This window comes from Spea bombifrons, chromosome 1 (assembly GCF_027358695.1).
Source record: "Spea bombifrons isolate aSpeBom1 chromosome 1, aSpeBom1.2.pri, whole genome shotgun sequence".
Taxonomy (NCBI): Eukaryota; Metazoa; Chordata; class Amphibia; order Anura; family Pelobatidae; genus Spea; species Spea bombifrons.
In genome coordinates this window covers 75,315,136-75,447,918 of record NC_071087.1, presented here as the reverse complement: position 1 = coordinate 75,447,918, position 132,783 = coordinate 75,315,136, and the positions used below count along the sequence as shown (strand labels likewise).

At 43.5% G+C, this 132,783-nt stretch overlaps 2 protein-coding genes, 1 long non-coding RNA gene and 1 pseudogene across 3 annotated transcripts; 3 read left to right on the top strand and 1 right to left on the bottom strand.

Moving 5' to 3' along the window:
- Positions 1 to 45,574: 45,574 nt before the first annotated feature.
- RAB3A (RAB3A, member RAS oncogene family) lies at positions 45,575 to 68,314 on the top strand. Its single transcript, XM_053463959.1, has 5 exons — positions 45,575 to 45,668; positions 53,800 to 54,027; positions 63,367 to 63,485; positions 65,753 to 65,877; positions 67,927 to 68,314. The coding sequence occupies exons 2-5, from the start codon at positions 53,800 to 53,802 to the stop codon at positions 68,115 to 68,117; spliced, it is 663 nt and encodes a 220-aa protein (XP_053319934.1). The 5' UTR covers positions 45,575 to 45,668; the 3' UTR covers positions 68,118 to 68,314.
- Positions 68,315 to 76,737: 8,423 nt separating this feature from the next.
- LOC128468755 (uncharacterized) lies at positions 76,738 to 76,856 on the top strand (annotated as a pseudogene).
- A 5,832-nt stretch (positions 76,857 to 82,688) lies between these two features.
- Positions 82,689 to 84,126, bottom strand: LOC128491678 (uncharacterized). The gene is made up of 3 exons (XR_008354035.1): positions 84,024 to 84,126; positions 82,900 to 82,971; positions 82,689 to 82,774 (listed from the first exon to the last, which is right to left on the bottom strand). It is a non-coding gene; the product is annotated as an uncharacterized LOC128491678 (long non-coding RNA).
- Positions 84,127 to 88,027: 3,901 nt separating this feature from the next.
- On the top strand, positions 88,028 to 118,127 carry C1H19orf44 (chromosome 1 C19orf44 homolog). Its single transcript, XM_053463938.1, has 12 exons — positions 88,028 to 88,109; positions 98,707 to 98,822; positions 101,952 to 102,277; positions 102,386 to 102,593; positions 105,562 to 105,703; positions 107,168 to 107,223; positions 107,952 to 108,159; positions 108,649 to 108,716; positions 109,288 to 109,561; positions 116,688 to 116,777; positions 117,369 to 117,535; positions 117,741 to 118,127. The coding sequence occupies exons 2-12, from the start codon at positions 98,715 to 98,717 to the stop codon at positions 117,831 to 117,833; spliced, it is 1,740 nt and encodes a 579-aa protein (XP_053319913.1). The 5' UTR covers positions 88,028 to 88,109; positions 98,707 to 98,714; the 3' UTR covers positions 117,834 to 118,127.
- Positions 118,128 to 132,783: the final 14,656 nt, after the last annotated feature.

Sequence of the window (132,783 nt, the reverse complement as noted above, 5' to 3'; positions counted from 1 at the left end):
CGAGGAGCTGCAGTGCAGGTAAGGGGGTGGGGGAGGGTGTTTGAATGAGTATGCGTGATTGAGGGAATGAATCTGTGAATGAATGAGTATATGATTGTGTGTGTGATAGCATGGATGTGTAAGTGCTGGAACCTAGGCATGATGGGACTGTGATTGTTGTTAGCAATCACACTCTTATCATGGCAAGTCAGCCAGTACATGCTGAAACCTAGCTAGCTGCCCTCCTTGTGTATTGATGCTGCCAGCAGTATGGGGTCTGCACATCAGTTATAGCCACCCTGTATCAGCATTTACTGGTTGCCTGGGTATGATAGGAGTGTGATTGCTGTTAGCAATCACACTCCTATCATGCCAAGTCATATTGCTAATTTTTTTTGTCCAATTGCAGTGTGTTACCTATTTTTTTTTAAAAAAATGTGAGTTTTTATTATTATTATTTTTAAAGGTGGGGGTCATTTTTGGTTTTGGCTAAGTGAACCGTGAATGTTTTGGTCCAGAATTTTCATTTTGGTGCATCCCTAGAATAAATAGAACTATTTCATTTTTAATTATCCTGAATTTGTAGTCACAACACTTTCTAGGCCCAGAAATCAGTGAGAGGAAAAGTACTTTACTTTACTTTATTTTAATCTGCATATTTTATTAAAGGCCATATATTCTCACAGTGAAAAATCAGTGCGGCCCACGCAGGTATACAATTCTGATGAAGTGGCCCACTGCAGAAAAAACTTGGACACCCCTGATCTAGCCTGTTCAGTGCATCCACGTGACAGCTGACAAACTCATTGACTATTTATAGTCAAGGGTATGTAAGGCCAAACTTTTAAGGGTATGTAAACTTTTGATCAGCGCCATTTGGGTGATATCTGTTTCTCATTATGATTTAAGGAGCCAAATGATAATAAATTGCTTCATATGATCATTAGCCTTAAATAAAAGACAGTTTTTTGCATGATCAATCATATTTTCAAAATTTTCAAAATCAATGCCAACATTTCACAAACTTTTCAGCGCAACTGTATGTTACTTTAAAAAAATATATTTTATGAGTTGCAGAAAGAAAAAAGAAGGTGAAATATTACAGTATAACATGGTGGTTCCAAAACAATACATCTTCAAGCCTATATTATCCAATACTAAACATTGTATAAAGTTATGGTTATTGCAGTGGTCATTTACAATGTGTTTCATAACATTATCATATGAAATTAGATTTATAGTGTTGAGCCACAAGGTTTTGTAATAAACAATAAACTTCAAATTACAAACAAGTAGCATGTGTCTTATTGTGGCAGAATACAATACAATAATTCACCCGGGATAACAAAATAAAGATTTAGGATGGGGTGATTGGAACTTCTCCCCATCAAGATTTTAGAGTTGTTGGCCAGTAACAGAACAGAAAGCAATTGCAAGATGAAAAAGCATGTACCTCTGCCTTGTATGGCGGATCCCAAAAGAAAAAATACAATCCAAAACCAATAAAACATACAAACTGAATAAAACCTAATTCACATCACACTCCCACCATAAAGATGACTCAATTGTTGTTGTGTGTTTAAATGGAATTACTGCAAACTGTACCATAAAGTACACTGGAAGATAGCCCTCATTGGAGCACTTAGGTCAACCTAATCAGGGTATTCATATAATTTTCCCAAATACTAAAAAATTTGTTTTTTTCATGCGGAATAAGTGAAAGTGTTTAGCCTGAAAGATCTATCCAGCACTGTAATTATATGTGTCGACATCCTAACCTGTAGCTGTTTAATACCAAATATTGCCAGTTCTGGGTTGAACCGGGAACTGGCGATCTTATTGTGGATGAGATAACTGCGTGATTTTGACCAGAAGGTTTGTATATGTGGGCATTGCCAGAAACAATGGAAGGACAGTCAAGCAGGGAATGTGCATTTAGAGGAGCTATCAATTTCCTGTAGGCCCAATCTATATATTCTATTAGGAGTCAGATTTGTGCCATGTACAGTTTTGTAAAACATTTATGTATAAGAGGCCATAGGCAATTTGCCACCTGCCCCACAATCCCCCAATGAAGTCTAAGCAGGTATTGGCATCTCTGATGGAACAGGAAGAGGAAAGTCAGTCTCTGCTCTCATGCAATTGGCTGTCAAAATCCTTATGCCAGTCAGACTGTGACGTGTTTCGTCAATGAAATGACGTATGACTGTAAGACCCATGGTGTGCCATCTGTGAAATGGCTGTGCTGCCCATCCCTCTTAGAAGTCAGTATTGTTAAATAACGGTAGGTGTGAGGCATTTCTCCATTGCAGTTTGAGTGTAAGCCTGTTTATTTTCCCATGCCTTAATGGTTGTCAAGAGCAAATGATTAGTTATGATTGTATCAGGGAGCAGGGTTGGGGAGTATGGAGTAGACTTGGGCACCAGGGGGGTCTTAGTGTTCGTCTTCAGCAAATAAAAATCTTCGTATTCCGCAAATATTCGCCCGTGCCTGTCTTCTCTTCGGGTGAATATTCGTGGACATTCTTCGTGTTCGTTTTTCCTTATTTTTTTCCGGTTTTGTATAAGAGGTTAATATGGGGTTAACGTGTACCGCTGCAGCTCTGGTGCCAGGAGTTTAAATGTCCGTATTAGCAACTCTATTGGTCGCCAGCAGGGGGCTCGTCTGCCATCAACCATTGGTTGATGGCAGACGAGCCCCCTGCTGGCGACCAATAGAGTCGCTCGTACAGACTTTTAAACTCCTGGTGCCATAACTTGGCCGGGAGAGACCACTGGTCTCCCTGCTGCAACAGTTAAAAGTCCATATGAACGACCAATAAAGTCGCTTATACGGATATTTAACTGATAGAGCAGGGAGACCAGTGGTCTCTCCCGGCCAAGTTACGGCACCAGGATTTTAAAAGTCTGTACGAGCGACCAATAGAGTCGCTCTTACAGACTTTTAAAATCCTGGAGTTAAGGGGCCGTGCGAGTGAGCCTATTGGTCGCTTGCACGGCTCTTTAACCTACGAATCCGTAGGTTTGCTGTCGGGAGTTAAAAAGGCTGTGCGAGTGAGCCCAATTGGTTGATACCAGAGGAGGTCCCTGCAGGCGACCAATAGGCTCACTCGCACTGTCCTGTAACCCCTGACGGCGAATCTACGGATTTCCGCTTCCGTCAACTCCTGCAGTGCCGCAATGGGGGAAGGGACCAGGTAGATTAGTACACGAAGACCAAGATGATCATGAAGATTCTTCGCGTTGTGTGTCTTCCTCTACGTTTTACCGTACAAGTCTAGTATGGAGGGGTATAGGTAATGAGAACGAGTAGCCAAACTGCCTCTCCAAAGCAGTGCCTGTAAATGTATTCATTTTTCTCACCCAGTCAACAGCATGACGCATTTGGGCTGCCAAGAAATAATCCCTGAGATGTGGTATGTTTAGCCTAAACATAGATTATAGTTGCTGCAATTTAAATAAACTAATTCTGTTTTTTTTTCCTGTTCCATAAAAATATGTGTTTCTAGCGTCTTAACATCTGAGGGTTTAAGTAATAAAGGTAAATCTGAGGGTAAGTAATAAAGTAATCTTGGGAAAGGTTGCCAAAGTTCTTCCAATATTTATTTTATTATGGGAGAAATATTCAGTGAGTATATTTCATGGGGATTCTTAGGGAGAGTCATTCCAATATAATGGATGGAGGATACCGCCCAGGGAGAACCGAACCCAGGAGTGTGACTAGGCATAGTAGTGTGACCTAAATGTAGCGCTTCTGTCTTGTCAATGTTAATGCGGAACCCCCTCGCTGGGCCCCATTTATTTAATAATGCAAGGATAGAGGGGACAGATAGTTTGTCGCCTACGTACACCATTATTTTTTGTTCAACCATGCCGATCTTAATACCTCTGTAGTCCTTAGATGAAATCAGTATTCTTAACAAGGGGTCACGTATTAAATTAAAGAGAAGAGAGGGGACAGCCCTGGCGACCACTGCGCCCCCCGGTCCCGATTAAACCCCTACGAGTTAACACTGTTAACTGTTATGGTACTTTTGGGGTTGGAGTAAATATTGCAGATTAAATTCAAGACATTGAAATCTATTCTTAAGTACAGAACATGAATCCTAAACGATAATGTACTTAAAGGGAAGCACTGCCTTTTTTCACTTTCAGTCAATGTACTGTGCTGCAATTGTAAAGTTATTTCTATCTCAAAATGTCAAACTGAAATGCTGGCATCATGCTGTTATGTATCCGTTCTCACAAAGCGAGCGTACATAAACATGGGAATGGTTGTGCTCCAACTATGGCCTTACTCACAAGTATCCTTAATGTGAATGTCCTTAAAGAGGGGTATGACTGTATTATTTTATTAACAATTCCTTGCATGACTCTCATGACAATCGAGGAGACACATACAGTATAGACTGTGCGACATTATGGCACATAAAAGGTCTGACATAAGTGGTGAAGTCATGAACTATTCATCTTTATTCTTCTTTTATTTTCTTATTTTTGGCTTAACAGTCTGTGGTCATACCAGTTTGAAAATGCTACATGTTTTTCATTCCACTGTTGTTTCATAAAGTGCATGCACCCACATTCTTAAACTTTGGATCAATTAAAAAGGGTGATTGATTGTGGGTGGAATGGTAGCAAACATAGAGATAATGAAGTCTCAGATATAGAGATAAGAACAGGAGTGAAACTACAGTGTAAGAGATGCTGCAAAACCATGTTTTAAAATCTGTGCATTTTTGGTCAGACAACCTTTTTTTTAGGAGATGTGCCATTTAGTACATTGTGGCGCTTGCTAGTTTAAAACAGTATGTAAGAACATCATATCCCACAATGCAATACAAATATAAAAATTAAAAAAAGTTTCTTTTATGGGCAAGTGCTAAAATTAGCAGTGTATCTTTCCAAAAATCATGGCATGGAAAGAGTTTTTACTCTTTTTACGTGTCTTGCAATGGCCACATGCTGAAATGCTACTAATTAAATGCAAATACTAACTTCATGCTTAACATTTATCAACATCCCTATTAGTTGTTTTGGCTTTTTTGGATACATGGATATGTTCATTTTATAAACTGTTGTACTACCCTCATGTACATCCCTCATCCTAAATTAGCTAATATTACTACTTACTGTAAACTCTTGGGTATATATGATGATTCTAGGTAGAAGCTTGCTAGTACTTCCTTTGACTACCTTAGACTGATTTTAAATGTAGCATTTCAAATGCCCAAAAGAGTAACTTACATTGGGGGGGGGGGTTTGAGCTTTAAAAGTTTTTAAGTACCGTATTTGCTCGGTGCCGGTGGGGGGAACTCTGATCTCTGACAGCCGGGGAAGGTCTGCGCGATGGACGCAGACAACCCCCGCTGCTAGCCACACCTCCTTCCGGCTGCAGCGTAAGTTGTCTACGCGGATCGCGTGGATGTCAGCCCGCTGCCCCGGTATACAGCAGGAAATTGGAAGCACCGGTAAGTGTGTGTGTGTTGGGGGGGGATGTTAAATGGGGGCATAGGGCATTTCTGGAGGCAGAGTGCTCTATGAAATGCCTTTTAACCCCCTGAATGCCACTCTGCCTCCTGAAATGCCTTATACCTCCCTATATGCCACTCTGCCCCATAATATGCCTTTTAACCCCCTAAATGCCAGAGTGGGGGTTGAAAGGCATATCATGGGGCACAGTGGCATATAGAGGGTTAAAAGGCATATCATGGGCCACAGTGCCATATTGGAGTGGCAAGCCTGAGGGCAGATGTGCGTAACTGGGGGGCAGGTTGGAAAATACAAGGAAATAAAAACAAAAAAATATTTTTCTCAATCATAGCTTTTATTAAAAAATGCAATAGTTTACATTAATTAACATTTACTGGTAAAACTTTTTTCCTATAGGGTCGTCTTATATTCAGGCTTTTTCTTTTTTCCCTAAATTAATATTCAGATTTTGGGGGGTCGTCTTATAATCAGGGTCGTCTTATAATCGAGCACATACAGTAATTAAATTACCTAAGGTACATCAGGGGAGAAGAAGAGAGAGCTCCAAGACAATTAAAGGGGTGACACAAATGACATAACCAAAGCTTCTGGAGCAAATCCACACCAAGGTACCAAGGTGACTTGTTAATAGCTTTTAAGTAATTATCAAGTCCAAATTCTTTAAACATGGTCAGTCTGACTTGGTTCTGACTGATTGTGGAGAATGGACTTAATGGGGTCACGTAATGCAAATCTATGTTGCAGGGGTCACAAACTGGCCATCTGGCACACTGGGCACTTGCCCATGGGCTGTTGGCTGACGGCGCTAGAGACTCAGATTGGGTGCTGTAGTGTGCGGATGTGTCTGGGCGCATGCTAAGTGAGCATAAAAACATAACCCCCAGCCGTGCATATCCAGACGTCGTCCACACTTATTTCATTAGACGGCCCGCTGGCCTTAATTTTTCCGGGCCACCTAGTCATCGTCAGTTTGGCCCTGTATGTGTGAGCTGCTCTGAAGACAGGCTCAGGCTCTGTGCATGGTAAGTGTGTGTTAGAGTAAGAGTGTTAGATTAAGTGTGCTTATGTGTAAGTGTGTTAAAGCATGCGTTAGTTACGGTAAGGGGCTGGGTTGGGCCACTTGGCGTTACATGCCCCACAAGCCAGAAGGTGCCCTCTTGGCCAAGGGGGAATAGGGAGCTTGAGTTTTTCTAATATTGCCTATACTTAAACCGATTAAACTGAGTCTGTTTTAAACAAGTATGTTTTAAAGGACATCCAGATACAAAGTACAAAAATAAAATTAAAAACTGAAGCACACATGGCACCAGTGGTTAGAATTAGACTGTAGGAAAATTACGTCACCTATTATGTCTTCAAGAGCTGCAGTTTGTGTATGCGGCACTTTAGAAGACCTCTTTTTAGATACAGTTTTGTCCAGGGAGCGATTCTCAAAAACAAGTTCATTCTGATCAGTATCCATGGTAACAATACTCAGTACCAGAAAAATCCAGGTGGGTTTACAAATAAAGGCTTTCATTACTATGCCTTCAACAATGATAACATGTAAAGTATGTTATAGCATCTTTTTATGCTCCTCTAGGAATGATAATTCCAAGAGGGGTAAATCCTGGTATAATTAATTCCATTTCTGCTGAGTCTCTTTAGTAAATGCATGGGGGATTCTACAGACTCTCTTCATATACATTTGCCCCTTTGCCCTCTTCCCTTCTATTTTCCATGCAGAAGATGGGCTTGGCCAAATGCATCTCTTTGCAGGTGATATACTTACTGCAAGTCAGTGTTCAGGCACCCATTCATAGCCAGACTGTCTACTTCAATCATCACACCGTGGATAAGGAGGACAGCCGCAGCTCCTATCTCAGGTAACTGCCCCTTTAAAGTGTATCATTATTTTTGACTCAGGTTTTCGGATCTATCTCAGGTAACTGCCCCTTTAAAGTGTATCATTATTTTTGACTCAGGTTTTCGGATCTAAACATTGGTATAAAATAAAAGGGAACCTGAGCGAGAAATACACAATTTTGATACTTGTTATTTATATATTAAAGATTTAGTTTCAACACCCAATGCCCCTTAGTGAAAAAGTAATTGATCCCTAGACCCAAAACCTAGTTATGCCATCTTTAGCAATAACTACGATAAAGTGCTTACTATAGTTATTAATCAGTCTCTCACAGTAATGTGGAGTAATCTTGGCTCACTCTTCAATGCAAAACTGCTCAGTAACATCTGTGGGAACAAGAACTTCTCATTTCATGTTCTGCTACAATGCCTCAGTTGGATTTAGGTCAGGCCTAGAAGTCTAGAATGTTGTTGAGGAAATCCAAGTACTTTTCAGCACTAATTTTCTTCTCCAAGAGCATTGTTTTTCACCTTTCTACTTTCATGTTTGCCCAATTTGTTTGTTATGTGAAGCCGTGAATGTGCCGGGACCGACCTGTACCCTGACTGGGTACTCCCGCCAAACGTTTCTTCCTCCTGCTGGGACACCAACAATTAACCCCTTCACGACCAGGCAGAACCAGCGTTGTAGATAGAAGGGGGGACGTCGCTGCACCGGAGCTGCGTTGGCACTGTGGCTATCCGACGCTTAGCTACACAGCATGGCTATTGTCCTGAAAAGGACAATAAAGGATCATAGCAGCCCACCCCAAGCATCAGGCAACACTCATGTTTAGGTGAAAAACAGGACTCCTTTATTTAAACCAAATACAGAGCTATATATACACAATTAAGAAAAGGGGCAAGACAAATATCACTTGATCTAATTACCATGTCAGGAAGGAAGTAATTAGATCAAATCCTGCAACACAATATCCGGAGGAAGGACATGAGACATAAATAATTACATTAGTTGAGGATGTAGACATGGAATGATGATAGACATATAATTGGCTTGAGACAGACAATGGCTAGGACACAGAGATAACAGGAGCTCACGGGATTAACTGCTACCGGTTGTGTAATTGATAATTAGGTATGCCGCAGTGACACCTAGTCATACCTACAAGGGGTCTTAAGACACGGGCTAACTCACACAGTAACAGGGGAAACACTTCACACCTATAAAATCAACAATGCAAAGACAATCAGCCTTCTTCCTACAACAGGATGTCCAGTTGACATTACAGTTTTGAGACTGAGTAGTAAAACATGGGGAAAACGGAAATTTTTTACTTACCGTAAATTCCTTTTTCCTTAGTCCAGTGGCAGTACAAGTGGGTAGTATTCTTTCTCGGGACAAGTAGAACCTAAAGGTGATTAAATGGTTAACATATCCTGAAGCCCCTCCTCCTTACCCATAAAAACCGGCACCTCTCCAAAGATGGCAGTTAGTAACAAGAACACACAGAAATAGATGCAAAAAAATAAGTTTATTCTCAACGAAGGGAGGGAAATCTGTACTGCCACTGGACTAAGGAAAAAGGAATTTACGGTAAGTAAAAAATTTCCGTTTTTCCTGTCATCCAGTGGCAGTACAAGTGGGATGTACCAAGATCCCGGAGAAGGGGGGGAAGTGCCTAGGAGACAACAGCTTGAAGCACCTTGCGCCCGAAATCCGCCGCAGAGGAGGAGAAGACGTCTAGCCGGTAATGTTGTATAAATGTATTGAACGAGGACCAGGAAGCCGCCTTGCAGATCTCTTCAGGAGAAGCCGAAGCCTTTTCAGCCCATGAAACAGACATGGCTCTAGTGGAGTGAGCCCTGACGGGACATTGAAGCAACTCGCCCTTGGCCTGGTAGGCCATACGAATGGTATCAACAAGCCATCGAGAAATGGTAGCCTTTGAGGCCGCCTTACCAGCAGAATGACCAAAAAAATTAACAAAAAGGTGGTCGGTGGTACAGAAGGATGAAGTACGCTTGAGATATATGTCCAAAGCCCTTTTAACATCCAAGGAGTGCCATTTACATTCTTCCGGAGAGGAAGGAGATGGAAAAAATGAGGGAAGAACCAATGGTTGATTGATACTCGCCCTGGAGATGACCTTTGGAAGAAACGAGGGTTTGAAATGCAGCACAACCTTGTCCTGATGGAAAACAGTGAAATCTGCCGAAGAAGAGAGGGCTTGAAGTTCCCCCACTCTCTTGGCTGAAGTAATTGAGGGAAAGTATCTTCAAGGAAACTTCCTCCAATGGTTCGAAAGGAGCCGAACAAAGAGCCTGCAGGACGAGAATAAGGTCCCAGGTAGGAAAAGGAGATCTTGACGGGGGACGTCGAATGGTAGCGGCTTTAAAGAAACGTCTTACCAGAAGGTGAGAGGCCAAGTCCGAAAGAAAAAAATGATTAAGCGCCGAGACCTGACCCTTTAAGGTAGAAACGCTGAGACCTGAATCCAACCCGTGTTGCAAAAACCGCAGAATAGAGCTGATATTCTGAGGGAAGACATTCAAATTTCTAGCAGAGCACCACAGAAGAAATTTTTTCCAAATTCGAAAATATATCCTGGATGTAGAGCGTCTTACAGAATTTAACAGAAGGTCAGAAAGGTCTCCGTCAACACCTTGGTTCCGCAGAATCATCCTTGCAAAAGCCAGGCCGTCAACCGAAACATCCGAAGGAGGTCTGGATGAAGCTCCCTGTTGACCAACAAAGGCTCCGAAGTCGGAAGTTCCCAGGATGTCAAGGCAAGCTGCCTGAGAAGGGCAAACCAACTTCGACTTGGCCAGCAAGGTATGATGGCCAAGACCCTGGCCCTGTCCGAGCAAATCTTTTGGAGAATTCTCGGGATCAAGGCTACCGGAGGAAATATGTAGGCCAAACGGAAATCCCATTGAATTGAAAGGCCGTCCAGAACATGAGGAGAGTCCAGCCTGTTGAGGGACGCAAAAACCGGCACTTTTCTGTTTCTCCTGGTAGCCATCAAGTCTATCTCTGGGAGGCCGAATCTTGCCACCAAGATGGAGAAGGTCTGCGTGGTCAGGGACCACTCTGCCTGAGACCACCTTGCCCGGCTGAGATCGTCTGCAATAAGATTGTAGCAGCCTCTGATGTGGGTTGCCGAGATATCCTGCAGATGTTGTTGGGACCACTTCATTAAAACAGAGCACAGAATCTGAAGCTTTCGTGTTCGCGTTCCTCCTTGCTTGTTTATGTAAGCAACTGTCGTAGCGTTGTCTGACTGAATTCTTACAAAACGATCCTCTATCTGGGGCCTGAAAGCCATGAGGGCTAGAAGGACTGCCTTTAATTCCCTGTAATTTGAAGACTAATGAGAATCGTCCGGAGACCAAATTCCCTGTGTGAAGAGGCAACCTAAATGCGCCCCCCAGCCGATTCTGGAGGCATCTGTGGTCAGAGTCATCCAATGTGGGGGTTGGAACAAGAGACCCCTGGAAAGATGGGTTGACTTCTTCCACCAGTTCAGCTGAGATAGGACTTGGCGTGATATTGTGAAGTTTGAGTCTAGGTCTTCTTCCCTTCTTGACCAATTCGAAAGGATCTGCCATTGTAAGGGACGCAGCTGAGACTTTGCCCAACGGACCGCAGGGATGGACGCTGTAAGAACACCCAGGACACTCATAGCCCTTCTGAAAGAGCAGGTAGGATTCCTTTGAAGAAAGGAAATTTCTTGTCTTATCTTCCTGATCTTTGATTGCGGGAGAAAGATGCACTGGGAAACTGAGTCCACTATCAACCCCAGGAACTGGATCCTGGTGGAGGGAAGGAGATTGGATTCCTCCTTGATGATCCAGCCATGTTTTTCTAGAAAACGAATCGTGGTGTCCAAGTCTGCCAGAAGTTTTTGTGTAGAGTCGGCCTTGATGAGCCAGTCGTCCAAATATGGTACGATAGCGACACCCCGGAGTCTTAGGCTTGACCTCAATGGGCACAGGATCTTGGTAAAAACTCTTGGAGCCGATGACAGACCGAATGGGAGGGCTTTGAATTGAAAGTGATAAATTCTCTTGTTTACCCGAACCGAGAACCTGAGGAACTTTCTGGATGCGTCGGCTATAGGCACATGAAGATATGCGTCCTTTAAATCCAGTGTAACCATAAAATCTCCCCTCTGCAGAATCTGTGTGACAGATTTGAGGTTCTCCATGCGGAAATGTTGATAGCGGATACAACTGTTGACCCTCTTCAGATCCAAAACCGGACGGAAGGAGCCGTCCGGCTTTGGAACCAGAAAGAGACGAAAGTAGACACCCTGGAATCTGTGATGAGCTGGGACCTTCTCTACGACTCCTTTCTGTAGCAGTGTGAGGCATGCTGAATACAGGGCTACATTTTTGTTTTCCGCATAATATGAGGAGATGAGAAACCGGCTCAAAGGAGGTCGAAAAAACTTGATTTTGTATGCAATGATCTTCCGAATCCAAATATTTTGAGTAGTCTGCTCCCAGGCGTCTCTGAACCATAGCAATCTTCCTCCTACTTTGTCAGAACTTCCTCTTTTCTTGCTTTCTAGGACGTTCTTGGCATTTTCTATCTCCGTAGAGACTATGAAAATTCTGTGAGCGGGAAGACTGAAAAGGTCTGGCATTCCGATAAGGGTGTTTACGATTCCACTTGATCCTTCTGTCCTGAGGGAGAGCTCTTTTGGTATCCGACATCTGTCTGATCAGGTCTTCTAGCGGAGCTCCAAACAGCTTTTTTCTCTCAAAAGGCAAATCACATAAAGAGGCCTTGGATGCCGAATCCGCTGTCCAGGATCTTAACCACAGGGCTCTCCGTGCCACTGAGGACAATCCCATTGTTTTGGCTGATAATTTTAGAGATTCGTGAGATGAATCCAACAAAAAACTATTGGAGAGTTTTAACCTGTTAAGGAGTCTGGAAATCTCAGAATCTGAGTCATCGGAGAGACATTCTCCCAAGGTGTGAATCCAAATATTCTGGGCTCTAGCCACCGCTGCGCTGGCCACCGTTGCCTTGCACTGCGAACCTGCAGCCTGAAATATGCGCCTGCAAGAAGTCTCTGCCCTTCTATCCATGGGGTCTTTAAGACCTGACACTCCTCCAATTGGAATGGTTGTCTTTTTGGAAAGCTGTGCAATTTGGAAATCCACTTTAGGGGGATCATCCCATGTGTCTTCCCCTTGAAGTTTGAACAGCTGTCTGAACTGTTTCGAAATAAAGGCTCTTTTACCTGGGTGCTTCCATTCCCTTTCCATAAGTTCTGTTAATTTCGGTAAAACAGGAAAACCTTTAACCTTTTCTGAATCCTCCTCCAGTAACAGACGTGATACCTCCTTAAAAAACTTGCGAAGCTCCTGAGGAGGGAAAAAACCCTCATCTTCTGAACTATCACTGGTAGTAGAAAGAGATGAGTGAGAGATTTCACCGGAGGAAAGGTCTGACCTAGATGATGATCTGGACCTCTTGCGTTTATGCGAACTTTCCTTCCTTTTTTCTTGGGAATGAGCAGCAGAAACTTGAAAAGCCTCAAAGGTCTGGGCCAAATTCTCCTGGAACCAACCCAGGAAGGAATGCAAATCTTTTTGCTTTTCAGTAGCAAGTTGTTCTGCCGAGCATGAATTACACATTTTCTTACGACAACCATCCGGGAGAGGGGTAGCACACTCTGAACAAGCTACATGCTTGGATTTAGAAGTAGCTTTTCTGGGAGCCGGTGGCTTTTTATCTTTCTCCGGAATTTCTATAGGAACCGGACTAGACATCCTAAACTCCTCTGAACCGTGTGGGGGGGCTGGTGACACGATTATCCTGTACTGGCAAATGCTCCTGCAGTCAGACAGGAAAAAGCGCCTTTTAAAGCATAAAAAAATGCCGCCCTCCGGAAGATCCGATTCGCGCATGCTCAGTAGTGCGATCGGATCTTCGGTGGAACGCAACGACACCCGGGCGTGCGTTCCACCCTAATGCGCATGCTCCCGCATCCTATCCTCAAAAGGATGCATAACAGACCTCTTCCGTAACGCGAACCGCTACGGAAGGAAAAGCCTCTCTGCTCACCACCCGGGGAGCAATTGGAGGAAGAGGAACCCCCAGGCAGCAACCCGTGCGCCGCACCAGCGAAAGTCCGTCCGGAACCGAGGATCTACTGTCCGTCCCTGAAAGGGACAAGAAAAAAACTGCCATCTTTGGAGAGGTGCCGGTTTTTATGGGTAAGGAGGAGGGGCTTCAGGATATGTTAACCATTTAATCACCTTTAGGTTCTACTTGTCCCGAGAAAGAATACTACCCACTTGTACTGCCACTGGATGACAGGAAAAATCAGTAGAAACTAACCCCCTGTGTCCACACACAGAAGTCTCTACAAGGCCTGGGCCCATAGTCGATTGGGAGGAGGCTGGCTCTCAGGCCTCTCCAGGGGCCCCAGTGATGGAGAGTTCCGTCACAGTGAACATCAGGCTTAAAGTAGACTCCCACTAAATTTATTTATTACTGGTACCAGATTAAAAATCAGTTTTCAGAAATTAGCTTTTTCTTTATATATACAGCCATTCAAGTTTTGCAAAATGTGTTTTCAGACAGCTGCATATTAGGCACAGGGCCGGAACTGGGAATGAAAAGCAGCCCTGAAAATATTTAGAATCCAGCCCCATAGATATATATTGCCCGTAGGCCCACACTCCACACCGGGGGTGTAACTAAAACCACAGAGCCCTGGTGCGAAAATTGTCCCCGGGCATCCCAACTTCACAAACAACATGTCCCATAGTGCCATCTTTGTATGAAAACAGCTTGTCTGTGCTATCTGTTCCCCCAATCATATCTGTGGCATCTTTACCCCAAGCAGTTAGTAAGTGCCCCCAAGCTGCTTGTCCCCAAACAGCCCATCTGTGCCATTTCTGCCCCTTAAACAATATGCCTGTGTCCCATCTGTCCCTTAAACAGCCTGCCTGTGCCCCTTCTGCCCCAAATACACATTCATTCACTTTACTCACTCTCGTATTCATTCACCCTCTCGCACCCCTTACCTCACCTGCAGATTTCTTTGGTCCGGGAGCCGGTCGAGCAACACTGGGGCCGCATTGATGACTATGTGGCTCAACGGTCGCCTAATGTGCGCCCACATTTTACCACTGTGTCGCTTCCACAATGTGTGAGGAAAGTCTCTTTCCCTCCCTGGGGGAAGCAGGAACCTGGGTGTCACAAACCGGGGGAGCAGGTCTGATAGGAGCCCAGGTGCAGGGGATACGAGGGGCTCTGTCTGTACCCCATGATGCATGATGGCTTGGGGTTGGTACAGACAGGCGCCGGAAATAAACCACAGACAGAAGATGCGGATTAAGAGTTGGATTGTAGATGATAGTACAACATACAAACAAGGAAAGTCTCTTGGCTGAAAGCCCTCGGGATGGGGCACACACGGCAGGAAGCCCTCGGGGTGGGGCACACATGGCTCGAAGCCCTCGGGGTGGGGCACACACGGCTCGAAGCCCTCGGGATGGGGCACACACGGCTCGAAGCCCTCGGGGTGGGGCACACACGGCTCGAAGCCCTCGGGGTGGGGCACACACGGCTCGAAGCCCTCGGGGTGGGGCACACACGGCTCGAAGCCCTTGGGGTGGGGCACACACGGCTCGAAGCCCTCGGGGTGGGGCACACACGGCTCGAAGCCCTCGGGGTGGGGCACACACGGCTCGAAGCCCTCGGGGTGGGGCACACACGGCTCGAAGCCCTCGGGGTGGGGCACACACGGCTCGAAGCCCTCTTGCAGGGCACACGGCTAGAAGCCCTCTTGCAGGGCACATGGCACGGCTAGAAGCCCTCTTGCAGGGCACACGGCACGGCTAGAAGCCCTCTTGCAGGGCATACGGCAGGTTGCCCACTTGCAGGGCACTCGACTTGGGAGTCCACTTAGTGGGGCGCTGGCCGCAACTCCGAACCAAAGCAGGAACCAAAGCAGGAACCAAAGCAGGAACCAAAGCAGGAACCAAAGCAGGAACCAAAGCAGGAACCAAAGCAGGAACCAAAGCAGGAACCAAAGCAGGAACCAAAGCAGGAACCAAAGCACAGGCAGTCCTATAACTTCAATATCAAGGCCCAGACTGCAGGGCTGGGCAGGTTTATAAAGGCTGTCTTGATCAGGTAATCAACTGCAGCTGGACCTGATAATCAGTCTGAGTGGTTCTGAGTGGCAAAGGGCGGCCACTAGTGGCTGGAAACGTAAAATGAGCAGCACCAAGTTTAAACAAGTCCATACAGCGAAGGGTGAACGTTACACTGGGCCTTACAGTGGGCATGTTCCACAGCGATAAGCTGTGGCCCTGCGTTAGGGTGGCGGTGGGGCTGCATAGTCATCAGCACGGCCCAAGTGCTTCTTGGCGGGCCACTGACTGTCCTGACTGTACTCCAAGTGAGGTCACACCAGTGCTCTGTACAACGGCATGAACACTTCCCTCTTTCTACTGCTAATACCTCTCCCAATATAATCAAGCATTCTGCTAGCATTTCCTGATGCTCTATTGCATTGTCTACATACCTTTAAATCCTTTGAAATAATCACCCCAAAATCCCTTCCCTCACATGTTGAGGTTAGGACAGTATCAAATATTCTATACTCTGCCTCTGAGTTTTTATGGCCTAGGTGCATTACTTTACATTTATCCACATTAAATGCCAGTTGCCACAGCTCTGACCATTTTTCCAGTTTACCTAAATAATTTCCCATTTGGGTGTCCCTCCAGGAACATCAACCCCGTTGCAAATTTTTCTATATTCGGAGCAAGGTCTTGTTCCAAGTGATGCACCTCAGGGATCTGTACTCGGGCCCATTCCCCTTCTTATTTTTATCAGTGTGATTGCAGAAGACATACCTTACCAAAAGACATACCAGCAAAAAGACATACCTTACTTTCATCAAGACCTTCTGCAATATCACTAATAAAAATATTAAAGAGAATGGGCCCAAGTATAGATCCCTGAGGTACCCCACTGGTAACAAGACCTTGCTCTGAATATACTCCATTGACTACAACCCTCTGTTGTCACTCAGCCACTGCCAAATCCATGCAACAATATTGGGATCTAAACCCAGAGATTGCAGTTTATTGATAAGTCTTCTATGTGGGTGTCAGGGTCCACTCTTTCGCTGCCTGAACCATGGCTTTTTCATACATGTGGTATATCAATCTGCTACCATTAGTGGCCACCCTCCGCCCTCTGGAGCACTCAGAACTCAATTACCAGGATCAGGTGTACCTTATTTGAGTTGAGCCCTAATCATTTTATCCAGCTGCGCCTTGTTTCCGGGATTGAATCCTGGCTACTTCATCCAGCTCTGCCCTTCAGTCAGGGCCTTTGTATTGTAGTCGGTGGACCAATCTGCTGTGGCTTTGTACCCGTACTGTTCCCGGTTACCTGCTTTGTGTCCTTATCAAGTGGACTCCCTGCTTTTGTGTCCTTATCAAGTGGACTCCGTGCCTTTCGTGCCCTTCCAAGTCGACTCCCTGCCTTTCGTGCCCTTCCAAGTCGACTCCCTGCCTTTCGTGCCCTTCCAAGTGGGCTCCCTGCCTTTCGTGCCCTTCCAAGTGGGCTCCCTGCCTTTCGTGCCCTTCCAAGTGGGCTCCCTGCCTTTCGTGCCCTTCCAAGTGGGCTCCCTGCCTTTCGTGCCCTTCCAAGTGGGCTCCCTGCCAAAAGACTTATTACCCGTATTTATTTATCCTGCCATACGTCCGGTTTCTTGCTTACAGACTGTATAACCCTTATTTGCTTGTCCTGTCATATACATACAATACGCTGCATTACCTAGATTTCTGCTTGTGGTGTCTTTGTTTGTATAATCATGCATCGTGGGTTACAGACCGAATCCCAAGTATCCCCTGCACATGGGCTCCTACCCGAGTCCTGACAGTGGGACAGTGTCAAAAGCCTTGCTGAAATCTAGATACACGTCTACTGCACCATTTTGATAAATTATTTTAGTCACCCAAATACAAAAATCAATAAGATTAGTTTGGCATGATCTTCCTGAGGTAAACCAATGTTGTTTTTTTTATCTCAAAACCCATGTGACTTTAGATGTTCAACAATCCTATCCTTTAACCTAGTTTCCATTAATTTCCCCGCTATAGATGTAAGACTCTCTACAGCCTTTTTTGTGAATGGGCACAATATTCAGTAATTTCCAATCCTCTGGGACTACTTCTGTTAACAATGATTGGTTAAATAAATCAGTTAACGGTTTTGCTAGTACACCACCAAGCTCTTTTTCGATTTAAAAGGTTTTTATTGACACCCAGGCACAGCGTGTGACAGAATAAGCAAATACAGATAAATCAGATTAGACAGGAGCTGCGTCTGGACGCCATTTTTTTTTTCATGTGGTAGCAAATGTAGCACATAACATGTGTAAATACAGTGGAACATCAACAATGCCAGTATCTCGAGTGATCAAGGGCCACAGCCACACGTGGAGGCGAGGAGAATAAAGCGGGGAATGAAGGCCCGGAAGTGGCGACACAGCAGATACTGGTACCATACTTGTAAAACAAAAGCATGGTGGCATTTAGTGTAAACAACTGAGGGGAGGGGGACCCCAACAAGTAATAGGTAGTCCCACAGGCAGAAACCCCATGTGGTCGCGGATTAAGCCGCTAGGCGGTGAGTAATAGGGGAGGATCGGCGCAGATGACAGGGGACCACCCAATGGGAACGCGGACGGAAGAGAGTACCATGGTGCAAGGCGAGAAGGGCCAAACGGGTGACATAGTCACAGTAACAAAAATTGCGTTGACCCCCATCGGAACCTCAATCCCACCCCCCTAGACCTGGACTCCCTAAAAAAGATGACAAGAAAGAGAGAGACAGGAAGGAAGAAGAAAGAAAAAAAACACGCTTCACAAAGCAGTGATCCTTCCTGTGGAGCTGTCAGCGTAAGCAGAAGACATCCAGGGGGTCCACACCTTCAGGAACCGCTCAGTAGTGTTGTATATGTATGTGATGAGTCTTTCCATGTGCATAATATGCCAGATTTTGGTCATAATTTGTGTTCGGGAAGGGATGCATGTATTCTAATTTTTAGCGATAGAGAGTCGCGCAGCCACACAAACTCTGTGAATGAGACGGTGAGTGCACCAGGGGAATTGAGGGTTAGGGTGGTTCTTGTTGAGTAAAGCTGTCAAAGGGCATCTGTCTACGCGTGTACCTACAATTTCGCTAAGAAGGTCAAAGACCCAAGTCCACATACTAGAGGACACGTCCACCACATGTGAAAGTACGAGCCCCTCTCTCCACAACCTCTCGTGCAACCACCACTGGAACCCGGGAAAATCTGGGCAACTCGGGAAGGATGTAGATACCACCTGCCAACCACCTTGAACGCACCCTCTTTAATGAGAGTATTAGCAGTAAGTGAGAACGTGTTAGTGTATATTTCCGCCCAGTCCGTCTGAGCTAGAGGGATATCAAGGTCTCGTTCCCACAGTTGGCAGTGGGGAGGGGCGTCAGGAAATGCATTGGTGACAAGGTGAGTATAAAGCTGCGATATCGCACCCGGTCGTCTCCCCTCAACCCGACACAGTCGTTCGAACGGAGTCAAAGGTGGCAAGGTGCGGGGAAATTTGAGTGTAGTCAAAAAAGACCGGAGCTGGAGGAAGTGAAAAGCCTCGGTAGGGGGCATCTGCAGAAAGGTAGTGAGTGTGTGCAAAGTGTGTAGGCAGCCCCGGAGGTACATGTGGCCAACTTTAGTGATACCATGGGACCGCCACCAGTGGAAGGATGCTAACGTCAGCCCTGCAGGGAAGGCAGGGTTACGAAACAGAGGAGTGAGGACAGACGGTGTATGTTGCAATTTGTATCGTATTTTAAGACGTTCCCACAAAGAGAGGGAAAAGGACAGCGTGGGGCTATCAGCGGAGGATGGGCGCGTGCCCCGCCCCCAGCCAGCAGATCTCCGAGACATCAGGTAAGTGGCACATTGCCTCCTCAAGGGGGACCCATCTAGGGGCCAGGGAACCGAGATGTACCAGAGCGAGCTGCGCCAATTGGGCAGCATGAAAATAGGACAGCAGGTGAGGTACCCCCAGGCTTCACGCGGCCTATAAAGGTGGGAGCATCGCCACCTCGGTCTGGCACCCCTCCAGACAAAGCAGAAAGTCTCTGCCTGAAGAAGGTCCAGGTCCCGAGATACCAGAGGAATTGGGAGCGAGCGGAAAAGTAAAGTATTTTAGGTAAAAGCGTCATCTTGACACTATAAACCCTGCCAAGTAGAGACATGTTATAGGGCATTCATCTACGGAGGTCACCTTTTAAGCGTTGCAGCAACGGAAGGTAATTAGCTTTGTAGAGATCAGAGAGTTGGGCAGTCAGATAGACCCCTAAATAGCAAAGTTGATGAGGCTGCCACTTAAAGTCAAAATTGAGGTCTATAAGTTTAACGGTGTGGAAAGGTAAGGAAATGTTCAGCGCCTCACATTTCGAGTTGTTGATCTTGTAGCTCGATATGGCAGAGAAGCGGGACAGGAGGGCATATAAATTAGGTAGGGACACCAGGGGGGACGTGATGGAGAGGAGCACATCTTCGGCGAAGAGGCTGACCTTGTATTGGGAACCCCCCCACCCGTACACCTCTAATGTCTGGGTTCAGACGAATAGAAGCAGCAAGTGGCTCAATGCAAAGAGCAAACAGGAGGGGAGAGAGGGGACAACCTTGCCTCGTACCATTCCGTATGGGGAACGGGGAAGACACTGCCCCCCTGGTGTCCCCCACCGCACTAGGGGAGGAATAGAGGCCACGTAGAGCAGACAGTATACCCCCCAGTGAAACCAAAAGTCCTGAGCGTCGCCCACATATAATCCCAATCGACCCGATCGAATGCTTTTTCCGCATCAAGCGAAAGCAGTAAGGCTGGAGACCGGGCCAACCGGGACGCATGAACGACGCCCAGGGTGCGTCGAATGTTGTCAGGGGCCTCCCTACCCAGCACGAAGCCCACCTGGTCAGGGTGGATCAGGCGTGGTAAACAGGAAGCAAGACGCAACGCCAAAATCTTGGCATAGAGTTTGATGTCCACATTAATAAGGGAAATGAGACGATAATTGGAGCAAAAGGAAGCGTCCTTCCCCTCTTTAGGGATCACAACAATTTTGGCAGAAAGCGTCTCTGGAGGTATCAGGGAACCCAAAAGGAAATTATTAAACAATGTAGTCAAATGTGGGGATAAAATGTGTTTGTAGTGTTTGTAATATGTAGCCGTGAAACTGTCAAGGCCGGGGGCCTTAGCGCCTTTCATGGTACTTAGGGCTAGGTCCACCTCCTCCTGAGCGATCTCCGCGGATAATAGGAGCACCTCGGCCGGGGAGAGGGTCGGCAACTGAGAATCTCGCAGGAAATCCTGCATACATTGGGCAATATGTGGTGTGTGGGAGGTTTTATGACCGTCATAAAGTGAAGTGTAGTAGTAGTGGGAGGACGTACCCCCAGTGGAAGTGTGTATTTGTCTAATATTATGTGACTGTGTGACCAGCCGGAGGCGCCGCGCCAGCATGGTATCAGGCTTATTGCCCTTTTCAAAGAATTTTTGGTTTGTCCAGCTAATGGCCTTCAGAACGTCTGCCGAAAGGATCAGGTTAAGTTCCCCTTTTTTGGTGATCAGGGAAGAAGGGCCTGGGGGTCCCCAGTCGACTTATGTCTGCGCTCGAGGTCACGTATCTTGGTCCGCAAGAGGCACTCCTGATGGAGCTTCTCTTTTTTCTTGTGGGAAGCCAGGCGTATGAGGGTACCACGGATAACCGCCTTGTGTGCCTGCCACAACGTCCCTACTGCCAGGTCAGGGGAGGAATTTAAGGTGAAGTACTCCTCTAGGGCGTCTGCCACAGCAGCACCTATGACTGGGTCAGCCAGTAAGGAGTCATTCAGCTTCCACGTGTAACCCGGGGGGCGGGGGGAAAGATAGCAAGGAGGCTGGCAAATTTTGCGAAATAAAGATATGGTCTATGCGGGAATAGCTGTCGTGGGGGTTACCACAGGGGTGGGGAAGGGGAATCTGCCTACGAGTGCCAAGTGAATGGAATCGATGGATGATCTCAGAATGAAGGCGGCAGTTAAGCAAAAAACTATATGTGTCGTGGGATAAGCACCCCAATCACAGAAGTGAGAAGGGAATGCCTATGGAGTGAGATCAAGAACGAAGAGCAGGGTTCTCACCGGTACCGGCAAGCCTGTCCTATGGGGGGACCTGGGAGACCAGACGGGACCCCCCGCCGAGATCATAGTGCAGTGAGGCAAACATAATGGTAACTCAAACAGAATAACATTCGTGTATCGTAGTGCACGTGTATATATATAAAAAAAACCCTGGCGGACCAGACAATAGTAGGTAATTTGACCCCCCACCCCCCCTCGACCCGAGCATACCCACGAAACAGACCCGACGAGGATAAATTGCAGCTGTCCTCCGGACACCACCGAATGGAGTTGAGATGCGGTGTGGAGAAGGCAGATAAAGGTGGTAGCTGCCCCAGGAGAGGCGCCAGGCGCAAGCCACAAAACGTAATGGACGCCGGGGCCAAAAAGCGCACAATCGAGGAGGAGGAGAAGGGGTGAGGGAAAAAAAAAAATATATTTTGTAAAATATTGTTGTCAATAGACCCGGCATTAATAAAAGATATGAACCCCTAGGGGGAAATCACAGCAGGGACAATGGCAGAAACCAAGGCATATAGACATAAAAGAAATAAGGACACGATAGCACTCAGTCCCCTTGAGTAAGTAGCGACGGAGTGAGGTCGTCAGCGTTGTCAGCGTCCCCTGAAGCTCGACATCGAGTAGTGGAGAGGACAAAGTAGCTCGATCCATCAGGTTTTGCAGGTGAAGGACTTCTCGGGTAACCGTGATCCCCAGGTGTTTTAGAAAGTCAGGGCCATCAAAGGGGTCTCGGAGCACATGTTGAGCGGAGCCATGGTGTGCAATAAGGCGGAATGGGAATCCCCATCTATATTTAACACCATTGGAGCGAAGGAGTTCTGTGATGGGTTTAAGTACCTTCCTCTTCTGTAGCGTGGACGGAGCAATATCCGCGTAGAGGTGAGGTGTGATACCGTCCAAGGACGGCCAGCCATTGCGAACTGCACGGAAGAGGGCTTTTTTCGTCGTTTAGTGGTGGCATTTAAAGATGATATCTCTCGGGTTGTCCGAGCGGCCTAAGTGCTCTGTGAACTCTGTCTAGATGGAGATCCTCGGCCGAGGCCTTAGGTAGTAGGAGGCGTAAGTAGCGGTCAATAAATTCAGGTAAGGGAGCCTTTTCAGGCACATTACGTACCCTGTTACAGCGTCTCGACCGATTGTCCAGGTCCTCAACCTGCTCCTGTAAGTTGCAGTATTTAGACCGGATCCCCTCTAGGTCTGCTCTCGCGGCCTGTTGTTCCTCGGCCATTACCACGTGGTTGTGTTCGAGCTCAGTGGTGCGGGACTGCAGATCCCGGACCTCCTTCGTCAGGGTCGTCAGACCATCCTTGATGTCTCGGTGCAGGTCTTTCTTGACCGTCTTGAGAAGGTCTGTAAGGTCTGCGATGTCCTTTTTCGTGCAAGGAGAATCTAAATCCTCATCGTCGGGATCCGGGCTGCTTGAAGCACGCAGTTGTACCAGAGTGGTTTCTTTAATTTTTTGCTCTTACTGACCAGCCTAATACAATTTTCTGTTGTATTTCTGTTGTACTGACCAGCCTTTAATCTTTCAACTTTTAAATAATCCCATTTCTTCTGGACTCCATTTTAACGGCACCAGTCTGATGCCATGAAATGACTTCTTTAAAGATATTCTCGTGTTTGAAAAGTTAGCTTTTCTAAAATCTAACACTTTTGTTTGTGTGTGGTGTGACTCTGTCACTGTACATATATTAAACCACGCAGACTCATGCTCACTAGAGCTCAAACTTTCACCTACAGTAATATCCGTTAACAAATCTCCATTTGTGAACACTAACTCTAATATGACCTCCTTATGAGTTGGCTCCTCAACTACATTAGAATATTTAATGCTCATAGAAAAATGTACATTTTCACATGGGACCTCCGCTTTTTCAAAGAAAATGATATATTGGCAGGTACGTGCTATATTTAATATATTTTTTCCACCTCTCTTTCTCCGTGAATCTATCTGCATCTCTGTGCACTCTCACAAGAATAGCTTCTCCTCAGTCCCTCCAGAAAGCTGTGTGGGAGCACAGATGGCACAGACAAACTTTTTGGGAAACACAGATTGCACAGACAAGCTGTTAAGGACAAAAATGGCACAGACAAGCTGTTAAGGGACTTAGATAGCACTGACAACAGTTTGGGGCTAAGATGTTACTGGAGTTGAACTACTTGGTTTGCAGCTTTTTCAACCACTTTGATGTCACAGTCACGTCATCAAAGCGTCACAGGTGACTTGAGACAGCTCTGCCAGTGAGGGCTCCTCTTATAGCCCCCTCTAACTGGTGGTCCAGTACTATGGCCTCCGAGCTTGCTTTTTAAAAAAAAAAAAAAAAAAAACGATAATGAGACAAACCCGAGCAGGCACCCAAGGTAAGCTTGGCCCCTAGAAAAGTGGGGCTCCTTGCAACTATAATAGTTGTACCCTCTCATGGTGGTCCTGAGTGAGAGTGTGAGAGAGTATGAGAGAGTGAATTTCTTAATCATGATATAACATAATGGATGTGGGTATGGTAAAGCAGCACTTTATCTTTGAACCCAGGCATCACAATGTTTTGGGCCGACCCTGAGTATATCTTATACAGTGACGTATTTGGCCTAGGCTGTCTAGGGCATCAGGGACAGGGGGCTATCAGGCACTGCAGAAGGACCGGTTGGATATCCCTTTAACCTCCCAAAATGAGGTTTAAAAAAAAGGTAATGAAAAAACCTCTACTATTCGTCCTGGGTTTAGAAGTATCCAATGTTTTTATGTATTTTTTTGCTTTTTTCTGCACGTTATGGGGCAATAAGTCCAAATCTGGTACTTCTTCCCCCCCATGTGCCAATTCGGGTATCTTTGAAGCCGGGCCAATGCAATTTACCCCATCAAATCATATATTTTTGAAAACTAAACACCCCAGGGTATTTCAAATGCTAGTATTCAAACTCTTTCCCTGTACTAATTCTGCCACCAGTCTTTGTCAAACTTTGTGGTAGTCATTTTTTGCGTTTATTTTTTTCACACACATTTTAGTTCAGGTATAAATTAACAGGTCCTGGTATATGTCACTGTCATAAAACACCCCAATATGTGTTCAGCAACATCTCTTGGGTACAGTGATACCCCACATGAATGGGTTTGCACATTTGGGGCATGCACATTTTTCAATGTTGAACTTTGGCATTTGGGGATCCACTGTCCATGCCCTATTTGGTACATCTTTGATCCCAGCCATTTCAGTGTGCCCAATAAAACCATATATTTTTGAAAACATAATACACCCCAGGGTATTTCAAATGCTGGTATTTTAACTCTTTCAATGCACTAATTCTACCACCAACATTTTTTCAAAGTTTGCAGTAGTATTTTTTGTGTGTATTTTTCCCCACACACCTATTTTAGGTATGAATTTACAGCTCCTGGTATATGTTGCTGTCACATGACACCCCAATATGTGTTCAGCATCTCCAGAGTACAGTGATACCCCACACGCATGGGTTTGTCGGAGTTTTGGAAATTAAAAGGCCACATTTGGGACGTGTCCATTTTTCGAATTGGAAATTAGATGTGTGGCCATCCTTCCCCCTGTGTTAATTGGGACATTGTTGAACCTGGCTAATTAAATTTACCCCATCAAATATGCCAGTATTTTAACTCTTTCCATGCGAGAATTGTTTTAAGCTAATGTGCTCATTTTAGGACTCGCTTACAAAAAAATTAAACAATAATAATAATAATAATAAAAAATAATAAAAAAATATATATATACCGTATTGGCTCGGATATAGGCCGCCCCCGTATATAGGCCGCACCCTAAAAGTTTGGTGCTTTTTTAAAGAAAAAGTTTTTTTCTTTAAAAAAGCATCAAAAAAACATGCTGCCACTCTGCCCCCCCCTCGAGATATGCTGCAACTGTCCTCCCCCCTGAGATATGCTACCACTGTCCTCCCTCCCCGAGATACGCTACCACTGTCCTCCCTCCCCGAGATATGCTACCACTGTCCTCCTCTGCCCCCCCCCCCGAGATATGCTGACACTGTCCTCCCTCCCCGAGATATGCTGACACTGTCCTCCTCTGCCCCCCCCCGACTTACCGGAGCAGACTCCCGAGTGTCTTGCGTGGCCGGCGGGGGACATCTACGCAATACAACTTCCGGTGCCGGCACCGGAAGTTGTATACGCGTATTGCGTAGATGTCTTCCGCCGGCCCTGCAAGACACCCGGGAGTCTGCCCCTGGTAAGTCAGGGGGGTAAAATGCATCGTCCGGACGTTCACCGCTGCCGGTGAACGTCCGCGCGATGCGCTTAGACAACCTCCCGTGCCGGCACTCCCCCCGTAGGAAGTGCTGGCAGAGGAGGCTGTCTGAGCGTATCAGACAGTAGGATACAGGTCCCCTGCACCGCTGCGGGGGATCTGTATCCTAACCCCGCTGCCTGCCCGGCGCCCGGGACTGCATGTCCCGGGCGTCGGGCGCTAGACCCCGAATATAGGCCGCACCCCCACTTTAAAGACTTAAAGTGGGGGGAAAAAGTGCGGCCTATATTCGAGCCAATACGGTATATCATTACATAAGTTATGGTGGGTAAAGGTGATGGAAACCCTTCCACTTAAATTTAAGGGGTAGTAGAAGTATTATTAAACACTCATCTACAGATACCAGACAAGCCAGAAGGCTTGTTTTTCCCTCAGAAATCTCATGGTGCTGCCACAACCACAAGGGATTCTGGGTAGGCACATGCAAATAAGGCTAACAATTATCACCTCTGCCTCTATATCCACTTTATACATTGATCCCTTGAAATTAATTGCTCGCTGTACAAGACAGCGTTTAGACAAAACTCGGGTAAGAGGTGCAATAGCCAGATCACCACTCATGGACAGCTGTTTCGTCCTTAATGGGACTCGTCAGCATGAGGTTGGGATACTGGCTTAATAGTTGAGGCTTGGGGTAGCCAAGAAATACCATTACATAAGTTATGGTGGGTAAAGGTGATGGAAACCCTTCCACTTAACTTTAAAGGGGCAGAGGGGTAGATAGTGTGAGAGGGGGTAGATAGTGTGAGAAGGGGGTTAGAAAGTAAGAAAGGGGTGTAGTAAGAATATTGAAATAAAGAGCGAGAATGAATGAATTAATATGTGGATGAATTGTGTGAATGAGTGAAATGCATTAATGGATATGTGTATCATGGCTCCCGCCGGGCTGTTTGGGGACAAAGCTGGCTCTCGCTGGGCTGTTTGAGGACAAAGTTGGCTCCCGCTAGGCTGTTTGAGGACAAAGTTGGCTCACGCTGGGCTGTTTGGGGACAAAGTTGGCTCACGCTGGGCTGTTTGGAGACAAAGTTGGCTCACGCTGGGCTGTTTGGAGACAAAGTTGGCTCACGCTGGGCTGTTTGGGGACAAAGATGGCTCACACTGGGCTGTTTGGGGACAAAGTTGGCTCACTATGGACTGTAATCTGTGTAATGTAAGTGCTGGTCAGGTTCTATGTGGGGAATGTGGATGCCAGGACTGGCCTTTGGGGTGTGCAACTTGTGATCTATGCCTGTAATTTAGGGGATTTCTATTGTTACTGTTAATGCTGAGTTTTTATGCGAATTCCAGTCGATTTATATTTGCAAAACTGGGTTTGTGTGTTATTCTGTGTGTTGATCTGTGTCTGCTATGTTATGTTTCCACACGCTTTTATATATACCTGCAAATACAGGGTTTGTATGTCTTATTCACAGGGCCGGCCGAAGACTTAACGCCGCCTGGGGCGAAGTTTAAAATGACGCCCCCCCCCCTGCCGACGCGGGGGGGGGGGCGGCATTTTAAACTTCGCTGACGCCATTATTCCCCCCCCCCGGTACTTACCTTTAAAGAGTCCTGCCGGCGAGTCTCCCTGCTCTGCCACGGTGCCGGTTTGTAATGCTGAGCGCCGGAAATTGACGCCACTTCCGGCGCTCATCATTACAAGCCGGCACCGAGACTGAACAGGGAGACTCGCCGCAGAGGAGAGAGAGAGGGGCGCAGAGCGGGTAAGCGAAAACTACTCGGCGCCCCTCTCTCTCTCCTCCGCTTCAAAACAAACAACCAAATAAAACGCTTGGGGCGGCCCTGCTTATTCAGTTGATCTATCTGTGATAAAGAGCGGGGTGCCGCTTGAAACGCGTCAGATTTGGGGTTTCCTGTGCACTAGATGCACTTAGGTGTGAATTATGCTTTTTAATCATTTAGTAAAATAAATAAAGCTGGAAGTTTTTTTCAAGTGCTGGATCGATCCTTTTGGTTTTTTTTGTGTTTATTCAGTTGATCTATACCTGCAGTGCTGTTTCCATGTGTTATTTGATCTATACCTGAACTAAAGTGAGGTGTGGCTTAGTGAATGAGGGGACAAAGGGATTACGGGGGGGGAGAGGACCTCTCAATGTCATGGTAGGGTCATGGTAGGGTCAGAAAGAGGGAAGACTGCACTGACTCTCACAGTCTTCCCCTAATCTATGGTCAGTGTGGCAAATATTTTTTTTTGGCCTGGGAGCAAAGGGAGTGATTGCATGCTAGGGAGCATGGAGCGGGGCCCAGGAAATGCTTGCCTATGGTCCAATTTTTCTTTGTTACAAAGATTAGCTGTTTTTTTCCTATATTTAATGTATTAAATGTACATTATTTTTACCAGTGTTTAAAGTTATATATTATTGTATTAAAAAAAGAGATGAGGAGAAAGTGGGGTAGGGGACTGTTATAAACATAACGTGTTTGTATTTTATGAATCTTACTGTAATTACTGAATAACATTTAGTGTATGAATATATATATATATATACACAATGTTATGCTATCAATAACCACTAACTATTGAGTGTAAAGTCAGAGTCCACACTCCTTGTTTTCTGCAATTAACAATATTTATTAAGAGAGGCTAAACAAACTAACAATACATATATTTATATATATATTGCACCTTACTGTCTGTTTTTGCCAGTTATTTGAGCTATCCCCATTGCCAAGATGTCCTCCATGTTTGACAATGCGGTCAGGTGTACATCTTGCTCAATGTATGCAATCCTTGATCAGCGCTTCGAGGGGGCATATTGCTGTGCGAGATGTGTGCAAGTTGCTCATTTGGAAGCACAAATCCTGAGTCTAGAGGAGCAACTGGCCACACTGAGATCTATTGACAACTTGGAGAGGAGTCTGCTGCTCACTGAGCAAGCTCTCTCGCAGGTAGAGGTGGGGGAGGATAGCGGGATGGAGGTACAGGACAGTCAGGCAGCTAGCTGGGTTACAGTTAGAAGGCGGGGTAGGGGGAAAAGCGCCAGGGAGGCTAGTCCTGATCTAGCACACCCCAACAAGTTTGCCCGGTTGGCAGATGAGGGGGATGTTAGTTCAGAGTTAGCAGTACTGCAGCAAGTCACTGCCTCTGACCTCCAGAGCGGTGTCTGCTCCAGTAAGGAGGGAAGGACGAGCACAGGGCAGGCCAGACAGGTGCTGGTAGTGGGGGACTCTATTATTAGGGGGACAGACAGGGCGATCTGTCACAAAGACCGGGATCGCCGAACAGTGTGTTGTCTGCCTGGCGCTCGAGTTCGGCACATCGCGGATCGGGTTGACAGATTACTGGGAGGGGCTGGAGAAGACCCAGCTGTCATAGTGCACATTGACACCAATGACAAAGTAAGAGGTAGGCGGAGTGTCCTTAAAAATGATTTCAGGGACTTAGGTAGCAAGCTCAAGGCAAGGACCTCCAAGGTAGTATTTTCTGAAATATTACCTGTACCACGTGCCACACCAGAGAGGCAGCGGGAGATTAGGGAGCTAAACAAGTGGCTCAGAAGCTGGTGTAGGAAGGAGGGGTTTGGGTTCATGGAGAACTGGGCAGACTTCTCTGTCGGATACAGGCTCTACGGTAGGGACGGGCTGCACCTCAATGGGGAGGGTGCAGCTGTGCTCGGGGAGAAGATGGCCAGAAGGGTGGTGGAGTGTTTAAACTAGGGAAAGGGGGGGAGGGAAACCACAATATAGAAGGGGAAGATAGTATAGATAGAGAGCTGGGGCCTATAAATGTACCTGGGGGTGGAGCGGAGGGAGGGGTTAGAATAGTTAATAGGGATAGGCTTCGTAGGAGAAAAAACCATACACCTCTAAATTGTATGCTTACTAATGCCAGAAGTCTGACCAATAAAACTGGCGAACTGGAGTTAATAATGTCTGCAGAAAATTATGACATAGTGGGTATAACAGAGACATGGTTGGATGATAGCTATGACTGGGCGGTTAACATACAGGGTTATAGTCTATTCAGGAAGGATCGAAAAAAACGAAAAGGGGGAGGAGTTTGCCTTTATGTAAAGTCCAGCCTAAAGGCCACACTGCGGGAGAATATATGTGAGGGAAATGATGATGTGGAGTCATTATGGGTAGAAATATATGGAAAGAAAAATAATAAAATACTGATCGGGGTTTGCTATAAGCCACTAAATATAATTGAAGCAGCAGAAGATCAATTATTAAAGCAAATAAACAAGGCAGCAAACCACAATGAGGTGGTTATTATGGGGGACTTTAACTATCCCGACATAAACTGGGAAACCGAGACCTGTGAATCTCATAAAGGAAACCGGTTTCTGACTATAAGTAAAGATAATTATCTGTCCCAAATGGTACAGGACCCAACCAGAGGGGGCGCTCTACTGGACTTAATATTAACCAACAGACCTGACAGAGTAACTAATGTGCAGGTCAGAGGGCACCTAGGAAATAGTGATCACAATATAATACATTATAACATGTCGTTCGATAAGGGAACTCTTAGAGGAGCCACAAGAACTATGAACTTTAGGAAGGCAAAGTTTGAGCAACTAAGAGAAGCCCTTAACACTGTAAATTGGGAAAATGCCCTCAAAAACAAAAGCACAGACACTAAATGGGAGATTTTTAAAAATATCTTAAATTCTCACTGTGAAAAGTACATACCGTATGGGAATAAAAGAGTCAGGAACAAGAGAAAACCAATGTGGATAAATAAAAATGTAAAGGTGGCAATAAATGGCAAAAAAAAAGGCATTTAAGCTACTAAAACAGGAAGGCAGTGAGGAAGCACTAAGAAGCTATCGGGAAAAAAATAAAATATGTAAAAATCAGATAAAAGCAGCAAAAGTGGAGACAGAAAGACTCATTGCCAAAGAGAGTAAAACAAACCCCAAAATGTTCTTTAACTATATAAATAGTAAAAAGGTTAAAAATGAAAGCGTTGGCCCCTTAAAAAGTAATGAGGGAGAAGTTATAGACGGGGATCAGGAAAAAGCTAATCTATTAAATATATTCTTCTCTGCTGTATTCACAGAGGAAAATGAAATGCCAGGTAATATACAGCAGGATGAGATAAATGCCCCAGTACATGTTGCCTGTCTAACCCAGGAAGAAGTGCAGTGCCGCCTAAAAAAAATCAAAATAGACAAATCACCAGGTCCAGATGGCATTCACCCCCGCGTTCTAAGGGAGTTAAGTAATGTAATAGACAGACCCCTATTTCTAATATTCAAGGACTCTATAGTGACAGGGTCTGTTCCCCAGGACTGGCGCATAGCAAATGTTGTGCCAATATTCAAAAAGGGGACAAAAAGTGACCCGGGGAATTATAGGCCTGTTAGTTTAACTTCTGTTGTATGTAAACTGTTTGAGGGTTTCCTAAGAGATGCTATTTTGGAGAATCTCAATGAAAATAAATGTATGACTCCATATCAGCATGGGTTTACAAGGGATCGGTCCTGTCAAACTAACCTGATCAGCTTTTATGAGGAGGTGAGCTCAAGACTGGATCAGGGTGAATCGCTGGATGTCGTATATCTTGATTTTTCCAAAGCATTCGATACGGTGCCACATAAAAGGCTGGTACATAGAATGAGAATGCTTGGACTGGGGGAGAATGTGTGTATGTGGGTAAGTAATTGGCTCAGTGATAGGAAACAGAGGGTGGTTATTAATGGTACATACTCTGAGTGGGTGACTGTTACTAGTGGGGTACCACAGGGGTCAGTTTTGGGTCCTATTCTTTTTAATATATTTATTAATGACCTTGTAGAGGGATTGTATAGTAAAGTATCAATCTTTGCAGACGATACTAAGCTCTGTAACGTGGTTGACACAATAGAGGACAGTGCACGATTACAAATGGATCTGCATAGGTTGGAGGCTTGGGCTGGGATGTGGCAGATGAGGTTCAACACGGATAAATGTAAGGTTATGCACATGGGGAAGAAAAATCCAGGCTGGGAATATGTATTAAATGGGAAAACACTGGGGATGACTGACATGGAAAAGGACTTAGGAGTCTTGGTTAACAGTAAATTTAGCTGTAGCGACCAGTGTCGGGCAGCTGCTGCTAAGGCAAATAAAATCATGGGGTGCATCAAAAGGGGCATGGATGCCCACGACAAGGAAATAATTCTACCATTGTACAAGTCACTAGTCAGACCACACATGGAATACTGTGTACAGTACTGGGCACCAGTGTACAAGAAAGATATAGTGGAGCTGGAGAGGGTTCAAAGACGGGCAACCAGAGTAATAAGGGGAATGGAAGGACTACAGTACCCAGAAAGATTATCAGAATTAGGGTTATTTAGTTTGGAAAAAAGACGGCTTAGGGGGGACTTAATAACTATGTATAAATATATAAGGGGGCAGTACAGAGATCACTCCCAGGACCTATTTATACCCAGGACTGTATCTATAACAAGGGGACATGCTCTACGGCTGGAGGAAAGAAGGTTTCTACATCAGCACAGACGGGGGTTGTTTACAGTAAGAGCGGTGAGACTATGGAACTCTCTGCCAGAGGAAGTGGTAATGGTAAACTCAATAAAAGAGTTTAAAAGGAGCCTGGACATGTTTCTTGAAAGCAATAATATTACAAGTTATGGATATTAGATTAACAGGGACAGAACGTTGATCCAGGGATTTATTCTGATTGCCATATTTGGAGTCGGGAAGGAATTTTCCCCCTGGTATGGGGCAATTGGCATCTGCTTCATAAGGGTTTTTTGCCTTCCTCTGGATCAACACAGTAGGGACACAATATGTATATAGGTTGAACTTGATGGACTTTGGTCTTTTTTCAACCTTATGAACTATGTTACTATGTTACTATGTTACTATGTTACTATATACAAATTACTATAAGTTAGTATATGCTGTTACCAAACTATCTATTCATTGATTGAATGGAAATAACAAAGAAACAGCAGGATAAGCCTGTAAACACGTGATACAACTCTTGGAAGAGCGAACAGGCCAGTCCTTGATCGCAGCAATCTTTTTAGGGTCCATCTGAATGGATTTAGGGTTCACAATGAATCCCAGAAACTCAATCAGGGTGGTCTTGAATACACATTTTTCAAGCTTAGCATACAGGCTGTTCTCCCGCAAGCAAAGCTGTACTCTCTTAACATGATGCCTATGTTCCGTGAGAGATGACGCAAAAGATGAGGATGTCGTCTAGGAAGACTACTATAAAAACATCCAGAAAGTCTCTGAAGACATTGTTTAGAAAATACTGAAAAGTGGCTGGGGCATTGCAAAAGCCGAAAGGCATCACCGTATACTCAAAATGTCCATACATAGTACGAAAAGCAGTCTTCCACTCATCTCCTTCCCTGATTCATACTAGATTGTATGTCCCCGGAGGTCTAGTTTGGAGATAATAGAAGCGGAGCGGGCTCTGTCCAGAAGCTCGGAATCAGTGGTAGAGGATACCGGTTCTTTATGGTAATCTTATTGAGATCTCTGTAGTCTGTGCATTGCCTAAGATCCGTCCTTCTTTTCGACAAAGAATATGCTGGCTCCAGCCGGGGAGGTAGATGGGCGAACAAACCCCTTCTTTAGATTGTCATCGAGGTATTCTTTCAGATGTTTTAATTCTGACTCGGATAGGGGAAAGATCCTCCCGAAGGGTATAGGAGATCCTAGTAGTAAGTCGATGGGGCAGTCATAGACCCGGTGAGGAGGTTCTGCTGCCTTTTTACAGAGGTCGGCAACGTTGACAAAGTTTGAAGAGTGTCTCTACAAGGTGCAGTAAGCGCCAGGGGTGCGGAACAGCAAGTAGTTTGACAATGGTTATTCTTTGTGGCATACTTTCTACAAGGTGCTAGAAATATTCCTAGATTTTGGTCCATATGGTCATGATGGCATCACGCAGTTGCTGCAGATTTGTCGGCTGTTCATCAATGATGCAAATCTCCCTTTCCACCACATCCCAAAGGTGCTCTATTGGATTGAGAGCTGGTCAGTGTGGAGGCCATTCGAGTACAGTGAACTCATTGTCATGTTCAAGAAACCAGTTTCAGATGATGTGAGCTTTGTGACATGGTGCATTATCCTGCTGGAAGTAGCCATCAGAGGATGGGTACACCGTCGTCCTAAAGGGATGGGCATAGTCAGCAACAATACTCAGGTAGGTTGTCACGTTTCAACAAAGCTCAATTGGTACTAAGGGGCCTAAAGTGTGCCAAGAAGATGTCTCCACACCATTAAACCACCACCAGCTTGAACAGTTGATACAAGGCAGGATGGATCCATGCTTTCATGTTCTTTACACCAAAGTCTGACCTTGCCACCTGAATGTTGCAGCTGGAATCGAGACTCATCAGACCAGGCATTGTTCTTCCAGTCCTCCATTGTTCAATTTTGGTGAGCCTGTGTGAATTGTAGCCTCGGTTTCCTGTTCTTAGATGACAGGAGTGGCACCCAGTGTGGTCTTCTGCTGCTGTTGCCCATCTGCTTCAAGGTTCGACGTGTTGTGTGTTCAGAGATGGTATTCTGCATACTTTGGTTGTAATGAGTGGTTATTTGAGTTACTGTTGCCCTTCTGTCATCTTGAACGAGTCTGCCCATTCTCATCTGACCTCTGACATCAACAAGGCACTTTCGTCCATACAACTGCCACTCAGTGGATGTTTGGCGCTATGCCACGTTTAAAGTCACTTAAATCCCCTTTCTGACCCATTCTGTGGCCCGATTTGAACTTCAGCAAGTTGTCTTGAGTATGTCTACATGCCTAAATGCATTGCGTTGCTGACATGTGATTGGCTGATTAGCTATTTGTGTTAACAAGCAATTGAACAGGTGTACCTAATAAAGTGGCCAGTGAGTGTATGTTTGAAAACTAGACACCCCAGAGTATTTGAAATGCTGGTATTTTAACCTTTCCATGCACTAATTTTACCTCCAGCCTTTGTCAAAATTTGTGGTGGTATTTTTTTGTGTTTTTTTCACACACATTGTACTTCAGGTATGAATTCACTGCTTATGGTATATGTCACTGTCACAAAAAAACAATATGTGTTCAGCAACAACTACTGAGTAAAGTTATATCCCCCATGGGTTTGTCAGGGTATTTGGGAGTTAAAAGGCCACCTTTGTGAGGCGTGCATTTTTTTGGAATTTCGACATCTGGTCAGTCTGTGCCCATGCCCTATTTTTGGCACCTCTTTGAACACGGCTAATTCAATTTACCTCATGGGAATTTATCATGCCATTATTTGAACTCTTTCCATGCAAGAATTTTTGTGAAGATATTGCGCTAATTTTAGGACAAAAAATAAACTTTTTTTCAAATATATACATTTTTGGACTTTTTAAAAAAAATGTTTTTTGAGAATTGAAGGTTCCCCTGATGGTGACATCACTAGGGAATTATATTTACATGTTACCAAATTTTTTAAAAAATTTTCACTATTTTTATTTATTTCATTTATTTCACTAATCACAAAATAAATAAAAGAAAGGAGGAGAAACCTCTCTTAGAAACTTGTTTATTTTTTAAAGGATGCCGCCATGTTGCATGAGGCAAAATCTCTTGCAGTGGATCTTGTGACCACCTACCCAATGCATCCTGGGGCGGGTTTTCGATGTCATTGAATGTCTCACTATCGAGGCATTTCAGCAACACCGTTTAAGCTTAGGAGGCGATCATTGATTACCTCATAAGCGCTTTCAGACGTCCGTCGCGATATATTGACGTCTGGGGAGGGGCCACACAGGGACCCAGCTGTCGATGCAAAAGGCATTACAGCAACACCGTAGATCGCTTTCTACACCTGTTTAAAATCATGACGTGCAAGGCACGTCACCATGGGCTTAGGAACCCTTAAAATTCTGGGGGGATAGCATTTTTATCGGTAGGGTATATTCTTGTTCAGTAAACTGGGAATTGTTCATGGCAAATTTTATATAAATTTATGTGTGTGTGTGTACAATTTCCTCACAAAAAAAGTATCACAGTGAAGTTCTTTATTAAACAAACAGGTCAAAGAAAATTAACCCAAAGTTTTGCATATATTTCAGTTATTTCACTTAAAACCACTGGTAATAATGCTTTAAAATGCACAATTGCCTAGATTTTAACAAAACAAAAGATCCTACAGAAATACAGTGATGCAATTAACCCTTTCCGCATTTGTGGTCTGGGAGCAGACAACACTTAAATACTATTAATATCTAAATAGAAACATTTTATTAACACAGGTCAGTTGATGCTGAGAGTTGTAGTTTTAATCTGCCCTAATAAAGTAACATAAATAAAACAAATTTACAATAACGTGCTCTCAGTATTAATCTGTATTTATTAAGATTGTATGCAATTGAAGAATTAAAGTGTTTTTCATGGCAAGTCATCCCCCAGAGATACAACCATGTTTGAATAAAAAAAGTTGCAATAATGCTGGGTCTCAAGTACTGGGACACCTGACCATTTCACCAACAGGGACTTTTATGACATCGCATTATAAATACATAGACCTGTTTGTTAGGTGCCTTTGCATTGAAGTTTGTCTACCATTTTGCGGTAGGGTTCCTAGTTTCCTGCCTTGTGCCCTTCCAAGTAGGCTTCCTGCCTTGTGCCCTTCCATGTGGGCTTCCTACCTTGTGCCCTTCCAAGTGGGCTTCCTACTGTGTGCCCTTCCAAGTGGGCTTCCTGCCTTGTGCCCTTCCAAGTGGGCTTCCTGCCTTGTGCCCTTCCAAGTGGGCTTCCTGCCTTGTGCCTTTCCAAGTGGGCTTCCTGCCTTGTGCCCTTCCAAGTGGGCTTCCTGCGTTCAGCACTGCCCAGTGGGCTTCCTGCCATACGTCCAGTTTCTTGCTAAGAGACTGTTTAACCTGTATTTGCTTGTCCTGCCATAATATACAATCCATAGCATTACCTGGAATCAGGCCCGGACTGGGACAAAAAATAGGCCCGGGCATTTAAGCCTGAGCAGCCCATATTTATTTATTTATTTATTTATTGTTAAAGCCCACCCTTCATGTACCATCTTTGCATTTAATCATTCACACAAATCATTAACACATTCATTAATGCAGTCTCACAAATCATTCAAGCAATTCATCCTCACATGAATTCATTAATTGTCATACGCATTCACACAATTCATCCACACATTTATTCATTCATTCTCATACACATTCACACTACCCCCTCTCTTCATCTTATCTGCCCCTTTTCACTATGTTCCCCCTTTTCACTATGTAACCCCCTTCCCCACTTCTCAATATGTACCGTCTCTATCTATCCCCTCTCCCCCTTCTCACTGCACCCCCCTCCCTCACCCTACTTACCTTGTTGCCGGAGCAAGCAGCAACTGCGACCGCGCCTGTGGCAGGGCAGGATTGACTTAGCGGCTGATGGAGCTGCAGCTCCAGGCCCCCACCTTAAAATAGGCCCAGTCTGGACCGGACTGACTGGGCCTATATGGGCGCATTAACACAGAGCCCCTTAAGCCCGCCGCAACTGCAACCGGGTCCGCCACTCTAAGGCAGAGCCGGCCTTAGGTGTTCTGGCGCCCTGTGCGGACTACTCCTCTGGCGCCCCCCATCCCAAAAAAAGAAAGGAATAAAAACTTGTAACAAAACTCCCCTTTCACACTATCTATCCCCCTGTATGACTATCTACCACCTCTGCCCCTTCTTACTGACCCCCCCTCTTCTCACTGTTATCATTATATACTGAGGCAGACATTGACGGTGGTACAGAATAATACTTATCACTATATACTGAGGCAGACAATGACGGTGGTACAGCATAACACCTATCACTATATACTGAGGCACACATTGACGGTGGTACAGCATAACTGCTATCACTATATACTGAGGCACACATTGACGGTGGTACAGCGTAATCCCTATCACTATACATTGAGCCAGACATTGACAATAGTGCAGCATAACCCCAATCACTATATACTACGCCAAACATTGATGTGGTGTAGGCCTACCACTTCATTGTCTGGCTTAGTACTAGGGATGCACCGAAATGAATTCTGGACTGAAACCGAAAATGCAGCATTTACCTGTCCGAAACCGAATATGACCTCCCCACACCATAAAAAAAATCTAACACTTTTATTTAAAGTAAGTAACACACCAAAATAGGACAAAACAATTAAAAAACAATATTATATGTATATATATATATATATATATAATTGTTAACAGCAATCACATTCTTATCATGCCCAGACATACCCAGATTCCAGGATGTACTCGCAGACTTGGCATGATAGGAGTATGATTGCCCTATTTTCCCCTTCTCGCTCCCTTCTGCCCCATCTACCCTTTCTCACTCCCTTCTCCCCTATCTACCCCTTCTCACTCCCTTCTCCCTATCTACCCCCTCCTAACTATCTACCCTCTCCCTCTTTGAAGTTCACTTACCTTTCAGGAGTCCTGCGGTGGGGGTGCAAGGCCTCTGCCTCCCAGCTCTGCCACTGTATGAAACAGTATAGAGTGATGGGAGTTATGATGTACTTTTAGAGCATAATAAGATCATGAAAAAGACATTGGAAATGGTACAGCATAACACCCATCACTCTCACACACTTACCAATCCACACATATATACCAATCCACACGCATACCAATCCACACGTATACCAATCCACACGTATACCAATCCACACGTATACCAATCCCCACACATATACCAATCCACACGTATATACCAATCCACACGTATATATATCAATCCACACGTATATATACCAATCCACACTTATATACCAATCCACACATATATACACCAATCCACACACATATATATATATACCAATCCACACATATATACACCAATCCACACATATATATACACCAATCCACACATATATATACACCAATCCACACATATATATACACCAATCCACACATATATATACACCAATCCACACACATATACCAATCCACACACATATACCAATCCACACACATATACCAACCCACTCTCACTGAATGTTTTCCTACCTTTCCTCTTTTCAGCTCCTTTTCCTCCTCTTCTTCAGTTCTTCTGTTTTCTCTGTCTTCTTCCGGTTCAGAGGGCACGGACAGCGGTGGGCGCGGCTTCAGTGTTGTGCGCCGGGATCTGACAACAAACCCCGGCGCACAGCAGCTGTTGCCGCGCAGATCACAAGGGAGCGGTATCGGAGGTCTTTAACAGACCTCTGGCTCCCTTGAGTGATTTTAAGCCGGGTTGAACCCGGCTTAAAATCACTCAAGGGAACCGGAGGTCTGTTAAAGACCTCCGATACCGCTCCCTTGCGAGCCTGCTCCTCCAGCGGCGGACATTACTGTCCGTCTCTGGAGGGGTGCCGCAAGTTGGCACCCCCTGATGAGCGGCACCCGGTGCGGACCGCCCCCTGCTGTGTGGCGCCCTGTGCGGTCGCACACCCCTAAGGCCGGCCCTGCTCTAAGGGGCTGGGAAGTACGCACCAGGGCCGGCCTTAGGGGTCTGCGGCCGCACAGGGTTTAAATTAAAACATCGGGTTTTTTTTTTCAACTTTATTTAACATCCTCCATGTTAAATAAAGTTAAAAAAAACTTTATTTAACATGGAGGATGTTAAATAAAGTTAAAAAAACCCCCCGATGTTTTAATTTAAACCCTGTGCGGCCGCAGATCCGTAAGGCCGGCCTTGGTGGGGACTTCCCGGCCCCTTAGAGTGGCGGACCGCATTAATGCGGCCGTAGGTAGGGTAGGGGCCTGGAGCTGCAGCTCCATCAGCCCCTTAGTCAATGCGGCCCTGCCGTGGCCCGGCCCACCGGGCAAATGCCCGGTGTGCCCGATGGCCAGTCCGGGCCTGCCTGGAATTCTGCCTGTGGTGTATTCCTTTGTGCCTGTCTGTCTTATCCTTTGGTTACCATGCATCAACGTGTGCAGACAGAACCCCAGGTATCCCCTGCAATGGGGCTCCTACCCAACCTGATTACCCGGGCCCTGACAGGGTGCTTAGAGGGAATAGGTGAACGGACAGGGAATAGGTGAACGGACAGGGAATAGTACATTTTTAGATATTTATGTATTTTTAAAATAATTTCAATAGAGGCTATATTTTAACCTACTTAGGATTCTTATTTCTATAAGGGCTTGTTAATTATGAGAGGTAGCCCCTCATAGGAGGTAAAGGATAGATAGAGACCTGTTTTTTGTGTTCTATGACTAGTGTAATTGATAACTACAATATGTGACCTTTCTTAAAGACAGTGATCGAATGATATGTGAGAGCTTTACAGTATTTTAATGATGGTTAAGAATGTAGAAGAGCAGACTGAAGCATCCATATATTGGATGAATTTCATTGGATTGGGCCATATGTTAGACTCTGAAACAACTGGTATCTAACGAGGTGCTATAATGTGTGGGCGAGGACCATAGTTAGGACGAAACGAGCAAGAGAAAACAAAACGCTTGATTGTTACTGACACGTTTGGCAAAAATGTACATGAAGTGCATGTTATTCCACCAATAGGAGAGTGTTAATCATTGTATGCCTATATGCACAAGAATAAGTAAATGTGTGCATACCATATACATTGGGCTGCCTTTTTTTTTCTTTTTTTTAACAAGTGCTGCCATGCAGTATATGAGGTTTATGACTTTGTAATAGTTTCCCTTCTGTGATTCTATAGATCTTACATACTGCAAGAAAGAGACATTTATGTACATTTGTCTTGGTCAGGGGGTGGGCGACACAGCAAGTGCCCGCCCTCCCAAAGAAAGACAGCCGCATGCTTTATGAGTAGGGTTAAATAAGTAAATCCCAAGTCCCAGACTTACTCTAAATGCCCCTAATTTTCAGAAAAAGGCAGGGTTGAGCAAGGTCATGTAATGTAGCCTTGTGTTACCCCACAGGAGTATTATGGCTGAATTGAAGACAAGCTGAATACAGGGTGTGTTCACTGCGTCTTGGTATGTGTGTTTGACTGGGTATGTTTGTGTATGTGTCTCTCTGGGTTTGTGTATCTGGTTATGTTAGTGTGTTTGTGTCTGGGTATGTTAGTATGTCTCACCAAAAGGTAAAGAAACAAACACCAGATAGTGAACGTGAAAATGAAATAATAAATAAAAGGTACTTCCTCACAGTACTGCAGCAGCCCAGAACAAACACTTTCCTTTATTTCTTCTTATTTCTAAAAGATCAATATAAAAAGAGAAAAGGCCAATGGTGCAGTATGTTAGTATGTCTGTCTGGATTTGTGTGTATGGCTGGGTATGTTAGTGTGTCTGTATGTGTGTGTGTGTGTCTGGGTATGTCAACCTTTTTGTGCATTTGTCTGGGTGTGTTTTTGTGTCTTGGTATGTTAGTATGTGTGAGTTAATGCAAATGTCTGTGTGTCAGTATGTGTGTCTGATTGTGTTAGTATGTGTCTGTCTGGATTCGTGTGTGTATTTGTGTGTCTGGGTATGTTAGTGTGTTTGTGTGTCCTGATAAGTGTGTTTTTGTATCTTCATATGTGTGTTAGTGCGAGTGTCTGTGTCAGTGTGGGTGTCTGATTATGTTAGTGTGAGTGTGTCAGGTCCCTAGCCATCTATGCTGCCACTACAGGGGTCCCTTAACTTGTACCAGGCCCTCCAGACCCTCGGTTCACCGCCAGAGTGCCACGCTAGGCTGCATCCCCAGACTCACATGATTTGTGCAACCCGTTTCCAAGGTACCCAAAGCACCTGAAAGGAGGCTGGTCCAAAAGAGGAGGGAGGTTCCCTCTGCCCCAACTAATGACAAGAGAGGAGGAGGGTTGAGCTAAAGGGCTGTGCAGTAACTACCAGTCAGCACTAGGGCTGCAACTAACGATTATTTTCATAATCTATTAGTTATTTTTTCGATTAATCGGATAAAAAAATAAATGTAAATTTTTCATTTATTTCAAATAATTTAAAAACAAACAGGGTGTTAAAAACAAACAGAATAAAAAAGCTTTGATAAAAATGCATGTTTTGTTTTTATTTCCCAACCTGCCCCCCCAGTTATGCATATTTGAGCCCAGGCTTGCCACACTGCCTCCCAGATATGCCACATGCCGCCCAGATATGCCACTCCGCCCTCCCCACATATGCCTTATATACCCTATATGCCTTATACCCCCTGATATGCCAGTGACAAAGAGCAGAGCATTTGCTCTGAAAAAACCCTCATATTATAATCGATAAAATTGATTCAACTGATCGATAATGAAATTCGATGGCAACGATTTTCATTATCGATTATTATCAATTAGTTGTTGGCTTGTCTCCTGACTATTCCTGATTTTCTGTTCTGCCTTGCCCTGTTTACTCATTTATCGCATGAACTCTGCCAGCCTTGACCTCTGTCTGTTTACCCATTGTTGCTTGTTTGCTGCCTACCCAGTCCCTTTGTACGGTCCTGACTACGTTTTCTGCCTCACCCTTGTCTGTACTTCGATACTACTTCATCCAGCCATCCCTAACCAGTGCTCCCATACGAGAGCCCTGGGCCACTTCCAAGTGAATATTAAATTGTTATGTACACGTGTCATGGATGTCGGGTCTATTTATAAAAGTAAGCGTGGGTAGACAATGTGTCATGTGGGAATGCACGTCTTTTGCACTAGTTGCCTCTGATGACGTAAGGCTCATCCTGAATCCACACCCTATAAATATAATGTAATAATAATGTACAGCAACTATGTGTTGCTAGGCCTGACCCAGAGCAGCACCCTCAGCCGCTGCCCTAGGCCTGACCAAAGATTCTTTGCCCTGAGTTGCTGAAACATTTTGCATACTGAATAAATATTAGATTTTTCATTTTAATCTTGAGTGTGCATGGTATTTATGTTACCTTTATCTAGATGACCTGTTTTGGAACCTTGGGAGGTCTTTTATACCTTGGGAGGTCTTTTGCCCCTCCATTGGTATTATGTATTTTCACTTCTATTGATCTGCACCGCCTACTTCTATGTGAAGATATCTCCATAGAGTCATACTAAACATACCTTTGCCACTATAAGTGCTACTATTGTGAAGGGGATGCATCCGGGAGTAACAGTAGCTCAACCATGAAGCAGTAGACCACGCACACTCACAGAAAGGGGCTGCCGAGTGCTAAAGCAGTCTTTTGCAGCATCACTCACTATAGTTTTCCAAACTGTCTCTGGAAGAAACATCAGCCCAAGCACATGCAATGATTCTCCATGGCTGACCAGCTGCAAACAGGCTGAGGATTACTATGTGCAATAGCAAGTGTCGACTGGAGTTGCAGAAAGCACAACATCACTGGACTCTGGAGCTATGAAAATGTGCACTCTTGAGCGATGCATTACGCTTCACTATCTAGAAATCTGATGGATGAATGGTTTTGGCAGATGCCAGGAGAAGTCTACCTTCATACTGTAAAATATGGTGGAGGAGGCATAATAGTCTGGAGCTGTTTAGGCTTAGTTCCAATGAAGGCTAATGTTAATCCTACAGCATACCAAAGACATTTTAGATATTTGAATGCTTCCAACTTTGTGGCATGAATTTGGGGAAACCCCTTTTCTGTTCCAGCATGATTCTGTCCCTGTGCACATAGCAATGTCCATCAAGACATTGTTTGACAGGTTTGCTGTAAGGAACTTAAATGACCTGCACACAGCCCTGACTTTAACCTATTGAACAATGTTGGGATGCATTGGAAGACTGAATGGGGACAAATTCCCACAGACTAGGGTGACCACATTTCCTAACTGCCATTCAGGGAAACTTACTTTGACAAGTGCATTGCATCAAAGTTATGCTCGGAACCGGTGAAAACATTTTTGCCGGCGCATTTTCAGTATTTACGCAATCACTGGCTAAACAGGACCAAAACCACTTAACAGTGCCATCTTGGTCCACAAACAGGACCAAAACAGTTAAATCGTGCCATGTTTCTTCCAAAAAAGCACCATATTTATATCCAAACAGCTAATCAGTGCCAGCCTGGTGCCAAGACAGCTAAATGGTGCTGTGTTGCTCCCCAAATGGCTAAACGATCCCATCTTTACACCCATGCAGCTAAACAGTGACATGTTTGTTCCAAGATTCCCAGTGCCACCTTTGCCTCTGGCAATCCAGGACGTGTGGTCACCCTACCACAGACACATTTCAAAATCTTGTGTCCAATAGTTGTGTAGACTGTTATAGTTGCAAAGGGGGGGGGGTCTACTCCATATTAATGTCTATGTTTTTGGAATGGCATGCCCAACAAGCTCATACAAGCGTAGCGGTCAGGTATCCACATACTTTTTGTCATATATATATACATATATATATATATATATATATTGACAATGTACTGACCCAGAAAGATATTGTATAAGATACTTACATGGATTATGTGCAAATTATTAGTATGGGTGGAGCATTTGTAGAGCAGGGCAGGCCAATGTTCCAACGTCTTTATTGCAACAGACTGGATAACCAGGGAAAGAATGCTCAATCCAGTCCCGGTGCAGGCCATGGACATTTAAATGCCCTGAAGCCTCACAACTGGAGAGACTGGTGGGCGAACAGGGAGTTTCCCTGTGCTCCCAGGGCAAGGAGAGGCCCTGAAGAAGGGTGAAAATAATTCCTGTGTGGTATTACCAGCCTGGAACCATGTATGCTGTCGGGGAAGTTTTTTCCAGAGCATGGGTTAGCTGATTCCGGCTGGGAGGCTGAAGTTAGTGAGTATTAACTTTGGCCAGCAAAGAATAGGCGGAGAGAGCTCCAATGGGAACTAGCCTTTTTATGATCTTGTTCTGTGCAAATGTAAATTAAAATATATACTGTGTTTCTGCCTTATTATTACGATAGACGACTAGTCTCTAGAATCCTATAAAGTTGCTTAGTGACCCAATGCTTACAGAGTTTTGTCATATATAAATATATATATATATATATATATATATATATATATATAATGCATCAACCAGGAAGTACTAATTTCATGAAATGTATTACATAGTATAAAGGAGTCTGCTTACAGCTATGTGAAACTGTCCTTGCTATACAACTGATATAATGCATGACATATTGGCGACCAGGAGAGGGCTGGAATCATTCAGCATATTAGCAGATTCATCTAAGAAAACCAATAATATAAAGGCCATAATACATTTACCACACAGAGTCAAGGCCTATCCAAAATAGGCTTACTGAATGCATCGGAGTCGGAATGCATCAGAGTCCCTCAACATAAAAATAGAATGGATCCAGTAATCATGTAAGTGATCACCAGACAAGGCACTTGGTTGGCTACATATAGATGTGCAAGGAAAACACACTTGACAGAGTGGCCATGTTGCCCCATGTCCCCATTACAAATATCAACTGGGCAATTCTTCAGAAAATTATACCAAGATTTGACATGCTTATCATTTACTTTTGTGTAATAATTCCATATACAGTGGTCACCTCTCTCTGACATTAAATGCAGAATCACCGTGTATTTGTAATTGAAACTAATAACGCTTCCTTACAAAGGCTAGTCGTGAAAGGCAACTTTGTATCTTATTTGAAAACTTATTATTTGAAACGTATTAAATTTCACAGAAAAAAATACACCTACTCCTACTGTGTTTCATCCATTATTCACACCACTGCCACATTGGAGACAAAAAGGGATGCAGGAGAAGGGGGGGGGCGAATAATTCACCGTCACCATGGGAACGAAGCCCACCTCTTTTTTTAATCAACACAAGCGGCAGCTTCTTACTGGTCAGCTTCAGGCGCCAATAATATCGGTCCGTTTCCATCGACGGGGTCTGGGAGGGTGAACCGTAGCTCCGCCTACCACCACTTTGCGGCTGTCAGTCAGTTGACGTAAGCGTGTACTCTGCAGGTGCAGGGAGATCGCTGCTGCATTGGTGCAATAAGAACCGAACATTATACGGAAAAGGTAAGAAAAATGAGCTGCTATTTGTCTTCCTCCTTCAAACCAATATGATATTTTGGGAAAGATGTGACCCTTTATGAAATACGTAGCCTGATGTTTTTTGTTATCCCTGTAAAGAGCTATGGCTGCACGAATCTAACCTTCATTTGTCATGGAGAGATGCTGGGCGCATCTCCTCTCCGCTCATCAACATTTCTCTCCTAGTAATTAACAGATGCTTTATAACTTGCTTTTTTTTACGGTGGTTAAATATGGTATGCAGCGGTCTATGATCTAAGAAGTAAAATCAGCGATAAATGACATCCCCTATCCCACGTATTGAGGATTTTTTTTCTTTTTTCCTGCTGTAATGAAGAATGATGATGGGGGGGGGGGTCTAGTTGATCTAGTAATCTGCATCCATATGAACCCGTTTTTTTCTCAGAAAATAGATCGTTGCGTGTTCTTTACTTGCAAATAGAATTTACGTGTTTTCTTGAGTATACGTGTTTTTGATGTTTTTTTTAAAATTACAAGGTTTCAAATATACATTTTTTGTTATCATTGAGCTGCTGGTGTTAATTTGTGTGTGTGTGTAATTTTTATTTATTTTATTTTTTTGCACACATTCGCTTTTTGCAGTTTAATGGATTAAAAGAGTTCACTGGGTAGATTAGGCTGGAATAATTAGCATACATTTAGGAAACGCAATAACCAGTACAGGGTGTATGCAGGTTTTAATGGGTGCCTGCTTTGTAAGCCATCTGCCCACCTCTCATTTAGCAAAGAAGCTGCTTGGTGTGCTAAATAATGAGGGCTGGGGGATGTCATTGAAAATGTCATCTTGTCTATTCCCAGCCTTATTTTGTTGTGATTCCTATAGGAATGATTGATGAAATATACAAATGGCTATTTAGAATGTATGCTTAAAATAAAGGTAGTGTATTATTTATATTATCAAACAAGTCGGTTCTGTGTTTATCATTGTAGACAGTTGATACATTTGAATTAGAAAAATAATTTTAAAGTGTATCAGCTGTTACTTTGCTTTTATTAGAAATATTAATTTCTTTGGGCCCTAAATTACTGATGTGTAAGGTTGTTTTTACATTTTATTTTGCTTATACAATGACTTTTGCATTAACAAATATGATAATTAGCAACTATGTAAAAGATATCTGTAGATATTGTATGTAGTAGATTAATTGAAATACAGTATATTCATAGTTACGAGTATAAAGTGTTTCAGGAGTAATTGTTCGATTTATTTTGTATGAGCTGTAAAATAGATGGTATGGGGAATTTACATGTATTGCAATAAAGATGTCTTCCTTTCCAGTTCATTAGCCAGTGCACTGTGAGTCTCTCTGTAATTGGAGAGGGCAGTAAAGGAGGTTCTCCTGTTTAAATCCAGGATATATTTAGCTCAGTATACAGCAAAAAAATTAAACAATTTTATATATATAAAAAAACTCCTTAATTAGTGTGTCTTGCGTTTGATTACCTGATCTAAGAGTTGAATAATAATAAATATATGGCAATTGCTAGTTTAAATCCAGCTAAAGATGCACATTTTTCATTGATCATTTTAAAACAATGGCATGTTTCAGAACCCTTGCCCTATGTTAATTCTAATCTTTGCATTTAGTGTACTCATTTTTAAATGTAACAAAAGAGATTACAATAGCCTAAATATGAATGTGAAGACTGTTTATGTTCGCAAAATAGTGTTTTAATGTATTTAGTATAATATTTTAATTTATAATGTTTTCATAATATCTGACACTTAAATGGTCTTAGTCACTTTAGGTGTGCAGCCATGATTGTGCGGAACAAATTGGAGCTTTTATTAATTAAAATAAACCAATATAAATACAGTAATATGTTTTAGATTCTTAGCAGTGCTTCCATTGTTTTTATGGTATCCCTGATTAATGCCAGCTTTATTTATTTTATCAATGTGGAATATATTGACAACGTATAAATGAAACGTTCATACCAATGACTGGTAATCGGTGTCTTCTCATTAAGTCTTACAACTACCACCAACTGGCAACTTCAGTTATTGGACACAGGCAGTATCTGAGACACTGCACCATTTTAGATCGTGTCCCATTTTAAGCCATGTAAAACATACTGATTGTGTTACTGGAATGGCATAGTCTACTATAGTTTCTTTTAGCTAAAGGAACAATGATGCGTTAGTCGTCAGGTGTGCTTCTCTCCGGTGGTTCGGCCTATGTGTTGTTTTTTTTTCTTTCCATCTGAATCTCCTCTCCAGGAAAAAAATATACATAATTCAATTCTGTAGAGCATTGACTCTGGTTCCTCTTGGTCCTTGGCCAGCATAATGCAATTAATGCTTCCTTCTACCTCTTGCTTTGTAACTGACTTCTCTATATTTATGCTCTGGGTTAACCTATTTGTTGCCAGGGTGTTCTTTGGGTGCCCATAAGAACTGCCAGAGATGGTAGATGTATGTATTACCATTTAATACCATTACCACAAGTAACATCCCTGTGGGTGAATAGAGCTAATACCAATATAGCACTTTAATATGTAGATGGAAATATATGTAAAGTGAATACACATTCAACAAGAACTGTTTAGATATGTGTTGCTTGTGTTAATTCATTCACAGTCAAAGACTGGCTGATTAACACATCCACCTATCAAAAGGTATAATTGTATGTTTAGACCACAGACTCGTTTTAAGGGCTGAATGAGCGACACCTCTATACAAAGTAACAATGGTTAAAAGCAGTGGTATATTTATCTTTGGTGCTGCCCCAGGCTTAAACTAGGGGAGTGCCACTAGCTGCCTCCTGTGCAGGACCTTCCTTTTTGCTGAGAACAGAGATATGGTGTTATGTGCCAGCTCTGCGCCTTTTAGGTAGTGTGGCACTGGGCAAAAGGAAACTATGAAGCCCTTCATAGCCCAACTGAGCACTGTAGATTGGCTCTCCCCTTGACCTGCGGAACTATGGTCAACCTAGGTCAAAATATGCCACTGCGTGAAAGTAGGTGGGTCACCATCATTCCTTATTTGACATAGTCGGTATGTAAAATGTTTGTGTATATGTTCCACAAACATTTGACATACTCTGTGTGACGGAACCCTCCATCAATGGGGCCACTGTACAGCCAGCCTCCTCCATACCGTCTATGGGCCCTGACTTAGTAAAGACTTGTATGGCTACCCCCAGCAGTATATCATTCCATCACTGGGTGAAGCGATTATCTCCGGCAGACAGCCAGGATCTGCAACCAGGGAGTGACCACCATTGTTTTAGTTTAATGTTGTATAAGTCAGCCCCCCCCCCAGTTCCACCACTACAGACATTTACCCCGGCCAAACCCTGATTTTGGCCAGTAATAGATAGTGGAGGTTGGGACCCTATTGTACTGTTAATCCCTTTACTGCCCCTGTTGTCTCTTGGAGGCAGATTAAAGGGCGGTTTGTGTCCCAAAATCTTGATATATCTAGCCCTGTGTGACACTGAGTCTAGGCTAGTGACTGGGAAACCAGGGAAAGAGTGTGTCCCCTAGGCTAAGGAAGCACAAGTCAGCAGAGGTAGTCGGTCGGACTAGCCAGATCCGTGACATTGGTAGCAGCGGTGGGATTGCTTCTTCTGAGGAACACTTCCTTTCTACTGGGATTCACCGACAGGCTTCGGTCACCTTGACAGAGACATGGATGTTACATCAGAATTCCAGGGGCTGCTGCGGGTCATCCTCTCCTGCTACACTGTAGCAGAACTACCGGGGTCGCAACTGCGACTGGGCCCTGGAGTTCTGCCAGTCAGAGGGGCCCAAGGGGTGCCGAGTGGTCATTTTCAGCAACCGCTCGGTGCCCTTGTGTTTCCTCTGCTGCCGCCTGCCTCAGCGCTGCCCCGACTGTAGTGGTGGGAGCGTGAGGCGTCTGTCTCGGCGCTCAGCAGTGAAGCCGTGCGCACCGCTGCAGAGCAGCGAGACAGAGGCCTTGCGCTCCCACCACAGGACTGCACAGTAAGTGACCTACAAAGGGGGGTAGGGAGAGGGTAGATAGTGAGAAGGGGGGGTAGGGAGAGGGTAGATAGTGAGAATGGGGAGGTAGGGGTAGATTAGATTAGGTTGAGGTGTGGGGGGGTTCCCTTAACAGAATCTCACACTGGGCCCTGAGGCTTCTAGTTACGCTCCTGCTGCTACACCACTGCTCTGCCTACAGAACAATACCAGAAACTGAGGCAACTGGTTCGAAGGTCACTATGGCAGGTGGCCCTCCAGGAGATGGTTGTCAGTGTCTTCCAAGCTCTGAACAAAGGATTAAAGACCAGCGGGAACTACGGATGTCGTTCCTGGGACAGCAACCCCAGGAGCAATGGGTATGCGAATTGGACAAGCTGGTCCAACAGGAGGTAGAGCTTGAAAATCGCTATTGGGCTCTGCAGTGGCATGCAAAGCAAGCATATTGGGTAACTGCGAAAGAATGTTCTCCAGAGGGCTATGACTTTGGTGGCCCAGGATTATTATGGGATAGTCTTCAGGAGGATCCGGACTTCGGCAGTAAAGCGGAATAGCGGATTGAGGACATCCAGGATTTCAGGGAGTGGGACCTCCCAGATGCACTAGCACTGAGAGGTGATCAAGACTTTTTAATTACACAGAAGTGGGAACTGGTGAAGGCATAAAAAAAAAATAAACTGAAGGAAAAAAAAAAAGAATGCCCCAGTGTCCATGGATTTTGTGGATGTTATGGAGTGCTCATCTGAGGATGCTGACCCAAGCGGGGTGGATGGGATTGCGGTCTCCACCCCTGAGTCACAGAGATACTGGGCAGCTAACCCAGATCCGATACCGGAGCTATGTGGGACGGCTTGTGATTGGCTTCCCTTCCCAGGGAAAGGAAGGAAGTTTTCTGGGTGTAGTGGATAGGACTGCAGTCTCCACTAGCACCCACCCAGCAGAAAAGCTGCCATTGGGACAGAGTGCTGCTGGCCTCTGCCTCTCCCTGTTTCCTGAGCCAGACCACAGCAACCTTGTAAGGTCCAATCAGGCACCCCCAGAGGTAGAGGATGGGACTGCGGTCTCCACAGAGCCCCAACCACCAGCTGAAACACTGACAACAGGGCAGAGTGTCGCTGTCCACTGCCCCGCACCTGCAACGGTTACTGGGATCCAGGGAGATGCAGCAGCTGGAGCACCGGGGGGTTGCAGGCGTCAGCACTCCCCAGCGGCTGAGTGAGGGCCTGGGAGAACGCACAGTAGGCCTATCTCCCCAGCGGCAGCTCACAAGTCCAGGAGTGAAGGAACCCGGCCTCACTTCCCAGCAGCAGCAGGAGTACCAGGTAGGGGATACAGGCAGCATCACTCCCCAGTGGGTGGGTGAGTGCCTGGGAGATGGCGTAGCCGGATCATCTCCCCAACGGCAGCAGGAGCACCAGTTTTGGGAGGGCATTGATGGGCCAAATGAACTGACTATAGAGTCAACCCATTTGGGGTCTCCTCCTGGGTCAGTCCCATTCGGAAGGGGGAGAAATGTAACGGAACCCTCCATCACTGGGGCCACTGTAGAGGTCTGACAGCCAGAATATGGGCCCTGACTTTGTAAAGACTTGTGTGGCTACCCCCAGCAGTATATCATCCCATCGCTGGCCGCCTCGGATTATCTCCAGCAGACAGCCAGGATCTGCAACCAGGAAGTGACCACCATTGTTTTAGTTTAATGTTTTATAAGTCAGTCCCCCCCTCCCCAATACCACCACTACAGACATTTACCCCGGCCAAACCTTGGAACTGATTTTGGCCACTAATAGATAGTGGAGGTTGGGTCCCTATTGTACTGTTAATCCCTATGCTGCCCCTGTTGTCTCTGGGAGGCAGATTAAGGGAGCGGTTTGTGTCCTTATATCTTGTTTAATGTTAATGTGTGTTTAGCTGGATATGTCCAGCCCTCTGTGTCTTCATTTTGGTTATACCCTACACTGAGTCTCGGCTAGTGACTGGGAAACCAAGGAAAGTGTGTTGTCCCAGGCTAAGGGAGCACAAGTCAGTGGAGGTAGTCTATCCAGCTCCGTGACACTCTGTATGTAAAATGTTTGTGGATCATATACAGTGGGACCCCTAGCAGATTAATATCCTGCAATCTTTGAATCAATATATTCTTTATACATAATTTATTCACTGCAGTAGGAAATAATCCATTATATCTATATATAGATAAGATATGGTCTCATTGTGTTAATGGATGCCCATGTGCAACACTATTCCACTACTAATCCTGATGTTCCATTAATCCTCTCTTCTCCGCTAACACCTTTTTAATGGCTGCAAAAAATGTTATGAGGAAGTGAGAAGAAACCGAAGAATCAAATAAAATGAAATACAAAATGTATAATAATATTTAATAAAATAGGTGAATGTGCTTTACAGGAAATGAAAGGATAAGGGATTCCTTTAAATTGATTTATCGTTAATAGCGTATGATTAAATCAGACATATGGATTAATTTGATTTGTGTGAGATATTTTAATGTCATGCTAACATGAGCAGTCAATGAAAGATCAAATTATGTATTTATAAGTATTTGTAATATGCTTCAAAGATGGATGGACAAGAAACTAAGATGGTTGAGTAAGTGTCCACAATATACTTTTTGCTTCCAAGTTCTTCATGTTCTAATTGAGTTATGTTTAGTGAAAGTTGAGGCGCTACACAAACAAAAAATATATATACGTATAAGGTAAGTGAAGATTAAAATATATTATAACAGGTGCTGCAAACACTTAGGTATAACCCCTTTCTACAAAAGTACAAAATAAAAATTCGATAGTGTTGCGCAAAAATATTTATGCCAATTTAAAAGGCAAAATATAGAGTGATTATATATAATATAATGTGATACAAACAATATATATAAAAAATATATATTTAAGAAACAATACTTAATTGAGTTATGTAAATATTTGCTCTGGGGTCTTACAAAGTAAGATAGAGATAACATACTCACTTTAACTCTCATGTGAATGCTTTAGAATTTAATATGGAAATTTCTGGCGCAACAGATGGCTTTCAAATGGCAGCACATTCCTTGGTTATTTGGTAACATCTAATATGTGTGAACTAGCAACTTTTTACTGTAAGAGGCTACCAGTCCAGAAGTTAACAAGTGTCCATTATCAATTTTAATCAGAGCAGAACATTTTTCATGTATTTCAACATCATAAATATATCATGAATACAGTTATTCACACTGTAATACGCCAGTAGACCTTATATCCTTGGTCAAGTTACTACTGAAAGCAGTTATGAGATGAGTTTAGAAACTGGTCCTCTGGGAATATCTAAGAGGCCTTACCAGTAGCGTACCTAGAGGTGGGTGGTCCGTCCCGGGTGCCACTCATCAGGGGGGTGCCCGGTGGCCTGACGGCCCATAACACAGGCCCACAGTTTACTGCTGTGGCGCACAAGGGGAGAAGGAACTGGGCGGGAATAGAGTTTCCTCAGACAGTGCTCAGGGGGCCACAGCAGTAGGCTGCGGGGCAGAGGTGGCACAGGCGGCTGATTAGGGGGGCAGCTATGGCACAGGCAGGCTGATTAGGGAGGCAGCTATGGCACAGGCAGGCTGTTTTGTTGAACAGCGGTGGCACAGTTAGGCTGCTAAAGGGGCAGTGGTGGCACAGGTAGGCTGTTTTAGGGGCAGAGGCCTACCACGTCAATGTCTGGCTCAGTGTATAGTGGAGGTAATTACGCTGTACCATATCTATTTAGTAAATGTTATTTATTTAAATTAATTTATTTTTCCAGATTTCTATCTTTTCCAGTTGACATATAGTTAAAAATTTGTGAAATAAATATTTCAATTGTATGTATAAAAGGTTGCCAACCTACCAAACAAAAATAGATATAAATGAATGTGCACGTAAGCTTGGTTCCAGCAGGTGTTTTGGGTCTTGTTAGATGTGCTAAAGTTTGCTGGAAGCTGACATTGATTATAGAACACCTACAATGGTTATGTATTCTTTTTTTTCAATAAAGATTTAAAACTCTTAATATTCATGTGTTTAGATCAATGTCAACTTTGGAAGGTCTGGTTGCCATAGCACTAAGCCTGCAAATTGTTAGTACTGTATTTCCACATTCTCCCACTCATCATTGTATCTTTCTTTCCCTACAGATGGCATCAGCTACAGACTCCCGTTATGGGCAGAAAGAATCATCTGACCAGAACTTTGATTATATGTTCAAGATCTTAATTATTGGGAACAGCAGCGTGGGCAAAACCTCCTTTCTCTTCCGATATGCGGATGACTCCTTCACCCCAGCATTTGTCAGCACAGTAGGAATAGATTTCAAAGTAAAAACCATTTACAGGAATGACAAAAGAATCAAACTGCAGATATGGGTAAGGTTGCAATTTATCTGCTGAACCTGCTCATTACACATAACCTTATCAGTGCTGTTTTTATTAATGAACTGCCCTATGTACAATGTATTGCTTATGATATTTATATTTATTTTTCCAAAGCTTATTTCTAGGTGCTGCTTGTGTCCCTGGAAAAATACACATTTTGTAATATGAAAATACTTAATATACTATCTCTATTTGAGCCTTATTAGTGAGGCTCAATTTGAAGTACATATAAGTGTGCATATCCCCTGCTTGTATTTCTCTTAAACAGATTTTTATAAAATCTTTAAGAGGGATCAGAGTCTAGGCATTTTACAATAATGTGCTAGGTACATTATAGTATGTTAACCCAGTGGACTAGTTAGATCCCTGTGTACTTTATTATTTCTTATTCTCTCTGTGTACCAGTTTGTTATCTATTGTGTGTCTTTTTTTGTTCTTTTGCCATTCTAAGTTTATTTAGAAAGCTTTCATTACATCCATTTTTTCCTAATTCGTTTTTGAAGTATTAAATGACAACTCCTCCCTGGCTGCCCCTATTGGAACCAGGAAGTGTAGACTGAAAGCAGGGGCGTAACTAGAAGCCTCAGGGCCCCTCTCCCCTTCTCACTATCTACCCTCTCGCCCCCATTCTCACTATCTACCCTTTCCCCCCATTCTCACTACCTACTCTCCCCCCCCCCATTCTCACTATCTACCCTCTCCCTACCCCCTTTTGTAGGTCACTTACCGTGCAGTCCTGTGGTGGGGGCGCGAGGTCTCTGTCTCGCTGCTCTGCCGCGGTGCGCGCGGCATCACTGCTGAGCGCCGGCATATGACATCATATGTCGGTGCTCAGCGTGAAGCACCGGTACCCGAGACAGACGCCTCACGCTCCCACCACTGCAGTCGGGCAGCGCTGAGGCAGGCGGCGGCAGGGAGCAGAGGAAACAGAAGGGCGCCGAGCGGTTGCTGAAAACGACCGCTCGGCACCCCCTTGGGGCCCCCCTGACTGGCAGAACTCCGGGGCCCAGTCGCAGACGTGACCCCTGCGACCCCGGTAGTTCCGCCAGTGACTGAAAGCATACTTGAGTACACTTCCTATATATGTCTTGATGTTGAGCTCCCATTAAAATGCCTATCACTTGTATCCTAAACATTGATATTTAATTACCATTCATGTGTAGTGACTTGTAGTGCCTTGTTTTTTTTCTCATCGTGCAATTATGATTCTTCCAGTTGCTAGTGTAAGTGTTATTGCTAAAAACAGAGTAGTTCAGATACTACTGTATATTAGGCATTATTCAATTTGATTTGTATTGACTGCATGTACTAGAGTTGTGGACCTAATCATGGCTATGTGGCAGCTGTTGTAATATTATATCGGCTCAATTTGTATAAACTACAAATGGAGTTTGTTTTTAGATTAATTTTCATTCTTTTTTCAAATCAGTGCAATTTAATGAATATACTTTTGGTATTTTTCCCATTTGTACTACTGGAAAAAGTGTGAATAAATGTTTTGGGCTTGTTTTTTTTCTTTCCTTAATATTTTACCAAAATCACTTTGTTTTGTATCAACATAACTTCAACATAATGTCATATTATTTTGAGGATCTGATTAAGAATGTCCATGTGCAAATCAATCCACATAAGACATCTAGTGAAAATCGTGGCATTTAGAATTCCCTTTCCACAGAATACAAATGGATTTGGGCTCCATACAGTCTAGTTGTAGTCGGGTTTTGTGTGACTATGTAGACAGACAAATCCATTAATCCCATAGAACCATTCAATGGTTAAAAGTTATAACCCTTCCACTATTTGAGGACTTGTGATATACATTACCATGTTAGCCACTATATATAAAAGTCCAGGGGCAGACTAGTATAGATACTACTGTCACTATTCCCGTTTGGAGGAGGGCTTGGAGGTTTCATCGCTGCCTTTTTTCTACTAGGCATTGCAAAATTCAAGTCACTGCTGTAAAATCTCCAGGGTTCTGGCTCCAGGCACCAATTCCTCCTGCAGGCACAGCAGGTCCAAGTGCTGTTTCAAGCATTGAAGGTTTTGCTACTGGAATGCACAAGACATTAGCCTGCAATTGCATGAGAATTTTATTGTCGGTCACAACCCGATCAACTTGAAGTTGGTTTAGAGGGATACCGCAGTGTTTAATCTGCTCCAGAGCAGCAAAGGTAATATGGTTCTTGTAAGTAAATTGAGTGAGACCACAGATGATGCTTTTGGCACTTGTTCTCCAGTAAGTTGCATAAAATACAAAAAATGCAGGAAAAGAGTAGCAGCCATAGGATGTCCCTGCATGAGCAGCAGGATTTTCCACTTCTGTAGTCTTCATAATAACAAGGTTATCTCTAAACCAGCGAGCTACAGCTCCTGCTATAGCCACAGAACCTTCAAGTGCATTGGAAGCAGGTTTGTCTCGACCAAGCTTGCACCCCACGGTTGTCAGAAGGCTATATTCAGACAGGCTTTGAACCTGTGTTGCACAGCAAGATACAACCTGTACCATATTGGTTTTTAGATTGCCCATCTTGGAAACACATGTTGTCCAGCTAAGGTAGCAGATTGATCTCCTAAACACACGGATATTGGTACTCCAGTCAATGCTTTGTATTTCATAAGTCTGTAGATTTCAGGGAAACTCCTCACTTTTGGAAGCAAGTCCATTGGTACGTGAAAAAAACTGGTACAGTTCTGTGTGTCTTCAATGGCTTTATTACTGGTGATGTTAGTGGTGAGCTGGGTAAGCTTCTTAAATGTCTTCTCCACACATTCATAAACAGACTGCAACAGACTGCAAAATCTATACTGAATTGAAAACCAGAAACTGCGTGAATCCTATGCTCTGATCTATAGCTCCTACTTAGGGTCCCAGTATCAATATGTTTGACACGGCCATACTGGTTGCAGTTTTAAAAAAACTTTGTCCTGGAAAAAATGGTTCTGTAGCGTAAAATAGCACTGGTTAAAATGCATTCTTCTTTGGTGAGGCTGTGTGGGGAACTAAATTGTCTCTTTAAGATTACTTCCCACAGAAAGTATGGTCACATATATATTATGCGATCTGTAAAATAATTCAGCCTATGGCATTCACACTACTTTTTCTGATTACAAATTAACATGGTGTTGAGGACACAGGGGGCAGGGCAGTAACATATTTTGCCTAGAGTGGCAGGTCCATCAGTCCCTCTGCCACCAAACTGGGGGCACATTGTTTGCTTGGATGATCAGACTCCCTTGTCTTCCACTGCTCAACGGGTTGATTACAAGAGAGATACCTGGCTTCCCCAACCAGTACTATGGAGTACTAAGCTGGTGCATTCTCCATATCCTTCTGTGCCCAGGTACCGCATGTACTTAGAGGTCATAATCTGGTGCTTTACCCATTAAGGATCAGGTCTAGGAATTAGTTGCAAGTACCTTACTTGCCTGATTATAAAACAATTCGATTATAAGATGACCCCCCAAAATTTAAATATTATTTAGGGATAAAAAAGAATACCTTTTATAGGAAAATAAATTGTACTAGTTAATGCTAATTCACATATAAACTATTGTTTCATGTTTAAAAAAAATGATTGCCTGCCCCCCCCCCCCGACTTACCAATGCATCCCCAGACTGAGTCTAAGACTGAACACCGGAAGGTCATAGAAGCCCTAGCGGAAGGGCATGGCGCAGGCGTTCACCGGCTGCCAGAGAGGAGGAGCCAGGTCTTCTGCGGGGATCTGGATCTTAGTCTTTTAGTCAGACCTCTATATATATATATATATATATGATGAGGGGTATTTTTCCAGAGCATTTGTAACGTCTTAGTATATTAATAAGAATCCACCAATAAAAAAACATAACCTCAGCCATTTTCTGGTTGGGGTGGAATTAAAGCTCCTTAGATTGAGGTTTTGGTATTATGGTGAAATACTGGATGGAGTATATGCGTGTGTGGAGAGGACAGCTCGTGTAGATATCGTTTTCTGGCTACAGTGCACTTATGTAGTACAATTTAACAGTAGCTGTATTCTCTCATGCCCACGATATATGCATTTGTCAGCATTCCACTCACTTTTTGGCTACTTTCCCTCATTTCCTCCTATATCTTATGCCTTTGCCCTCTTACTATGGCCTATGGTCAGCGAGAATGTACCTCAATCCTTAGTACTTTCTAGTTGCCTACTACTTGCTCTACAAATACTGAAGTATATACTGTGGCTATAAGGCAAGGCTTATGACCACTAGCGATGTATTCAGGTTGTACGCTGCCCTAAATCTGACCCCTCGCCTAGAGGCTACTGTCCTCTCTACTAAGTACTGTGATATAATCGGTGGATCAAGCTCAGATGAACACCAACAGAATTGTGTACTCCCACCTTAGAAAAAAAAAAAACTCAGATGCATAAAAGTTCTAGGCAACGTGTCCTGTATTACAAGCAACAATGTGTTTTTGTACACAGTAATGTTTTTTTATTGATTTATTTTTATTTGACTTTACCTATTTCTTTGAAACAAAATACTTAACCACCCTACCTTTTGTCAACCTTACAGCTTTGGTGGCTATATAGTAAACTAGAAAATTAATTGCATGATTTGGTGTGTATTGGCTCTTGTATCTACTGGATACAGAGTAGAGTTTTGGCTTAAAAACGTTATTTAAAAGTGACACACATCTAGAACTGTAGGTGATACATGGTCTCTGGCAGATTACTACTTATTAGACTACTTATTTTCTTTTTTTTTTTTTGGCAGTCAGTGCAAAACTTTTCTTCATACTGTGTTTATTTTCCTTGTATGTTCATGTACTAAACTGGGAACAGTTGCATTACTATAACCCTGTCTAATTTATTTTTTTTTTATTTTTTTTTTAAATTTCTTTACAAAAATGAGTATACATTTGTAATCTTCTGTATACAAACAAATCTCAAGACAACAACATAATTTAACGTGACATACATATAGTGGTAAGAAGCATACAATTTATATATACATCCACGATCCGGTAAGGCTGATCCCATATTCATACTTTCTAACTGCTCAATTTATTTTAGTATTTGTATCTTATTCCCTAATGCACAATTTTTATACGGACTCCATATTTATTTTTATTATTTTCTTAATGTTCACGCATATGAACCTTCAACCTGTCTTAAATACTTGTTATATGTTTTCAAGTTTATTTATCCAGTTATCCCACTCTTTATATCTTTGATTACACCTTCCAAAGTTATAAGCAATTCCTCTTTCCATTTTACATTGATGTATTATTTGTGCTTTGGCTTTTATCCATGTATTAACCATTGTAGACCTCCAATTTTTTGCTATTTGCAATTTTACAGCCATCATAAAATGATATAGTATCTTTTTAGAGGCGGGATGTTAAGGTGTAGTATAGCTAGATCAGGAGATCTGCTAATCTCCCGGCCCAACAATTCCTCCAAATTTTTCAGAGTTACGTCCCACAATGTTCTAACCAGTTGGCAGCTCCACCATATGTGGAGGAAATCTCCATCTTGTTGACCACACCTCCAGCAATAAGTTGGAGAGTCAGGGAGTATTTTCGCCAACCTAGTAGGTACCAGATACCACCTATTATTAATTTTAAATTGAACCTCACATAGGTTTAGGCAGTGGATTGCATTACACATCTGATTAAATGACTTATATGCATCCTCTAATTTGTTTTTTTTGTGTGACACTGAGAAAATCCAAGTGCTGATAATTGGCTATAGAGATTTATCTGTTCCGTGGCTCCTAAGAGGTCCATCCGTACCTTTTTAAAGTATATAAATGTCAAGGGTTATATTACTTATGGATGAATACATTTGACAGAGATGGCTATAGGAAATCGGGAATATCAATGTGCAGTTGTATGAATACAGTGCTACAGGGGGCTCTTATGCACAAAGGGCTTTATTTCCCAATGAAATAATAGAAATTGAATTTTTACTATATCAAACTATAGAACACAAGAGTATATACTGATCTCATTACTACAGTTTGGTTTTGGAGAAAGGACTGCGTGATTTCACTCTGTATAGGACCAGTCTGTGAAGTAAGATTGCGTGTTGTGTTCCATCTTGATAAATAAAATATCCCTGCAGTTAAATATGCCAGTTTGAAGCAGAATTAAGAAGCAGCTTGATTGTGGGAGGTTCTTGGATCCATTGGCCAATTTAATTGGCAGATTTAGATGATATATTTTTTGTCCTTAAGAACACACGCTGCAAAATATCCCACCGGTAGATGCTAATTTTCTTAGCTGTTGCTTCTTCATACATCTTGACAGCAGCTGTCATATAAGGTCTGTTGCAGATCCCCACACATTGAGGAAAGGATAAAAATGTGGATGGTGGAAATACATAAGAATATACAGTATCTCACAAAAGTGAGTACACCCCCTCACATTTTTGTAAATATGTTATATCTTTTCATGTGACAACACTGAAATTACACTGTGCTAGAATGTAGTGCACAGCCTGTATAACAGTGTACATTTGTTGTCCCCTCAAAATAACTCAACACACAGCCATTAATGTCTAAACCTTGTCAACAAAAGTGAGTACACCCCTAAGTGGAAATTTGGCCCAAAGTGTCAATATTTTGTGTGGCCACCATTATTTTCTAGCACTGCCTTAACCCTTTTGGGCATGGAGTTCAACAGAGCTTCACAGGTTGCCACTGGAGTCCTCTTCCACTCCATGATGACACCACAGAGCTGGTGGATGTTAGAGACCTCGCGCTCCCCCACTTTCCATTTGAAGATGCCCCAAAGATGCTTAATAGGGTTAAGGTCTGGAGATATGCTTGGCCAGTCCATCACCTTTACCCTCAGCTTCTTTAGCAAAGCAGTGGTCGTCTTGGAGGTGTGTTTGGGGTCGTTGCCATGTTGGAATACTGGCCTGCGTCCCAGTCTCTGAAGGGAGGGAATCATGCTCTGCTTCAGTATGTCACAGTACATGTTGGCATTCATGGTTCCCTCAATGAACTGTAGCTCCCCAGTGCCAGGAGCACTCATGCAGGCCCAGACCATGACACTCCCACCACCATGCTTTACTGTAGGCAAGACACACTTGTCTGTGTACTCCTCACCTGGTTGCCGCCACACGCCTGACACCATCTGAACCAGATAAGGTTATCTTGGTCTCATTGGACCACAGGACATGGTAATCCATGTCCTTAGTCGGCTTGTCTTCAGCAAACTGTTTGCGGGCTTTCTTGTGCATCATCTTTAGAAGAGGCTTCCTTCTGGGACGAAAGCCATACAGACCAATGTGATACAGAGTGTGGCGTACGGTCTGAGCACTGACAGTCTGACCCCCTACCCCTTCAACCTCTGCAGCAATGGTGATGGCACTCATACGTCTATTTCCCAAAGACCACCTCTGGATATGATGCTGAGCACGTGCACTCAACTTCTTTGGTCCACCAAGGCGGAGCCTGTTCTGAGTGGAACCTGTCCTGTGAAACCGCTGTACAGTCATCCCCACTACGCTGCAGCTCAGTTTCAGGGTCTTGGCAATCTTCTTATAACCTAGGCCTTCTTCATTTAGCGCAACAATTCTTTTTTTCAGATCCTCAGTTTTTTGCCATGTGGTGCCATGTTGAACTTCCAGTGACCAGTATGAGAGAGTGTGAGAGAGCAATAACACCAAATTTAACACCTGCTCCCCATTCACACCTGAGACCTTGTAACAATAACGAGTCACATGACACCGGGGAGGGGAAATGGCTAATTGGGCCCAATTTGGACATTTTCACTTAGGGATGTACTCACTTTTGTTGCCAAGGTTTAGATATTAATGGATGTGTGTTATTTTGAGGGGACATCACATCCACACTTTTATACAGGCTGTACACTCAGTACTTTACATTGTAGCAGAGATATAAAAGATATAATAAAATGTGAGGGTACTCCCTTTTGTGAGATACTATTTGTTAAGGGCAAAGTTGGTTTAAGTTTGTAGCAGAGTGGAATTAGTGGGTCAAACCTGCAGAAATATGTGCATGTTAAAAATATGAAGCATCTCAAACTATAATGTGTCAATTTGTATGAATCCCCAAAAAGGAGGAGGGACCCCCACTAAAACAATCAAAAGTGGGACATTTGTTGATTCTTTCACTCTTTGTCATGCTTTTTATGTTACCATTAACTCTCTCTAAATGTGTCCCTACCTTCTCTGCCAACTGCTTGCAAGTCCATGTCTCTTTTTACTACGCAGCTCCGCTTACTCTCTTGCATTTTCTTTTTCTTCTCTTTCTTCCGTCACTGCTCATTGGGGCTTTGTCTGCTTTTTCGTGGACATGGCTTCTATGTGAATGAATGGAGCCTCTGGAAACACCATCTCCCCAGTTGGCAGAATGGTGGAGAGGCTGTTCCTGTGGCTCTGCCCCTTGGTGGTGCTGCATGGCAATGAGACAGGGACAGGGACATTCACACAGAGAGAGAGAGAGTGTTAGAGTGAATGACGGTGTAAAAGGACATGAATGAATGTGGTAGAACGTGTGAAAGACTATGGGAGAATGAGTTACGATGAATTTTGTTTCCAAAGGTAAAATGCCCTCTGACTTTTTTATCTGAACTGAATGGGCAGGAATCTAAAGTCTAATGGAGAGTAGTAACTAAGAAATCAGTAGGGCCTTTAAACATTCTTGTAACTTTGGAGATTGATTAGAAACAAACAAAAGCAACGTTTTGGCCAAACAGGGCCTTTGTCAAGGCCGAAACGTTGCTTTTGTTCTCGCTTAATAAAGTGTCCTAGAGACTGGAAGCTGTTTGGAGTGCTGGGATTCCTTTTCTTTCTTTGTTTACATACTAAGTTATGTCTTCCATGTGATGATGTAAACTTCATATATGTTCAGTAAGACACTGATTCTGATACAGATTTACATTCAATATCTATTGTGGGCTGTCGGGTAAAGAAAGTTAAATGTATAGTTAAAGGAAGAGATGTTCTGGTGCAACTGCTGGATTCAGATACATTTTGCTATATATTAATTTATTTTAAGAAAGTTTGTTCTTCCATATTTAAAATAAAAAGAGGGTGCTGTCATTTGGCAGAGAACTGTTTTTGACTCTCTCCATTAGTTATCAATTATTGCACATTAGTCATTAACTTATAGAAGAGAGAAGTGCTGCAAAAATTGGTGTCTTAACTGTGAATAAGGTATCTGAAATGGTAAAGCCACTGCATCTGGTAGGTAATATAAAATGCCATGCCTTGATATCACCTTTAGTTTACTATCTTCACTAGATAGAGCATAGGTCTTTTAAGTTAGTGATCATACAAAACACAATTTACAAGTATGTCCTGTTTTCTTTTGAATGGATGTTTTTGCAGGACACTGCAGGCCAGGAGAGGTACAGGACAATCACCACAGCATATTATAGGGGAGCAATGGGATTTATCCTGATGTATGACATTACCAATGAGGAGTCTTTCAATGCGGTCCAGGATTGGTGAGTTCTCAAACAGCCTTAATAACTTACTTCTTCTGACTAATATAGTGACTAATTCATGGCTCCAGTCTCTGAGACTTTAAGGCACAATGATGACATTATCCAGTTACTAATTAAGAAGTCTCTCTGCACCCTTAGGTTATTGCTAACCTAGAACGTCACCGAGAAAAGAAAAAACCTATTCAACTTGATGTTGGGCAGCACGGATTAAGTTAGATAAGATCGGGAGTCTGCACTCTTGACACAACCTGCTTCACATATACTATTTAGAACCCACAGAGTTGGCATCTTCCGTAAACTTTTTTTTAAATTATCATGTACCAGGTTAAGCATAGAACCGAGGGAGATATGAGACAGCACCACAGAATGAAGCAACTATTTATCAGTGATTTAATGTATCCAAACCCAAATGGGCCTTCTCTCTACAAATACATTTATAATCGGGGGCATAACTAGAAACCATGTGGCCCTGGTGCAAAAATTCCCCCCTGACCCCCCAACTGGTCTGGGCCATCATTGCCTCCACGCAACTGGTCTGTGTCTTCTTTGCCCCCCTTCCAACATACAACATATGTAAACACACTCATTACTCATACTCACTAACACACCTCACCCCACTTACACACACAATTACACATCCATGCTTCCCCCCACGCACACACAATTACCCATCCATGCTTACCCCCACACACACACAATTACCCATCCATGCTTACCCCCACACACACACAATTACCCATCCATGGATGTGTAATTGTGTGCGTGTGTGTAACTACACAACATATGTAAACACACTCTTACTCATACTCACTAACACACCTCATCCCACTTACACACACAATTACACATCCATGCTTCCCCCCACGCACACAATTACCCATCTGTGCTTACCCCCACAAACACACACATAATTACACATCCATGCTTACCCCCACACAATTACACATCCTTGCCACACACACACAATTACACATCCATGCTTACCCCCCACACACAAATTATACATCCATGCTTACCCCCCCCACACACACAATTACCCATCCATGCTTACCCCAACACACAATTACCCATCCATGCTTACCCCCACAAACACACACACAATTACACATCCATGCTTACCCCCACACACAATTACACATCCATGCTTACGCACACGCACACAATTACACATCCATGCTTACACACAATTACACATCCATGCTTGCATACGCACATACAATTACACATCTGTGCTTGCACACACGCACACATACACAATTACACACCTGCGCTTGCACACACACACTAACACACCCGCGCTGGCACACGCACATAATTACACATCCATGCTTACACACACAGAATTACACACCCATGCTTACACACACATGTACACACACACACAATTACACATCCATGCTTGCGCACACACACACAATTACACATCCATGCTTACACACGCACATACAATTACACATCTGTACTTGCACACACACGCACACATACACAATTACACACCTGCGCTTGCACACACACAATTACACACCCATGCTTACACACACACACACATAATTACACATCCATGCTTACACACACACACGTGCACACACACGCACAATTACACATCCATGCTTGCACACGCACAATTACACATCCATGCTTACACACGCACACACACAATACACATCCATGCTTACACACAGACACACTACACATGCATGTTGACACACACAGTTATACAGCCTTGGTTTCACTGCAGGGTCATGTGACGTTGTGTGATCCCTGATACGCTCCTGTCTTCCAGTGCCGATTAAAATGGGGTAGTAACACCAGTGTTTATAATTTATTACAGTCACAGGGTAAGGCGGTTAAAAAGATATTTGCCCCAGGTATGTTGATGTGAATTCAATCATAATGATACTAACATACCTGCATACCTTCCAGCACTGGAGGTCTACCTCTCCCTGTGAGGAGTGGAGGTGAAATAGGATTGTAGGGGCACAAACTGGTTGGGAAGTGGATGGAGCCTCTGAGTCCCAACATGGCATTAGACTCCTAGTGCTTCCAGCCATTCCCAGACAGTTAAAGGCCAATACATTTTTTGGGGATATTCAGATTGTCTTGTAAAAGATTAAATATTACCAGTAGTCTTATTTATTGAAAATATTAACCAGCTGTTGAAGTGTTGAAAATAATATCCTGAAGTTTTTTTGTAGGGACAATAGCACTAAGAATATTGTCCATCTATGCAGTTTTCATAAGAAAATATTTTGTAATAAACTTCCTAGGTCGACTCAGATCAAGACATATTCCTGGGACAATGCTCAGGTTTTACTTGTTGGGAACAAATGTGACATGGAAGATGAGAGAGTGGTGTCTTCTGAACGTGGGAGACAACTAGCAGAGCACTTGGGTAAGGTAACGTGTATGGGTTGTACTACGATAGCGCCCTGTGCTTTCTTTGGTAAATGGGGATATTCTAGGCAGTTGATAAAGAAAACAGAAAAATCACACCAAAAGAAAATTAGACAAGAATAGTAAACCACACAGAAAAAGTAAATAACGAAAAGCTGAAGTGTACTCACAAGCTAGTGCTGTATTGCAGAGTAAGATGACAAAATTATCAATAAAGCTACAAAGCTGAGTACACCGCTCACATTTTTGTAAATATTTTATTCTTTTCATGTGACAACACTGAAGAAATTACACTCTGCTACAATGTAAAGTAGTGAGTGTACAGTCTGTATTGAATAAATTTGCAGTTCCCTTAAAAATAACTCAACACACAGCCATTAATGTCAAAACCTTGGCAACACAAGTGAGTTTCACCAGAGCTCCACCGGTTGCCACTGGAGTTCTCTTCCACTCCTCCATGATGACATCACGGAACTAGTGCATGTTAGAGACCTTGCGCTCCCCCACCTTTCGTTTGAGGATGCCCCACAGATGCTCAATAGGGTTTAGGTCTGGAGACATGCTTGGCCAGTTCATCACCTTTACCCTCAGCTTCTTTAGCAAGGCAATAGTCGTCTTGGAGGTGTGTTTGGGGTCGTTAACATGTTGGAATACTGCCCAGTGGCCCACTCTCCGAAGGGAGGGGATCATTCTCTGCTTCAGTATGTCACAGTACATGTTGGCATTCATGGTTCCCTCAATGAACTGTAGCTCCCCAGTGCTGGCAGCACTCATGCAGACCCAGACTGTGACACTCCCACCACTATGCTTGACTGTAGGCAAGACACACTTGTCTTTGTACTCCTCCCCTGGTTGCCACCACACACACCTGACACCGTCTGAACCAAATAAGTGAATCTTGGTCTCACTGAACCACAGGACATGGTTCCAGTAATCCATGTCCTTAGTCTGCTTGTCTTCAGAAAACTGTTTGCAGGCTTTCTTGTGCATCGTCTTTAGAAGAGGCTTCCTTCTGGGTCGACAGCCATGCAGACCAATTTGTGTGCGGCATAAGGTATGAGCACTGACAGGCTGCCCCCACCCCTTCAACTTCTGCAGCAATGCTGGCAGCACTCATACGTCTATTTCCCAAAGACAACCTCTGGATAGGACGCTGAGCATGTGCACTCAACTTCTTTGGTCGACCATGGCGAGACCTGTTCCGAGTAGAGCCTGTCCTCTGAAACCGCTGTATGGTTTTGCCCACTGTGCTGCAGCTCATTTTCAGGGTCTTCGCAATCTTCTTATAGCCTAGGCCATATGTAGAGCAACAATTCTTTTTTCAGATCCTCAGAGAGTTCTTTGCCATGTGGTGCCATGTTGAACTTCCAGTGACCAGTATGAGAGAGTGTGAGAGCGAACACCAAATTTAACATGCCTGCTCCCCTTTCACACCTGAGACGTTGTATCACTGAGTCACATGACACTGGGGAGGGGAAATGGCTAATTGGACCAAATTTGGACATTTCCACTTAGGGGTGTACTCACTTTTGTTGCCAAGGTTTAGACATTAATGGCTGTGTGTTTAGTTATTTTTAAGAGAACAGCAAATTTACACTGTTATACAGGCTGTACACTCACTACTTTACATTGTAGCAGAGTGTAATTTCTTCAGCGTTGTCACATGAAAAGATAAAATATTTTCAAAAATGTGAGCGGTGTACTCACTTTTGTGAGATACTGCAGCTTAATAACACACTCAAACCCCTCAACATGCAGCCCAATCTCCATCAAGGGGATTTAACGCTGTTTTCTTAAGTCTGCCCCTTCTATTGTCTTAGACAGCATAGAAGCATCAACAGGAGCGCTGTTCAGAAGGCTACATATGAGGGAAGCGTAATTCATTTGTATTCAATATTCCCACTCTGTTTTCCTTGTAGGGGCTGTATGCTGTTATTGGTGGTTTAATAACAGACAGTTCATGACAGAAATTATTATTGCAAAGGATAACTGTAAAACAGGTTTTCATTCCCCTTTTCTTGTACCCAACACCTTTATCATTCTGTAGGTTTTGAATTCTTTGAAGCCAGTGCCAAAGACAACATCAACGTGAAGCAGACTTTTGAACGTCTGGTGGACATTATCTGCGAAAAAATGTCTGAAAGCTTGGACACCGCTGATCCTGCAGTCACCGGAGCTAAACAAGGACCGCAGCTCACCGACCAGCAGGCCCCACCACATCAGGACTGTGCCTGCTAGACTAAAAACTTCCCTTGTCCACATATGTACACCTTTCCACGCCCATATCCCCTACCTCCTGTAGAGTGGTGACCTTTCCCTCACTAATCTTGAAACCTGCGTATCATCCAGATATGGCTCTCTATCTGTTACAACCTTTTAAGTTACAATCTGTGTAGCAAAGACAGGTAAATCTGAGTGGCTGATGGAGAATAAAATGTCTAAATATATATATAAAACATGAATAAGAGTTATAGCACTGAGTGGGTATACCAGAGAAATGATTGGAGAAATTCCATTTCTGACATCTTGTGTTAGGGAAATGGCCTACTTTTAGGTTCTAAGTAATGTGCAAGAAAACCTGTGCAGATAATTAATATCGTTGTTACATTGCCGAAAATGCAATATAATGTCTGCAAGTTTAAATATAAATGGTACAAATAACGGTGTCCTAAAAGGCTATGATTCTTACTAGGCTTATTAACACTGCAATGCGGTTATAAGTTAATATTTACTATTGGAGCCTCAAGCCTTGTGCTAAAGCACTGAAAAGGGCTGTGAAGGAATGGATTATGCATGTATTATCTGGTTTGGATATGTAATACCAGGTATTTGTGGTGTGTGTGTGTGTGTGTGTGTATAAATTATATATAGAGAGATATACAAGTTTAATTTATGGTGTTTTCAGTGACAATTGCTAATGACTATTGTTTCAGTGGCAATAATCGCTAAGTATGATCTTTGAAAACCATTCTAAAATACACAACCAACTCTTACGTAAATGGATTTTTTCAAACATTTCTACAATCTACCCACCAGAACTCTTGTTAATCTGTCTGCATGAAAATGAATGTTCTATGAATTCACGCAAAATTTCCATGATCAAACACAACCCACATGACTCTTTCACCACTTTTTTGTGTTCAAATTATTTATATATATCTATATTTTATTATACTTTGTTTTCTCGTGTTTGAATCTACAATTTGTATGTGAGATGTTAACATTCTATTTCAATGGAGTGCAGTTCTGAATTTCTGCCACAAGTAGGCAGCTGCTTATAGAGGAGCTTTGTGGCCAGTAATCCGTCCTTTTAATGTCTCAGCATTAGGCGGTGATAGAAAATAAAAAAATATATAGAATTATAATATTTATTTAATGTATTTAGTCACATAAAATATAGCAAATTGTATGTTAAATATCAAAGGCTTTTCAAAGCTGCATTAACTAGAGTGCTGTGAACTTCCTCTGCAATTTTCTTGATGTAGTTAGATTAAAATAAGTGAAAAGAGGATGTCCTTGTTTTACTAAATGTTTATATAAATTAGCCAGTTTAAAAAAAATCTCTAAAGATGCATTTTTCCTGTATGTGTAAAACATTCAAGTTGATGATGGAGAGGAATCATGTCATATCTAGTCTATTTTCTGACCCGCTTTATCAGATCCGTTGCGTCAATATATTTTTATGGCATTATGCAAGCACTACATTTTAAACTACACATCTCAGTATTTCAGCATCTTAAATGGACTTGTTACACTGGCTATAAATAATATAAATGGTGTTTTATGCAAAATTATGTTTTCCTTGTCATTGTTTATTTTAATATATTTATATGAAACCTTACATTATATGAAGGACCTCAATTAAAGCTGTTTTACCCCTACACAGCTTGTTTTTATTTTCCTTTGGTCACTTACATATTAGTTTAGTTTTTATAAAATGTTATATTTTTAGTGGCTTAGACATTACAAACTAGAATTTATCACCAATCATGTTCTAAAACATTAATCATCTCATTGATCTATATTGAGTATATACCTGTATTGCATGCTAAAAAAAATATTTATCAACAAAAACGTGTAACCACACATTGATTCAGATGTGCCTTTGTCAAACAACTAACTTCAGAACAGAAATACATAATGAATACTAGTTTTGTCATCACAGCTTTCATTATGTACACATTTAAACGAAATCTTACTCTATTTACACTGATTTCAAAGAAAAAAAAACCCCCACAAGTTTTAACCAGCTTGTTTAATATAGGTAAGATGAAATATATGAAGGCAATATTTCCTGTGTGTGATAATCCTACAAACCATTCCTCTTCATACAAAAGGATGTTTTGAATATGTTATTATACACAAACAATGCTGGAAGCAGTCCTAAGATATGGCTTAGATGATGTTACAAAATTAAGATATTAGCTGAAAGTTTTCCAGTATCGATGCATATGAAGACAGCTGGCTACAAACAGATAAGATAAAAATATATCTTGTTATGATGCAGCCTGACACCTGGTTTCTCCATCAGATATATCTAAAATTCAAGTAGGGGAACAGTGATAATATGGTTTCATTAGAAATTGAATTTTGAAAAGAAAGAGCTCCTTAATGCTTCCCTGAAGAAAAATAACTTGCATGAAAATTTAAATGGGGTGGGGGAGAGAGGCCAGGCTGCCACTAGGTTACCTGGTCACTCTTCCAAAGGGCCACCAAACTATATTTACAATAGACGTAAAATAACTATTCTTGTTCAACAATAGAACAATTATGATGTTATCCACAAAAAGTCATGTTTAGTTGAGCTCACAAATATATACTTATAAATCAAGTTTTATTTTTAACCAGAGTAAAAATCTGTGTTTATACAAAACATTGTTAAAAAGAAAAGATATACAAAAAACCATATGCAGTAATTTCCACCTGTCAAAACAAAACAAAAAAGTTCCCTCTCAGATTCCTACCTTCAGAAGGTGCCCTTTTGATGGGGGAAAACAAACTATACAATGACATTTGTGAGATCAGTGGACCTGGATAATTCAACACTACCTGTTAATATAACAGATTTAATTAAATATACCTATGCGACCACATCTCTTGTATGCCAATACCACAGGAAACTAATAAGATCCTGTCAGGGTGGAAGAGCCCCACCAAGCTATGAAAATATCCCAGACCGGGAAATGTCCAAGTCCTGATGGTCTCCCTTCACTATATTACAAAACCTTTAAGGTGACTGTCTATATATTTGTGAAGGTGTTGAATTTATTTTTCAGGAGCCGATTAGATAAATACTGCATAAACTATAGCGTACCTTCTCCTGATTTTACACTTTATCTGCTTTTTCTCCCAGAGTTGGTACATTTGGACCTGGTGGATTTCATTAACAGCGTGATGTCATAAAACATTCAAGGCCCAGAAATCAAGCTAGCAGCTCTTTTGGCGCCCCACAGACACAGAGGTGGCCTTCAATGTGGCATTCTGGCAATATATGTTCACCACTCTAGGATTTATGGGTTTTGCGCTTAACCTTCAGAGATCCCCTGTATAATGCACTACTGCACAGATCCTGGTAAATAGCGCTCCCACGGAGCACGTCAACACTTTAACCCTCCTTGTGGTTTGTGCATCCATTTACCAAAAGTAATTGTATATATACAGATGGCATGCCATTTTTCATTGACTAACTCTACATTGCCGTTCCAAAATACCGTATTCGCTCGATTATAAGACAAGGTTTTTTTCAGAGCAAATGCTCTTAAAAATACCCCTCGTCTTATAATCGGGGTCGTCTCATAATCAGACCTCAAATAGGTCTGACTATGAGATGACTAAGATCCAGATGCCCCGCAGCTGCAGGGGACCTGGATCCTCCTGTCTCCCCCCCGCCCCACTTACCGGTACTTCTGAGTCCCCGGTGTGTAGCTGGGGCAGCAGGAAGGAGGTGTGGCTAGCAGCGGGGGTTATCTGCGTCCATCGCGCAGAACTTCCCCGGCTGTCAGAGATCAGAGTTCCCCGCATCCGCTGAGTCTGCTCTGGTAAGTCGGGGGGGCAGAGTGGCACCATATCTCGGGGGGGGGACAGTGGCAGCATATATCGGGGGGGAGGACAGTGGCAGCATATATCGGGGGGAGGACAGTGGCAGCATATATTGGGGGGGGCAGTGGCAGCATATCTCGCGGGGAGACAGAGTGGCAGCATGTTTTTTTGGTGATTTTTTAAAGAAAAAAACTTTTTCTTTAAAAAAGCACCAAACTTTTAGGGTGCGGCCTATATACGGGGGCGGCCTATATCCGAGCCAATACGGTATATGTGATTGCTAACAGCAATCACACTCCCATCATGCCCAGACAGCCAGTACATGCTAGAACCTGGGCATGATCGGTGTGTGATTACAGCCTCCCTATGTCATGCTACCCCCCCTCACACTTACACATCCATGCTATCACATACATACTCATTCACAAACATTCAATCACTCATTCATATACAAAAATTGGGGCGCATGTACATAGATAAATCTCACTCACAAACTACTGTGGTAAATCAGGCACATCAATGGATTTCAGTAAAAAAATCATTTCTTCTTTAAAATCTACAAGACAAGTGGAATCCAAATATAAAACAGGGGCGTAACTAGAAACCTTAGGGCCCCGGTGCGAGAATCTGTTAAGGGCCCCCCAACCCCCAACCAATCTATCCCTTTCTCACTATCTCCCCTCTCCCTCCCTACCCCCCTTCTCACGATCTACCCTCTCCCTCCCTACCCCCCTTCTCACTATCTACCCTCTCCCTCCCTACCCCCCTTCTCAAGATCTACCCTCTCCCTCCCTACCCCCCTTCTCAAGATCTACCCTCTCCCTCCCTACCCCCTTCTCACGATCTACCCTCTCCCTCCCTACCCCCCTTCTCACGATCTACCCCCTCCCTCCCTACCTCCCCCCACGATCTACCCTCTCCCTCCCTACCCCCCTTCTCAAGATCTACCCTCTCCCTCCCTACCCCCCCTTCTCAAGATCTACCCTCTCCCTCCCTACCCCCCCTTCTCAAGATCTACCCTCTCCTTCCCTACCCCCTTCTCACGATCTACCCTCTCCCTCCCTACCTCCCCTTCTCACGATCTACCCTCTCTACCCCCTTCTCACGATCTACCCACTCCCTCCCTACCTACCCCCCTTTGTAGGTCACTTACCGTCAACTCCTGTGTTGGGAGCGTGAGGCGTTTGTCTCGGGTGCCGGCGCTTCACTGCTGAGCGCCGGCATATGACGTCATATGCCGGCGTTTAGCGTGAAGCGCCGGCACTCGAGACAAACGCCTCACGCTCCCAACACTGCACTCTGGGCAGCGCGGCGACGGCGGCAGCGGCAGCAGCGGCGGCAGCGGCAGCAGCGGCGGCAGCGGCGGGGAGCAAGGCAACCCTTGGGCCCCCCCTGACTGGCAGAACTCCAGGGCCCGGTAGCAGTCGTGACCCCTGCGACCCTGGTAGTTCCGCCACTGGTATAAAATCAGATTGCACTTCCAAAAGGTTGTGGCATAACATTGCATGTTATGCAAATGTGATTAAAAAGTCCAGAAATAGTTCAGGTGAAAATCCAAAGGTTGTAGATGTTCTTCCTTATTTCTCAACGCGTTTCGCCAGTGCTGTACCGGCTTCCTCAGGAGAATCGACGAAGCAAATCAAAAGTACGTGTATAAGATAAATACTATAAAATAAATGCTGATCTGCGTGTTTTCTGTAAGAATCTGATCCGTATTTATATCCTCATTATTGATGTCATGAACGATTCAATGATCCGATTCTTTTTAGTGATCCGGATGAATCGGTTCAGTAGACTAAACGATTCATTTATAGCAGTTCATTCTGTGAATGATGCAGTTGTAACCTGATCCCAGAGTGAGTCATCTGCAGAGCACTCAGACACAGACTCTGGGATCAGGTTACAGCTCATTAATTCACAGAGGAACGATGACTCATAGTCAGAGAGTCGTTCAAAGATTCGAATGATCCAAAGATTCGAATGATTCAAAGATTTTAATGATTCAAAGATTCAAATGATTCAAATCTTACAGGGATCCGGATCTTACAGAGATTCGAATCTTACAGAGATTCGAATCATTCAGAGAATATCACTGATACCACACTTTTATAAATCAATACATTAATAATCTTCACTGCCCCCAGGATTTAGATTCCCCTTAGTTTGCCCCCCTTTACCTCTCACTGCACCTTCAGTTAACTTTATTAATTAAATTAGTGTTAATTGTGTAAAAAGGTCCCCTCCTCATCGCAACCCCTGAAGCAAAGAGGGGAGTGTGTCGGGAACGGTGGAGTCTGGATGGCGTAAGGGGCCAACGCGAAAGTACTTTATAGCAGTTATTCTGAACTAGTGTGCACGCGGTAACCTTACGTTTTCGTACATCTCTCCCCAGTCTGCCGGCTCTAGGGACTGTCCCAGGTCTGTCTCCCAACGCTGTTCAAACAGGGGCGAAGACGTAAACTTGACCCCCAACATGTGGTTGTACAGATGAGAAATTGCACCTCGCGGTTTGTGGGGAAGTTAGCTGGCCTGTTCATAAAACGTCGGTACATGATCCGGGTGACGCATCAGAAAGAGGCGGACGAAATGTGAGAGCTGGTGAAACCGGAAAATTTCCTCAGCAGGAAGCTCATAGCGAGATGTTAGGTGTGGATAAGAGCAGAGTTTATCATTCAGGAGCAGGTCCCCTATCGTGACAATGTCTTTCGAGATCCACCACTGGAATTGGCGGACTTGACACCCAGTGGGGAAATCCCGATTCTGGAAGAGCGGCGTCACCCAAGAGCAGTAGCGTACCTAGCGGGGCCAGGGGGCAGTCTGCACCGGGTGCCGCTCATCAGGGAGGTGCCAACTTGCCGGCACCCGGCACCCCGCTGGAGGAGAAGGCTCGCAAGGGAGCGGTATCGGAGGTCTTTAACAGACCTCCGATACCGCTCCCTCGCGATCCGCGCGGCAACTGCTGCTGTGCGCCGGGGTTTGTTGTCAGATCCCGGCGCACAACACTGAAGCCGCACCCACCGCCGTCCGTGCCCTCTGAACCGGAAGAAGACAGAAGAAGAGGAGCGAAGAGGAAGAAAAGTAGCTGACTGCTGTAAGAAGAAAAGAGGAAAGGTAGGAAATCATTCAGTGAGAGTGACAGTGAGAGTGGATTGGTATGTGTGGATTGGTATGTGTGGAATCTGTGGATTGGTATGTGTGGATTGGTATGTGTGGAATCTGTGGATTGGTAAGTGTGGATTGGTAAGTGTGGATTGGTATGTGTGGAATCTGTGGATTGGTATGTGTGGAATCTGTGGATTGGTATGTGTGGATTGGTATGTGTGGAATCTGTGGAATGGTAAGTGTGGATTGGTAGGTGTGGATTGGTAAATGTGTGAGAGTGATGGGTGTTATGCTGTATCATTTCCAATGTCTTTTTCATTATATAATTATGCTCTAAAGTACATCATAACTCCCATCACTCTATACTGTTCCATACAGTGGCAGAGCTGGGAGACAGAGGCCTTGCACCCCCACCGCAGGACTCCTGAAAGGTAAGTGAACTTCAAAGGGTAGATAGTTAGGAGGGGGTAGATAGGGAGAAGGGAGTGAGACGGGGTGATAGGGGGTAGATGGGAGAAGGGAGTGAGAAGTGGTAGATAGGGCAGAAGGGGTGAGAATGGGTAGATAGGGAGAAAGGAGAAAGAGAGAGAAAGAATGAGAAAGCGAAAATGAATGGATTAATGTGTGGATGAATTGTGTGAATGAGTGAGAGAATTAATGAATTTGTGAGAATGCATCAATGAATATGTGTAAATAATTTGTGTGAAAGAGTAAATGATTGTGTGAATGAATTGTGTGAATGAAAGTGAATTAGTGAGTGACTGTAAAAGTGTTTGTGTTAATCATAGGTGTATAGTTGATTTGTCAAAAAGGCAAAGATGGTATAAGCAGGGTGTTTATGGGACAAAAATGGCACAGGCAGGGTGTTTATGGGACAAAGATGGCACAGGTAGCGTGTTCATGGGACAAAGATGGCATACACTCGGCTGTTTGGGAACAATGCTGACTCATGCTGGGCTGTTTGGGGGCAAAGATGACACGTCCTATGTGTGTGTAATTTGGGTGCTGGTCAGGTTCTATGTGGGCAATGTGGACGCTGTTTTTTTTGGAGGGTTATTAAAGAAAGCACTATTATATGTTCAGTAAATGTTATTTAAACGTATTTATTTTACTTATAAGTTATTAATTTATTTTTTCAGATTTCTTGTTGTTTACAGTTGACATACAGTTTACAAATCGGTGCAATAAATATTCTTGCCAACATAATTTTCTAGATGTCTTTACATTTGGGGGGGGGTGCCACTTACAGGATCCGCCCCGGGTGCCAAATACTCTAGGTACGCCCCTGCCCGAGAGCCTTGGCTGGTAAGTTGAAATCTATATCGTAGGCAGTACCACAGGAGAAGGGAATGCGACAGAGTGGGGCTGGCAGAAATTAGTGATTTGTCGAGAGAGGAGTGCCACATAAGCCACCCCAGGCGAGCTCCGGAGCAGAGATCTGATTCCAGGTGGACGCAATGGACCACTGAAAGAGAGAGCAGCATCGCCAGTTGTGCAGCAACGTAGTATTCGTAGAGCAGAGGGCGGAATGATGATAACAGTAGTTTTCAATCTTAAATAATTTTATTTATTTTTTATCTGTACTATTTTATATTCTAGCTAATCTTTTATTGTATTTGGCTTTTTTATTTTTTATTAAAATCGTTCACCTATATCTTCTTAATGTCTCTCCACTTTCTCTGGTGAAGGTCCGGTGGTTGCGCTCAGAGCGCCATATACATATGGCCATACCACCCTGAATGTGCCCAATCTCATTTGCTCTCGGAAGCTAAGCAGGTTTGGGTCATGTTAGTACCTGGATGGGAGACCGCCTGGGAATACAAGGAGTTGTAGGGCGCTGAGACACTTCTGGATTAGTCAACGTGTTTTATTTTTTGTATATGTAAGAATTGTTTGTTATTGTCATGTGACTTTACTAAAAGATGGAGATTCCATCATATTGGTGTATTTTAGTCATATGACCACATTGAGAGGCGGGGACTATTGCTTATAAGGAAGCATATGGACACTTCAAAACTGAACCACTCTGGATTTGTTGAGTCATAAGGAAGGTGATCTATGTTATATCTTCAGGCAAGCTGCAAAAGAAAATCCTGATTCATCTCCTGAAGAGAGAGAGAGAGAGAAGGAGAGAGGGAAGGATATATTGGGAACGAGTGATACTGTGCCATTGCTGCTGTGTTTTTATATTTTTTAGCTACGAAGAATTAAAGAATATTTTATGATGAGTGCATTTATGTCCTTGGAAATGTGAGTGCACTACTAACTTGCAATGCTGCTAAGTCACATTTGCATACAGAGTCACACTATTTTTTGTCAAAAATCTTTTTTTCCCCTATGTGGATGTGCGCCCCATTTGGAAGAGTTGTGTAGATTATTAAGTGTTGGAAGAAAGCTTATTTGGGTGCTGCTGCCTAATTAGGGAAAATATTATTTATTCATTTACACCAGTGGTGTGTGTTTTCTTTTCTTGTGTTTTTGAATATATAAGATGCATAAGTGGTCGGCAGAGAAGGTAGGAAAACACAAAGCGTGAGAGTGAATGAAAATGTGAGAGTGAATGTGGGCCGGCAAATTCCTTCTGAAAACCTAGAGCTTTTTGATTCAATTCGTGGCGGTTCGGGCCCCTGTAAAAACTTGGTAAATCTGTAATGTTGTAAGAACTCTAAACGGTGCTCTTCCACCTACAACCTTCCTAAATACTTAAATTAATATGGGCTACAGCACCTTTAACGTGCTATCTAATATGTTTTATGATATTACTGGAAAAAAAGCGTGAGTTTTGCACCACGTTGGTGGTTGGCGAAGCTAACCCTAATTATAAGTAGAGTAGAGGTTGTAGCCGTATTAGTCCAGTGGTGTCAATATCAAATAACAGATGGAATAAGTATCTTGTGATACTACCTTTTTTATTCCAAAATTTTGGAATGACAAGCACAAGTCTAAAACATTAGCAAAACGACACATAGAATTCAATGTTGTGTGGCAGGGGAGGGGGGCTTACTACCCAGATCTGATAAGGGAGGGTGAGATGTTGTAAAAGTATGTGTCCCTCCAGAGGGTCATAAATGTTCTGAGTAGGGAATTTAGAGGGGGGGGGTTTAGCACTGCTGAAGATAAATTGACAAAAAAATAAAAAATAAAACCATAAGATGCTAGCGCTCACAAACAGGGAATAGGAATGCAGTGATGAATATAGGGATGTGAATGTATATGTCTACACATGTTGTCATATATATATATACAGGTAAATATAGATGAACATGGTGCACTTAAAAATACAGTACATATAACAGGTGGGGGGTTATGTAAAACATGTGTAGTGGGACAGGAAACCCAAATCGACATTAAGTCCTCTATTCTTGCTGTTGAATAGTTGAATCATTCTGACTTCAAAAGTTTGTCTTTCTTTGGTGTTACTGAAGTCCCCTTTCAGTACTTTGATTTTTAGGTCCTTGATAGAATGGTCATTGTGGGTGAAATGGTGTCCCACAGGGGTGCAGTAGGAATTTTCCTTGTGGTGTTTAATGGAATGTCTGTGCATGTTCATTCTGCCATGTAATTGCTGGCTGGTTTCTCCGATGTAGCATTCTAGGTCACATTTAGTGCATTGTATCATATACACTACATTGCTAGATGTGCAGGCATATGATCCTTTAATACTGTAGGTCTTGCTGTTGTGGGTGGCTATGTTGTCTGTGCATATGTGTTGGCACAGTTTGCAGCGGGGCCTTTTGCACGGTGTGGTCCCTTTTTCTTTATTCATTCTGTCAGTGGGTAGTTTCCGGTTAATTAATTTTTGTTGCAGGTTTGGGGGTTGTCTGAAGGCCAAAATGGGGGTTTCAGGGAAGATGTTTTTTAGTGTCTCATCTTCTGCTAGCATTGGCTGTAGGTCTTTGATGACTTTCCGGATTTCTTCAAGCGCTGGGTTATAGGTGACTACAAGTGGTACACGTGTAGAGATTCTTTTTTCTCTATATTGTAGCAAGTGTGTGCGTGGAACTTTGAGAGCAGAGTTGATTTGTTTGTTGATAGTTTTTGATTGGTAGCCTTTCTGTTTCATAGATTTGGAGAGGTCGTTTAGATGCAGGTTGCGGTCGTTGGGGTCAGAGCATATTCGATGGTACCTGGTTGCTTGGCTGTAGATGATACCCCGCTTAGTATGGGAGGGGTGAAAGCTGGATTTCTGGAGATAGGTGCATCTGTCTGTGGGTTTTCTGCAAAGAGAGGTGTTGGTTGTACCATTGGTACATCTTACTGTAGTGTCCAGAAAGTTTACAGATTTTGTGGAGTACTCCATTTTTAGTTTAATTGACGGGTGGAATGAGTTAAGTCATGGAATTGTTTCAGTTTTTCCTCACTTTCGGTCCAAATGATGAAGATGTCATTGATGTATCTGTAATATTTGTGTGGTTTGGCGTCCTGTGTTTCAAGGAATCTCTGTTCTAGGTCAGCCATGAAAAGGCTGGCATATTGGGGTGCCATCTTCGTCCCCATGATTTGTAGGTAGATCTCATTGTTGAAAGCAAAATAGTTATGTGTGAGGATGAATTTTACCAGTTCTGTGATGATTCGGGGGTTGTATTTTTGGTTGTCAGTGCCTGAGAGAAAACGTGAACAGGCTTTAATGCCATCTGTTTGTGGAATGTTGCTGTACAGGGATTCCACATCCATGGTTACTAGGATGGTGTTAGCAGGGAGGTTGGTGATTTGGTTGAGTTTGTTGAGGAAGTCAGTAGTGTCTTTTATGAAGCTGTTTGTGTTGATGACAAGAGGTTTTAGGGTGTTCTCGACCAGTCCCGAGATCTGTTCTGTGAGTGTGTCCATACCTGTAATTATAGGTCTGCCTGGATTACCTGTTTTGTGGATTTTGGGAAGCATGTAGAATGTACCCATGCAGGGATTGGTTGGTATAAGTGATTCCAGTTCTGGCTGTAGCCCCTTAGGGAAGGGTTTGATGAGCTCCTTGAGTTGTAAGGTGTATTCTTTGGTGGGGTCAGCGCACAATTTTTATAAATTCTTTTTATAATTATAAAATTATATAATTATAAGGTGATACAGATTATATATCTTGTAATGATTTGGAATTGATGACCAATGCAGTATTTAAAAAACAAAAACAAAAAGGGTGATGGCAACAACATAAGCACTGGGATTTTTTTTGTCCTCCCACACAATATTCTCAATTTGAGTGTTTAACCGTTACATTAGCACCCCCTGCTGCTTTTCCACTTCATGCAGCAAATTTGTGACAATGTTTAATGTCTAAATACAGGCTGCCTGTTTTTGGCTAATCTTTTTTTTGGAAAAAAAAAAATCTTGTCTTATGTTGAAACAAATACATACTGTATTTGCCTGCAAGATAGTATTAAAACAGGTTATTCTACACCCTATATTAAAGGGAAAAAAATACATAAACTCACAAGTAGACTAATAATCTGAAACAACGGTATGCATATGATATTCACTTTTTCCCATAAATAAAAAAAATATTGACTCCATTTATTTTTTTTGCAAATCAATGGGTCCTCCCATACCATGTTTTAATGACGCTACTTGCTTACCTACAGGTCAAATGTATTACTTATATAAACTTATATGTCTTTACTGGATGCAGCGTTTTTGCACATATACATGCAAGATCAGAGCTCACACTCATAATGTATTACATGTTCTGTACTCCAAAAAACCCCTATTTTCCATTGATAACTTAAACTTGCACTACAGATCATATCATTAATTAAAAAGGCAACACTGACACTATAGGGATGCAGAAACAACCGTTGTAAATGTTAAAATTGTCAGGCTATAATGTATATAACAATAGGGTAGAAGCAGACTTTAGAGACAGGAACTATAATACATTAAAAAGGTACTTACATTAATAGAGTAAGATCACAAGAGCAGAACTTTTTTCCTCTGTACATGGTTATTCTTACTGTCAAATTGTTTATTGTCAATTTTAATGTTAAATTTTACTGTTCCACTTTTGTAATAGTATTACAGAATCTGGTAACTCTCTATAAAAATAATTCACCATAGATAGCTTCTGCTCTGATGTAAAAAAGAACTATGTCAGAAGCTCAGTCTTGATACATAAACAATTTAATTATGAGATTCCTGGGCATAACATTTTAACCCTTTCACGACAAATGTACGGGGTCATGATGCAAACAATGCTGTTTAATAGCTGCAATGCGATCGGTGGCTTTGCAGGATCCACGGAAGCCTCACAGGTGAGGCTGGCTGTGGATCATGGGAGGAAAGCCGTCCGCCGAAAAACAAATGGCCACCGCCAAACCGATCATCAAAGATGGCGGCGGCAAGCTAAAACAGTGCTTAGGAAGCGATCTGCAATCGCTTCCCAAGCATAATCGGTGTTGCTGACATGCCTCGATATCGGGGCATGTCAGTAACACAGCCCCTACCCCGATGGCGGCGCTGTCAGATCAATGAGTTCAGAGGGTCTATCCAGACCCTCCTGAGAACTCTTGAGAAAAATGTAACATAACTGACCATACCTGGGGACATCTTGGCTCCGGCTACCCGAAGCCTTCCCTTGCGGGATGCGGCCAGGACTGATATCGCTGATGTTGGGGGAGGAGTTCCCGCTGACATAACAGGAAAAACCTCCATTTAAAGGAGAAATTGGCGGGGAGCGGGGCGTGTCAAGACCCCCCTCCCGTGACCCGGAGGATTTGGATGCGTCGGAGAATTTCCGATAACTTCTATACCTTGGGGTTCCAAATTATATAGATATGTTTATCGAGCGGCTCGAGATAAATCAGACGCGCTGACAGGAGTGTATGTATAATAAGATCTCTGTTTATTAAGGCACATTATGGATTTGTATATATATGCTTATCACAAAGACCGGAAATAGCGCCCTATTCTAAACCAATCATTTTACATAAAATAGCAGTATGCCCATATTTATCAAATGCAAGGGAGGAGAGGGTGGGCAACAGATACTTGATGTAGCTTCCAAAATAACCTATCACCTGGTTTCAGCCGAAACCGGTTTTATCTCGAACACCGTGGTCCTGCATATTAGGGAGAACCAAAAGTGGGACAAAGTTCATCCTGTATTCCTCCACAGGTATTGACCCGGAGAACTATAGGAGCGGTGCTTCACCCAGGGAGATCTCCGGGTCAAACCCAGAGAGTTCCCAGGTATGCAACTGACAATATAATCACTGATTGTGCTCACTTTTAATTATACATCTTTGATCTGTAAAACAAAATACGTAATGAAAGCCAGTAATGACTTGCAGTTTATCAAGTTATCCATGGTTAAATGAAGTAGATTCTGACACCTCTGGCATTCAGTTAAAGGCACTCACCAGGATTTAAAATCATTACCTCACATAAAGAAGCAAACTCTTATACATAAAAAGAGAATGGACCAAGATTAAGGAAACCGATACTATAAATATGAGATCCTTGACCCCAGGCTGACTCAGTCCACTCTTGCCCTCTCCCAGAACTTAGGCTTGAGACGACTCCAGATGTATGGAAATTGTCTTGTTGAGTGTGTATATCTTGGCACCTACACCCATTTAAATATTTAACAGGATTTTAATTAGTTATTTTACGAAAAAAAAATCTTATTACAAAAACACCCCAAAACACAATTGAAAAATACGACACCTTATGCTTGAGGTAAGGCCAGTAGGCATCCCATGCCAAAGTAAGGACACTGACATTCATCACTGTTGATGATCTGTGGAGGTGGCCACAACACACAATTCAGTCTGAAAAGAATAACACATAATATACAAATAAACACAAAAAAGTTATTAAATTACAACCAAGTATGTCCTATCTCATAAGAATCCAGCGGAAAAAAAATATTTTCTACAATTCCTTTACTGCTCACCTAATTAATCTCCCAAAATTTGCACTGAAATCAAGCTCTCGGTTAAGGTTTTACCATCCATGGTTCCCATACCTGCCAAAGCAAATGCAAGTACTCATCAATGATAAGAATTACTCCTGATGCATAGGATTGATCAGATCATTATGACTGGATGACTCCCTCCGATTAGTCAGGAAGAGGAGGAAGGGCAACACTTCTGCATGGAGAAGATGGCTGTCAGTCAGCTCAGGAGAAAATCTGTACCCGACCCTACACCGCTTAAAAATGGGGATTCTAATATGGCAGCGCGTATACAGGGCCGGCGCCAGCTATAGGCAAGGGGCTGTGGGCAGCCGCCGTCATTCATCAGAAGTGCGGCCGCAGCTCGCAGTCACTTGATGGGAGGCAGACGGCTGCACTGGCAAAAGGGGAGGGGCTTGTGGGGGTAGAGCCAAGGGGCAGCAAAATTATGTTTTGTCTAGGGTGGCAAAAATCTTTGCACCAGCCCTGCGCGTATAAGATACTTGTTTGGCACCTTGGACTATTTTTACCGACCACAAACCAATCAAAAGGCTTAACTTACTGCTGCGTTCTTTTTCGCGTCCGCTGACGTACCAGGTAACGTTGCCACAATCCTGGTGATCATAGGCAGACCAGCACATCTACCCCAAGCCCCTCCCCCAAGCCTTTGACAGCTTCAGGGAAGCTGCTGCTTGGGTCTCAACGGAAGTGTGGGGAACAGCCACAACATTCCCCTGCCGATCGCTCCATGAGAGCTCTAGTGCAGTGTTAACCCCATCAATGTCACAGTTCCAGCATTTTAAGGGTTAATATACATTTTTCACAGGGCACTGCAGCTTCTGGTCTGCTGGCTTTACCGGCAATCATGTTCCAGTCTGGGACCAGGCTAAAAATTTCTTCACTCTCCACAAGAGTGTGGAGACCTGGCCCAACTCCCCTGCTGCCCGATCGCTCCATTAAGAGTGACCCGTTCAATGCTGTGATTATGTATCACTTAAGTGCAGCACTGCAGGGTTTAATATCTGTCACCACAAGCTTATGGGGACTAAATATCAGTCAATGCTGTGCTCCTATGGAGAATCAGCATTCAAAGAGTCAAAAGAGAGAAAAATAACAACACTTACCAGGAAGTCAAGGCTGCTTCCAGGTCAGCTGCGGTTCAAACTTGGCCAATAGGAGGGATCTGATGATTATGGCAGCCACTGGATGACCCTGCCCTAGAAAGAGAGAGGGGTCCTCTAAGTTAGTAATAATAATAATTAAAAACACAAATTATTAATAAAACATTTAATACATAATTATTACCTGATAACTTGGCAGCAACATTTTAGGTCACTGATTATTGATTGCTATACATATATAAGAGTACCGTTACATTCAATGAGGTTTTAAATGCCCAAACTTCTTAAAGCGATTACTCAGCTACCACTTTGAACACCACTGGACCCTCTACTTTACAATTCTTCTGGAACATCACAGCTCGAAACCACTGTTTAACCCCTTAATGACAAAGCCCGTACATATACGGGCTCAAAATGCATTGTTTTCAATGGGTTTAGGGACTGCCCATTGTCCTTAAGGGGTTAAAAGTATTTTTTTCATTGGTTCATGCACTGATATCCTCAGGACTCTGCAGGGTATTTGGATTTTAGTGCGTGATGTGCGCAACCTCCGCTACTTCCCTTCACTTCCACCTGCCCCACCAGGGGTTAATATATCAACAGAAGAAAAACGGGGCAAATAAGCACCACTGGGTAAGCTTATTTGCCCTGTGTTTCTTCTGTTGATATATTAACCCCTGGTGGGGCAGGTAGACTTTTTTCAGGATATATTAATTATGTGCATTCCTTAATTTGTGTTTTTTTATTTTTTGATTGCTGTAACAGGGGCGTAACTAGAGTATTTGGCACCTGGGGCGGATCCTGTATGTGGCACCCCCCCCACACACACACTTTAAAACTGCATAGCTGCTATCTTTATATACTGGCACAGACATTGAAGGTGGTACAGCATAACACCTATCATTATATACTGAGGCACACATTGACGGGTACAGCATTACACCTATCACTATATACTGAGGCAGACATTCACGGGGTAGAGCATAACACCTATCACTATATACTGAGGCAGACAATGACAGTGGTACAGTGTAATCCCTATCACTATACACTGAGCCAGACATTGACAATAGTGCAGCATAACCCCTATCACTGTATACTAAGCCAAACATTGATGTGGTATAGGCCTACCACTTCAGTGTCTGGCTTAGTAGGGATGCACCAAAATGAAAATTCTGGACTGAAACCAAAAATTCAGCATTTACTTGGCCAAAACCGAAAATAACCCCCCCACACCATAAAAAAAATCTCACACTTTTATTAAAAGTAAGTACCACATCAAAATTGGACAAAAAAATAAAATAGCAATATATATATATATATATATATAATTGTTAACAGCTATCGTGATTGCTAACAGCAGTCACACTCCTATCATGAGTAGCTATCATATATATATATATATATATATATATATATATATATATATATTAATATTGTTATTAATATTGTTCACATGTGAACTCAGCACTGGAGGCATAGAATCAGACATACAAATCCCGTATTTGCAGATATACAATAATAATGTACGGAAACAGCATTGCAGTTATAGATCAACTAGAAATCACATAAAAACTCAGCAATAAAAGGTATAGATAAAACCCCCTAAATTACAGGCATATATCACAGATTGCACACCCCAAAGCGGGCGTCCACATTGCCCACATAGAACCTGACCAGCACCCAAATTTCACACACACACATAGGACGTGCCATCTTTGCCCCCAAACAGCCCAGCATGAGTCTGCATTGTTCCCAAACAGCCGAGTGTACACCATCTTTGCCCCATAAACACGCTACCTGTGCCATCTTTGTCCCATAAACACCCTGCCTGTGCCATTTTTGTCCCATAAACACCCTGCCTGTGCCATTTTTGTCCCATAAACACCCTGCTTATACCATCTTTGCCTTTTTGACAAATCAACTATACACCTATGATTAACACAAACACTTTTACAGTCACTCACTAATTCACTTTCATTCACATAATCATTTATTCTTTCACACAAATTATTTACACATATTCATTGATGCATTCTCACAAATTCATTAATTCTCTCACTCATTCACACAATTCATTCACACTTTTAATCCATTCATTTTCTCTCTCATTCTGACTCTTTATTTCAATATTCTTGCTACCCTCCTTTCTCCCTATCTACCCCTTCTCACCCCCTTCTGCTCTATCTACCCCTTCTCACTCCCTTCTCCCCACTATCACCCCGTCTCACTCCCTTCTCCCTATCTACCCCCTCCTATCTACCCTTTCCCCCCTTTGAAGTTCACTTACCTTTCAGGAGTCCTGCGGTGGGGGTGCAAGGCCTCTGTCTCCCAGCTCTGCCACTGTATGGAACAGTATAGAGTGATGGGAGTTATGATGTACTTTAGAGCATAATTATATAATGAAAAAGACATTGGAAATGGTACAGCATAACACCCATCACTCTCACACATTTACGAATCCACACTTACCAATCCACACTTACCAATCCACAGATTCCACACATACCAATCCACACATACCAATCCACACATACCACACATACCAATCCACACATACCAATCTAGATTCCACACATACCAATCCACACATACCAATCCACAGATTCCACACATACCAATCCACAGATTCCACACATACCAATCCACATTTACCAATCCACACTTACCAATCCACACATACCAATCCACAGATTCCACACATACCAATCCACTCTCACTGTCACTCTCACTGAATGATTTCCTACCTTTCCTCTTTTCTTCCTATAGCAGTCAACTACTTTTCTTCCTCTTCGCTCCGCTTCTTCTGTCTTCTTCCGGGTTCAGAGGGCACGGACATCGGTGGGCGCGGCTTCAGTGTCGTGCGCCGGGATCTGACAACAAAACCAGCAGCAGTTACCGCGCGGATCGCAAGGAAGCGGTATCGGAGGTCTTTAACAGACCTCCAGCTCCCTTGAGTGATTTTAAGCCGGTTCAAGGAGGGGTCCGTCTCTGGAGGGGTGCCGGCAAGTTGGCACCCCCCTGATGAGCGGCACCTGGTGCTGACCGTCCACCCCCCCCCCGGCCCCCGCTACCGCTAGGTACGCTACTGTGCTGTAATATTTGATTTATTGTTTATATTATCCATATATTTATATATATTTATATTGTATTGTGTATTATCAATTCTTTTTTTGTCTAAATTAATTAAAGCATATATTTTTATACCTATTTTAGCGGTGTCAATTTTTCTTATATCGGGGGGGCATAAGACATATCAGGGGGGCACAGTGGCTAAAGGGACTATAACGCATATCGGGGGCACAGTGGCATCTCAGTGGCATATAGGGGGTAAAAGGCATATCAGGGGGCATGGTGGCATATCAAGGGTAAAAAGGCATATAGGAGGCTATAGGGCATATCAGGGGGCAGAGTGGCATAAAAGGGGTATAAGGCATATTGGGGCACAGTGGCATATCAGGGGACAGAGTGGCATATAGGGGGCTATAAGGCATATCAGGGGCGCACAGTGGCATATCGAGGGGTATAAGGCATATCGGGGGTATAAAAGGCATATCGGGGAACAGAGTGACATATAGGAGGTATAAGGGATATAATGGGGGCACAGGGGCATCTCTTACATATAGGAGGGTATAAGGCATATATGGGGGCAGAGTAGCATATAGGGGGGTATAAGGCATTTCTGGGGCAGAGAGGCAAGCTGGGGGTGAGATGTGCATAACTTGGGGCCAGGTTGGAAAATAAAAGAAAAGATAAACAAGAGCATTTTCATTATAGTATAGTTCCAAAAAGCTTTTCCAAGACGTTTGAGTTTTTTGTCTCTGAAATAGAGAGGGAAGGACTTGTAAACTACAATCAGAGAAACAACTAACCTTCTATCTAGTTTCAATAATCAACGATATATTACTGGAAACGCAACTTAAACACGACCGTTGCTAACGAAAACGAGGCTTGAAACGCAGCAGGCTGTTGGAAATGACGTCACAACTCACGCCGTTTTTAACGGTATAATAGGTTTTGATTGTTACCGTGGTTACAGACAATTGGTTGAATTGAGGCCGTCGCTTCGTTTCCATTCGCAGAGATAAGGTAAGAGCAAGTAGCGAGTACGTATGAAATAGTATGTACAGAATGAGACAGTAGCGGATATTGCTGGTAACTTTACTGAATAGAAATCGGCAAGGAGGGGTTTATTATTGACAACCCTCCAATCCAGCCAGTATTTCTAATAGTAGACACGGGGGAGCCTTAGGTTCTCGTATAATCTGCAATATACATAAAACCGAGTTTACGATCTCCAACTATCTACTAACGCATGTAGTATGTAATGTAATGTCCCTACATATAAACACGTCTGATAAAATAAACTGTATGGTGCCGTTATTAATACTATAAATCTCTGGTGGAGTCTATGTGGACGATCATCAGACTGCTACATCTATACTCCTAGTCAGGAAGGGAGGAGGGTTCATTGTCAAAACTCGTTTTGGCTAGTAGGCATGAAATAACAGCACTTCAAGGTGTTGTTGAACTACAGCTACAATGCTGTGAGGGCCCATGAATGGCTAACCATCAAAAGAATTGGAGCTGGGAGGGCCCATGAATGGCTAACCATCAAAAGACTAGGGAGCTAGTTTTACCTATTCAGCCCATCTGCTGTTTGGTAAGCCCTAATAGGCAGCAAGGTTTACCTCCCAGTGGCAATTACTGGTAATGCACTGTAATTCTTATAGGATTACTTTGTAGTTTTCAACCTGCCTATGACTGTGTAAACATTAAACCACTAATGTGCACCATAGTGTATAATGTGAAAATCATTCTGGTTATCTATAGGAACTTCATAAGCAGTGGTCTGTGAAAGATCATTTTTTTAAATTTATTACAGTAACCTCTTGATGTCAAGACATTTCGTAACATTTCCAACTGCACAACAAATAGAGAAATTTTGTTTTGGGAATTTGGCAAAAACTCCCCTTACAATTTTATTTCCCTACTACCTTCCATATAAAGGGACAGGCACCTCTCAGTTGCTGTGTTTGGACTAACCCACCTTTAATGTCAATTTACCTTGCTGTTGACAAGTATTACACAAATAACTAAAATAGATTATATTAATATGAAATATATCTTGCCCAGTCTTATGTAAACACTGTTATGGGTTGATCATGATCATGAAGTATATTATCATTGGTTGGGTTTTAATGACAATATGTACTCCAGTATTATGATGACATACTTTATGTAAATGTCTATGACGATATGAATAATAATTTGAATTTGTATAATACCAAAGGTTTTATTAATATTTCTAAAAAAACTTATCTTGGAGAGTAATAGATGGCACAGTTTCACAGTGGCGACTCTAGAAACATAAGATACCACAGTCAAAACTGGGGGGGCATTAATAATTTCCACCATTAAATCATACCACTGAAAACACACACACACAAACATATATACGGTATATATTTATTGCCAAAAGTAATGTGTTATGGAATGATACTTTTGTTACAACATAATACTTGATCATTCAACATGGGAAGCCTGAAGCCACAATTTAGTGCGACTAATCCTTGAAATTAATATTATAGAGTAAATAACACAATACCTTAACTTTTCCACTAAATGATTTCAGGGCCTTGAAAGTTTTGTTCCCTTAACCCCTTCAGGACCGGGATTTTGATACTAAGGTGTCGCTAAAGGACCGGAGCCGTTTTTGTGTTTTTGCTATGTCTTTCTTCAACTGTAATTTCTCTCTTATCAATTAGTGCACCCACACAAATCATATATAACGCATTTTTTTACATATTTGTATAAATACAAATTTTACACGCATTGAACCAATGGGAAAAAATTATCCAAAATATATTCATTAACTTGTCCTGATTTGGAAACCACCCAATATGGCCAGGATTTTCATCTATTTTGACCAGTATAGGGCAAATATTGCAAGGCATGCATCACGTTTTTAAAATGTAATTTTTTTCAAATTTGGCATGGTAGTCTAATAACTGCAATAGTTGCCCCAGATACTGATTATCCCCCCAAATTATATGTTTATGAACAGTAGATAAGTCAAAGTGTACAACTAGAGTCATTTTGACACTTTTCAAACAGGAATTTTATCGCCAATTGCTGCCAAAAGTTTTTTTGCATATGTTGCAATGTTGCTTTAGATTTCATATTATATTTTGTATAGAATATGTGCAACTGCAGAAAAAAACACCAAATTGTGTTCACCAACATCCCCCGGTTCCAACAAGGCCTCACATGCATGGTTCATGCGTTTTTTGAGGAAACTATGAGGGCAAAACTCGAACATGCGCACTTTAGTTTCAAATTTGGAATTTTCAGAAATTTACTGGGCCCCCCACTGTAAATTACCCCATACAAGTATATATTTATGAACAGTAGACAAGTCAAGGTGTTCAACTAGGGTAGTTTTGACAGTTTTCAGCCAGCCATTTCTTCACTGATGTCTGCCAAACTTCACAGGGAAATTATTTTATTGCTTTTTTAACACATCAATTTCAATGTTGCACTGAATTTCTTGCCCATCATAAGTGCAACAGTGGAAGAAAACACCACATTTTGTTCACCAACATCCCCCCGGTACCAACATCCCCCGGTTCCAACAAGGCCTCACATGCATGGTTCATGCATTTTTTGAGGAAGCTACGACTGCAAAACTGGAACGTGCGCATTTAAATTTTTTAAGTATTTTTTTTTATCAGATTACTTGTAAGTGACAGGTTTAGGCCGCTGACATCAATCAGGGAGACCGATCAATAATCAGCGACTTAAAATGTCACCGATGTCAGGTAATAATTATGTTTTTTTTTAAATTTATTAATAATTTGTGTTTTTTCATAATTACCCTAGATGACCCCTCTCTCTCTTTGTAGGGCAGGGTCATCCATGGGCTGCCATAATGATCCGATCACTCCTATTGGCCAAGAGCAGGCCCGGACTGGCCATCGGGCACACCGGGCATTTGCCCGGTGGGCCAGGCCACGGCAGGGCCAGATTGACTTAGGGGCTGATGGAGCTGCAGCTCCAGGCCCCTACCTTAAAATAGGCCCAGTCAGGACCGGACTGACTGGGCCTATGCGGCCTCTACGGCCGCATTAACGCAGGGCATAAGGCGCACCTGCCCCTTAAGCCTGCTGCGACCGGGTCCGCCACTCTAAGGAGCCAGGAAGCCCCCACCAGGGCCGGCCTTACGGGTGTGCGGCCGCACAGGATTTAAATTAAAACATCGGGGGTTTTTGGGTTGGTTTTTTTTTTTTTTTTTTTTTTTTTTTTTACTTTATTTAACATCCTCCATGTTAAATAAAGTTTTTGTGGCGGACCCGGTCGCAGTTGGAGTGATCAGGCAGCGGGGGGGGGGTTGTGTCAGGTCCCCATACTTGTGTGGGGATCCAATCAACACACCACCCCCTTCCCTGACGCTGCAATCGCGGTTTCAGCCTACAGAATCACTCCGTGGGAGTGATCGCAGGCTTGGGGGCGGGCTTAGAGTGGCTGTGCTGGTCTGCCCAGTCTCCTGGGCAGACAGCAGCAGCGCCCCCGCGATCACCACGATTGTGGTGGTGTCCCGGTCCTGAAGGGGTTAAGTGACTACAAATTCAGGAGGGCGTTTTATCTCTGCATAAGTAAAAATGAAATAATTCCTATTGTAAGTTAAGTGCCAGGAAACAGATGACCAAACACACACACCAGGACAGGCTCTGCCACACCTTCACCCAAACACACACACCAGGACAGGCTCTGCCACACCTTCACCCAAACACACACAACAGGACAGGCTCTGCCACACCTTCACCCAAACACACACACACCAGGAAAGGCTCTGCCACACCGACACCCAAACACACAGACCAAGACAGGCTCTGCCACACCGACACCCAACCACACAGACCAGGACAGGCTCTGCCACACCGACACACACACACACACCAGGACAGGTTCTGCCACACCGACACACACACACCAGGACAGACTCTGCCACACTGACACCCAAACATACACAGGACAGGCTCTGCCACACTGACACCCGAACACACACACTAGGACAGGCTATGCCACACCGACACCCAGACACACACACCAGGACAGGCTCTGACACACCAACATCTGAACACACACCCACCAGGACAGGCTCTGCCACACCGACACCCAATCACACACAGGACAGGCTCTGCCAAAAAAACACCTAGAAACACACACCAGGACAGGCTCTGCCACACCAACACCCATACACACATCAGGGCAGGCTCTGCTACACTGATAACCAAAAACACACAAACAGCAGGGCACAATCTACGACACAGACATCTACATCAGGATGGATTTTCCACACTGGGTTGTCGTAGTGTTTTTGCCCCATGTGTATTGATGCCTCAGTCAGCACCCTTTTAGTATTGATTAATGTGGTGCCTTCACATGGGCGTAGGAACCCCCTAAAAATCTGGAGGGGACTGCATTTTCCCTCATCAGATCCCCACTTTCTCCCCATCTCTCACTATCTACCCCCTCTCCCCCTTCTCACACTATATACCCCCTCTCCCCCTTCTCACACTATATACCCCCTCTCCCCCCTCTCCCCCCTCTCACACTTTCTTACTATCTACCCCCGCCCTACCCTCCCTTCTCACACTAGCTACCCTCTCCCTATCGCCCCCCTTCTCACTAGCTACCCTCTCCCTATCGCCCCCTTCTCACTAGCTACCCTCTCCCTATCGCCCCCTTCTCACTAGCTACCCTCTCCATACCGCCCCCTTCACACTAGCTACACTCTCCCTACCCCCCTCTCACCAGCTACCTTCTCACTACCCCCTTCTCACTAGCTACCCTCTCACTACCCCCCTTCTCACAAGCTACCCTTTCCCTACCCCCCCTTCTCACTGTCTACCCCAGGGGTGTCCAAGTTTTTTCTGCAGTGGACCACTTCATCAGAACTGTATACGTGCGCGGGCCGCACTCATTTTTCACTGTGAGAAAATATGGCCTTTAATAAAATATGCAGATTAAAATAAAGTAAATGACACAAAACCTTTACTTTTCCTCTCACTGATTTCTGGGCCTAGAACGTTTTGTGACTACAAATTCAGGACTCAGGATAATTAAAAATGAAATAGTTCTATTTATTCTAGGGATGCACCAAAATGAAAATTCTGGACCAAAACATTCACGGTTCACTTAGCCAAAACTGAAAATGACCCCCCACCTTTAAAAATAATAATAAAAACTCAAATTTTTTATAAAAGTAGGTAACACACCACAATTGGACAAAAAAAATAGCAATATGACTTGGCATGATAGGAGTGTGATTGCTGTTAGCAATCACACTCCTATCATACCCAGGCAGCCAGTACATGCTGGTACAGGGTGGCTGTAAGTGATGTGCAGACCCCATATTGCTGGCAGCATCAATACACAAGGGGGCAGCTAGCTAGGTTTCAGCATGAAAAGAAAAGAGTGATACTCAGCGCTTAAAATGCCAGATATCTGGTGTAATAACACAACTTAAACAAGTATAATACCTTGGTGCTGCAGGTTTCAGCATGTACTGCTGACTTGGCATGATAGGAGTGTGATTGCTAACAGCAATCACAGTCCCATCATGCCTAGGTTCCAGCACTTACACATCCAACCAGTAAATGCTGGAACCTAGGCATGTTAGCAATCACACTCCTATCATGTCAAGTCAGCCAGTACATGCTGGTACTGGGTGGCTGTAAGTGATGTGCAGACCCCATACTGCTGGCAGCATCAATACACAAGTGGGGCAGCTAGCTAGGTTTCAGCATGTACTGGCTGACTTGGCATGATAGGAGTGTGATTGCTAACAGCAATCACAGTCCCATCATGCCTAGGTTCCAGCACATACACATCCATGCTATCACACACACACTCATTCATTCATATACTCATTCATTCACAGATTCATTCCCTCAATCACGCATACTCATTCAAACACCCTTCCCACCCCCTTACCTGCACCGCAGCTCCTTGATGCCGCTCACAGACTCCAGCAGGGGGCGCGGCCTCCCTCTGCGTTCTCTGGTACTGCACTGAGGAAGCAGGATGTGATGCGATGTCACGTGAACTCTGCTGGGTTCCGCTTCCTTGTGCAGTACAGCAGGGCTCTTGTTGTAGCAGGGCTCGAGGTGCGGAACACGTAAGATCGGCTGCCCTGGCTGCAGGTCTTACGCGGGCCGCACCTCGAGGTCTTGCGGGCCGCATTTGCGGCATTTCTATTGGGGGGGTTCCTACGGCCCTGGGGGGGATTTCTTCATAATCGGTCCCCCCCCGCATCAGTTACTGGGGGGGATCTGTCCCCCCCCCCGGTTCCTACGCCCATGTGCCCTCACACCCTTGTATGATCGCTTCCAGCCACCACTATTTGTATTAATGCCCCCAGCAAGCCCCTTTATTATTGATTTATGTGATGGCCCCATCACATATACGCATTAGAAGTACATTTTTAACTACATAATCAGTACTTCTCTTTGAAGTAAAGACTACGATTGAACTATGATTTGAAAATAACAGCTGAACTGGCAGTTTCTTTAATATAGGGCTGAAACTAATGATTATTTTAATTAGATCGATTAGTTGGCCGATTATTTTTTCGATAAATCGGATTAAAAAAAATCAAATTTTTTTCATTTAAAATAATGTAATAAAAAACTTATAATTTACACTTTCATCTCTTTATCACAATGGCATTTCCCTATTCACCTTCTTATTTTACTGACATAATAATAAAAGCTACAAGAACCCAAACATAGTGTTTGTCAAACTAGGTTTTAATACAAAGTTATTAGTAAATATTAATTTATATGTTAACTATTTTTCATATTTAATAAAAACTATGAGAAAAAAGCATTGTTTATATTTTCTTTTATTTACCAAACTGCCCCCAGTTATGCACATCTGACCCCCAGCTTGCCACTCTGCTCCCAGATATGCCTTATACCTCCTATATGCCAGAGATTCCACTGTGCCCCCTGATATGCAACTGAGCCCCCTGATATACCTTTTACCCCCAGATATGCCTTATGCCCCCTGATATGCCTAATATCGATATGCCTTATACCCCCTATATGCCTCTGTGCCCCCGATATGCCTTATAACTTCCAATATGCCAATCGCCCCCATTTATGCCTTATACCTCCCTATATGCCACTGTGGAACCTGATATGCCGCCCTGCACCACCCTGAAATTCATTATACTCCCTGATTCACCACTCCCTCCCCCAGATATGCCACTCAGAAATTCGTTATACCCCCCATACACCGCTCTACCTCCCCCTATACACCACTCTGCCTCCCTGAAATTCATTACACACCCATACACCACTCTGCTACCCTGAAATTCATTATACCCCCATACACCACTAAAACTCACCCATACACCACTCTGCCCCCCCTCCCCATATACCACTCTGCCTCCTTCCCCTCTCCCATACACCACTCTGCCTCCTCCCCCCTCCTATACACCGCTCTGCCTCCCCCCCTCCCCATACACCACCCTGCCTCTCTCCCGACTCCCTGGTGTTTTGTGAACCTCCGTTGCTGACAGGCACTGTGACAGAATGACCTGTCATACAGGAGTCCAAGGTACTCAGAGATGGCTCCAGCCTGGCTGCCAAACAGGCAGGAACTCTATTGTGTTAATTAATCCCATCGATAGGATTGCTTCCTGGGGATTAAAGGTTGGGTTGAATTCATGTATCTGTTAATTTATGTTAATGAAGTTCTGTGGCTATATGAGTCTATGTTTTACAATAATAAACTGTTCATTCCTGCTGTACTCAATTCAAGGTAGTTGTGTCTACTTATTGGGTACACATAGCAGGGTTCCAAGGTGCGCATGCTGGCTGGTGCTGGAAGTTATTCCGGGGGCAACAGGATGGTACTGGGTGATCTCTGGGAGTTACTACAGCTCTCTTGGTGAACCCGTTACAGGCACTTTCACTGCAGCTTCATAGAAGCCTCAGCGGAAGTGAAGGGGAGTAACGGAGGCTGTCTGTGCGCATTGTGCAGACCCCCACCAGCTGACAGAGAGGATGATCCTCTACAAGAGACTTTGATTCTCTGTCAGCCAGTGGGGGTCTGCACGATGCGCACAGACGGCCTCCGTTACTCCCCTTCACTTCCGCTGGGGCTTCTACATTATGTGATACTGGCCTTGCATCGGAGGAGCCCCAGCGGAAGTGGAGGGGAGAGACGGAAGTTGTTTGTGTGCATCGCACGGACACCCACCGGTTGACAGTGAGGGGAATCCAGGTCCCCTGCAGCGTTGCGGGGGATCTGGATTCTAGTGTTATAAACCGATCTCTGTTTGAGGTCGGATTATATAAGGAGAGGAGTTTTTCAGAGCATTTGCTCTGAAAAAAAACCTCTTTTTATAATCGATAAAATCGATTCGACTAAGCGTTATCAACTATTTTCATTATCGATTTATCTATTTTATCGATTAGTTGTTGCAGCCCTACTTTAATATTAGACCCAGCTGCCGATAGCAGGTATAGATCAACTCATTAACACACAAGCCCAGCATTGCATGTATAGATCAATTGAAATTCACTTGTGAACTCAGCACTGAAGGTATAGATCAAATAAACAGAATCAGACATACAAATCCTGTATTTGCAGGTATACAATAGTAATGTATGGAAACATAGCAGGTATAGATCAACTGGAAACCACATGTAAATTCAGCACTGAGGGTATAGATCAAAAACATGGAAACAGCAGTGTAGGTATTGATGAACTGAATAAGACATACAAACCCTGTATTTGCAGGTATACATAAATAATGTATGGAAACATAGCATATAGATATGGATTTACAGAATAACACAAAAACCCAGCTTTGCAGGTATAGATCAATTGGTATTCACATAAAAACATGGCATTAAAGGTTAAAAAAAAACCCTAAATTACAGACATAGATCACAGGTTGCACACCAAAAAGGCCAACCCTGTCGTCCATACAGCCCACATAGAACCTGACCAGCACCCAGATAACACACATAGGATTTGTCTTTGCAAATGCTCTGAAAAATACTCCTCGTCTTCTAATCAGACCTCAAATAGAGGTCTGACTATGAGACTAAGATCCAGATCCCCCGCAGCGCTGCAGGGGACCTGGATCTTCCTGTCTGGTAACCTCAGCTGCCGCCGGCACTTCCACCGGGGCTTCTATCACCGAGCACCGGCCAAAGCGTGGGCACCAGCGAAGGTTGTCTACGTGCATCGCACATACCTTCCCCGGCTGCCAGAGAGGAGAATTCCCTGCAACGCTGTGGGGAATTGTCTTCTCTGGTAGCCGTCGAACGTCCACTCGATAGACGCAGCCAACCCCCGCTACTGCTGGCGCTTCTGCCGGGGCTTCTATGACTGAGCACTGGCGTCACATGACCTTCCGGTGCTTTGTCACAGAAGCCCCGGTGGAACTAATGCCGGCCTCCACCCGCTGCCCCCACCAGACGCCAGGAGCGAGAAGCACTGGTAAGTCGGGGGGGGGAGTGTTATATGGGGGGCATAAGGCTTTTCTGGAGGCAGAGTGCCCCATGATATACCTTTTAACCCCCTTTATGCCACTCTGCCTCCAGAAATGCTTGTTAACCCCCTATATGCCACTCTGCCTCCAGAAATTCCTTATACCCCCTATATGCCACTCTGTCCCATGATATGCCTTTTAACCCCTATATGCCAGAGTAGCATATAGGGGTATAAGGCATTTCTGGAGGCAGAGTGGCATATAAGGGGTATAAGGCATTTCTGAAGGCAGAGTGGCATATAGGTGGTTAAAAGGCATATCATGGGGCAGAGTGATATATAGGAGGGTATAAGGCATTTCTGGGTGCAGATGTGCATAACTGGGGGGGCAGGCTGGCAAATAAAAGGAAATAAAAACAAAAAAAAAATATTTTTCCTCAATCATAGCTTTTATTAAATGAATTAATATTTGCTAGTAAAACTTCCTGTAGGGTCGTCTTATATTCAGGCTTTTCCTTTTTTTCCTAATTTAAGAATCAGATTTTGGGGGGTCTTTAAGTTCTGCGGCGGGAGCACGAGGCTTCTGCCTTCCTGCTCTGCCGTGGTGCATTCTCCTCTGTGACGGAGGTAGAGGCCTTGCGGAGGATAATGAGGGGTGCCGAGCGGTTGCTAGGAATAACCTGGGGGGGGGCAATTGCCCCCCTGTAGCAACACCACTGCAGTTTGGTAAGAATAAGTATACTTTCATAAAAAAAAAAAAAATTGCATTCTATTTGGGGTGGGTGGTTGGAAATTTGTTTCACATGGTCCTTCCGCCACATGGTTTTTATTATTGTCATTATTATTAATGCAACCTATATTATGTGACTATTAAACACCTACTTTGTAGCATGTAGAAGTTAGCTGCAAAACAAGCACATTGTCTCTGAAATAAATTATTGGTGACCCCATCTTGTGTTATCTTTACATTTAGGCTTGTTTACTGACCAGCATTATTCATATTTGTTGCACTGAACCTGAATGATTAATAAATAAGACACAATGCAGCTTCCCTTTTGGGGTGGTTTTAGGTTGATTTTAATTTATTATGTGTTAATTCATACTCTCTATCAGTAAATCACTGTGTTTCAATTGAGATTTAGTGCTAACACATGCATTGTCTTGTATACAGCACAAAACATGTTGCCCAGAGTTGGAGTGAGAAGTTCAGCATTAGCCCGAGCTCAGGCTCAGCTGTCTGGAAAAAGAGTTCCTATCAAATCCAAAGATGCTATAGATGAACATCAGGTACAGTTCATATTTTTGTATAAAACTATAGTTGACAATTACTACTACCCTTCACTTAAAGTGAAGAGCGCTATGAATGGACATCTGCTGTATGGCCTGCCCAATGTGTCTGAGAATCATGTGTGCAAGAAAACTGAGGCTGTCAGATGGTGTTATGTATGGATTAGGGGTGGCTGCTGGATATAGTTCTGTGGAAAGAGTAGAGGCGTCTGCCAGATAGTGTTTGCTGGAGAGGTGTGTGCAGAGAGGAGAGGGGCGAAATTGTAGGGAGGCTGCTGTTTATTGTTATTGTTTAGGGCTGCTAGTGGGTAGACTGCAATACTGTATTGTGTGGAAGGGGAATGAGCTGCTTGATATTATTATGTGCGGGAGAAATAATCCAAAAAGGAGAAAAGAGAGCTAGATGGATGAAGGTTAGAGAGAAGAAATAGGGAGTCAGCGAGTGAAAATAGAAAAGGGTAGATGAGAGATAAATGGAGCAAGAAAGGGAGGAGATAAAACAATTAGTGGAAAAGAGTGAGAAAAAAAGAGCACATTATTTTAATGGCATTGTGACAAATTGTTTACTAATGAAGATGATTTAGAACTGTGGCTACTTTCTCTAGAAGTGGGTGTCCCAGCCAAGATGACTCCATACACACAATATAGAATGCTTACTGAGGTAAAACAAAAACCCCTAGAGTAACATCTGAAGGCCTGAATGAATAGTTATTATTTCTGTTCATGAGTCTACCATATGCAAAACATCGAGTAGCTATGGAGTCTGTGGCAGGACGCCACGGAGGGAGCCGCTGCTCTCCAATTTAGCAAATTTTGCCGTTTACCTGAAGTTTGCCAAAGACCACCCTGATGAAACTGAGGCTGAATTGAAGAACAAGCACCACTACGTATGGTGTAAAAAGGGCATGGCATACACACGTTAAAGCGCCATCCAAATGGTGGGGGGAGCATCATGATCGAAGAAAATCTACTACAGAATGATTTTAAAAAAATTTCCTTTTGGAGTGGCCCAGGCCTTAAGCCAGTATACATGCTGTGGAATGACATTAGACATTCTAGTAATATGACTGATTTTAAGCAGTTCTGTAAGACAGAATGACCTACATTTTAGTGCAAGCCCGAGGAAATGTTAGCTGTTTGCTTGATGCTGATATCAGATATGTACATGCTCTCCAAAGACGTTGTTACCTTGTTGCTTTTTCCTAAGCTGTGAATAAACAACGAAATATATTTTTAACTTCAGACAGAATAGAATGACAGTTTTACAAACTTGTGCGAAATAGAAATGTGACTGTAAGTGCTCCTGGAGATCAGGGTCAATATGTAGTCTCCTCTTGACAAAATCTCCAGACTTGAAAGTCTCCATTCTGAAGTTTCTGTAAGGAGCAAACTTATTGATCAGTCTGAGGTCCACTATTTAATGCAGTTTGCTTTGAGCACAATAAAAATGTCAGAATTTCCCTGATTGAAAGGCGACACAGGCTTTTTACCTTTTTTGCTAAAGTGTAAAAAAAAAAACACTTGTGGGCTCCTTGTGGGATGCTTGTTCCATAATTCTGGAGGACAACTGTTTAGCTCCAGTTGATGGCCCCAGGAAATTAAATTACATGTCTGAAATGGCCCCATCCAATCCTGCTTGTAAACTTTGGGCCCGTGCTGAGAGAAGTTATTTCTAAACCTGGCTTCTCTTAAATCTCATAAATCTCAGCTTGTTGCCTGTATAAAAGACACCTGTCCACAGAAGCAATCAATCAGGTTCCAAACTCTTCACCATGGCCAAGACCAAAGAGCTGTCAACAGGATGTCAGGGACAAAATTGTAGACCTACACAAGGCTGGAATGGGCTACAAGATCATTGCCAAGCAGCTTGGTGAGAAAGTAACAACAGTTACGGAAGAAACACAAAATAACTGTCAATCTCCTTCATTCTGGGGCTCCATGCAAGATCTCACCTAGCGGAGTTTCAATGATCATGAAAACGGTGAGGAATCATCCCAAAACTACACGGGAGGATCTTGTCAATGATCTCAAGACAGATGGGACCATAGTCACCGTGAAAATAATTGGTTACACACCACGCCGTGAAGGACTGAAATCCTGCAGTGCCCGCAAGGTCCCCGTGCTCAAGAAAGCGTATGTTCAGGCCAATCTGAAGTTTGCCAATGAACATCTCAATGATTCAGAGGAGAACTCGGTGAAAGTGTTGTGGTCAGATGAGACCAAAATCGAGCTATTTGGCATCAACTCAACTCGCCGTGTTTGGAGGAAGAATGCTGCCTATGACCCCAAGAACACCATCCCCACCGTCAAACATGGAGGTGGAAACATTATGCTTTGGGGGTGTTTTTCTGCTAAGGGGACATGACAAATTCACTGCATCAAAGGGACGATGGATGGGGCCATGTACTGTCATTTCTTGGGTGAGAAACTCCTTCCTTCAGCCAGGGCATTGAAAATGGGTCTTGGATGGGTCTCCAGACCTTAATCCCATAGAAAATCTGTGGAGGGAGCTGAAGGTTCGAGTTGTCAAATGTCAGCCTCGAAACATGAATCACTTGGAGAGGATCTGCAAAGAGTGGGACAAAATCCCTTCTGAGATGTGTGCAAACCTGGTGGCCAACTACAAGAAACGTCTGACCTCTGTGATTGCCAACAAAGGTTTTGCCACCAAGTACTAAGTCATGTTTTGCAAAGGGGTTAAATACTTATTTCACTGACTAAAATGCAAATCAATTTATAACTTATTTGAAATGTGTTATTCTGGATTTTTTTTTGTTATTCTGTCTCTCACTGTTGAAATATGTTCAAATTATAGACTGATCATGCCTTTGTAGCTACTAGGAATGACTTGGAATGCTGCCGGTGGTGTTTCTTTTTTTTCTGGGTCTTTGCGTGTGTTTGCGTGTGTGTGTAGTATAATAATAATAATAATAAAAAAAAGAATGCATGTCATTCTGCACTTGTACTGGGATCTTATAACTTATTGCTGGTCTGTAGATATGGGCTATTGTTAAATGTAGTAAGATTCATAAGGAGCCACAAGTCATGCTTTTTAACAAGTTCTGTGTTAAAGATGCTATTGTAATTTTATAAGCCATATCTCTTTCATACACCTTTGTGTTATAACAGGCATACATGAATAACCTCAACAAGAAAAAAACTGCATTGAAAGGTGTACAGTCATCATTTGATGACCTAAGTGACATTTCAGCTAGTGAACAGGAGACTGAAAGAGACAAGCAAAATAAAACCCCTGCCAAGGCTGAAGAGAGACCTAGCAGGTTCTTGAAGAAAAAGCAAATGCTCATCAAAGAAGAATCAGGTGATTCAAACAGCAATGAAATCACACAAGACAAAAGGCCACTGCCTACCCATGCACACACTACCCATCCAAGGAAGCCAGACAGTGCTGCTCTGAGGAGGTTGGAAGAAATCGAGAACAGACACAAACTAAGGTATCATGGAGTGTTGTGATATGTACTCATTTTCAGTTTTGATCTCCAACATTACCAATGTAGTTTTTTTATTTCATGCTCTCCGTATATTTACTTATTTTTTCACAGGAAGCCACAGGCAGAAATCTCAGAGAATGACTCTGACATGTGGACCTCAGATGAAAGGCCATTTTCTACTAGATCAAGTAGTGACTTTAGTCCTAGAGGAAAAAGATTTATGAAGAAAATAATTTATACCAAGGAGCAGGGGCCTGGCATACCCAGAGGAGGACCAGTGGAGATATCAGATGATGTGGACAAGCTGAGGAACATCCCAGTGAGTTGTTTTGTGTTATTTCTTTTTTCCTATAGTGTATGTGGTTAGCATAACAAATATATAAAAGAGCTTTTATAGGCTCTTGTTGTCCTTTAGATTCCAGCAGTAGTTAATATAGAGGGGCTTTATATTCATGTGGAGAGTTGTGGTAATTTGTTTTATATTTTAAAAACTAAATGTTGATGTTATCATTATGAGGAGATGGATCAATTGAAGTTTATTAGAATCTGTATTTTGGATATGTTCCAAGAACCCATATGTGTTTTCCCTTTGTGTCTATGTAATTAAGGCTCCTTTCTGTGCTTGGTTCTGATTTTAGGCACACAGGAACTGAAATGTTTGATGCTATGACTTTAAGTTGGGACTAGAATAAGCTAATTTAGGTAAATTAGCTAGTAAATTTTACAATAAAATTTGTGTTTTCGCTATTCTATTCAACAAATATGCAACACCAAATGGAAACATAGATGTACAGAACTTGGCGGCAGATAAGAAACATTCTGTCCATCTAGCCAATTTTTCCTGACTGTAAAGACTTTGACCTTAATCAGTCCAGTCTTATCTTAATTTAAGATAGCTGTGTGCCCATCCAATGCATGTTGAAATCCACCTACTGTATTATCCACTACCACTTTTGCTGGGAGGATGTTCCGTTAATCTACCACCCTCTTGATGAAGTAAAAGTTCCTTACATTACATCTAAGCCTCTAACCCTGTAGTTTTAGGTCATGAACATTCTCACATTTCTCCTCCTTTTGAAATACACTTCTCTGTACTGTTAAATCCCTTTACACAGGGCGTACCATTGTTTCCTGCTGTCACTTACAATTGAGAACGCAGGGCGTAATAGTATGTTACTCTAGCAATGTGCTCGATTGCTGATCGCAGTCTGTATGGCTGATTCTGGCAGCCTAAGATGCCTGGCAGATCGTTTTGCATTTTGACAAGTGCTTAAAAAAACAAAGAAGAAAAAAATATATTTAGTAAGTTTGTTAGTTTAGTAAGTTAAGTGGTGTTGGCTTTTTGGGAAAGTGTGTGATTTTATTTATTAAGATTATTTAGTTGGCGGGTGATTACATCAGTGGCACATGCATGCCAAAGGAAGACCATCAGAATTACAAACTTGATAACATTCACCCCCTTGCCAATTATTTTCGAATCAAATTTACTTCAAATTTTAATCCCTCCCACCCCATGGATAAGTCTGTGATAAAAATTCCAAGCTTGAAATTTGTTCCAATTTAGAAATTTAGTCCCATAATCATGAGAAACCTATGCATGCGGGGCATTGCTGACTTTAGGGAATGTTACTGAATGTGAATTGTGAAGACATTTTTTGTACTTGCACATAAACAGTCAGCCAAACTAGTGAAAGTTTTCTGAACATTGTTAGTATTTTACCAAAACCTTTATTTTTTTTATTATTTTTTTTAAAGATATAAATATAAATGGACAAGGACCCAGTCCATCTGTAAAGATTAAAAGTTTGGGAAATGAAAATGTGTATGTTCCAGTTTAGCTCTCTTTTTATCTCATCTTTCCATTTCTTTTTATCTCTCCTCCCATCTCTCTTTATCTCTCCTCCCATCTCATGCCTTTATCTCTCCCTTTTCTCATTAACCCCCTTTACTCATCTATTCCTTTTCTCTTTATCTCTCCATTCTTCCTCTCCTCTATCTCCTTTGACTTTATCTATCCCCTTTGTCCACATCTCCCCTCCTCCTTATCTCTCCCCTTACTCATTATCTTGCCATTCCTTGTTTTCTCTGCAACTTTTCCCCATGTCTAATTCTCATTCTCTCCTTTCTTCCCAGTTGTTTTCTCATTATCTCCCCCCTTCTCTCCATTGTCTTACTATCCCCCTTCTCACTAAATATATATCTCCCCCATTGCTTAGCTTGCTGAGATCCTTTGGTGAGGGCGCAAGGCCTCTGTCTCACTGCTCCGTCGCTGTGTAGGTGGCGTCTCTGCTGAGCCAGGGTTGGTTTCAGAGTCTGACCTCGAAGGACATATACACTAACACACATGCATCCACTTGCACTAATGCACGCACACAGACACTCACAAAAACACAACTAGGCACTCAGCACTAACACACATGCTAACAATACACAGACACCCACACAAACATACCCAGATACTCATCCAGACACACACACACACACACACATTAACATACCCAAACGTGTTCATACATTCCCACACAGACACTAACATACATACCCAGACAGGCAGACACACACTAACACACCCAGGCAGACACTAACATACATACGTACATACATACCCAGACAGGCAGACACACACACTAACATGCATACCCAGGCCGACAGACAGACACACATACACGCAGCTCACTTGCCTCAGCCTGTCTCTGGTGCAGCTTGCCCTGCGCACTGCCACGCTTTACCTGTCTCCCCCTCCCTCCTCAGTTCATCTCGGAGGGAGCAATGTCCCCATTGCACCGGATCTGCCAATGTGCTGAGCACCGGCATATGACGTCATGCCAGCGTTGGCAGATTTACAAAGGAGCGGTGAGGGCTGGTTGAAGGGAGATCTGTGATATACCCAACCGACCCTGCTCCTCCAGCACATCTGCGTGTGGGCGCCTCTAATGCAGCGGATTGGACTACCCATCCAGTCCACTACAGGCCCTGCTCCCATCTCTCTCCTTTCACCAAGTGATATCTATTGAGATCCCTTAGTCTTTCCTGGATAATTTTTATCCTTCAAACTATTAACTATTTTGTGGCCCTCCTAAACTCTTCAGTATTTTAAAAACTTATATGAAAACGTCAGTACTTTTTCAGAGAGTGGCTAAATAAACATGGACACGTCTGAAGTATTAACCTTTTTATAATGTAAGCAAAAGGATAAAAAAAAATTGATCCTTGAAATGCGTTCTATGTTGTCTTCTACTATAAAAGTCTGTATATTTTACATATCTATATATGTATGTACATTTTAGAAAACACCAAGATCACCATCACCCCCTAGCAAAGGATATCCACGCAGAAGCCTGCAACTCTCACCACCAAGTCATGGCTCACCCAAGTCCCTTGACGATCTGTTTCTCAGAACAGAAGATGTGAGCAGTGCAAGTTCCAATGGTTAGTTTTGTTGTTGCTTTCAGTTCATTCTAATCCATGCATGCTAATAAGTGTGGAAAGTGACCTTTTAGAAGAGGAGGGTTCTAAAAGCAACCCACTGCTCATTTGACAGCAGAGGTTTGTAACTTAAGATAAAAATAAATATATAATATTAAGAGTTGTTCTTTAGACTGCCTTGCATGTTGCGTTAAAATTATGTTTTCTTTAATTGTACTTCCCTAAGATCCTAAAATCCAGTGTATAGCATTTGCACCATATTTTCAGCCACACCTGAGTGTGTTCTTTTACCTGCTGCACTGATTTAATATCCTTGCGACGCAGTACTGCAGTAGCTTACCGTTGAGGACTCAGGATGTAATAGCATCAGCTGCTTATGATATAATGTACGGCAGAGCTAGAGGGAGACTGGAGAACAGTATAGTGTTAAGCAGAAGCACCTATAAAACTTTTTTATGTATATTAAAATATTTCATACGGTGATCACATCAGTAGTATTTATACTTCTGATTTGTGTAAGAATTAGTGTTACTGAGTGTAAAATTTGAGTTTAGTTAGGGTTTTATAGTTAGTAAGTTGTGTGAGTAAGTTGGAAGCCGTTAAGTAAATAAGTAAAGTTTTGTTTACTTACTCTAGTAAAAAGTATTTTAGTACTACTGTAGTAACTGAGGAACATTTTTTTGGATGGCTGATTAGAAGCTTGCGCAATTACATGGGTGGCTTGCCCAAGGAAAATAATCATGAGAATGACGGACTTGATAACATTCACCCACTTGTTAAGTTTTTACAAATCAAATGTGTTCAAATTTTATACGCACCCCCCCTCCAAAAAATGTTTGTGTTTCTAAGACTGACAAAATTACAAGTTTGAAATAAGAAATGTGCATGTTTTGATTCAGCATTGCAAACTTATGCAATTCTGAAACTTGGGGATATAACCTAATGCAAATTGTGAGGATTTTTTTGTACGTGCACATATATAGTCAGAACAATTGTGAAATTGCAAACTACTACCAAATATGGAAGAAGTTAGTATGGAAATGGCTGCGTAAAACATGCGAATGTAGGCCCAATAAATCCATTGCTTATATTTGAAAAATAAGATTGGAAAAAATGGATGCATATTCCAATTTAGACCCTATAACATCCTAAAAAACATGATATATCTATGTATGTGGGACTTGGCTTTTATCCAGGAAATGTTGAATGAAAATTAGGATTTTGTTCTGTAGTTGCAGGCTTTCCATTTTTGCCCACTTTTTTCATATTAAATTTTAATATATGTAAATGAGAATAGTTTTAGAAGAAAGCCCAAGACGTCCTTAAGAAATATATGGTTTGTGCCGGTATAATAAATGAGAGAGTGAGAAAATACAGTTAAATGCTGAAACCCCTTGCATCCTCAAGCTTAATATAGTGTATAATATCTGCATCATTAAGGGGTTAATAATCATGTTTTCCTCCTAGATGTCAAGTTTAAGTTATTGAGTCTTGATGAATTGTTTCCAGCTGATGGGGGAAAGGTGAGTAGTGGTCATGCATTCCTACATAAAATATTTCCTATTAAGACCAGTCGTTAATGGATAACAATAGGATTTTAAATTCCTCAGCATTCCTACATTCTCCATGAGAAGTTTGACAAGGGGTCAGGGAGACAATGTCCATCCGGGCTGCTATTACTTAACCCCTTAAGTACCAATGATGTGCCATGCACGTCCTGCAAAAACAGTCAGGTAATGACCTGTGTGGTGCGGCATGGCATCAAACAAGCTTAGAAAGCAATCTAAGATCGCTTTCTTCACATAAACAGTGTTGCTGTATTGCCTCGAAATACACCAAATGAGAGAGAAGAAAATTACAGCACTGCAAATCTGTTAAAAAGAGCGTTGCTCGCAAAGGGTACGAAAAATAAAAAAAAAAACAGTCCTTAAGGGGTTAAAGATGTTGGGCAGCTACTGGACACTCTCTCGTCTTTTAATTGTACGTTCTATGCTCCTGTTTGTATTGATTCACAGATGTGCATAAATAAATGCACAATAGTAAGCAGGTCAATTACTCTAACAGAACTTTTGGCATTTGAAAGGGGTTTTTAAGTTTCACAAATGTCCTATGGAAGGGAACACAGACACAAGTGAATTATTATCTCTTGTAATGTAAGGATTGCAATTCAATGCATGTCTTTCCTGCTACTGTAGAATACAGCATCTATATTATACATCAATATTTTAAGTATTTTTTCTTTGTTTTGTAGAAGACACCAAGATCACCATCACCCCCTAGCAGAGGATCTCCACGGAGAAGCATGCGTCAAAATCACCTGTTAAAAAGCTTCACATCTCAATCCAGCCCCCCTTCCCAGGGGCTTTCAAGGGCACTCTTGCCATCAAGCTATGGCTCACCCAAGTCCATCGACGAGCTGTTCCCCACAGATGAAGATGTTAGCAGTGCAAGTTCTGATGGTTAGTTTTGCTGTCCCTTTCATTTTTATTTTTCCTGTTGCATACTGATTGTATTTGAATAGGTGGCGAAACTAACTCTATAGAAAATGACCCTTTTAACAAACGACCTACTGGTAATTTGACTGTAGCTATAAGAAGCTTTATATTTAATTTTTATTTTATATATATATAATACTTTTATATTTAATTTAATTTTAGATTACTTTGCTTGTGTTCCTCTGACTGCTCTGCGATTTTCTCTAAAATTGGTCTGACAGCATTTACATACGTAGATATTGTCCAGTTGTGTATTTTAAATGTAGACTAAAGTCATAATCCAGACTCCAGTGCACTTTACTGCATGTAAGTGTGTAGTATTTATGCCTTCTTAATTCAAGCATAAGAAAAGATACTGAAATTTCAGTATGTTTGTAGTCCATCAGGTTTGTGTTACCCCTGTTTTTTGGTCTAACCGACTTAACTGATTTAATCATACTGTTTCCTTCCTAGAGTTCAAGTTGAATATATTAAGCTCTGATGACTTGTTCCCAACTGTAGATGAAAAAAACGTGAGAAAGGTGCGCAAACAGTCATGCTTTCCAACAGAATACATTAAATTTAAAAACATGTAAACAGCCGTAATGTAAGCATATTACCGTACTTTACAAAAGGCGTAGTGTTTTCTTAATTTGTTAATCTACAGTTACTGGTGAAATGGTGTTACAGGGTGAAAGAGGGCTTATATGTAAGGAGAAGATTGGAAAGGCTATTTTCCCAATTAATCTTTAGTAATTCTTTACATTTTTAGTGCTATGTTTTTTCTTTTCATTGACCTTTCCTTACCAATGTTTTTTAAGTATCCTACATACCATAGGTTTGTTTTTGCCATTTTTACCATATAAGGGTTTAATATGGTTTAATTACGGTTGCCCTTTTCTTTATTTGATTTATTCTTGCAGGAAAAAAATACAGTGTTTGTTTAGGAAACATGCAATGAATCCTGTAAAGAAGGGTATTTTTTTTATAAATTGTAGTCACAATGGTAAAGTGAAATGGTAAAGTCCTAATCTTTACCATTTCTGCTGGAAAGCCACTCTATGTATCCACCACTCTGTGTTTTGATTATGTTATGGCTGTATCTTTTTTCAGGAGATACAAACTGAAAAATTTGATACACAGAATGCACAGCTATCAAATGTCCAGGGCGTAGTACCTAAAAAAACAAAGAGTAAACGATTATTCAGTAGGAAGGAATCCTCTTCAAGTGAAGAATCCATCTCTGTGGTGCTCACCGAGACAAGTGGTAGCTGTGAAAAGCAGCCTGTAAAGTATGAAAGACGGGCAAACAAAGTGAAGAAAGTAACCTTAAAGGATGTGGCTGTTCAGACCAGAGAATCTGGATTCACCTTTCACCAGCCACACGGTAAGATGTGCTTGTGGAAAATGTGAGCTTTATGCTTTCCTTTATGCAATAATTGCCAACCTCCTAAAATTCCCAGGACCTTCAACTGTGCATTAACTAGTTTTAACCAGAGGTGGAGAATTGGTCTACACGAATCGCATTTTTGATATGTTGAGTTACCTATTATTTTTTATCTCATTTTATCTAAAACCCATATATGTAGAGGTTGCTGAATTAAAATTGCAATGTGTAAAGGTTAATTTAGCTGAATTTATCAATAAATTAAACAACCTCTACTCACTAAATTGCAAGTGTTTGCAAGTAGGATAAAACTCACTTTGCTACAGTATAGTGATGGGAAGTTCGGATCATTAAAGTGAATCGGATCATTTCGATTCGTTCACTGAAATGATCCGATTCATGATCCGAATCTTCGGATCACTCAGTGTGACTCACAGGAGTTACTGTTTTCCAGTAAATCCGTGCAGGCACACTAACGATTGGCCCCGTCCCTTTCATTATGAATCCTCCCCCCTGACTCCAGTGATGTCAATGAAGGCAGAGAGTCGTTCAAAGATTCGGATCTTACAGGGATCCGAATCTGACAGTGATCCGGATCACTGTAAGATCCGGATCATTGTAAGATCCGGATCTTTGAACGACTCTCTGCCTTCATTGGGATTCGAATCAGTCAGATAATATTACCATACTGTTATAAATAATACATTAATAATCACTGCCCTCAGGATTTACATTCCCCTTTACCTGCAACTGCACCTTAAGCTAACTTTATTAAATGAATTAAATTTACCCTCACCATTAAATTAACCCTAAACACCCCATCAACCATGACCGCCCCTAAAATTAACCCTTAACACCCCATTAAGCATAACTGCCCCCAAATTAACCCTAAACACCCCATTAAGCATAACTGCCCCCAAATTAACCCTAAACACCCCATTAAGCACAACTGCCCCCAAATTAACCCTAAACGCCTCATTAAGCATAACTGCCCCTAAATTAACCCTAAACGCCCCATTAAGCATAACTGCCCCTAAATTAACCCTAAACACCCCATTAAGCATAACTGCCCCTAAATTAACCGTAAACACCCCATTAAGCATAACTGCCCCTAAATTAACACTAAAGACCCCATCAACCATACCAATTTATTAGGTAATTTATCTGGAGTACATGCAATTAATTTAGGGGCAGTTATGGTTAATGGGGTCTTTAGGGTTAATTTCAGGGGCTGTTATGGTTAATGGGATCTTTACGGTTAATTTCAGGGGCAGTTATGGTTGATGGGGTATAAGGGTTAATTTTATGCTGATGACTGAGGGTTAATTTAATAAATTTATCTGTAGGTGCACTTATAGGTAAAGGGGGCAAATCCTGGGGGCAGTGTGAACATTATTAATGTATTTATTTATAAAAGTATGGTATCAGTAATATTCTCTGTAAGATTCGGATCCTTGTAAGATCCGGATCCCTGTAAGATTCGAATCATTTGAATCATTCGACTCTTCGGATCATTCGACTCTTCGGATCATTCGACTCTTCGGATCATTCGACTCTTCGAACGACTCTCTGACTCTCTGACTCTATGAGTCATCGTTCCTCTATGAATTAATGAGCTCTAACCTGACCCCAGAGTCTGTGTCTGAGTGCTCTGCAGATGACTCACAGCTCTAGGATCAGGTTACAGCTGAATGATTCACAGACTGAACTGCTACAAATGAATCGTTCAGTCTACTGAACCGATTCATCCGGATCACTAAAAAGAACCGGATCAAATGAACGATTCGTTCATGATCCGGACATCACTACTACAGTAAGCTCATGGGAGTTAGACATAAATCCAACTGGCAAATTCACCAAAGCAAACTTACATGAGCAACAATATAAAAAAAACTTAAAAACCTGCATGCAGGAGATGCAAGTGTATGTAAGTTTAGCTTTTTGTCACCAGGGGTTTTTACGCCCCTTAGTGACTGGAGCCTTTGGCAGTTTTTCCCATATTTTTGTTCATAGGACCTTCTTTTATACCACTTTTTGTATAGTCAATCATTTGGTAGTATTATCTGTTATTTATATAATACCAACATGGTATAAAACCAGCCCTCAATCTATGCCAAAAGCACGGTCCTCTAGGGCAGGGGCTTCCAAAGTGTGGCCCGCCGGACTTCGAGGTGCGGCCTGCGTAAGCAGACCATGGGCCTGCAGACCGTCATTCATGGCGGCCGCCCGGACGCGAAGTTCAAAGGCCTTGAAATTCAAAGCAGCTGTCGTATGGCTGTAAGACCGCCGGCCGCCTAATGAAGACACACACCGCGCGGCCCAGTAGCAGTAGTGCCTCAGCTCTTCGTCCCGCCCCGTTTAAGACGTGACGTTCAAGGGGGCGGGCTCACAGAAAGGTTCCTCCTGACAGGGAGAGGATCGTCACGTCTGAGAACAACAGGGGAAAAGAAAAATCACAAAAATTTAAGTATTAGGGGTTATAGGAAATAGGAAATATGGACCCATATTCAAGGGAGGGGGGGAATTCCCTTGGGAAAAAAATTAAATACAAAAAGGGGGTGGCTGGGTTGTGGCATTACAAAATCAATAGAGGGGGTGGCTGGGGTTAATACACATGGCAGTGGGGGGCATCAATAGACTAGAGGTTGGTTGGGCATCACATTAGCCAATACAAAAAGGGTGGGGGCATCAATACACAAAGGGGGACAATACACAAGGCAGTGGGGGGGCATTAATCAATAAACAAGGGGGCAAAAATACAAAAGGGGCAGTTAATGACAAAGCGGTGTAGAAAATAAAAAATGTTATGCTTCAGTGCGGCAGAGCCTGTCCTAGTGTGTGTGTTTGGGTGTCTGCGTTGCAGAGCCTGTCCTGGTGTGTGTGTTTGGGTGTCGGTGCGGCAGAGCCTGTCCTGGTGTGTGTTTTTGGGTGTCGGTGTGGCAGAGCCTGTTCTGTTATGTGTGTTTGGGGGGGTCGGTGTGGCAGAGCCTGTCCTGGTGTGTATTTGGTTGTCTGTTTCCTGGCACTTTACTTATTGCAGGAATAAATAGAAGTATTTAATTTTTACTTATTCAGAGATAAAACACCCTCCTGAATTTGTAGTCACTTCAACGGACAAAACTTTCTTGGACCGGAAATCAGTGAGAGGAAAAGTAAAGGTTTTGTGTTATTTAAGCAGAGAAAAGAAAAATGCCAGTGCGCTAAGCTAGTCCCAGGCTCAAATAATACAAATGTGTGAAATGAGGCCTAACAAGCAATGAGCATGCTGCAAATACAGTGTATTGGCTGTACAGTGTATACAAAAAACAAAAACTGTCTGCAAGTGTGCCTTTGACGTGTTTGTCAGCCTGTTACATCCCCCCAAAAATGCCCCCACGTCGCCACAATCGTGGTGATCGCGGGGGCGCTGCTGCTGTCTGCCCAGGTGTCTGGGCAGACCAGCACAGCCACTCCGAGCTCGCACCCAAGCCTGTGATCACTCCCACGGAGTGAGATTCTGTAGGCTGAAAACACGATTGCCGGCAAACTAGCAATTGCGGTTTCAGCTGCCACAGACAGCTTCAGGGAAGGGGGTTGTGTGTTGATCGATTCCCCACACAAGTGCTGCCTGATCGCTCCATGAGAGGGAAAGTGCAGCGTTAACCCCTTCAATGCCACGATTGCGGCATTTTAGGGGTTAATTAACGTTTTGTACGGGGCTCTGCTGCTGGTGGTCTACCTGGAAACCCGGGCAGACCAGCAACAGCAAAAACGAGCCCCCACAAGCCCTTTGATGACTCCTGTAGTCATCAAAGAGACTCCTCCCTGCAATGGCTGGTCTATAGACCAGCAATTGCGTCCCAGCTGCCAGAGGCAGCTTCAGGGACAGGGGGAGAGGGTTCTTTGGTCTCCACATGAGTGTGGAGACCAGCCCCAACCCTCCCCTGCTGCCTGATCGCTCCTTGAGAGCGCCAGTGCAGCGTTAACCCTGGGCACCTGCCCAGCCGGATATAAATAAAATACAATTCGCGCATTTTATTTATATCCGGCTGGGCAGGTGCCCAGAATAAATTATTTTTCTTCATACATTTCTGGTGGAAACAATTTGTTTTACCCACTCGACTACGAATGATTGAGGGAGTTTGGAGGAATCATAACGACAACCAGCTTCTACACGCTTGACACACCAGTTGTAACTGTGAGTGTACATCCATTATGGCGTGCCAGACCGCATAACGCTACTACACCATTGTGTTTTTTATGTCGTTTTTTTCCTTACATATATACCTCACATACGAACCGCGGGGTGGTTGCATATTGTGTGACCAGCACAGACACACTGTGAGTGCATAAATACACCAGATATTATATCATTGGGTCTTAACTACTACACCATCATAGTTTTTTCTTTTTATTTTGTATTGCAAACCGGTTTACACAAGCGCCCCCTAGTGGACCCCGAATTTACCTTTCCGACACCAGCAGTGTGTCGTTACGGGCTGCAGCTGGGTATCCGGTACAAAAGGAAAGTATATATTCTTTTCCCTTGAGACACCCTTTCATACTGCCTTTCATATATCTTTCGTTCCCAGCTGCCAGAGGCAGCTTCAGGGACAGGGGGAGGGGGTTCTTTGGTCTCCACATGAGTGTGGAGACCAGCCCCAACCCTCCCCTGCTGCCTGATTGCTCCATCAGTGCAGTGTTAACCCCTTCAATGCCACAACTCTGTATGACACATTCGTGGCATTGCAGGGGTTAACATTTGTCCCCACAAGCTTGTATCAGTCAATGCTGTGCTACAATGGAACATCAGCATTGAAAGAGTTAAAAAAAATAATTTATCAAAAAAAGAATTAAAAAAACAGCACTGACCTGAAAGTCCAGGGTGCTTCCAGGTCAAATGCTGTGAGTTTACGAAGTGGGCTGATGATGATCAGATCACTCCTGACCAACTGTTAGTTTAAAAAAAATCCTGGCGCCTAGATTCACAACAAAGTTGTCAAACCTTGACCTAATGTATCAGTTTGTCTTAGTCTGTGAATTCTAGTCTTGTTATACCCCTTGAAAATATGTATTGTAAGAAATTGGTGCTATATAAATAAAAGATAATAATTTTAAAACTGTATTTATTTATATGTGACTGCCACATATTACCTGGACTTCATGCCTACCCTTAGAGAAAAGCTGGGGTAACCCCAAAATATAATACGTGTCTCAACCCCTTACAGAACGAAACAGGTTGCCATTCTTATTAATCACTTCAACGCACTGTTCATGGAACTAAATTAGATCCATACAGGAGATATATGTTATTTTAAATTCCTAATCTTTCTTTTTCTCACCTTGTGGTAGGGGGTAATTTGGCCCCAATGTTGGACATAAGACTAGACCGGAATGACCGCTCAGCCCATAGGATACCCCCTCACAAGGAAGGTATCCATAAGTTTACTATTTACATTTGATAGATCCTTGGCAGTCATAGAACGACAAGGCATTACACCCATATGTCTAGGGCACATTTAACCTGTCAGTTACTCCTTATGACTGGAATAACTTGGACACCTTTGTTCTTAGAGATCGTGGAAGCTTCAACTCTGTGAGCACTCTCTACCATTTAGTACAAGGAAACTATACTGCAAACACAGCTACACTATATAGACAAAAGTATTGGGACACCTGACCATTACCCCAACTAGGACTTTTATGACATTGCCTTCTAAATACATAGATGTTAAAAAGTAGCGTGTGCTCCCTTTGCAGGGAAGGCTTTCCACAAGATTGTGGAATATTTCTGTGGGAATCTGCCCATTCATCCAGTAGAGCATTTGTGAAGTCAGGCACTGATGTTGAAGTGACGAGAAGTCCTGGCTAGCAATCTCAGTTCCAGTTAATCCCAAAAGTGTTTGACAGGGTTACGGTCAGGGCTCTGTGCGGCCAGTCAAGCTGTTCCTCACCAAACTGCTCCAACCATGTCTCTATGGACCTAGCGTTGTGGACTAGGGCACAGTCATGCAAGAATACAAAAGGACCTTCCTCAAACTGTTCCCTATAAAATGGAAGCGTAGCATTGTCTAAAATGTCTTGAAATGCGACAGGGGACATACCAAGACATTTTGGACAATGCTATTCTTTCAACTTTGTGGGGACAGCTTGGAGGAAAAGCCCTTTTCCATTCCAGCATGACTGGATTTAGAGTAGATGTGGTAGAAATATTTGCATCCGTAAATGAATTTAACAAAGTACAGGAGGGAAATTTATGCCAAAGGAGAACTGTTAGAACAAGGGGACATAGTCTAAAACTAGACAGTCAGAGGTATAGATGTAACGAAAGGAATTTTTGCTTTATAGAGAGGATGATAGATGATAAATTCTACTAATGTTCAAGCTGTCTACTGCACTGCAATTGTGACATCTAGATGTGTTAGGTTTTATGTTTAAACTTTTATTATTTTCCAAACTTTATAATTTTTTTTTGCAATGTATTTGGGGCTAGGTGTAATTTGTGCAAGTTTCAGGTGAGCACATATAAGTTCACATGCCCTCACATGTGATCAGGGCCGGCCCTACAATGGAGCCGAGTGGGGCAATTTGCTGCCCCAAGCGTGGTTTTCGCTTACCTGCTCGGCGCCCCTCTACTCTGCGAGCCCTCTAGCTCGGTCTCGGTGCCGGCTTGTAATGCTGAGCGCCGGAAGTGACGTCAATTTCCGGTGCTCAGCATTACAAGCCGGCACCGTGGCAGAGCAGGGAGACTCGCCGCAGGACTGTTTAAAGTAAAGGTAAGTGCAAAGGGGGGGGATAGGGTAGATAATGCCGCCTGGGGCGAGGTTTAAAATGCTGCCCCCCCCCTTGCGTCGGCAGGGGGGCGGCATTTTAAACTTCGCCCCAGGCGGCATTATGTCTTGGGCCGGCCCTGCATGTGATTCACAACATTCTTTTGAGTCTGCTTTGAGAGTGTTAGCATGCTAGGGAATTCAGTTTGAGTCTAGTAAGTAGAGAACTTTTTAGTTATTAGACCCAATCTGTTCCATTTGTAGATGGCTTCATATTACACATAGCCTTATGTTGGCCACAATGTCTGTAGACCCATTCCTTCACCTTTTTTCTTTTATGTCTATATTGCATTTGCAATTCATTTTTTTTCTTTTAGGATCCAGGACCCCTGACTATGCAGCCGAAACATTCTTTAATGAACCTGTTGCCCTTGCTGATTATACAGTCAGTCCAGAGTTAATAGAAGGTTAGCTAATACAGGAATATTTTCTTTGATAAACTGTGCAGTATATATAACCATATGTGGGGATACAGTGAACAAATATTTAAGTGCTAATGCCCATGTGCCCTCTGTTTTGTTGGTCCTACTTAAAAAGTGACAGGCATGATATATATTTGTATTTCTTAATAAAGCCAAAGCCTGGTGCTTATATCCAATAAAGAATATTCTTCTTTGTGATTTGTTAACCTTTTACCTTTCAATGTGACCCACATCCACAAGTGGACCCCAGGAGCCAACCACGTATAGAGTCCCCTCTATGCTGCTGCTTGTGCTTCTGTAGTGGGGGAGCCCTGTATAAAATCAAACTATAGAGAGACTTCAAAAAAGAGGACAAATGTGCACCAACGCCTAGTTATTTGACACCCCCCGAAAAAACAGTGATTTTATTTTATTAGCTTTTAATGCCTAAAGCGGATGTCCGCTTACCGAAAAGACCATATATTCATAGTTCAAATTAGATTAAACCATATTTTTCTTTTGATGGAATGGGATCTGAAAACTAAAAACTATGTACTTCTCTGGAAAATTGTACTGATGAAATGCTACTCTACCCAGCATTGTCCACAAATAGGTCGATGGCTGTAGCCTTGAATGATATGCTAAAGCAGCAGCTTCACCTGACTCGGAGCTTTGTGAATATTGCTCGCCAAATGTACCTTTCAAGTGTGAACTCACTGGAGAGAGAGGTGTACCACTACACCACGCTGGAGGAAACCAAGGAGGTAAACACACAGCCTTATCTCATGCGCAGCGTGGAGGGATGGCATTTGCACCAGCATGCGTTTTAAACGTATGGTCTCTATGTGCATACTAATGATTGCTTTTGCAATATGTTTATTTGCACTATGCTGCCCATTGGGATTAAAATGTACTGGGTAATCACTTTATGCTGCACATAATTTGTAATGTTTTATTCCTTGCCTACAGTATATCCGACAACAGACATCTCCAAAATGGAAGCAGCACCTTGAAGTACAAACTGAGGGCTGTTACTCTGCAGCAGGACAAATGGAGCGGTGACAACTGCGTGTGCCCTCTAACACCATCGGGTGGCTGATCTGAACCTGCAAGCCTAAAAGTAATCTGAAAGGACCACCCCATTTTCTTGTAAGATTCATATTAGAGTCCGTTTTGCATTGGCTGCAGCACAATTTACCTTATCAGTGCATGCTTCCTATACTGAAAGCAGGAATTGCATTTAAGTATGCATCCTGCAGAGTAGCACACAGTCATTCGGGCTACCAGAAGCAAATCACTCATATGATTGACAAACATTGACATGCAACTAGCATATAGACCGGTCAGCCATAACATTATGACCACCTGCCCAATATCGTGTAGGTCCCCCTTTTGCCACCAAAAAAACTCTGGCCCTTCGAGGCATGGACTCCACTTGACCTCTGAAGGTGTGCTGTGGAAACTGGCACCAAGCAGCAAATCTTTTAGGGTAAATCAATGTTTATTGGAGTTTTTCAAATATGTGGGATACAGAGAAGAAAAGGGAGGGGAGCAAAAACCGTGACATCCAAGTTGTTACACATCAAAGCAATGTCACCCCGACAACCCTCCCCCCGGAAAAATAGCAACAGGAGACCCTTGACGGACACGGCCTGAGCAGCACGCCAAATAAAGGGAGTGGGGTGCCTCAAAGGCTGCTAACTTCAGCGCTGCAACGAAAGGCGCGAGAGAACAGCCGAAGAGTGGCATTAAGTGCTAAATGAGCGCAACTACCGCCGTAAAGGCGCCAGTAACGGAGCAGCCTGGCAAGGGGAATCCCTTCACGGGCACTCGGCCCACATAACAGCAGAGAACGGGGGGAGGGGTCGAGCGGACAGAGTCGAGAATGGTGTGTGATGGAAGGCAGGCCACAGGGGAAGAGAAACAGGGGGAGAAACACATGGGGGGGGGGAAGAAAAAAAAAAAGGGGGGAGGGGTGTTGGGGCCAGAGGAAGGGAGAGGACTGGGGGTGTGGACCAGTGTGCTACATCATGTTCGGGCAGGGGTACAGGACGTAGGAGCTGTAAGTTAGTCTGCAGACGCCTGGGACAGAAGTGAACGGACGTGGGGGCCAGAGGCATAGGCCAGCCAGTGATACCAGGTGTGTTGATATCTCTCAACCGTATTTGAAGCCGACAGGGCCAATTCCTCCAATGAGCTTTTGTCGTCCACCCGGAGGAACCATTCCCTAAGGGGGGGGGTCACCCCAGTGTAGAGGTATGAGGGCCTTAGCAGCCGTGACCAGGTGCCCAACAACCGTCCTTTTGTACCAGGAGAAGGAGAATGTCATGTGTTGTAGGAGGTAGAACTCCGGAGTGAAGGGGAGGACCTTGTCAGTGAGGGACTGAGCACAGGCGTGTACGGCGGACCAGAAGGGAGCAATACGGGGGCAGTGCCACCAGAGATGGAGGAGAGAGCCCGGTGACTCTCCGCACCTCCAGCACTCGTCTGTCGACCCAGGTCGGTAGCGTGACAACACCGAAGGTGGTCGGTACCAATGAGCTAGCAGTTTATAAGACATCTCCTGCTCTTTAGCGCTGAGGGAGCATCGATGTGTGAAGATGCATATCTTGCTCCACTGTTCCTCAGTAAGGACGACCTGCAGCGCCGTCTCCCACTTCCCTATGAATGCAGGGGTCAGGGCGGACAGGAGAAGGCTGTACAGTTTGGAGATACCGTGGGATAGAGGGGCATCCATCGCACACAGTGACTCAAAAGGGGAGAGGTCTCGCAGCACGTTATTCTTCCGTGCTAAAGAGCGGTAAAAGTTTCGCAGTTGCAGGTAGCGAAGCCTGTCCATCAGGGAGGCCATCCCCTGGCCGACACGGTGATCCAAGGGCTTGAGCCACATAGGGGTTACAAAAGATCGGAATCCCGGGATACCCTCCGGAGCCGCAGCGGGAAAAAGATTGAGTGGGGAAGGGACAGAGGAAAGCCGTGTAGTGCGGAGCAGGGAGTGCCAGACCCATAGCGTAGAGCACAGAAAGGGGTGAGGGAGGCAAGACGACGCACTGTAGCCACAGCTAGCCAAGGTAGGGAGGAGATCGGGAGGCCCAGCAACGCGCTCTCGACTCCCACCCACTGCTTGTGGGCCAGAGAGCGGGTCCACTCCACGATGCGCAGCAGATGACAGGCGCGGTAATATGTTCGCGGGCAGGGCAGGGCGAGGCCACCCCTAGATTTAGGGAGGATCAGCGTAGCAAAACCGATGCGGAACGGACCGAGGAAAAGAGAGGGTGGGACGGAGATCGGCAAGGTTTGGAACAGGTAGAGAAGGCAAAGGCATGACATTCATTTTCATGGTATTAACCCTACCCAACCAGGAGACCTTAAGTCTCAACCACTTGAGCAGGTCAGATTGAATCGATGTCAAGAGGGGAGGGACGTTAAGGCTAAAGAGGCGGGAGAAGTCATCCGTCAGCCAAACACCCAGGTATCTCAGCTTGGAAGGGCACCATGTAAAAGGGAAGGAAGCAGCCAGGGAGTCCCTGTTCGCTGGGGGTAAGTTGACATTGAGAATCTCAGACTTAGACATGTTTATTTTAAAATTAGAAAGTTTCCCGTAATCAGAAATCTCCTTCAGGACGACCGGCAAGGACAGACGAGGCCGGGTGATGGTGAACAGAAGGTCGTCGGCATAGCCCAAGACCTTGTGGCTTGACCCCCCTGCCGTCAGACCCTGGATGTCCGGGTTTAACCGAACGGCCTGGAGCTGGGGCTCCAAGGAAAGCACAAACAGCAGGGGCGACAGGGTGCACCCCTGCCTCGTGCCGTTAGATAAAGGAAAAGGTTCCGAGAGAAATCCGTTGATACAAAGGCGAGCCGTATGAGATGCGTAGAGCGACTGGATCCAAGTCAACAGGCTGGGGCCAAAGCCCATGTGCCGGAGGGTAGCTAACATAAAGGACCAGGCAACCCTATAAAAAGGCCTTCTCGGCGTCCGTGGAGAGGAGGATAGTGGGTAAGTTTGAGTGCTTGGCAAAATGGAGGAGGTTCACAGCGCGAATGGTGCTGTCCCTAGCCTCACGACCCGGGACGAACCCTGTCTGGTCAGGGTGAGCAGCAAATCTTTTAAGTCCTGTAAGTTGTGAGAAAGGGCCTCCATGGATGCATCCTGGTGCCATGTACCTTGACTGGTTTGCGACTACGCAGCCCCATACACATCCACTATGTGTTCTGACACCTTTCTATCAGAACCAGAAATTTGAGCTACAGAAGCTAGTCTGTTGGATTTGACCACATGGGCCAGGCCCCCCACTTCCCCATGCAGCCTTGGCCACCTATGACCCTGTCGCCGGTTTTGATAGGTACTGACCACTGCAGTCCGACAAGAGCTACAGTTTTGGAGATGCTCTGACCCAGTCAGAAATTTGGCCCTTATCAAAGTTGGTCAGATCCTAATGCTTGCCCGCGTCTAACACATCAACTTTTAGGACAAGATGTTCACTTGCTGTCTAATATATCCCACCCACTGACAGGTGCCATGATAACAAGATTATCACTTCACCTATCAGTGGTCATAATGTTATGGCTGATTGGTATATATGCGATTCGTTGCTGCTGCTGCTACTACTCATTGATTTCCAACGTGCCCTGTAAGTATGCTTGTTCCTTACATTTCCTGGTTTCAGTAGCATTTAAAACAACTGATTTTGCTGTATTGGTAAAAAAAAAAAAATGAAGTCTTATTGGGCCAACACAAACAAAGCTGTAGAGTTGCATAGGTTTTTAGATGACTCTTCAGTTGGAATTTGTCTGGGATACATGTGTATAGGATAGTAAGGATGAGTTGTTACACGGACCAAAGCATTTTTAACACTTATATGTTTCAATGCTTTAACCCCTTAAGGACGATGACTTGTCCTTAAACCCATTAAACACAATGCATTGTGAGCCTATAGATGTACAGGCTTTGTTGTGAAGGGGTTAATTTACCCCACAAGTTATATATTGCAAAAGTGTTGAGTATGACAAAACAATCTTAAAGCCGGAACAAAATGCAACAATGCCCCACATATAGGTATGCCATACCTTTGGGACACTATGGGATAAAAATTGGAGCGTTCACCTTTTCCGTTTTAAAGGTTGTGATTTATACATCGCTTTGTTGTAACCATGTTCCATTTGAGACAAGTTAACCCAATAAAATGTATATATTTTTTTAAACTAGCCAAGGCAAGATATTTTTTCTAGGTGCATATTTCTGTGCAATACTCATTACGCCATAACTCCCATCACTGTATTCTGAGCCAGACATTAACGGTGGTACATGGAAACAGAATTTTACAGCCCATCTAGTCTACTCATTTTACCCTCATTGTATTAGCCCCCACTTTGGCAGGGAGGCTGTAACATTTATCTACTACCCTCTCAGTAAAGTAGAACTTCCTTACCTTACCTCTAAGCCTCTGATCCTCTAGTTTTAGACTATGATCTCTTATTCTAACATTGCTCCTCCTTTTAAATAAGCTTGCCTCCTGTATTTTGTTAAATCCCTTTAAGTATTTAAATGTTTCTATTGTGTCTCTCCTCTCTCTTCTTTGTCCGAGCTGTACTTATTAAGATCCGTTAGTGTTATGTATATAATTTATTGTTTCAAAGGAAAGCCCTACTTGTGCAAAAAATTTTTGTGGGGGTGCGTTAAATGACAAAAAACTGTTCTGGTCCACAACCTTCCACTGAATGGCAGACTGACCTTATGCATACCTGATGGCCTGTTTTTTTTTCTTTTTTTTCCCCACTTGAAATTTTTTATTGAGATGGCCACAGTTGACAGGAATGGAATACAGTCAATGGAGCATCCGAACAGTAGATATCGGAGTCAACGGTACAATGTACAAAACATACAAACAAAATGTACAGCACTCATAACACGTACCAGGACATCTCAAATATTTTTACTTTTAGAATATAATGAACAAACTAAATAAAACATACTCTGGCAGGGAAGAAAAAGGAGAGAGAGAGAGCGCAGAAGAAGGGGGGGGGGAGAAAGAAAGAAAAATAAAATAAATAAATAAAAAAAAAAAAGAGAATCTCAGTTGTCTTTTTCACAAACCAAGGAGTACGCATAGTGCCCAAGACATGGCCCTGTGGGGTGGGACAGAATGTGTGTGTAATATGCATCCCAGTGTTCCCAAGTGGATTGGAAGATATGTGTGGTATTAGTGGCTGAGTGAGCCATGTGCTCATAGGTACGAGTCGATGTGAGCGAATATAGGACGTCTTGAATTGTGGGGGAAGAAGGCACCTTCCATTTGCGGGCAATACAGATCTTAGCTGCATTCAACACGTGTGCTAGGAGTTTTCTATGTGTATGTCGTAAGGATCGGGGGAACATGTCCAAAAGAGCTACCTCAACCACCTGCTCCACCGGGATGGCAAGCAAGTTAGTAATAAGATTAAAAACGTCTGTCCAGAAGGAACAGAGCACCGGGCAGCTCCACCAGATGTGTAACATCGTGCCAACCCCGCCACAACCTCTCCAGCATAGAGAGGAGGCTGAAGGAAACATTGTAGCTAGTTTGGAGGGCACAAAATACCATCGGAATAGAACCTTGCGGTTAGTTTCAAAGTGCGCAACATTTTTAGAGACCCCCTGGAAGGCAGTAAGAGCGTGATACCACTCTTGAACTTCGTATGTGGATCCAATCTCCTTCTCCCATTGCAACATGTACGGGAGCTTGACCTCAGACCTGTGACCCATCAGAGCCGAGTAACATAAGGAAATAGTGTTAGAGACATGAGGCGCTTTTAAGCATAGTTTAACAATCTGTGTCATGGGAGACGTAGTAGTAGGGTGCTTGTGGTGTTTACGTAAGGCATCCCGAATTTGCAGATATTTGAAAAAGTCACGACTATGGAGCGAAATGAGAGTCTGGAGAGACGAAAATGGTTGTATGTGTCCGTGAGAGAAAAGCTGAGATATGGAAACAATTCCTTGGTCTATCCAGCAATCAAGGGCCACATGAGGGAGAAGAGGTTTCAAGGTCGATAGTGGAGCAGAGCTGTGGAGATCCATCGGGAAGCGGAGTGTAGCACGGTGTTTATCCCACAGCGCCAGAGACTGTATAGTAGTAGGCAACAAGTCATGAGGTGGAGGTCGGCTGGCCTTAGAAATCCACAGGAGGTCTCACACTGTATATGGAGTTGCCAGTGTAGATTCCTGATCCACCCATGCCACAGACGACATAGTAATTGTTGACATTAGGGACACCGAGACCTCCAAGCAATTTAGGCCGTTGTAAAAGTGTGAGGGAAAGCCGTGGACGTTTGTTCAACCAGATGAATTTGGACAGACGCGTCTGGACAGTTCGAAAAAAAATGGTAGGCACTGTGATGGGAAGGGTGCGAAAAAGGTACAATAGTTTCGGGAGTGAGTTCATTTTGAATGAGACAACACGACCAATCCAGGAGATTTCCAGCTTTGACCACCATTGGAGATCTTGACATATCTTGGACCACAGAGGTAAGTAATTCGACCGAAATAAAGAGGCGGCGGTTTTGGTAATGCGAATCCCCAAATAGGTGATAAAATTGGATCGCCGCGAGTAGGCAAAGTCTCTAGAGAGAACATCAATGAAGTGGTCGGGGTACTCGATATTGAGGGCCTGCGTCTTGTCCCAGTTAATTTTATAGTACGAGAGATGACCAAAGGCTTCCAGGAGAGCATGTAAGTTCGGGAGTTTGACCATCGGTTCAGTGAGCGTCAGGAGGATGTCGTCCGCATAAAGGCAGATTTTAGTTTCAGTAGACCGCAGTTTGAAGCCCCTGATGTCGGGATTATGTCTCATGGCAATCGCCAGAGGTTCTAGCGCCAGGGCGAAGAGGAGGGGAGAGAGGGGGCAACCCTGCCTCGTACCATTGCGGATGGGGAATGGCTTGGATAGGAATCCGGAAGAATAAACCCTCGCAGAGGGTGTGTCATAAAGGATATGAACAGCGTTAATAAATGGCTCCGGTAAGCCAAATGCCTGCAAAGTCGATCGTAAATAGCCCCAATGTAGGCGGTCGAAGGCCTTTTCAGCGTCCAGGGACAGGAGGATACAAGGTTTGTTCATCTTCTTAGCTAGGTACGTGATATTGATGATCCTCCTCGTGTTGTCCGAAGGTTGACGACCCAAAATAACCAGAATGATCAGGGAAGGGAGCCACAGATTCAAACGATTAGCCAGCAACTTTGCATACAATTTAGTGTCTGTGTTCAACAGAGAGATTGGCCTATAGTTCGCACACATTGTTGGGGAGTTCCGTGTGTGTGCCCAGCTGGGCCAGGTCTTGTTTGAGGTCAGCGAGCATATCCTTAATGGCATCGGTCATCGAGGACTGCATGAAGTCCAACATACTGCGTAGGATCACTAGGGTCACTGGCGCCGCAGGGTTGAGGCTCAACTCATCCTCTTCTGGAGCGTGCGGTTGAGGCACGAAGGAAGGCTCGCCGCCATCTTAGGGCCTATCACCGTGCCGGGTATCTTTGGTGAAGTAATGGGGGAGCTTGTGTGGAGTATTCTTGGGGTGTCTGGCAGACATCCCACCTGTCTCAGGGGTGCCGAGGTAGCAAACAGGTAGGTAGAAACCCGGTGTTCAAACAGTTTTTAGCCGGTTTTATGCTCGTGTGTTGGCAGAGCTACACACTCACGTGTCCATGCAGCTCCGTTGCCAGGCCACGCCCCCCCTGATGGCCTGTTTTAACCTTTTACTGTCATCGTGGTTATATGCGTTTTTCCTTTCACACCGATACCAATTGTCACACGGGTTAAATTGAATTGGCCGGCTTCAAAGATATCCTAAATAGAATGTGGGCGGATCTACCATATGTTTAAATTCCAGCTTGAAAAAATGAAATGCACATGTCCCTAATGTGACATTTTAGCCACCTTTTAACAACCAACAAGCTTATGCATGGGTGTTTTTACTGTATTTACATTACATTTATTTATAAAGCTTCCCTGAACGGGTGGGTTTTCAGAGAGGTTTTGAAAGTTGCGTATGAGGCAGAAAGTCTGATGGAACGAGGAAGGGAATTCCATAGGAGGGGTGCGGCGCAGGTGAAATCCTGAATACGGGAGTGGAAAGATGTAGCAACAGTAGAAGATAGCTGCAGGTCGTGAGAGGAGCGAAGGGGGCAGGTAGGGGTGTGTTTGGATAGGAGGATAGAGATGTAAAGGAGTGCAGAGTTGTTGAGGGCTCTGTAGGCCAGGGTCAGAAGTTTAAATTTGATTCTGAAGGGTATGGGGAGCCAATGAAGTGATTGGCATAGTGGAACAGCGGATGAGGAACGGCGGCAGAGGAAAATTAGTCTAGCTGCAGTGTTGAGGATGGATTGAAAGGCAGGAGAGGGGGAGACCGGTTAGTAGGGAGTTGCAATAATCCAGATGGGATATCACAAGGGAGTCGATTAGTAACTTTGTGGTATCTTGTGTGAGGAAAGGGCGGATTCGGGAGAGGCAGCAGGATTTGGTGAGGGATTGGATGTGAGGGATGAAGGAGAAAGCAGAGTCAAGGGCGACACCAAGGCAGCGAACCTGGTCTGTTGGTTGGATAGTCGAGATGTCAACGGTAATAGAGATGTCAGGAAAAGTGGACAGAACAGATGGCGGGATTACCATGAGTTCGGTCTTAGAGATGTTGAGCTTAAGGTAACGGGACACCATCCAGGATGCAAGTCAGTTAGGCGAGTTAGAAGAGAGGGGGAAAGGTCAGGAGCAGAAATATAGATTAGGGTGGTGCATATAGGTTCTACTATATGCACCACCCTAATATATATTTCAGGTGGAGAGAGGAGAATGCCAACACCACCTTCCTGTTTGTCTCCAGGTCTGGGAGTGTGGCTGAAGGGAAGGCCACCGTAAGAGAGAACAGCAGGAGAGGTAGTGTCTGAGGATGTCGGCCATGTTTCGGTGAGTGCTAGAAGACTAAGGGACTAAGAGATGAAAAGATCATGGACAGCAGTTACTTTATTGCACACAGAGTGTGCATTCCAGAGGGCACAAGAGAAAGGGGTGCCGGGGTTACAGTGGACTAATTTAAGATTGGAGGGATTGCAGTAGTTTGTGTTAGATCGCAAAGGTGTGGGGGTGGAGGAAGGTGGGGATGGTGGGGCCAGGGTTACGTTCAATGTCACCTGAGCACAGAAGAAGTAGGATACAGACAGATAACATATGGGATTGTGATGCCTTCACTTGAGAATGGAAACCAAATGAATAAATAAGTTGTCTGAGGGAAGATGTGTAGATGGAGAATAGCAGAGGCCCAAGAACTGAGCCTTGAGGAACACCAATAGATAGCGGTAGGGGAGAGGAGCAAGTTCCAGTATACGAGACACTAAAACTACGGTTAGAAAGGTAGGATTTAAACCATGAAAGAGCCGTGTCACGGATGCCATGAGCATGGAGAGTTTGTAGGAGGAGGCGGTGGTCGACTGTGTCAAAGGCTGCTGAGAGGTCCAAGAGAATAACCAGTGAGAATTGGCCTTTTGTTTTAGCTGCGAGGAGGTCATTAGTAATTTTAGTGAGTGCAGTCTCTGTTGTATGCTGTGGACGGAAACCGGATGGTAGAGGGTCAAGTAGAGAATTTGAAGAGAGAAAGTTTGTTAGTTGATTGTAAGTTAATTGTTCCAGCAGTTTGGAAGCTAGCGGGAGAAGTAAAACTGGACGGTAATTTCATAGGGATGTGGGATCAAGGGAAGGTTTCTTTAGGATGGGGGAGATGATGGCATGTTTGAATGAGGATGGGAATACACCAGAGGAAAAAGAGGGATTAAAGATGTGAGTTAGGGTTGGGGTAAGGACACTGGGGGGGGGGGTAGGAGATGTGAAGATGCAGGGTCGAGGGGAGAGGTCGTGAGATGGGAGGACAACAGGACCTTGGAAACCTCAAAGGGTGTAACTGGGCTGAAACAGGTGAGGAGGGAGGTTGAGGTACCATATGATTGACACTATGGGGGAGGATGTTGTCCCTGATGGTGTCAATTTTGTTTTTGAAGTAGGTAGCAAGCTCTTGGGCAGAAAAGTTGGAGAAGGGAGGTGCTGTGGGCCTGAGAAGGGTGTTAAAAGTGGATGTTTAGGGTTATGGGAAAGAGAGGTGATTAATAAAATGAAATATGTTTGTTTAGAGAGATGGAGGACTGATGTATAGGATCAGAGCATGAATTTGTAGTGGATGAAGTCTTCAGGTGAATGAGACTTCCTCCACAGGCACAGCGATATATGAACACCTTTGAAGGAGGTGCGTCTGAGTGGAATGCTATTGCTGAGGTGGATGGCGTGGGGGATTGCGTATAGGGCAACCATATCTACGGCTGAGGCTAGTGTATGGTTATACTGAGCTGTAGCCGTGTCAGGACAGGAGGAGGAGGATACACTTGAGAGGAGTGGCCGTAGTGTATCTGTAAGCTGTGGAGTGTTAAGGTTGTCTAGGTTAGGGTAGGTTTGTGGTGGTTTCTTGGGTAGAGAAGGTGTGTGATATGTCAAGATTAAATGTAAACAGGCTGTGATCAGACAGATGGGAGAGTTGGAGAAATGAGATGTGGACCAAAGGTGGGAGAACAGAAGATCGATTTGATGACTGCCACAGTGCATCGGGGAGTTAGTCCATTGTGAGAGTCCGAGAGAGGAGGAGAGTGAAAGTAGTTTGGGTCATCAATAGGTATATTGGAAGTCCCCTAGGATTAGTGTAGGGATGGTGGAAGAAAGAAAGTGGGAAAGCCAAGCAGCAAAGCGATCAAAGAAATGTGAGGTGGGGCCAGGAGGCCAGTAGATCACTGCAACGCGAAGAGCATTCGGGGAGAAAAGACGGACAGAGTGTACTTCAAAAGACGAGAAAGAGAGAGAGGGAATTGGTGGTAGACATTGAAAGGTGGACAGAGGAGAATGCCAACACCACCTTCCTGTTTGTCTCCAGGTCTGGGAGTGTGGCTGAAGTGAAGGCCACCGTAAGAGAGAACAGCAGGAGAGGTAGTGTCTGAGGGTGTCGACACAAAAATGACGACACAAAAATTTGCAACAGGGTTGATGTTCCTGGAGGAAGAAGCCAAATGGCAAACGATCTAGGTAAACTGGAAAAATGGTCAGAGCTGTGGCAATTGGCATTTAATGTAGATAAATGCAAAGTAATGCACCTTGGGCATAAAAACCTAAGGGCAGAGTATAGAATATTTGATACTGTCCTAACCTCAACGTGTGAGGAAAGGGATTTAGGGGTAATTATTTCTGAGGATTTAAAGGTAGGCAGACAATGCAGTAGAGCAGCAGGTAATGCTAGCAGAATGCTTGGTTGTATAGCAAGAGGTATTAGCAGTAGAAAGAGGGAAGTGCTCATGCCGTTGTACAGATCACTGGTGAGACCTCACTTGGAGTATTGTGTACAGTACTGGAGACCGTATCTCCAGAAGGATATAGAAATGTTGGAGATGCTACTAAAATGGTTTATGGATTACAAGATAAACCTTACCAGGACAGGTTAAAGGATCTTAACCTATATAGCCTGGAAAAAAGACGTGACAGGGGGATATGATAGAAACATTTAAATACTTAAAGGGAATCAACAAGGTAAAGGAAGATAGTTTATTTAAAAGAAGAAATACTACCACAACAAAAGAACATAACCATAAACTAGAGGGGCAAAGGTTTAATGGTAACATCAGAAAATATTACTTTACGGAAAGGGTAGTGGACGCATGGAATAGCCTTCCGGCAGAAGTGGTAGATGTTAATACAGTAAAGTCATTAAAGCACGCATGGGATAGGCATAAGGCCAAGCTAGATATAGGATAAGGGCAAGTACTAAAGGAAAGTACTCAGAGGTTGGGCAGACTGGAAGGGCCTACTGGTTCTTATCTGCCGTCACTTTCTATGTTTCTATGTCAGCTATGTTTCGGTGAGTGCTAGAAGACTAAGGTGGTTAGAGATGAAAAGATCATGGACAGCAGTTAGTTTATTGCACACAGAGCGTGCATTCCAGAGGGCACAAGAGAAAGGGGTGCCGGGGTTACAGTGGACTAATTTAAGATTGGAGGGATTGCAGTAGTTTGTGTTAGATCGCAAAGGTGCGGGGGCGGGGGAAGGTGGGGCCAGGGTGACGTTCAATGTCACCTGAGCACAGAAGGAGTAGGATACAGACAGATAACAAATGGGATTGTGTTGCCTTCATTTGAGAATGGTTAGTGGTATTGGGGTATGAAGAAAACAGAATGGCATATGTGCTAATGTGGGGTGATAGCATACAGGATGAGATATGTGGATTGCAGAGGGGTTGTCAAGGGGTGCAGAGGACATCTTAACATGTACGGGTTCATAGTAAGGATGGAGGTGAAGCACGCAAGTGCTTATGTGGGTTACCTGTTTTCTGCAGTGGTACTTGGTATGTCATTTACCTCCTGTTTCCCTCCAGTGTAACTCTTAACTATCCACTTGGGATGAGGAGTCCACAGCAACTACGTTTCCAAGTGAGGCCTAGGAATTTATAGGGCTGCCTCACGAGTGGTCAGATAAGGTGATTGCATACAGGAGGCAGATGTTTCATACCTTGGCTTACAATTAAGCTAGAGGGTACCAGATGTAACCCTTTGAGAGCAGCAGGGTATGGAGACAGGCAGGATACAGATGTGAATATTGAATATGTGCCTTCAGCTTCTCAGCAGATATTTTTATGTTAACCCTGAGTGTCCTTTTCTATGTGACTCTATGTGCAATGAAAGGTTAAGAGTGGACAGGTGGTTGGCTATTTCTTGCTCCATGTAAGGTAAAAGAAACTGACCAAGTCTATTCAAGGACCACAATGAGGGGGGTCAGAAGTGATTGATCATCTCAGCTGCAAACATGGTCTTTGACATAAACTGACCATAATAGGATGAATGGTTTTCTGTATCTTTCTGTGTGTATATTTCAGGACACTGATTATTTGCTACGTAGACAGATCCTAGCACGTAGCTATCTTGTTTGTAAAGGTATATAAGACGTGTTGTTTTCATGGAGAGAGAGTAGTCTGGCTGATGACACTCCCTCGTGTGCACGAGCAATAAAATCTGCTTATTCAACTCTTTTGGGAAGAATCTGTGTCTCAAAGTTACTGAGCATTCACACAGACATACCAGTTGGAAAACAGGGGTAACAGCAGGAGATGAGGGGTTCAAATGAAATATGTTATATTCATGCCTGTAAGAGAAGGAGATACTGCTGAACACGTATTGGGGTGTTGTTTGACAGTGATTTATACAAGGAGCTGTTAATTCATACCTGAAGTACAACGTGTGTGGAAAAAAATACCAAAATAAATTATTACCATAAAGCTTGACAAAGGCTGGTGGTAGAATTAGTGCATGGAAAGGGTTTAAATATCAGCATTTAAAATACCTTAGGGTGTCTAGCTTTCAAAAATATAGGGTTTGATGGGGTAGATTGCATTGGCCGGCTTTAAAGACACCCGAAATAGCACATGGGGTAGAATGACCAGATTTGGGGAAAAAATGGTTTTGAAATAGCAAAATGCTACTTTTTATTATTACCCAATAACTTGCAGAAAAAAACATAAAAATATTGGGTATTTCTAAACTCAGGACGAATAGTAGAATCTATTTAGCAGGTGTTTTCATTAGTTATTGCAGGTGAGTAAAAGATGTTTCAAAACTGAGAAAAAGTCCATTTAACCCCCGGGGGTTTTTGGTACCTCAAGTCCCAGAGCAATTTTGCCATTTTTGCGCTATGTCAGTTCAACGATTATTCTTTTTTCCTGTGAATAGTGTACCCATGTAAACTATATATTGTTTTTTCAAGGAGAGATAGAGCTTTCTTTTGATACCATAGTTGGATGATTAGTGGAAAATTTAGAATGAGAAATTTAGTAAAAAATCTGAATCCTTACAAAATTAGGTAAAGTGATGGAAAATCCCCTCCAAGTTTATCAATTCCGGTGTCCTGATTTCAGAAATACCTAATTTATATAGCTTTTCCATACTTTCCCAGCACCAGGGAACATACTATAAGGTGTACATTTTTTGTAGAATTTTTATGCTTATGGCTTAACGGGTTTGGGGGTTGTAAACGGGGGCAGGAGGGTTATACTGGGTAGATGTTATGCTAGGGCAATGGGATGTAAGGTTTTTTAATTTTATTATTATTATCTTTTTTATATATATTTAATTTATTTTTTTTTATATACCGTATTGGCTCGAATATAGGCCGCACTTTTTTCCCCCACTTTAAGTTTTTAAAGTGGGGGTGCGGCCTATATTCGGGGTCTAGCGCCCGACGCCCGGGACATGCAGTCCCGGGCGCCGGGCAGGCAGCGGGGTTAAGATACAGATCCCCCGCAGCGGTGCAGGGGACCTGCATCCTTCTCCCCGATACGCTCAGACAGCCTCCCCTGCCAGCACTTCCCACGGGGGGGGTGCCGGCACGGGAGGTTATCTAAGCGTTTTACCTCTGCCCACCCCCGACTTACCGGAGCAGACTCCCGGGTGTCTTGCGGGGCCGGCGGGAGACATCTACGCAATACGCGTATGCAACTTCCGGTACCGGAAGTTGCATACGCGTATTGCGTAGATGTCCCTCGCCGGCCCCGCAAGACACCCGGGAGTCTGCTCCGGTAAGTCGAGGAGGGGGGGGGCAGAGGAGGACAGCGGCAGCGTATCGCGGGGAGGGAGGACAGCGGCAGCGGATCGCGGGGAGGGAGGACAGCGGCAGCGGATCGCGGGGAGGGAGGACAGCGGCAGCGGATCGCGGGGAGGGAGGACAGCGGCAGCGGATCGCGGGGAGGGAGGACAGCGGCAGCGGATCGCGGGGAGGGAGGACAGCGGCAGCGGATTGCGGGGAGGGAGGACAGCGGCAGCGTATCGCGGGGAGGGAGGACAGCGGCAGCGGATCGCGGGGAGGGAGGACAGCGGCAGCGGATCTCGGGGAGGGAGGACAGTGGCAGCATGTTTTTTTTGGTGCTTTTTTAGAGAAAAAAAACTTTTTCTTTAAAAAAGCACCAAACT

Bases quoted from the DNA above. Each gene is read 5' to 3' on its own strand.
- C1H19orf44 (XM_053463938.1), top strand. From the start codon at position 98,715: ATGTTGCCCAGAGTTGGAGTGAGAAGTTCAGCATTAGCCCGAGCTCAG. The intron at 102,594-105,561 runs GTGAGTTGTTTT...TGTACATTTTAG, and splicing joins ACAAGCTGAGGAACATCCCA to AAAACACCAAGATCACCATC. The intron at 108,717-109,287 runs GTGCGCAAACAG...ATCTTTTTTCAG, and splicing joins ATGAAAAAAACGTGAGAAAG to GAGATACAAACTGAAAAATT.
- RAB3A (XM_053463959.1), top strand. From the start codon at position 53,800: ATGGCATCAGCTACAGACTCCCGTTATGGGCAGAAAGAATCATCTGAC. The intron at 54,028-63,366 runs GTAAGGTTGCAA...ATGTTTTTGCAG, and splicing joins GAATCAAACTGCAGATATGG to GACACTGCAGGCCAGGAGAG. The intron at 63,486-65,752 runs GTGAGTTCTCAA...TAAACTTCCTAG, and splicing joins TTCAATGCGGTCCAGGATTG to GTCGACTCAGATCAAGACAT.